This window comes from Tinamus guttatus, unplaced genomic scaffold (genome assembly GCF_059628265.1).
Source record: "Tinamus guttatus ecotype Peru unplaced genomic scaffold, ASM5962826v1 Tinamus_guttatus_pri_ptg000530l, whole genome shotgun sequence".
NCBI classification, from domain to species: domain Eukaryota; kingdom Metazoa; phylum Chordata; class Aves; order Tinamiformes; family Tinamidae; genus Tinamus; species Tinamus guttatus.
The window spans coordinates 6053745-6197923 of NW_028289064.1; the positions used below are offsets into that span (position 1 = coordinate 6053745).

A 144179-nucleotide genomic window follows, 5' to 3' on the forward strand; every position below is an offset into this window, starting at 1 on the left:
TATAATGGGTATTGTGCCACTCCTGCTGTTGAGTTTTACATCATTTTGGATGATTTATACAATGTTTAAATACTGGAGTAAGAGGTACTGGATGGTCTTTAAATGTCAATCAGAGCAGTGATAGAGTATTTTGCAAAAAGAGCAAGGACTAACTTTTTTTGTAAACATAGGGCAGGCCCAGCCCTTCCGGCATTTCAAATACTGGTTTTTGGAATCGCCCTTCTCCCTGCGGAAGGGAGAGGGGCCGCAGCCGCGCGGCCCTCGCAGGGAGAGCGGCTGTGACGGCGCGAGGCTGCGGCCGCCGGAGCTGAGGGGGTTCGTGCAATGAGGAGAAGGGCAGGGGGAGCAACAGCGGCGCCAGGAGCTGGTGAGTAACGGGGAGGTGGGAGCTCGTCAAGAAAAGCCTTCACTGCGCACGGTGGGGAGTGCTGGGCCACACAGGCCGGCAACAGGAGCAGACCCCAGGGTCCTGCGGAAGCAGTTAGTTCACGCACCCAGTTCTTGTCACGGGTGGGATTATGAGGAAGATGGGCTTAGCTTAGAGCAAGAAAGGGTTAAGTAAGTCAGATCCTGGGAAAAAGAATAGCGGTAACTCTAGTAAGGACTGGGCCAGGATTTCAAACCCTCTAACACCAAGGGGGAGCTGCTGCTGGGGCCATGCACGGTGCCAGTGATGCCCCCACCGACAGCGCCCATTACCTCAAGGATGGGGGGAGGAAGGGAGAGCAGCTCCTGCCCCTAGGAAAGTGTCTGCTGCTGTGTGTGACTGTCCGTGCCCAGGATGGGTGAGATGGTGGCCGTCCTGCCTGCGGCACCGCACAAGGGCTGCAGAGCAGAGGCCTGATGGCTCCGAGTGGTGTGTGATGGAGATGGGGTACGGGTTTAAGAGCCTTCTAATTTAGTTCTAGCAGATAACTATGTATGTATATCTAGTTTTATATACACAGGCGGAGTGACCAGGTAAGTGTATCTTTTCATATATATATATATATATATATATATATATATACATACACACACACACACCCACACACCCACACACACTCACACCTGTAGGTGACTGGACTGCTTCGGCCTCGAAGCCAGGAGGCACACAGAGGTGCACAGGGTCTGTCACTGCGGTGGTTGGTACCCCCTGGGTGGGCTCGTCAGGGTGTCACTAGAACCGGGTTTTGGTCAAGTGTCATGAAAAGCTGCAGCTGGGAGCGCTGCTCTCCTGCCACCGCAGCCCGAGCGGGTCAGCAGCAGCAGCAGCAGCAGCAGCAGCGGGGGTGGCTGCCAGGGACCCACGTGGCAGCCAGTGCTGCTCGGGAGTCCCCAGGCTGCAGCTGCCCCCGCGCCGCTGCCGCTTGGCTGAGGCAGCTCCTCCTCTGCCCGGCCCTCACGGGAGCCCAGCTGGGGGCAGGTGCTTCTTCACAGGGCCAGCGAACAGGATTTTTGTTTAGGTGTCAGAAAAGTCGCTCCTTTTCATTAGTTCCCTGCTCTTGACTGTTCAACAGGAAGAGCTCTGGCTGCTGCAAGATCTCCATCCCGATCCTGGCCCTTGGCACAAACCTCAAACTGGTTAAAGGCTGAAGAAGGGCAGTCCTCAGCCACTCTGACCTCCAACCTTGCTCCTTCCATGCGTCTCTACCTCCAAGCGGGAAAGATGCTGGAATTCCGGCAGTCCCTCTCCCGTAAGCAAAGGCAAGGGGCTCTGCAGGACTTGCTGCTGCTGCGAGTGGGGGGAGCAGGACGACCTCGCGCCAGCGCCCGGCTCCCTGGCGGAGCTGCCCCAGGGAGCTGCAGCGAGACCCAGCCCCGGGGCCGGGAGCCGCTGCTCCCCGCAGAGCGGCTGTTTCGTCACGAAGCAGAATCTGAGCTCAAGTTCCAGCAGGTCCCATGGGCCGCAGCAACAGCCCGAGGTCGGGAGCCCAGGCTCGGCCCGCGGCCTCTCTGCAGCAGGACAGACGGGTCCCAGCTCCCCCGCACGCCCAGCGCGTTACCCCCGGCTGAACCTGCGTCGCTGGAGCAGCCGCCGGGCCCTGCAAGTTTGAAAACAACAACTGTGACCAGGGGAGCAGGAGAGCTCCCCGCCACCCCCTGCCTCTGCTCACACGCAGTGCAGCCGCCTCCAGGGCTCTTGCAAGCAAGAAATTCAAATAAGAAACATTTTTTAAAAGTTGTAATAAATTTTAGTGGTAATGCGCAACTATGAAAATTGTCATGTAACATTAATAGATATATTGATTTTTTTAATACAAGCCATGTTCAACACAACAAAATACAACTGTAAACATTATTAAAGTTTTATTAACAAAAGCTTTGTACATATTTTTTCATACAGTTGGAATTTTACATCTAGTCAAAATAACAGCACATTTTCATTTTACCATTTGTACAAATTGTTACAGAATATTCACCAGTGGGTTGAGTAAGTAAAATAAACCACTGATTAACTTTTGTAAAGTATCTACAAAAGTGATTTGTGACATTTTTAAAAAATTCCCCAGAACATATAAAAATAAATTACTTTCCTTTTTGAATTAAATCTACTAATTAGAAATATTACAAATCAAAATATCAATGTTTTCTTATGAATTCTTCACAATACAAAACAGATTCACAAAACTTTATTTACAGAAATGAGGTAAGAACTGTGCAATGTTTAACTAAGAAACATATTGCAGAATTAACATGTTCTTCCAAATAAGTACACAGTGGAGGTCTAATTACCCTGGGTCGTTTCCGCTAATAACTGCCCCCTCGGCGCCGCTCTGCCCCCGCACCGCGAGGGCGGCTCCTGGAGGCGGCAGCGGCTCCAGCCCCACTCGCCCTCTGCAGCCACCGCTCAGGTCGAGCGGGAAGGAGCGACTCCGGTTTTGGTAGCTCATTAGTGGAAGCGACCCAGGTAACCATCTGCCCGAGCTGCCTGCAGGGCCCGAGCCCCTCTGGGAAGGCAGAACGAGGCGGCTCCGCTGCTCGCGGGACCCCCAGGGCAGGGCCCGTGCGCAGGCAGCCCCAGGGAGCGGAGGTAGCGACAGGCACTTAGCTGAGGCCAAACACTGCACCGGCTTCCCCAGTGCGGCCTCGTCTGGTGAGAAAACTTCTTGTTTGAACCAAACGGGTTTCTTTAAAAACCTCGGAACTCTAAAACCTACAACCAAACTCAACAAGCTCTGTATTCCCTACTGTAGTTCTTATTCAGGAAAAACTCGCACTATGTATCAACAGGAATTTAAAGGAATAAAAAGTTCAAAAATGGATTCCCTTACGACTCAGGTTTCAACATACGTGTGTAAAAACAAACAACTAGCAAGTCCAGGCTGCCATTGCCAGCTTAGTCTAAAAGGGAGAATTGCAACTGCAGCAGATCAGACTGGCTGGGGAAGGGGGGGCTGTTTTTAAAACTACTGCTTTGAAACCCAAGTAATCCAAGACTGCAGAGAGTCAATAGCCTTTGAATCAAGAATAAGAGTAGTTCTCAAGAATCAAACATACATATTTTTTCTGTGTTTGAATTTGTACTTAGTACCATCATATGGACATAAAATTATGATTTGCAGAATTTTATCTTTTCACAGTCTGAAACATGAAGTACTTCCATTTTAGTGCAACAAGTAAGTAAATCAAAGCCTACCAAAAAGATCCTTATTGAAGCCTATGAACCTTGAGCTGTGCAGTACGAGTTCCTTGTTGCATTTCTCCAGCCCTGCAGACAGCAGGACTGCATCAGCATTGGGAGGAAGTGCCTTAACAGCAGGACGGGCAGCTCTCAGCACCAGTCAAACGTCAACTCTTCTCTGGTGCAACTGGTCCAGTTTTATCATTGAGCCTCTGTGCAAGAGAAAATACTTCTAAAAATCAGATTATAAAATACAGAGTAAAATTAAATTAATGCAAATGACAAAGCAGAATTGAAATACACCCTGGAAAAGACCACAGCTAAGATTAAATTAATACCACTATCTAATAAACAAAATGATTCTCACATTGTAAAGAAACCTGTATCACAGAAGCAAGCGTGGGAAAGGAGACAAGTAACTGAAGGAAAGGGAACAGACTCGCAGGGAGCCAGCACCATGAAACATGACCTTGGCCTCCACCTCCCTCCTCGCTGGATCCGCCGCTCCAGCGGCACCTGCGCGACGGGGAGCCCTGCAGAGTCACCGTGAAGAGGCTCCTGCGCGGCCAGCGGGGCTGCGCGGAACCCCCCCTGCACTGACCGCTCTCAACTGTTGGAAATTGTTTAAATTCCATTCATAAATGAGATAGAAAAAAAATGTTTTTTTTTTTTCTTTGGAAAACAAAATGCAATTAAAAACACTTAGAAGCAAGTGTTTTGTTTGGAAGACATTCAAGATTTCCTTGAACCTGGTATCACTGGCTTCTGCAGGACAGTTTGCAGTATCACAGTACGGAACCCTGTTAGAACCCTGTTAGAAATGACAGTATCTGCACACAAAAATCTGGGTAGAAGAACGTGCTCAATATTTGTGAGTAGAAGGGAGAAGTTTGCAGGCACTTGGCCCCGATGTTGCAAAACAACTTTCCTTTCTCACTGTGTTGCCACTTCAGGTCTTCTCCAAGAACTTATCTGTCCAGGAAAAGCTCTACTGCTGTAATAAGCGAGGGAAGTTGTTCAACCTCTGGACTTCAGTAACTATTACTGAAGCCTTAAGCAATCAAAAAACATACCCACACTAGAATAAAAAAAAAAAATCCTTAATACATGAATACATGCCCACAACTTGTTGCTTATCTTCTAATTACATCATGAAGGGACTCCCGTTCAAAACGAGGTGAGAAATATACTTACTGTCACCTTGGGAGCTGCACTCTCTCCGTGGATTGTGAGGAAGGGGTTGGTGGTGGCTGCGCTGAGCGGCGACGCCTGCGTGCCCGAGAGCAGGTTGTTGATGGGGATCTGGGCCCCGCCAGGGATCTGCAGCTGCTGCACGTCCGACTGGTGGTGCTGGTGGTGATGGTGCTGCTGCTGGACTAACTGATACAGAAGGGCTTGGTGCTGTTCCTGGGGTTGGATGAGGGGAAAAAACGGTAATCAAGAATTAACTAACAAAGAATAGATCCTCCCTGGGTTCTTGCTTGTCCAGATTTTTAGCCAGGGCAAGCACTACCTTAATGCTAGTTAATTTAGCTTACGCTAATGAAATTCCTCAAAGTGCCTGTTACCCTGCTGGAGATGGGCAGCTCAGCAGCAGCTCAGCTCAGTCTGCTGGCTGTGCCAGGCTCCTGGCAGAAAAAGCATCCAAGAAGAGTATCAAATCACGTGTGTCCAAGTACTAAAACTGGGCAATCAGCACCAGAGAGAGCTGAAACAGCTGCCAAGGGGCACACAGGAATTCTGTGGGGCAGAGCAGAGCCAGCTCGTTCTTTTCTGCTATAATCACAGTGGAATCGGGGGATAACTGATCGCTAGAACCACAAAGTCCCAAATTGTACTGCCCTCAGTGGAGGTTGCGAGAGGTGCCCCCATGTCCACAGGAGATGGCCGGGACTGTGAGAGGCCCTCGGGAGCAGCTCCCTGCAGGGCACGCGGGCAGGGGCACAGACTGCATCACCTCCAAACACCCCTCACAGCTGGGAACGTGTCAAACTTACTGACGTGAGCTGCTGAGTACTCAGGAGCTGCTGGAATTGCTGGTGCTGCTGGTGGAGCAGGAGCTGTCTCTGCTGGTCAGGGAGCAGTCCCAGGCCTGAGGCACTGCAGGGTTTGACAGGGCAAGACTGGAGTTTACACGGGAGCAGGGAACCCCTCACTCCCGCTCCCCACTGCGAGACAGACGCGTGCCAACGCGCGGCTCCCAGCTGGCACGTTGGCTGCACGCTATGTCCAACGTGGAACAGCTCATCTGCTCCTTTACGTTTTTGCTGACACACACACAGAGACATGGTCAGTCCCTCCCCTTTCCCAAACCCCCCTGCAAGTCCTGTCCAGACCCCGGGCACTCACTCTGAGCAGGGTCTACCCTGTAACTTCTCTGCTATGGGCTATTTTAAACTCAGACCATGGTGGTGATGTCTAAAAGCATTTTCCATGTGAAACTGCCTGAACATATTCTGAAGCTCAGAAGTTACAAATTACAGTAACATCTGGGAATTCTTTTAATTATAGAACAGTACAGAAAGATATGAAAGTAGAGCTGCTGTCTCCTGTGGCTTTCCATCATCTAAGGAACACTGACTGAATCCTGCTCCGAACTGGTCCCCCACCAGGTGGTGTGACCATGTCCACGAGGCTCCGACCAGCTCAGCAGCAAACGTGCCAGCCTGTGCCCTGGTCACCGTAACCTCCTCCTTGGGCCGTTACATTAAATCCTAGTTTTTGAAAGAAATAGTCAGTGATTTGCAACTGAAACAGCGCTGAACTCCAGAGGGGCAGGAGCAAAAATTGTTCCATGCAGTTTCAGATACAGTAGTATCAACCAGTGGAAACTGCCTCTAAGCTTTCTTGCCCCTTCTTTTTTCTTTTTTTTTTTCCCTCCACCAAAGTTACATTAGGGCCTTTCTACAGCATAATTCCACTAAAAGAAAGGGTCTTTCTTGGGTCTTCGCAGAACAGAGTTTGTAATGGAAGAAACAGTGTAAGGAACGTGCATCTTATTACTAAGACTCTACTACTTCACTATTTACTACTATCAACTCTACTACGTGCTTGCCTGAACATTTTCCTCTTGAACATACAACGAAAAACACTGAAATCTCATAGAAAAAGGAGGTCATCATGAAACATCTCAAAACGAAAGAGACCCAGCGGGTCCTTTGGATGAGCTTGATAAAACATGAGACTGTGGGGGAAAATGTACTAAAACCATCTTACTGAGGGAGCAACGGCGCGGGGCCGCGCGCGGGAGCCTCCCCGCACAGCGGCGGGAGCGGCGCCGGGCGCGGAGCCTCCGCGGCTCCCGGCTGCCGCAGCGCGACGCGGAGCGCGGGACACGCAAGAGCTTTTGCAGTGAAGGCAGAACCCAAGTCACACGCGAAGACACAGGCGCTTGGACACGACCAAGGCCCTGTGACACTACATGGGGGTGTGCAAAGCCACATAAAACTGGTTAGTCCTATTGGTACTAAAGTGGCTCAAAGTTCCAGTGTTTTCAGCAGACCTCTGATAATCAAGAGAGGAGGTATCTTTTCAATATGGGAATGTCTTCTGTTTAGCCTAGGAAATTTGTATTTTCTTTATGTGATATAAACCTCCTCAGCCCAAATGCCAGAGCACACCAGAACAGCAGCACGTGTGAAAGCAGCAGGTTTGTGAGCCCAGTGAAGCAATGCCAGACAAGGCTACTGTCCACGAACGCTCAGGAACTGAGTAAGGAACAGTGAGGAAAAAAAAAAGAAAATGAATAAAGCAGCTAGAAAAGCTGGGATCCCTTCCATCTTTTCAAACACAAATGCCTTTTTTTTCAGTAGGTAATCACAGACCTAATATCCATAAATACCATTAAACCATAATGTCCTAAAAGATTACTTTAAACAACTCACTGCCTATTTGCATGCTTGTGTTTCTGCACAGAACTGCCGATCTCTCTCCTAAGGGGAAGGACGATGTGAGGAGGCTCGGGACAAGTGGAACGGGAGGAAGGAATTGAGTTCTCCCAGGCCCCCAGATCTGCCCCCAACTCCTTCCAGACCACGCAGCCCCTTCCCCTTCTCGGAAGGCAGCTCCTTTTGTTACCTGTTTGCCCTGCAGCTCGAGCAGCAGTGATTTGCACTGCTCACTGCCCTGCTTAGGGGGAAGGGCTGGTTACTACAAACAAGCACAGATCTTTTCATGGGTTTAAAACCCCTTACGAATGCCACTGAACTACCTTTGTGTCAGGCCCGGGAGCGTGAAAGCACCATGCAAGTGCACTGCCGCTGCGGTCAGGCAGGGCCCGCTGCATCCTCAACTCCGTGTTGCACACACTGTTCTCCCCCTCCTCCCCTTCATACTGCAACAAATGGCAGCACTGCCAGGGACCCTTCAACCCTGGGAGACCAAGTGGCAGCACCAGGGATACTCTCTTCCGAGCTGAAAAAACAGCCCAAGCACATTTACGTAATTACATTTGTATTACGAATGGTGCTTGATTTAAAAAGCAGGACACTATTTAAAAAGAAAAGGAGAAGCTCTGTGATTCCCTAAAGCTCAACAGAAAACAACTTTTCTCCAACTTGACTATTCATGCTTCATTAAATTCCTTTCTTAGTTCCATTCACAAATCGGCAGCAGAACCTACATAGCTAACGAGAAGTTACACAAAAATAAAATTTCTACACAAAGCAGCTTAAAACCCACCAGTTAAAGCGAGGAACAGCAGACGCCGTGCCCAGAGCACAAACCAACCTGTTGCTGAGCGTCGTGGGCAGCGGGTGCGCGGCGCTGGGGGGCACGGCCGCGTGCGCCAGCGGAGACGGGTTCTGCGCCATCGTCGCCGGCGTCTGCATGACCCCGTTGAGGGCGCCGACGATGCCGTTGATGGCCAGCGGGTTGGCGGGCAGCGCCCCGATGATGCCGCCCACGGCGGGCACCGCGGGCAGCGCGGGGGGCACGGGCTGCAGGCCGCCCGCCAGGGCGCCCACGGCCACGCCGTTCACCTGCGCCGGGCTCTGCCCCGCGGGCGGCGGCGTGGAGAGCGCCGAGGAGCTGCTGGTGCTTTGGCCGCTCGAGGTCATCTCCTGGCGTGGGAACAAGCCACGGCCCCTGAGCCGCGCGGCGCCGCAGCCGGGAGCCGCGCGCGGGGCCGGGGAGGGCTGGCCCGCAGCCGCTCTGTGTTTGGGAGCAACGGATCAACGTTACCTGATTTAGCACAGGCAGAGAGCTGTCTGGTAAAAAACTGTTTCCCAGGTGAGGGCTCTTGCTGCTGTTCAAAGAATCAGTGCTAGGTGCTAAAGAAATTAATAAAAAACAAAGAAACAAAAAGAAAAACATGGTTGTTAAATTGTTGAATTTTCATAAAGTGTAAAGAGATTCAGAATAATTATTTCAAAATAATGTCAAAGGTAAACATGGAACATATAAAGCTAGCAGAAAGTCAGTTTTAAAGTCAAAGCCAACTAGAAAAATATTAACTAAATGACCAGTAAAGCAAAAGATTGAAACAGAGGTGCTCCAAACTGAAGTAAAACAGAACACGCACAGAAAAAAGCACCTGTGCTTCACACAAGTCTTCTGATTTATTTTTAAACGTTAGATTTTTTTAAAAAAATCCCCAGTCTATCCTCATTATCCATGTGAATGCATCTCCCATCAACTGCGTATAAATCATTCTCTGGCTCCCTGGGCCCTTGAGCCCTTTGCTCTGCTTACCTGCTGGGAACGCGTGCACTTGATGGGAAGGGCTGGGATTGGAAGTCAGCGTTGGAAAGGGAACGGAGAGTTGTGCATTGAGGAGCTGAAGCCTCTCCTTTTTAGCCGTCAGATTCTTTATCTGCTCCTCTAAGCGCCTGTTTTCCACCTGAAGCTGGTGTAATGATTTAAGCATTCCTAAAACTAAGAGAAAAGCAGCATGTTTTATCTTTTACAGCTGCCTAATTTGTTTTTCTTTCAGCTAAAGGATCGCTCATGATTCCACAATATTGCTAAAACTTTTTAAAATGAGTAACACCTTGACAACAAGTACTTACACAAATACATAAATTATTTGCCAATATTAATATAAACAAAATAATTGATGAAAAATACACTAGGGAAATTTGGCTTTAAACAAAAAAGCTTACGGTCACTTATGTGCAATGGAAAGGGCTGGGACAAGTATGTTACAAGAGACAGCAACTGCCCGACACAGCAGCGTTTTGGCTTCAAGCCACATCACGAGGGCTTACGCAGAGACACATCCCCACGGCCCCGGAGGAGGATTCTGCCCCCGGCAGGTCTCCGTGCGGCAGCAGCAGCTCCCCCCGGGTGGCCGGAGCCAGGGCCTCCCTGCGCACTGCCCCCCCTGCCCCGCTGCAGGCACTGCCCCCCCTGCCCCGCTGCAGGCACTGCCCCTCCTGCCCCGCTGCAGGCACTGCCCCCCCTGCCCCGCGCGTTTCCGCAGCTCAGACTCGAGCTCCACAACTTGGATTCCCCAACTAGCGCTCGGGTGCGACTGTAAAGCCACAGGGATGGCCACTTTTTTTAATTCTAAATTGTATTTGCTTAACATGACCTCTGGGCCTACTACAGACATAAGTCTACTGGTATAGGCACATCTGGTCATTTCCCAAGGATTTAGCTTTTATCCCTCCTCTTCAAGAACATACAAAGGAACCCTCAGTGAGCCCAAATGAGATGCAATAAGACTTAGCTAAACCTGTCCTCCAGCTATCATGTTTAAAGGATTATCTCTGCATGAATTTCCTCGCAATTAGCATTTTTGTCAGGATACCATTCATAAAAATACCAACTAGATACCACTTTATACTACCAACAAAAATAATGTGTTCAGTAAAACATAACACAAAATTAACCTGGTATCAAGAGATGCATATTTAAACGTAATCGTTTCCAGTAATACTAACATATTGTTGAATATAGGAATCCTAGACATCTACTCATCATTCCTGCTTTGAGTTTACTCACTTGTGGATCATCATATTAAACATAACTTGAAAAAATAAATTATTTACCCAGTTGGTTACTTGCACGAGAAGCAGAATATAACCCAGACACAAAAGCAGAGGAGGACATCAGTAAGAATAATGAGTTTGGATGTTTGCTTGTTTGTTTTTAAACTACAGAAAGAGGCACTTTAGACTTAAAATATCAAAAATAATGCAATAATGAAACATTATGGCAACCCACATCACATGCTGTAAAGCCAAAATGAAGAACTGTGCTCATCACTGGTTTATGAGAGCTGGGGAGGTTTATGGCAGTGGAGCTAAGACCCCAGAATTCACTTGCAAATTCCACAGCCAACCAGCTCGATCCACAAGGTACCTCCTCTCGCATGACACGATTTCCCCATCTATAAAGACAGAGGTAACGACTGAGAACTCTTACGCTCTACCAAGGCCAAATGCTGCACTAACAACTGCGTAACTATATTACAATTGTATTTCATTCAGAACAGAAAATAAGTCTTTAGAAAGTCTTGGACAACCATTGACAAGCAGCAGAGAAGGTACTTACTGTCACTAGGGGTGCCTTGTTCCAGGAGAAACTGCTGCCCTTCACTCCACTGCCTCTCCAGCAGCTGCTCGATGCTGGATGCGACTGGGGGCAAGTTTTCCCCACAGCTGTTCCCTGACTGATCGTAGCGAATCTGTAAGCTGCTGACAGGGGATCTGTTGGAAATATTGGAATTTGTGGGTTTAAAGGAAAAAGGTAACGTATTAGCAAAAAGCTGCTGAAGTTTTTTACTTTATTTCAGCCCAGATGACCCGCATATCTTACACTGCTGAAACCAAGCTAATTCCCCCACATCACTAAAAACTCCTGGTTCCAAGGTTTACAGGAGCAACAGCACAACACTCCTCCATACGAGAATACAAACTCAGAAAGCCCCTAAAAAGCACACAGACCTGGCAAACTGTGCTGTATTAAATGATACAACGCTATTCCCACAGCAAGAAATACTATTGTATACAGACACAGAGCGCCTGTCTTAAGAAGAATTTCAAACTTTTAGTGAAAGTTAAGAAAAACTAAATAAGTTAACAAAGCCTGTAAAGTAATGGCACTTTCACATAGAAGAGCATGTATAATTCTACTGCCCGATTCCACCAAAAACCGAACAGGTAAAACCACATATCAGGCTATTTCACAAGGAACTCAATGAATATTAAAGCTGTTTCCTGCCCCTCCTGTGCACACTCTCTATACTTGCTTTTCTTTTTACTCATGATCACACGTGGTTCAAAGAATAATCTCTTTGCCACATGTCTCTTCTCATTCAGGATGAAATCAAATATTCAGCACAGAGCCACTATGAGAGCTAGATACCCCTCAGGTTTTAAGACACGGCTTCTTTTCCATTCGAGTGGCAAAGTTTAATCTCTGTGCAAATCCAGATGCTCAGTGCATTTCTCAAACTCAGAATTGTTGTTTCATGGACGTACAGCCTCGCTCCTCATCTAGAACCAATGCCAAATCCCACTAAAAGTTGACTGGTTCTTTAACAACTCCAGTGACCTCATTCAGATTCTTATCTATCAGTCGCTGCTGCAGGAACAGCTCCTGGCCCTGCTGCAAGGACCCACAGCTGCAGCACCTACAAGGACTGCAAACCTCCCAAAAAGACCACCAGAGTCCCAAGCACAGGACAACATATAGGGCTTAGGAAATCAGTGTGCTAATTACGATTAGTGTAATAAGCAGCCGTCACAGCACATTAGCTGTCTAATGACTGGCAAGCATTTGATAGGCACCAGAGTAAAGAGATATTTAAAAGAAAATGGTTTAACTATGTAACTTAAGAGCCCTGTAGGTATTTATAAGTAATTCCTCTTTTGCATATAGAATGAACAACTTGCTTAAAGAAAAAAAAAAAAAACCTAACAGAAAAATAAACAGACAAAAACAAAGAAACAAAACCCCCATCACCCCAGGGAACGAAGGTGTTTTCCCACAGGAGATGACAGGTCAACAGCATTTAGCAGTTCAGCACAGGCATGTCAAAATGGACTTAGAGGTTGTCTGCACATTGTGCTGAAATGATGAGAAGGAGGATTTCTGCAGTAATATTCTGGAAATACTCCAGAAATACTCCAGGCAAACAGCGCACTAAATAAAAATAAAGAAAAAGCAAAGAAACTCCTTTCTCTATATGCTTTCTGAGGACCCATAATACTACATCAACAGACTACTCCATTAGTAACAAAATACCAACAAAATTCTGGATGGGCCTAGGATGGTTTCCTATCAATTTCACAAATGTGGAAGCAAAGCAATGTGAGATTATATAAAATCTGGAAATCTGTAAGGGAGGAGGAAAGAATCCAGATTTCTCTGCACCTCAATTTTAGCCAAGCTACCCTCTTCCAGATGATCCACCACTCAATCCATTACATGCAGTATAGTTTCTGCATGCAAGGGTTGAATCCTCATTCCAAGCAGGATTTTATCATCGCTTCCCACAGCATTATAACGCGGTGCACGTGCAACTGACGTGGTCCCGTGACTGGAATCCTCCCTTTTGTGTGTCCCATCTTGCTCACTTTCACAACTGTTCTGTGTTTAAGTTTATGGCGTGGTCATGCATATTCTCTTGTTTATAATTAATAGTACAACAGGCCTCCATGTATATATAGGCATACATACATATTTCAATACAGTACATACCACAATTTTTAACCTACAATTAAGCCTTATGTTAAAAAAGCACTACCTTGAAAACAGGAGCAATTCCTTTGCAAAATGGAAACAACTTTCATACACCAGTTATATGTATGTATATGTGTGTATATATATATATATATAGATATGTATATATGTGTGTATATATACGTATATGAAAATATATATAATTATAATAATATATATAATAATGTATATATATGTATATGAAAGAAAAGCATATTTTGTTATATTTGTGTAGAAAACACAAGCATATACTTTCAGATACAAAATTTTAAAGAAAAAAAACACTTTCGAAATATAGGGTTACAAAGATATAATGCTAGAAATCTGAAATGACCATACTGTTCATGAATCACATATGTCACTGCAGAAGAACTACAATCAGCTCTGGTCATCAACAGTAATCATTTTCATATTTCCTTTTATTTTAAAAAACTATTTGAAATTTAATCAGCTCTTTCAGAAAAGTGTCTGTTTTTTTATGGATCTCATAAGATTCAAAGAAAAGGGAATAGGAAATTTCAGGACAAAAACTTTATACCTGGAATAGATAACGTTCGGGATTTTAAAGTTTTTGGGCATCAGATTTTTGACCTCAACTTTCCATTCACTGTATACTATTTTTAATGTAACCAGAGTTATTTATTCAACTGGGGAAGGTGGGGAGTTACCTGCACTTTCTAGAAGCATCTGCAGGCTGTGTGCGCTAGCAACACAGCACTGGGCATGATATATATGAAACAGCTAGAAACGCCTTCTACGGCGTTTCTCACCATATAGGAACGTGCCGAGTACTGAGCCTAAGTGAATGAATAGGTTTTCTAGATTTTTTCCATGCTGCATATTTCAGGATACATTTTTTCATTGGAACTACAGTAGCGATTTTCTTTTTTCCCTTGTTTTTAAATAGCTTTTGCCTGGGGGGTCGCCGTGTCTGTTCTTTGTACACTGACAGTGCTTCCATACCTTGAGCAGGATGTGGAATTTTGGGCTGAGATGGCTATAGCACCACAGAGTTCTGCTTTGCCCAACTCACGAAAATCACATGAAACCTGAACATGTTATAAGCACTGGGCACTACATATATTGAGCATATGCTCAGTCGAAATACTGCTTTTAAGATGTTTAACTTCCCAAATGTTCTCTCTAAAGCCACGTCAAGCATGGCTATAGGCTAATACCTCAGAACTGAAACACCAGAAGTTCCACAGGAACTTAAGGAAAAATTTCTTAACAGTGAGGGTGACAGAGCACTGGAACAGACTGCCCAGAGAGGCTGTGGAGTCTCCTTCTCTAGAGATCTTGAAAACCCACTGCTTGGACGCAGTTCTGTGCCACGTGCTCCAGGTGACCCTGCATGTGCAAGGGGGTTGGACTGGATCTCTAGAGGTCCCTTCCAACCTTAACAATTCTATGATTCTATGACATAGAAAAACCAGGCACGTGCACATCAACCCAGACAGCACAAAACTTGTGCTTACAGATCGTAAGGAATTGAAAGAGACAAACCTCTTGTGCCAATGTAATCAAGGTTCTCGCCCTCCCTATGCTCTGAGCACTTCCCTTTGCAAAAATCTCTCAACTTAGTGATGGACGTGTGTGCAGGTGTACACACACACACACGTATATGCACGTGTGTATGGATAGATGCATGTACACACTTAAAGATTTTTATGTTAAAGTAAATATATATACTTAAAGAATACTAATTTGTAAATTCTTTATTCTTTTAGAAGTAACAAGCATTAGAAAACTTAAACGCTAATACCACCTACATATTATAAAGAACAGGCTCATCCGAGTCAATAAGTCATTTGCTTAATTAAAGAACATAATACAGATCAACAACACATGCATATTAATTTAAATTGCACATGTATATTAAATCATCTAATTTGAATATATTTTCTATAAATTACTATGATAATCTTCGGCTGTAAAAATAAAATTCATTGTTACAATGCTGCATCTGCATAACTGTAGACTTTTTTTTAGCTATCCTAAAATCCTTTTCAACATAAAATTCCCTGTGGTTACTGCCTAAATAATAACAACGTAATTTATAAGGAATCCAGTACAGAAAATAAGGTCCTAAATACAAAATATTGCTTAAAATACATGAAAAAATTCCCAAACTCATTTTAAAAGCAATTTTGGGATTTTAACAGCAAATAATATAAAAACAAAATAATGAGGCACAATCCTAGTAGCAAAATTCCTATGTCAAATTTCTTTAGTAGAGGTCAAGTACATCAGAAAAGTTTTTTTTCACCCCCCCCCCACAGACAGTTGCTGCATATTTGGAGCAGTTAGGGAAGCAGAAGGGAATAATTGTTCCTATAATTTTATTACTGTTTATTTTCTCGGAAAGTCTTATTACTGTGATCTTTGTAATGTGCAAGTCTATGGGATTTTAGACCTTCTGCACGTTTGAAATGAGAGTATGATTACGGCAACAAATCCATGGAGATTATCAATAAATGTGGCAAAGAACATACATAAATCTTTTTAAATGCTGTCCCCATATCTTAAGTAAAGTTCTTTAACTTATAAACCTAATCTCATTTAATATAAAGATCAGTTTCAAACTATTTGGAGCTATCTGAATGTATCGATTTAGACATTTTTTTCAAATATATATAAACACAAACGCATACTACTTAAACACATAACACATAATAAAAGATAATGAAGTTTCCAAATGCCGAGACGCTTCCCCCGCCTGCTCTCTGCAGTGCAAACAGCGCTTACCGTGGCGAGAGGCTTCCCCGGGGTGAACCTCCTCTGCCAGCAAGGCTGCGGCCGTTATCTCCCACATCTTGATCTGCAGTGTAAATATTTCACAGCTGATAAATCAACTCTTATTAGGTCAGAGTTTCAAAGCCGACGTAGGCATTTTTAAAATAACTTAAATCTTAGCTTCTTCAGCATCACAGACTAAATACGTGGGTAGTTTAAGACTGCTGAACTGTGGCGTGTAAGGTGTTGTCCTTACACATTTCCGAGGGTGTACCAGGCCATGGATTATGTTCCCTTCTTTCATTCCTTTCAGTTTTACAGCACAGAAGTGTGGTTTGCATTTGCAGTGCCCTCCCCTCAGCCACTTTTAATTTCTACGGTGAAAGTAATGAATCACAGCTGCGGACAGCTAATCTGTATGCTTATCACAGCAAATCCCAAGGCTTTGTGCCTTTTCTTTCTTTTTTTTTTCCTTTTTTTTTTTTAAGCACTTTGCATCCCAAACCAACTCATAAAATATATAACACATTAAACTTGCCGCTGCCATCTAACAAGCACGGGCTCTGCCACAGATTTACCGAAAACTTTATGAAAGTACATAACTCACAAATTCCTATTTATAAGCAAAAGCACAGGCAAGCCCCTTGCTAAAAAGGTAGTAAAACAACCCCAAAAAAAGGGCCTCATTAAATATACGGCAGCGTTTTGCTTGGAAGGGCTCAAAAGGGTTATTTTCCCTGTGGCCTCTCCATAAAGTAACCCCGCGCGCCGCCCGGGGCGCGCGACCTCTGACCCGCGCGGGGCAGGACGCGGCCGGCCCCCCGGCCTGGGGACGTGTCTGCAGGTCCCAGGGGGAGGCGCCGAGGCCGGGACTCGTTAAAACGCCCGCGGAGGCCGGATGTCACCCGACGGCCGCAGAGAAACACTGGCCGGGTTCCTGAGGGCCAGGCGAGCTCTGCGGCGGCATCTGCAGCGCGCAACGTTGCGGGAATGACGCGGAGGAAGTTGTTTGAGGGCTCCCCCCGCCAGAGGCCGGAGCCCAGCAAGGAGCCCGAGCGGGGCACATCAATCACGCCAGTCACAGGGGACACTGCTGCATTCCTGCCTGCTGATGGCTCTGCTGAAGCATTTACATTTTAGACGGTAAAGAAAAAAAAGAAAAGCAACCGCAGCTCTTCTTCAGGGCAACCAAGAATTTACTAACAACTACACAGGGACATTTAATAAGCAAGTGTGTATCCCAAAACTAGAAGTTAGGCTCTGGGAAAGCGCGGAGGCCCGGCCAGCAGCACGGGCTGGAGCAGCGCGGGCCGCTTACCTGCTTGGGCGCTCTCGGACTGCGCCGCGAGCGCGGCCGCGGCCGAGGAGGCGGCGAGCCGGCTGCCGTACAGGTGCGACGGGGCCAGGCCGAGCGAGGAGCCGGGCAGCGCGTTGGCCTGCAAGGGAACAGCGACAGCTTCAGCCCTGCAGACACGGCAGCAGGGAGGGTGCTAAAGCTGTGCTAGGGAAGTTTTCCTAGCGCACAATTCTTTAAAAACGTTTTTTTCTTCTTTCAAATGCGTTACTATTTTCCATCTGGGAGTATAGAAATAGAATTGCAATACCTTTTAAATACATCAAGCCTTACAGTGTGGTTTACAATTATCTCTGGTAGATTAATAAAAATAACAACAATAAAAAAAAAAATCTTCTCGTAAAAATTCACCATAGCAGATCTTAAAAATAGCAAAACTGCATTTCAGAAGAGGCCGCATGCAGCAGGACACCCTCACCACCCTGCAGCACACGCTCCATGCTGGGACTTAGTAGCATGGCGACCATGTGGTTATCCTACTAATTATTTAATCTTATTAAACCATTTACAAAATAAGGGCAGGTAGACAACAGATGTCTCACAAATGCTTGGGTTCCTTACATCACAAGCTGGCTGGGGAGGTCAAAAGGTTCAACTTTCAGCTCTCCAGTTTAACTGCACAGAGCCATATTTCCTTTGCGCCGCGCCGTCATTAGTAAAACCTGCACACTATTTTGTTACTTCCTATTTTGATAGGCTTGGAAGCCTGGTGTTTTTTTGTTTTGTTTTGTTTTTATTTTAAAGAACGCAAACAGCCATTACAAGTATGTTTTCTATACAATAGGGGGCTCAACGAATCACGGCTTTGCCCTGACCCCATATAAGGAACTGTATTTTTGGCAGTTGGCCAGCTCTACTTATTGAAGAGCTCCCAAAGTTTGTGTTCATTCATGTTGCTAACCACAATTCTGAAGGTCTCTGCTGGGACTTGTGCCAAACAAGCGAAAATGAACCCTTAAACAGATGAAGCTGAGGAGGCTGGCCAAAATCTTGCATAATCCAATGCAATAAAAATACCTTTTCCTTGGCTGCTTACACTTTTTCCCCTTTCGAAGAAAAGACACGTTAAATGCTGAGTTTGAGACACACAGTCAAAGAAAAGCAACCCCGCTGATGATGACATTTTCTGCATTTTCTTGCCCAATAGAAAAAATATTTCAGAACAAATACAAGATTATAGTATTTAGAGGGGAAAGAAATAATCACAGGCACACAACCTATGAGGTCACAAATTTTAAAATAAATCTTAGAAGAAAATGTAAACAAGCTTTACAAAAGAAACTTTTTTTTTTTTTTTTTTAAGTATGAGGGAAAAAAAGGTGAAGAGTAAGGAACTCAATTTGTGGGACATTTTGACATGTATAATTGCACACAAGAGACGCGGGAAACATACTGGTTATTACAGCAAAATATTGCAGAGTATAAACTATGTCTCTGGAAAGAATCACACACTACCATTAAGTTTTGGCTTTCAGCCAACATATTAAACTTGATGAATGGACTTTTATGAATTCACACAACTGTTTTCAATGATGCTTTATTTACTATATACTAGTGAGAAATTGTGCCTGATACTTAAGTTTTCCTACTATCACAATGTAACAAGAAAATGCAACAAGAAATTATTTTAAATGATTTTTTTCACTCTTCATTTTAAAGGTACGTGTAAGATCACAACACATGGGCCCAAAGTTTCACTTCCCATCTGACTTCTTTTTTTCCTTTGCTGAATTACACATCTCCAGTAGAATTAATCTGAATTAGTCATAACCCTTAAAGTAACAGAGGCATTCCCACCTACCTGGGTATGCCAACAAACTCCAGAAATACGGCACATTACTACTATGACACTTACTGATGGAGGAAGCAATACTGCACAACTCCTGCTGCTTTCCTCAATAAACACCTATAGCACAATTCCAACTCAACCATTATTGTTCACTAGAAACCTGCAATTGTTTTCCTGGTTTCCTCTCAAAAAAACAAAACCCAACAACATCGTTTTTGTCAAATTCTATCACTGAAAAAAAACCTAACAAAATGGTAATTTCTGGGTACAACCATTACTTCCTTCCAAATCTGATAAGAGCAGCAAAATATAAATCTATACATTTTTAATGCAAATAAAATGGCCGAGGCTGTGAATGTAATTTAAAAAAATCTACACATACATTTATATTTAGTTGTAGAAGATTTCTACAAAACAGGTTTTTCTTTCTTAATGCTAGTGAGCATATTGCTCACATTTTATGCAGAAACTGCTGTTTTTACTCTCACTCTCCTGTGTAATTTGCTACTTAAAACTGTCTAACAACAACTATATATTAACTTATAATGGCAAGGCATCTAGCATCAGCACACGTTTATTGAACCAAAGCAAGCACAAACACCTTAAAGAATTTACTTAAATTCAGAATATCTAAGAATCTTGAGTTGCTAACCTGTGTTGAGTAACCATCACATCAGAAAACAGAAGACATCAAAGGAATTGAACAATGTTTGCTAAGTGGGCTAATAGATCAAAAGACTCAGCATGATTTAAACAGTATCTAAGAACCTGCGTTTTTTCACAAGTGGTGGTTCACGCTAAACTCACCCCTGTTTACACTTTAACAGGCCAGTAGAGGAGCCCTACAACAAGCTGGAACTGCAGGAGTGCTCCTGACCTCAGGTATCCTGCACAGCCCTCAGAGGGGAAAGTCATTAATAAAATTGCTCAAGGAACTGGAGGTAAGACAAAAAATAAAGATTTGAGAAGTTTTATGTATGTGACAGCTTCATCTGACAGGAAAGCAGAGGCGGTAGAGGAGCACTACATTATTTAAAGGTGAAATAGGAGCTTCATGTTTCACTCGCAGTCCAAACAGGCTGCAGCAAGCATTTATTAAAAATGCGCAATCATCTTGTCAATATATATTAAGGTCACAGGATTGAAACATCTTCTGAAATGCAGCACTTTTAAAGCTGTAGTATTCTTTATTTCAACAGATCCCTAAGCAGTCAACATACAACATGTGATGAAAATGCATGAACTAATGAAGAAACTGCTAAGTATTTATTCTGAAAAAATGCAAGTTTTCTTGAAAAGCATTTTAGCAGAAGGGTCTAAGCCTATCTGTAGGTATGTGCTATATTGCTTTCATACATGGCATGTTCAGTAAGTCAGTAAAGTAATAAGCAGCAAAAGCAGCACAGAATGAAGACACAGGGTCGTTCAAGGAATACCTGCCTGCAATAAGAATAATGTTTTAGAAGCACTTCCTTTACCTCAAAAAAGTGTTCCTCAATTAATATAAAAATTGTATATTTAAGCTAACTAAATTTAACCCATATATGAAAATAATCCTGTGAAATGCTTAAAATACACCATGTTTATTACATTTCTACATCATGCCAAAATAGTATTTTTCCCTAGCAGTATGAATAAAAAGTTTCCTAAATTTGCCTAACTATATATTAGCTTAATTTTACAGGGAAAACAGATCCTTAGAAAATTAAATCAAAAAGAAAGAAAAAAAAAGAAAAAAAAAAAGAAAGAAAAGAGAAGAAAAAAAAAGAAAAAAAAAAAGGAAAAAAAGCTGTATACTATTACTTAAGAAAGGTCTCCAAAGGAGACCCTTTGGGCATGTCCGGTCCCTGTTCTTTTCGACTTTTATGCTATGGAGTATTTTCTGATAACAGGCCCCATTGCTGTCTCTGCTGCACCCCAGTAAGGTTTTAATACTCAGCATGTGATGAGAGATGAAACCAAGTGTGAACAACTTTCAGGTCCCATGAGTAGGCCGACTGTTGAAGCTGTCAGGTTCAATTGCATCATTCCACATTATTCAATGCCCCAAACTGCTCCCTAATTGTTAGGGGCTTAACATATTCAAAACCATTGTTTAGGCTAATGCTGAAATGCCTACAGTTGAGTTTCCATAAAGCAAGGGGAGGGATTTAATGGTACTTAAACCATTACTGAACTTTCCTCCTTTCATGCTAGGACAACAAGGATGGCCTTAACAACCAATCCCAAGACAACTTCTTAATACTTTATATTCAACCAACATATCTTTTCCTCTTGTTCTACAAAAATAACTATTTCTATATTGTAGTTTTACATTACAATACTTCGATGATGCTTTACAATTACCTGCAGAATATTTAATTACTTACTCTAGTCCATACATACTTGTCAAAAATAATTTTAAAAGATTTAAAAGATTCTCATTTAAAATAAAAACATCATTGCTCCTGAACTGCCTGCTCCTTAAATACGATTACCATATTAACGTGCCTGGTGTCATAATATTTATTGATAACACTTTTTTTCTCCCCTCCATGAGTCTAGCACCATTTTTGGTGGTAAACCACATTTCAAAAGTATACAGTAAAATACTTCTCAAAGCAGTATACAAAAGATTTGATACAGGATTTTTTAGAAAATAAAGTAAATAAATATCCCAAATGAAATGTTCAGCTAAGTATTCTAAGGGAGTTTCTTTTATACTTTTGAGAAAATATTACTAATGTTTACATACAACAATCTTGCTTCATGAAATAAGGGAGAAAATTCAAACACTTGACTCGGCCAGTCAGCAGAAGCGCATTTCATCTAGGAAATTCTGAAGTCATCTTAAACTGATATATTTTAGTCAATGTCAAAAGCAATATTCATCTGAAACATACAGTATTAATAACAACATCAAAAATAAAACCTGTGTTCTGATTAAATGAGCTTAGACATCCAAAGATATTCATGTGATATACATAATGTTATTAAAGACAACTGCTTTTTCTGCACAGCTAAAAAGCTGTTGCAAAAGCAACCTGTCCTTAATTTTCACCATTGAGCTTAGACATCTGAACAAAGTGATTTTATCTCCACAGTTTTGGAAGGCCAGTTACATTATGGGGAGCACATCACAGACCACTCTTCTTGGTATTCAGCGCGATGGGAAAGAAAATCCTGCTGCTTCCTCGTCCCTCCCAAGCACCTTGGCTCCTCCACAGAATTTCCCTTGGAGGACGTGGGCAGCCACTGCTGCACATCCTCCCGTGTAGCTGTTCACACGGTGTGAAATACACTCCCACAGAACGAGTGACCAGGCTGCACGTACTGTAGCTTGCAATACTCAGAGCAAACCCAAGACAAACTCATGCCAAAAGCAACAGCTTTTCATGCATCACTTATGGCAATGCAAGCCTTCAATATTTTCACCACAAACATGGAGTATGCTTAAAAATGATCATCTTGTCCTCATTTCCTACATAAAAAAGTCAAGCTTTCCTGTATATTTTCTTGTATGCCAATAAATACCAATGGAATTGGAGACAACACGGAAAACTTTTATTAAAACCTTGTTTCCATGCTTCTGGAAGTCAAATGCAACAGCATAAGCACTACCTACGTGTTTTTAAATGAATCGGTACATTTCATGTTCATTAGCTAAATACAGTTAACTTTAAAACTATAAAACTATATTGACTCCTTAACTAAAAGGACCTACAGCACTGAAAGTGGAAACTGCCTACACGGTACTCCGTACAGCTCATCTCATTTCATCTGCTACCATAGCTCCATCAGCAAAATGCATAACCCCAAATATCCTCTGCAGTCTTTTACTTATTCATTTTCTGAAAGGAATACTAGAACTGAAAAGACACCCCATCCCATCTGCCACCATTACTATCGCAGCACTTTCAAGTTCTGAAAGTTTTCTACAACCACAAAGCTGCAATTTTCTGAAATGAGTAGGACTTTACAAAGAAATCAAAAAAAAAAAGTCCCAAATCCCAAAACTTAGACAGTAGAAAATGTTTTCACCAACTGCCTGAAATAAAAGAATTAACTGAAAAGCTTAATTAGGATGCCAGAAGAGTTGAAATGAGATCATGAAGAGGTTGTGTTATTTCTTAGAAAAAAAAGCAACTTTTCAATCAAAAAGAGCATTCAGTTGACATAAAAATTATTATAATTAATGTCTGTTGGCAAAGCTGTATACATGACACACAGTTAATCTATCCATAGCACAATTATAAAACAGTAGCAAAAACCCTTCAAACTCTAGCTGTGATGAAGACTCTTGCCTATGAACAAGCTAATAATAAAATACTGTATTTGAGAATCAATTGTTTTGATTAACATGCACAAATAAATCCTTCTATTAAATGAAACCATCTACCCTTGAGACAACAACACTCAAATATTTTCCAAGAGGCATGAATGAATGCAACTGGGAAACACAGTGGGAATTGAAAGGCAAAATGAAAAATTAATGGCACACCTACAGAAACTAATTTATACCTCTGTCCACTGTACAACAAGGGCACATCAAGTCATTATAAACCACATGGGTATAAAGTCTATCTTCCAATAATGCGAAAAAGCTACAATCTCAACTGTACTGCCAGTTTACTCTCCCCCTCCATTTTTAGTGAGTTGGATATTCTCTAAAATCTGAAATAATTTAAAAATATTTGGTTATAAATTTGCAGATTACACAAGGAAGATAAGCCTGTAGGAAGCACACTGGAATGCTACCTCATTAAGAGTAGTATAACTTCACTATTTTTCATTAGGAAGCTTTGCAGAGATAAAATCCTGGGATTCTTCCATCTCCCCACAAACCTAAATGAAACTGAGCTATTGTTTTTATACCACCCCCATGTACCTCAGTTTGCTCCTCCAACCTTTCCATCTACCTCTCTCTCCACAGCACTTAACCTGCATGTGCTCTACGCACACAATGCAAGCAACATCCAGCATGAGAATCTGTTTGCCTTCAACTTGCATATCGGGAACCACAATTTCACTTTCACATTGACTAGCAGAAGGAATGATTTGATTAGGAAACAAAGCCAGTATACAAATATACTATAATAATTTACTTTCCCTACATGAGCATTCAAAAGAAAGGCAATATAGTGAGATACAGTAATAATACGTCAAGTAATGGCTTCAAGAGAAAAGTAACTCCTTCCCAGATTGTCTATAATTTCAAATATAGCAATGATCATGAATTAGCTCTATATTTGGTGATATTTTAAATTTCTAAATAAATGAAAGCTGATACAATTTGCTATTCAAATGACGAACCCAACATGCAGAGTAGCAGAACACTGCTGTGCGCAAAATGCTTGCAAAAATACTCACCATCTTACACAAGGCCTGTAAGGACCCTGCAGCAACAGTGAACTTGGCAGCTTTTAACAAAAGACACACTGCAGAAACTTGAAATATTTTTGAGTCAAACCTAAACATCGCTTTATCTAAGCATTTTTGTATTCTTTTCATTGCATACAGGCTAGAAAAATCCACGTTTTTCACATTCAACACCATTACTATTGTCTCAGGCAGCTAAATTGAAGTAGTGCTACACTCAGTTCATCGAAGAGGTCAGTGTGCCTCAGTTGCCTGGAGACTGATGGTTGCTACAGCAGCACCAGATAAGCCAGGCTAAATAAGCTTCAGCTCCAAGGCAGAAAACATTTACTGCTACACAGAAACATTGATGTAGTTGTCTCAGCATGCAGCACTGTGCAAAATCATGCAACTGCCTTTCAAACTACCTGTATACTGGATAAATATACATGAAGACAATCTTACTGAAGCAAGAGGAAAATATAAGAAGAGTTTAATTAGGCTAAATAGTAGATTACTTGCAACTATGATTCCTTTGTTCTTCTAGTTGAGTCACATGTTAGAAGGAATTTTCCCTCTGGCTGTAAATTCTTCCTCCTTGCTACTCTCCTCCACCCCCACCCCAAAAATCCTCAGTCAGACTGAATGAAAAGAAAATTGGATTTTTTTTTTAAACATCTTGCCTAGAAGTACTAAGGAATTAAAACAGGTTTTAAGTGATGAACAAGAAAATTTTAATGGAAAAGCCTTTACTGCTAGAATTCTTTACACATTTTTAATTTTTTAAGCTCTTGAACTTAGGAAGATTTGACATAAATACGGTTTAATGTTTTTTGGAAGAGAAGTCACTGTCTTGTATTTATAGCTAACCACACAGCATAATCCCTCTCTGTCCTCAACCCAGTGAGATGCATGTAGAACTCTTCCTAAAACTACCAACATCGGCACCTTCATGTGACTAGTCCCAAAAATGAGCAAGATATTCTCTTCAGAATTATTTCTTTTCATCCTGGATATGCTGGCTTTCCATTTTATATCTTTTTTTTTCTCCTTTAACTCATGACTAAGGAGTTTTCTTCTTTAACTCAGGGACAATGGAGTAGTTTTAGCATCCAAACAGTCAGTGAGACATGTTGATATTTGCCTTTGACTTGGTGATAAGACTAGAAATTATTTTTCATGCATCCGCTATTTCTATTTATTAAAAAATTCTAACAGTCTAGTAAGGATAGTATGTCTTCTTCCTGGAACTACACTTCTTAAATCACGTACGTCTTGGTTTCTAGATGTTATTATTATTCTATTTTTAATTGCCACTCATTTTAAAGGTAATGCAAATCATCATTGGAAAGACAAATCCAGACCAAACCCAACACATGACCAAACCAATTAAGATTTTCTAACTTTATGTTGAATCTAAAAACTATATTGCAGCGTAAGTTACACCAGAATCGAGTATGAACTAGATTAAAGTAAAATAAAACAAAAACCTTGAGGGTTCTAGTTAAGATCCATATGATTACAAAATGTATTGTTTGTCTGTAGGAAAGATCATTTAACTCTTTTCACATGAAAATAATTGCCTTCAACAAAAGGAAAAAGATTAGTGTGACCTGATGTCATGACGTTATTCACTGCAGGGAGCTTATTTTGGAGAAGTTTAACAATGAATTAACATGCACTGCTATAAGCCATGTCAATCCTTTACAAAATTGACTGCTTTCTAAGGTGAAAAAGCCTTTACATGCTTTACCTGGGCACCTGTTACACAATATGCAAGCTCTACCAAAGTTGCTAGCTTTGCAGATAAACCGGTAGAGATCTATATTAGTAGCTCTGGAAAGGCTAATCTGGCAATACTTCTATACTGAGACTTCAGGAAATAACCAGCCTCAGAGACCAGACTTGCAAAAACAGCATAACAGGTCTTCCCAAGTTATGTAAATCATCCTTGATTACATGTGCAATGTGATATGCCACAATTAGGATGAGCTGCTGTGAATGGAAAGAATAGAATTGTTTGAATGAGTTTAAGAACATTTCAAAGTCGCTAATTAGAAGTCTTAAGATACCTGATCCAAAGGTGTCTGCGGTGGCGTCGCAGCCATGACAGCTGGTTGTGCTGGATGCCTTGGCCATGCAACAGGAAACCAATTTGAAGCAGCCATCTAGTGCTAATGTTAATTGAAGCCTGTCCTAGAACTGACGGCAATTTGTCTCTTCTGATGATTTCTTTCTACTCCCAAATAAATGTTCATTAAAGCACTAACAGCTACTGGAGCGGCCATCTTCTCTTCAGTGCAGGTGGCTCCCGCAGTGTGTGCATTATGTGAACTTATGCTTTAGCCTGCTTGGCTCTAGTAAATTTCAGATGCTTTTTCGGAAACTTTCTTCCTTTCCTCATGTCTAGTTCAAGCCAAATATTGTACCAAAACAAGCAAACAAACAATCAGAAAAGGGGTATGTTTCTCAGAACAACACTGGGAAACAAGTGGAATGAGGTTCTACTTAGCTTGAGGATATCCATAATTTAAGACTACCTTTGGAAACTTGGCAGGCAAAAAGTGAAGGTTTTGCTCATTTTATTGTCCAGTGAAAACGTGCAAATTTTCTGTCTGAAGATGCTACAAGACGACTTCAACTTTAATTTGCAACAAACTGAAACTACTTGTAGTTGTACTTTTGAATTCACTTATAATTTCATCTGCAATGACGACCCGTCCCTGTTTTAGAAGGTATCAACAAGCCTTCTCCTGAAGTGGCTCCTGTTGGCTGGGATAAGAATTACTGGACTAGAGTATTTCACAAGGTTATAAAATAAAACCCACTGAAAGACAGGAGTACCTGAAGGCAGTCAGGTGCTCTACATTCAGAACCTGAAAGATCTCAGGATTCCTGAACTTCCACATTCCTTAGATGTTAACAAATATCTCCAGATCTATTGAAAAATTTAAGCCCTAACTCCCTTTAAAAGCTGGATAGCACAAAGGAGCATAAATACCACTATATGCTTAGTATAGCAAATCCTGCTGTTCTCCTACAGCATCCAAGGGCAGTAAAGCCAAACCTACTTCAGGGATAATGGAAGTGATTTAAGCAAACTAACTTCACTTAGAATTGCAGCTGAATGGTCTGTATCTAGCCTCCCAAGCACCACATCTCCACCATGCAGGCAGGAGTTTATCACACCATATTAAAGTGGTTCTATCAGGCTGAAAATTAAATCCAGACTAGATAATGAACAGCAACTATTCAGTTTCCCTTCTCTGTGGCCATTGCTGTTACAGATGCTTATTAACCACTAAACCCACTAAACTCAAGTGAAAATTACCAAAAATATCCTAATTATTATTTTCTTACTCTAGCAACTATCATTTCCTGACATGCGTGACACAACTCCTGCCATACAATGTCAAAAGATACAAAGGCACTTAAGTCGCTGTTTTTATTATTAAATCACTGAGAATAATTTATCAGAAAGAGAAACACTGTAGACTGTTACAGAACAAAATAACAGGCAAACAAACATCTTCATTTTGACCAAATACAAAACACAAGGAAATCCTTGCAGAAGCAGCCAAACTCAAATGTGGCCAAATTCAAAAGCCAGAAAGTGATTTTTCCTCAACAGAGCATTAAGATACATACTGCTGAGAGAAAATACAGTAGTTTTTGATCTGCTAGTTTACTGTCACAGGCAAAACAGGCAGTAACGACAGACAGGTAGAAAGGATCAATACACAGAAAACCAGGAACAAATGGATGCATCAATTCTTATATATGTCTTTCTTTTTTCTCACATTTTTGCAGTTGTTAAATACATTGTTATGCTCGCTGAGTTGAGCTGTGTAGCCTAGCAGAGGCTAAGTTCCCCCAAATACAGAAAAGTTAAAGGGAGCCCAAAAAAATGTGCATTTCCAGCAAGCATCTCTGATTTTTGCTAGACCACTGATTCCCACCTGGTGCTGAACACCAAATTCAGTTATGGCTCATCCTGAAGACCAAGCTAATCTTCTCTTCTGGGTTTTGTAGACTAGAATAAAAGTTACGCTTGCGTAACAGTTCAGATGATGGAAGTTCAAGGTTATGTGTTGGCACTGTTGATACAGAGAAAACCCAAAGACGATGTCATTACTAATTTCCAACAGGCAAATACTAGCTACCAAAATATAGTCCTAGAATCACAGGAGCAGCGTAGGACTTCATTAATTCTCTGTGTAAACACAGAAATTCCCTTTTAAATTGTCAATCAAATCTTGTCACCATGTGAACCTCCTTTCATGTTTCAAAAATAGAGTTTTTAAATAGTAGCAGCCCCAGACAACTAAATCTATGACCATGTTTGAAGACAAGGCAGACACTGACACAGGATACACGATTCCTCTGGGGGGAGAGGAGGAGGGAAAGAAAAATAAATAAATAAAGTAAAATCACACAAAATTCACATCTCCTCCCCCACCTCCCTGAAGAAAAAAAAAAAAAAAAAAAGGACAGCAATTTCAGGCACTTAATTAATCTACAGAGAGTTCAGCTAAACACCAAGATGGAATACACCTCACGGTGTCCTTTGTGTGGACATCAGGCGAAAATACTACGGTATTTCTGCTCCCAACTGCTAAACATGCGTTCTGCCCCATTGCTTTCAGAATGCACTTACTCTCTTCCTGAGTGTAACAACTAAAGGAGTTAGGGCAAAGCTCTTTCTTATTTATCTTGTCCTTGTCTTTGGTGATTTCATGGACCTTTGTCTTATCTCAGGGTCTCTTTTCCAGGCCACAGTCCTACCCTATTCAGCCATTCCTTATACACTTGCTATTCCTTGCCACTGTTCACTCTTGCTGCTCTTCTTATACTTCTTCCAGGGCTACTGAGTCTGCTCTGCACGAAGACTCTCTTTTCCCTTTACCTTGAATTTCACGTGCCCTCTTACACCACCTTGTTCACCCAAGACCCGGGGGAGGGCAGGGGGGTCCCTCTCTGCAGTTCGTCGCAGTGGATCCTCAGCACCTCCCTTCTAGCCCCTCTCCCTTCTCCCCTCTTCCTTTCTGGATCATTTATGAACGCGTTGAGCTGTACACATGGGCTAAAACACCGATCCTTTTGAGATGGGAATGGGAAACCCTCCCCTGGAAAAATGGAGTATCTGGGAATTTTGTTGCTGCTGTTGATATTATACTCTTTCCTTCAGTGGGATTTTAGTAAAGCCTTTATTTGGCCACCTATTTTTATCAAAGACGTAAGAGGTTTTTTTTTCTGAAATTCAGTTACATTTGGTAGAATGGGCTAACAGGTTTCAAAGTTACCAGACAGAAGTTACATACAGACATACGGTGATAACACAAGCCTTGTTTCTTCAGTAAACCAGTCCAAAAAGATTACTTAAAAATATGATCTGCCACCTGCAATGAAGTTTCATTTGATATTGAAATGTATTCTATATTAGTATGCACTTGGCATGTCTCCAATACATATATTAAAAATATGTATATTTATGTATTAAGCTGTGTTTTAATTTTTCATATTTTATATGCACTATTTTAAATCACTGTGGACACCATAAATTATAGACTGATGCCTTCTATGCAAAGAAAGAGATAAATTGTTATATGCAAGACAGATTCCCATCAGAGAAGGAAAAATTTAAGAAATACAGAAAATGCAAAAAGCATCATTATGTGCAGTGAAGAACTCCTTCATACACTCTAATAGTTTTTGCTTTCTACTACTACAACTTCTTATTCCCTGGCCTTGACAAATGCATTCTTGGCCAACATAAATCCACACAAAATGCTACCATAAAGATAATTTTTATGGCTCATTACTTTGACCATGTCACCTTTCACTTTGCACCCCTCTGCTGATTCCCTCATCCCTTTGCTATCAAACACAAACTACCCACCTTCATTTGTAAGACCTCTCAAATACAGAGCTAGAGTATACATGTCATCCTTCATTTGCTATCTAGATGTCAGCCCCGGCCTCCTCTTTGCCTCTACTGGCCTTGGTTGTCAATTTGTCAAATCTCCCAAATCAACACCTTTATACTTCAATTCATGTCATTATTTTAACGTGAAATACCCAGAAAGTTTCCTGACTTTCCTGTCTTAAACTCTTCCTTAAAATGCTGTTTTAATAACAGGCACTCAGTTAGAGGCTGGTGCACTGCAGCCGGCATTAATGTTACTCATCAAAACACAGTCACGATTACCATGCACTTCCACAGACCTTTCTAAAAATCCATTTCTGAACTCTACAAGGATGGAACTCCTACCCACTATAACGTTCTTTACAACAAACACAGTGTGCATGAACCTATTTTCCAAATAAACAAGAGGTTTTTAAACACTGAAAATAAGCAGATCAGTAACATTGTTTGCCATCTTAAGCTCTTTTGGTAATTTACCTGAGTTGCAGCAACAACAGTAGTTACAGAAGGCGCAGTTGAAGGTGATAGAGCTCCCACCTGCAAGTGGCTTGAAGCCTGCTGAGGTAAATGAGAACTGGAAACGGGAGTGCTAGATCCTGAGCCAGATACTGCATTTGGAAATGATACTGCTACATCATTGCTGCTAAAAATACCTGAAAAAAATTACAAAAACAATTACATGCATCTCTCTCTCTCTCTCCCCCTCCCTCTGCTGTTTAGTAACCATGTAAATACGCAACAGAAAATTAATCAAGATAGACACAATAATTTAATAAACAATACAGAAAGTTCCTCGATGTAATTCGAACCGTGCTCAGAAGTACTCTTGTCATTGACATTTTACAATTCAGGAAACACAGATTCAGTTTTAAGCTTTAATAAAATGGTTGTGATACATCAAATATTTATATGCATTATGCTGAAATATTAACAGTAGCAGAATTATTGGCTCAAATGCTTGCCTTCAAAATCTGCTACCTGCATTTATTGTCTCAATGAGATACTACTATGAATATTTAATTAGATAAAGATTTCAGTATTAGGTTGTATAAAAGATTTGAATGCAAAATACTTTTTGACTTTAAAACATGTGGACTAAATACATTTGTTCAAAAAGTTTTAAGAGAATTTTGGCAACTACGAGGATTTCTTCTGTGGTTTTAGGAAAAAAAAGGACAGCAAGTTTGAGGCCAGTCCTCAAGATTTGCTGGTAGAAGTGGTCGCATTTCATTTATTCACAAACTAGCACCCCATCTGTGGTCTACGAATGCTAGAGCAACATTTCTGCTAGAGCAGGCAACAAGTAAATGACTAAACACGTTAACATTAGTCAGACTTGTATGTTAGGAATTTGAATAGAAGAGTGCATACCCCTCTACGAGGCCATTACTTCTGCTCAGCTACATGCAGGGAGAAGTTGATTATGTGGGTCAGGAAAATCCCTATTGACCAGAAGCCCAGGACAAGAAGTAGTACCTGTCTATGAAACTGTTAGGCTCCACGTGCATTAGATAAGTGAGCTGTCAGCTGGCCAAGGAATATCAAGCATGGTAGCACTGAACTGCAGTTAGAGGAAGAGTGCCACAGGGAGTAAACAGAAGTAGAATGAACATGGTTAGATCCAAAAAAAGCCACAGAACTGAAATGCCAGTTAGAAGGCAAAGGGTGGAGCTAGTTTGTCACTCACACAAATACTGATCTGGAGAAGGCAGAGACAAGAAGATAAGCAAGGTTAAACACTGCTCTCCACCCAGCCTTCTGCCTGAGCAAGGCAGAGGGAGGCCAAGATAACCCAAACCCACACACAATAGCAGATCCTGGCTCATTCTACACTTCCTGCCTCTTTAACCATCACAAAAAGCTAAGAGAAAACCAGCCAGACTCACCAGAGAAAGAACAGCTGAAAAACTCAGGTAAAGACATATTCAGAAAAAGGTCATTTTTCCCTCTGCCTAAGCTAGGTTAGTCACTTGTTTTAATCTTCTCCCCAGCCTCTTCATCACAGCTCAGTTTTACACCGGCTCCTCTTTCCTACCAACCTTCGCCTTCTTCCTCCTTTCCTACCTTATTTGTCCCATCCCATCCCTGACTTGTTTAGGCACCACCCCAGAACTCCACCACAGGGGAGCTGAGGGCCGCCAAGATCCTCAAGGTGTTCACATGGTTAGGCCCTTTCGTCCAGCTCTGTCTCATCTAACTGGGCAGTAAAGCCTGTGCATTCTGCTCTACTTTGGTCTCTCCACACTGCCAAAATAAACACCATTAACAGAGTTTTGCTATTGAATCTATTCTTCAATGCTACATCAGGCAACCACAAAAGCTATAAATAATGTGTGTGTTTTTTTTTAAGGCCCTCTTCCGTAAAATAATAAAATCTCCTTTTGAACAAAGGTTTTAAATTAATAAAACAAATGTAGGAGCTTCCCTAAACACACTTAGCATTCTGGATATATATTCTATATTATAAAAGCTACTAAATTCCTTAAAAAAAAAAAAAAAAAAAAAAAAAAGATTCTTCTGCAATTGCTTTGCTCCAGGAGCGTTGACTTTAAGGTGGAAATAAATAACAAAATATCACAAGACTTATGATCAAATCATAAGAGCTGGTCTCCATTGCTGTTATCATTCTCATAAAATATCAGTGATAATGAACGGAGAAAATGATGACATTTTCAGAGGGAGTTAAGTAGTGACAAAGATAGATATTTTGCCAGAAAGCTAAAATGAGCCCCAAATTCAGAAGCATGCTGTTGCAGGGTTTTTTCTGAAATTTGTGGAACCTCACATGTTTAATAACCACAGAGCTTCTGCTGTTTTAATTGTAAGGTTTATTCTTCCTCTTAAAAATACAATTTGAGACTGCAAGCAGACAGTTATAAAACCATGGGCATAAAGTTGCTTCAAAAGACAAACAGTAATTTGCTAGTGGAACAAGACTTTTTTTTTTAATTTAAATATAAAAGCTCACTATTTGTTGCTGTTGAAAAAGACAGGATGAAGAGGACCTATCCACACACTTTCCTTGAATTAAGTATTTCCATTTAGCAATACTTTAACATGATATATAGAGCACATGCACTTTGTGGAGGCATTCATGTAATCAGGATATTACTGCATGCAACCACTCAGATAAGAACTGGATACTCAACATGCAAATCAGTCCTTGATTTTCACACCCTTTCAAAGATAACTGTATAAAAACTGTGCACATATCATGTGAGAAAACCAAAAAAGTTTTCTTTTTTTTCTTTTTTTTCTTTCCCCCCTTTTTTTTTTTTTAGGTAAATCATTTTCCAAATTTGCAAAGAATAATAAGGAAAGCCTGAACATAACATAAATCAAAGTCAGGTTAAAACATATTAAATTAAGAGTACTCCCCCACATTACTGAAAAGCTAAACAGTCCCAGGCTGTGATGAGACACACTGTGCAATCTGCAAAGGCATGAGCAGCATACTGCTAAATACAAGCTGAGGAGTTTAACGAAGAGGTAGCAGTTTGGCTGCTGATACACATGGAAACAGGCACTTAAACACTTTTGGGGTAAAGTCTGAGTGTACTCAACACTGCTAGCACAGCTGCCCAACACCATGTCAGGCTCTGAGAGATTAAAAAAGGCACATACAGCCTGTGTTGATTAAGTGAGATTTTTTAACAGAAGAGCAAATGAGTATCCCTGGGCAAGCAATACTCGCCTGCTCAGCACTGAAGGATGAGGCTACAGTGAAAGGGGCACATGCAATTGAAAGATGAAAAAATGTTCTTTCCGCTGACAAAAAAAAATGATGAAATAGATAACAGAGGAAATCTCTCTCATAGTTGGCTGCTCCTAGTATTTTTCAAAAACTTCAGGACTAGCATCACCCTGCCTAAGAGTTTTTAGAAATGTTAACTTGCAAGCCCACAAGAGATGCACATAACTACAGACCTTAGATGTCCCTTCCTATCTTGGTGAGGGCTGGAAAGGAAAATAATTTTAAAAGGGACTTGGTATTGGAATACACAGGAATAAAACTCATGCCTTAAGAATAAGAACCAGCTTAAACCTGGTGATTTCAAGAACATCTCCCTTAAAATCATGACAACTTTCCATACTGAGCAAGATGAAAAAGTGTTTTTAATAGAGTCGCATGTAAAGCAGCAACTAAGCATTTAAAAAAAAAAAAAAGATGATTTACTTTCCTTAAACAAGCAAGAACATGTTCCTTTCTGATAGGATATAACGGCAGAAAAATTAACCCCCAATTTGTCATTTTCCATTACGGACAAAATACAAGCAAACAGGTTAATGCGATGCCATAATCTTAAAAGATAACAAAGAGAGCTGCGTTTGAGGCTGCCAAACTAGCAACTATATTTCATTTCATTTTACCCGAGATAATGAAACTATGGCCTGATGCTAGGGCCATCTGGTTTCCTTCCTCATGACAGAATATGAAGATCAAATAATCTGTTCTTCTGCTCGTGAGCTTGGCGGCAGAGTTTCATTTCAGATACGTTCTTACAAGGTTCTGAAGTAACAGGACTTAAGACATAGGAAAATGACAGTTACTTCTCTGCAAGCCCATAACAAGCCAGTATGTCCCTTCCTTTCAGTGACGGGGAGTCCTTTGCTCCCTTAGGTACAACAGCCTTTCCAGAGAGCAAGTCTGTACGCTTCATGAAGGGCTTTCTGTTCCCTCTCTGTGATGGGAAAAAGAGCTCTGAAATCTGCAGTACTCATAAAATACCAACTGCAGAAAGCAGAGGGGGAGGCACAGACACAGAATGCATGCACATGTATTTTCAGAATGGAGTAGCTATTTTAGTTTCGCAATTATTAGCAAAAAGTAATTCCCATAATCATTCCCTTTGAAAATACTATGTAGTTTGGATTTATAGCCAAAGATCAAAATGTTTCACAAGAATCTCCAAACAACTGAGAGTCACAATTCTGCATGGCAATGTTACACACACAGTGAATCACAGAGATTTAAAGACAAGGTCATATGATGTTCAGATATAGCACAGGCTCCAAGCCTGCTATCAGGATTCACTAAAATTAATCCTAAATTCTGGACAGTTCAACTAGCAAGAGGTGTCTATTCAGGCTCTTCTGGCTACATCCACCCCCACCTCCATGATCCTGCCTGGGCTAACAGCTATCTCTGTTCTTTCAAGGATTTACACAGTAACAGCATAAAGTAAGGTGTCCAACCTGATCCATCCATGGTGCTACCACAATAGTCTGCTATTCTGTTCACCTAGTCCCACCTGCTATGGCCAACAATTATTCTACACTTGACCATTAGTATCTTATTAGCACTCATCAGTGACTACTACATTCCTGCCAGCAGTGGTACAGAACGCACTCTTCAGTATGTGTTAGAGTGACTAATACGTATCCTGGCCAACTAAATATGAAACACCTTGTAAGAGCTGCTTAAGTCAAGTTAATCATTACATAGTTCTCAATTAGACTTTTAATTCCCTATGTGTGCTTCCAAGTACAGGAGTTCAAAACTTTCTAAGCCACTGTTAGGAGATTCTGGGTTGCTGGTGCAGAGAATGCCTGCTCCTACTTTGAATTAATCCAAGCCACAACTGGTCTTTCAGTGCAGCCCTCATAGCAGAGGGGCTTGCAAGCAATGCAGGGAGAGTTACAGCACTGCTTACACTACCCCTGTCTCCAACAGTGTCACAGCTGCTGCCTGAGGAACAGCACAAGGAAAAGCATGAAGTGATACTGCCCTTGAAAGTCCTGCCAGCCTCTGCACATCTGTGACTAAAGTATTTTGACCTTGAAGAAGGGCCTGTGTACATATTAACCTTGGGTGTACTCTCCTCCCCACGTCTCCAAAGGAATTTGTTCCATTTTTTTCTGAACTGATGCAAATTTCCAAACCGTGTTCCTTTACAAAGCTATTCCAACTTCAACTCTGTGTTTTGGGGAAAAGATTTCTCTTCATTTGTCCTGAGTCTGGCAGTCTACTAGACTCCATGGGACACACACTACTCTGGCTGAACGTCATTAGCACAGGAAAAACGGGGCTGGGAAGATGAAAGTACAAGGCACTAACACTCACCATGCAGAAGAAGAATCATTTGGGTAGGATGAAATGCAGAAAAGGGTCAATATTAGAGGAGACTGCAGTGAGGGAGATGGAGGCAGCTTGGGGAGAGAAGGGGCTGAAGCACAGCAATGGGTTTGGAAGGAGCAGGGAGTGCTCATGTTACAGCAGAACAGGACACCTGCAGGGACACAGTGACAATTAACTCTGCAGAAGAAACCCTGAAACCTACAAGAAATTCCAATGTAATTTTTCACTTGTTTTTTTTTGGGTCAACAAACAGTCTAGAGAAGAATTTGTGTTTCTGGCTCACATGCTCTCATCCAGTAAGATAACCCTGTACACACTTCTGGGATATATGCAGGAAACATCTATGCCAAAGCAGGAAACACATTCCTGGCTTGTCTCACCAAAAGCACTCAAAATACTAACTGAAAGGATTCTCTAAATAACTCAATCCCTGTAACTCTGGCTTTTTACTTTTATCTGGTTTATTGCAGGCTGTTCCCTTACTTGGGCTGAATGGTCCTCTCCCCATCACAAGACTGAAAATACATTGTTCACATAAATAGATTCAGACCTCCATGCTTATCACATTATTTTACTGATATGTCAGGTTTTCATTACACCCTTTCCATGCATCCAGAAATCCACTACATGGTCTGGCCTGGCTGAAAGACATTGAGGAACAGATGTTTTGCTGGCTCTGAGTTTGCACCACTGAAACTTATGCAGCTGTTTATAAGCTAGGCCCAGAAAATATCAGTCTCTTTAATAAATTACAATATATTATAATGTATTATGAGTATCAAACAGAGAGGCAAGTGTGGTGCATTGAGATGATAATGCGCTGGGCACACTCCATATATTTTTAGGGAACTGCTAGTCTCTCTTTTTTTCCCTGCAGAAACATCTTTAATAAGGAATTATGACAAGCAAGCGTCCTCAACAGCACAACACATGCTTAGTTGCAAAGAAGGAAATCTTGCAGCTGACTCTCTGAATTTCCTTTCCTTATTCACTTTTGTTCTGCATAATACACACACGAAAATCTCCCCAATAAAGGCATTAACCGAGATCATTGTAATGGAAGTTTACTCTCTGTTCTTTCAGCATGAACATCCTGATTTTGAATCCTGATTTTGAATCTCCAGAATAAATCTTTGAGATGCTTTAAGGTTCATATCTACATTTTTTTTTTAGCTTTATGAACCTAGGCACACCATCAAAAATTCTTTGCTTGCTCAGGTATGCTTCAGGTTTTGAAGCACTCCCGTGGAATAAGATCAATAAGATCCAGAGCTCTGTCATCAAGTCTGAGATACACATGCGACAGGAAAGACCTGTAGTTCAAATGCATCAGAGCAGGGAAAGATCTTTGCAAGAAGAGTAAGTTAAGTAGAGAAGACGTGATAAAGAAAGATCGTAATTTTTATTTAGATGTTAATATTTGTCATTGTGAGCCAGTGTGTAAGTATGCCAGAACATGAGCGTGGCATTTGTATCCAGGTTGCCTATTGATTTCCAGGAGGACCTTACTGTGTTAGCTTCAGATCTCCGAAAACCTATCATAGCATCAAATCTGTCTCAAATCACAGCTTGAAATCCATCTCAGTACAAATCAGTGCAGGCACTAGATCCTTCTTAGTTGTTAAAGGAGACTATTGTCTGCCAAAGAGTTTCTGTTTCTACAGTTCCTTTCCTTCTCCCTTTCTAGATTCCAATGTTTCAAAGTGGGTGTTTTTGAAGGCATCCTGCAGCATCCCTGGCTGATCCAACATTTTGGAAAACAGGGACTTCAGAGATACGAATAACAATGGGAACTGAACTACAATTAGTTGTTTCTGGTTGTGAGTAACAGCTGTTGCCTTAACCGCTGAAAGACAACACAGCAGTTTATCATCAACAACTAACACTTCAAAGGGGAACTTTGGAAACTCAGAGTGAACCCATTATACCTTCAGGTTGCAGTAACTGACAACAGTAAGACTCCATTATTTAAAACTTAAAAATAAATAAATAAATAAATAAATAATAAAAAAGGCAGACAGTATCTGCTTCAGGGTGATTTTGTAATTTTCCTTTCTCCTTCCCTTCTTTAAATTTACGTAGTATAGCTCAGCACTACTGTCTCCATGCACCAACAGCGGCACATATGGCTTTTTATCAACCCTGTAAAAGTCTATCTAAATTTGGCTACATTCAAAAAAACAAACAAGCAAACGAAAAAAGGCACCTAGTTCATTTTTCTGTTTAACAATCACTTTATTAAAAAATAAAAATCCCAGCTACAATCACGGGCTAAATTTTGCCTGCACTAGTGCCGAGGCGGAGGCTGCAGGACCGAGGGCATTCTGTGCAAACGCCCTGTCACCTGAACCTGCCGGGGCCAGAACGGAGGGTGCAAGGATGGTCTGCTCTGTGCTACGATTCCCAGCACTCCAACTCACAGAGAGCAAAACGAAACAAGGTCAAAAAACTGAGAACAGGAACAAGAAGGAAAACAGACAGAGAATGAGCAAGAAAAGAAATAGCCAGAGAAGTTATACACACTAAAGCTCCCAAACAGACCTGCGTGCCCTTGGCCTGCACTGGTAGGCCCATAAAGACAACACAGAACGTAGGTGACCTTCAAGTCAAGTTTAAAAGTTTGACTCTGATACATCTGAGAAGGACAAAGCATGAGGTTCTTGCACTATAAATTAGGGTGAAAGCTTTACCTTTATGTCAACTGTAATTTTTATGATAGTCTCTTTTTACATGTTTAGAAAATAAATAAGTAAAAGCAATAACAATATTTACCAAAACCAAGTAGCCAAGAGCTAAGCTTCACCCTGGCAAAATCTTAGCACGTAATTTCTGCCTTCAATATCTTGACTCCATTTTATTAAGAATGATTCCTTTCTTAAAAGACAGAGTTTGCAGGACTGTTCTCTAGCTTCTCTAGCTCTCCTTTCTATGTGGTCCTTTCCTAAGTGCTAAAGTCTTTGGCCATCTTCTTTCCTCCTTCACACTCTGTCAGCATTGACTGACTGCCTTTGACTATCAGCCTTCATACTAACAGCTCTCAGATGACCTTCTCTGCTCCAAACTTGTAGTTGTCTCCAGTCCACTCAAAAGCTTTTTATTCTTCTCCTTTTTGATGCCTTTCAGCTGATGTGCAACCAACATAAATTCTGTGCAACTAGAAATGAGCTCCCGAGGCATCCTGTCTCCATCAAAATCACAGATTATGCTGCTATTCTCATTGTCATCCAGACTCATAATCTGAATGTGCTATTGAAGTAAACTATCTTCCTAGATTTATCCATTATGTCAAGTCAAAAATATTTTCTTTTCATTCTATAAACTCATCACAAGATCTTTCCTTTCTGCTCATATCACAACATCTCTGCCTTCCCTCAACGATTTCATCTGTGTATACAGCTCCACCAAAACCAGAGCACGCAACACAACTGCCAGACCAGGGGGAGGGAAGGAAGGGATGGGACACAACAGACTTGTAAACCTTACTGAGATGAGAAAAGGGAAGATGAGAGTGGAGGGAGCAAACACACAAGTAATGTTATTGCCACCCCCAATAAGGAGTTCAAAATGCATAACCATACAAAGAATAATCACTGCTTGACAAGAAAAAAAACAATATTAAGCGATCGCTTTCTTCTATGCCCTTCCGACATCTATGCTGGAGTTAAGAACACACAGACAGTTTAAAAAAAAAAAGAGAAGGAATTCAGAAGTGCAAGGTGGAATCAAACGATCACAAATGCATCCTAGCAGCTTCTCTTCTGTGCTCCACAGCAGTGAACCTATCCCCTCTTCAACATGAAGCAGCAAAAAGGCTCTGCTGATAAAACAGCAGAAACTCACCAAGTCCAAATTCAGCACACACTGTCAGATACCCTTCAGATGTTATATTTTTGTTCAGAAAAAAATGATGAACTTGCTTTCCTTCACCACAAAGCTGCTTCACAGGACTGCATACCTGGGAGCATGAGAGGGAAACCCTATATCAAAACGAAAAAAGCTAAATCTATTTTACTAAAGCAGAGCAAATCTAGAGAAATTTCAGTATTTCTCACATGTAGACTATGAAATTAAATTTAAATGCATATTAAATTGAAAATTATTAAGACTCATCACTAGAGACATCTGCCTCACAGATGCAATTCAAGCTCCAACAAGAAAAGGGCTTATAAAACCTTCATAATTGCTATTTTAAAGTGCAAAAAACTTCACTATGTGAAAAATCAAACATATTCTTTTGATATGCTGAACAGTGAGTTGATAAAATTTGCAGTATGCACAGCACTGCACTTCCAACACAAACATCAATAAGAAAATCATTCTATTTAGCCAACATTACTGGATAAAAACTCCTATTTTTTTTATTAAAAGATTGCCTGACACCAGTGGAATGTAAAGTTAATAAACAATCTTGATTGCCTTCAAAACAAACCTCCTGAGAAGGTTTTAACTATAAAATATTCCCTCCTAAATCTTCCAGGAACTTGCTACCTATGATACCTACAAATGAACAAAAGCCTTGAAAAAAAATAAACCAAGGTCTAATTCAGCAAGATACATTTTGCGTCCACTGGCTATAAGGGAATACAGAAGGACAGGTACCAGGCCAACACAGCGCACTGAAGGGCAATGGCAATTAGTGCCTGATACATTAAGGCTTCACTACTACTCCTTCTGAAACGGCGCGCGGGCGCCGGGCTGCGGGACAAAGGCTTCACAAAGCCAGGCCTCCTTCCCACGCGCACGGGCAGGAGCACAAGGAGCCGGGAAGCAAGCGGGAGAAAGGCCGGGATAGACACGGCCGCCCCGCACCCCTGAATGGGGCGCACAGGGAGAACCAGAAACACTATTCACCCAATTGAAGAAAGGAATCTCAGCGCTGGAATAAAACTGTTATCATTTTACTGCTCGCATACAAAAAGATCATAAAGAGGAACCTGAGGAACTGTTGACCTATGAGGCTCCTGCCGACAAGCTACAAAGTTTTCCCTCAGGTCCCGAACAATCGGCTCGCTGCACACCCGCATCTCAGGCAATCAATGGAATATGCAGACCTTCAATCAGCCCCTGCCACAAAAGGCTGCCCTTTGTGATAAATGAGCCTCTGAACAAGATTCTAATATAACTTACCATTATAGATGGTATTCATCAACTCCGAAAGCTTTTGAGTTAGGAGAAAAAGGGCTTCTTCATGTTAAGATCATGTTTAACAGACACACAAAAGAATATATGTATAGGCAGGAATTTCAGTGAACAATAATATACCTGAATACATCTTTCTTGTGTTGGAGCTCTGATCGTCTGTAGTAGCTCGAACTGTAAAATCCACTGTCATTTTTTACTTGTATTTCTTTTGTCAGTGTTTGTCAGCTTTTAAACGGCTGGTGGAAGAACATCGCAGCACATGCCAATTAGCTGCATTCCCAAGCTACTGTAACGAATAAAAAGTCTAACACTTTCCAGTGGCAATCAGGCTTCCCAACAAAAGGCCGATTTTAATTTCATTGTCCGCAACAAATTTGGAAACTTCAACTGAAGCTGCCTGGCTAATTTTAATCACAAGGCATCTTTTCTGGTTCACTGATAGACTAACTCATGCAATCAAGTCTAACAGAAACCAGTTGCATCTCAGGGACTTGGCTCAGACTAGTTGAAGAAGCACTCAGATTTGTAGAGAAAAAGGAGGTGTCAAGCAGTGGCAAACCAAAGGGCACGCTTATATTAACTGTCTTTTCTTCAGGGGGGATTTTTGCGATCTAGAGACCATTGATCTCTGCCTATACAGTGCCAGTACCGACATTCTCTGCTGAGGGGCTGGAGACCTCCGTAACTCAGCCCACACCATCGCCCTGCTGAGTTGCTGCGTGGCAGTGGCCGCACAGACATCACTGCCACTGAAGTTAGGGTTTTGTTCATACTTCAGATAATGCCACAGTGACTGCAAAATGCTATATTTACAATTTACAAGTTCACTTTTTCCACGCTACTACTGAATACCGCCTTGGTTTCTCTCTTTGCCACTAGTTTTGGCCAGAGGATAGAGTGGCTAAAGGCCCCTGCAGCTCTTCTGCGGGTGAATTTTCTCTCAGTATTGACCCCTGCACATGGCTATTTAGTTTTTCAAAAGTCTTTTTTGAACAACTCTTACGTTTTGTTTTCCCTTCTGCATTCACCTGACAACTCACAGCTCCTGAAAACTGTTGCTGCAACTCACTCCCCCACCTTTTTAACTAGCTTTTCTGAACACCAGGTTTGGGGAAAAAAAAAAAAAAACACAAGAAAGACAATTTAAAATATCTTTGTTATCCATGTAATTACAGACCTAATTCAGAAATCATTAAAAATACTTCATGTCTTTTACTTATTGCCTAAGCTTAAGTAAGCAGCCAAAGTCACTTCTACAGAGAAAGCGTAGGAAATTGAGACTATAAGCTTATAACTCGAGCTACCAGAAGCACATAGCAACACTGACTTTAATTCCACATCATCATTACAGACCAAGTCCTAAAACAAAATTTGAAAATTGTGGGGTGAAGAAAAAGACAAAACCAGGTTAATCTTGATGAATCTAATAAAAAATGAGCACTGGTCATTTTAACCAACCTCCTCCACAATTCAATTTTCACAGATCTGAAACAATGTACAAAAAGATCCTTATGCATGTCAAAAGCATCACCTTACAAGTCAAAAAAAAAAAAAAAACCCACTAAAAATTCACAGAGGCTTTCCTGGGATTGTACAAATCACACCACCAGGATAAACCCTGCCATTGCTGTAGAGGACATGACCCAAATGAAGATTTTGCTCTTTCAGGCAACAGCCATTTCAGCCACACTGACACTCACAGTGTAAGTATTTCCTTATTTAATCATAACAGGATCAGCTTATACCAGTTGTGCTCAACTTGTGTGAAAGAAACACAGCCCAGCGGTTTTGACCCATCATTGTTTGCAATATTAGGGGAAACTGGTGACAGTTTTAAGGAACTGGCATATCCACTGTCTTCCCACACATCACTCCAACCTTTCAGAGATGTTTTAACACAGAACACACATTAAATAGCTCCAGTGAATAATTCAGTACTACAGGATATCCACTTCACAGACAAATTAAGAAAAGATGCAGTTGAAGAGCAGAGAAAAAAAAGCACAATTAACTTAGCAAAACGGATCTCAAACAAGCAGGTGTTGAGCAACTCAAGAATGTATCTAAAGAAAAGTGAGAGAAAAACCACAGCACGGTCCCCTCTATCTGCAAGTATGGCTAACCATTGCAGGGGGGAATGGAATATAGAATCCTTAGAAGGACTGAGCTACTCCAGGACACGGACTGATAACACTTTGGCAGTCTGCAGCTGTAGGTCTCAGAGCGAGCTTTTCACGTCACGCAGTAATCAAAAAGGACAAGTGTTACTAGTTACCAGAAAGGAACAGAGAAGAAAACATCACTATGCTACCCAAAAAAAAATGCTACACCTTTAAATACTACACACTAATTCAAGTTCTACCCACAGTTCCCAAAAAGAGAGGTACAGAAGAAGACAACAAGGATACAGTATGAAGAACAAATTTAGTTTTAGGTCTGAAGAGTCAATTAGGGGACATGATAGAAATGTATCAAACATGAATGCTGTAAATATGCTGAATATTTAATGACCATTCACTCTTTCTGTTTTCAAGTAAGAGTCAAAACATGATCAGCAACAGCTTTAAAGACCAAGAACCTAATCGTACATATGATGCACAAACCCACAAAACCCACTTGTTACATGTTCCAGATGCCACCAGCATCATTGATTTCAAGATTAGACAAGTTCATGGAAGAGACAGATTCATGAAGAGATCAGCAAGAGAGTGTCCTGTTTCTCCCACCATCTTTGAAAGAGCTCATACACTTACATGATTAAAGGCCAATATTAGACCTGCCTCCTTTACGCCTCCTATTCCAGATGACTAATAGAGCTAATTCTAGATCCTCCTCAAGCCTCAACTAAGAACAGAAAAAGATCTGTTCCCCACCACAGCTCTCTCCTCCACCCCATAAATCAGTGGAAGACAGATGAAAAGAGGGGTATTTTATCCTGGAAGGAAAAAAGAGCTTCTGTCCAGACTCCTGGTGTAACTGTGTCTAGTTGTAGCTACCTTTTTCCTGACTTCTCCTGCACTGAAGCACATTCCCAGACACCTACTCTTCTCCTACAATTCACAGCCAAGCTATTGAACCCCATTAAAATGTCAAGAAAGTTGAGGGACAGTGGACAGTGACCATAGTTTTTTGGCACATATATGCTCTATTTCACAATCTTCTTTTTTTTTTTTCCCCCCTCACATTTCTTTTATTTCCCATCTCTGCTGCTGCACTTTACTCATTCATAGTTGTATCCTTTCTTTCCTCAGTAAATCCTCATAGTACCTGCTATGATGTTTTTTAAAGCTCCCAGTTTCTTAAAATTAAAGCTGGCAGTAGATGTCCTTACTCCCAGCTCACTCCACTTTCAGTTTGTTTCAGACCTGACCACATATCAATAGCTACACTGGAATCACCACTCCTTTTTTGTTCATTACTTGTTTTTAAGGGAATTGGTCTCACATACAAAACTAAGGTCAAATTCTAAGCTTACCACTACTCCTGCACCCAAAACAACAACAAAAATGTCTACTGATTTTAGCCACAAAAGGGCCAGTAGCAAATGAGATAAAAACTTCTGATGAGACATTAGATCATATTAGAAATGTGTTGTAACTATTGAACTCTTTTTTAATCTGCATTTGACATTCACACTTAAAGCAAGCTATATTAATGATTTATGGATTGGTTTTGGTTTGTTTCAAAAACTAGAAGGGAAGCAAACTAATTTAACTTAGAAGCTCTAGTCACCCCTATCAGGAAAACACTCTCATGAATGTGCAAAAGAAATAAGCAAAGGAAAAGCACATAAAACTAAGTGAAGTCCAAGGCCTGTGATGATAGGAGGACTCATGCAAAATGCCCAGGCCCACATTCTCCAGTTCCTTTTGCTGAGAGCTTTTACTAGAACCACGTGCCTCTCCATTCAGCACAAGGTTCTGGAATGACACTTTGGAGGAACAACAAAATCCAGCTTCTTGCAAAGTATTTTGACAGTGCACAGCCTGTATATGGCATACCAGTGGATCAAACACATACACCACTCAGCTACCCCCGATACTCCTGCAAAAAAAGTGTGTTTGAGTAATCTTCTGAATATACAATGTTGTCTTATTTATGTCAATTTTTTGGCACTGGGTAGACTATTTGGAGATGAGCTCACATCGGGTATATCAGTATCATGGTCTTCTGTGTCTTTAAGCAACTAGTGCTGGTAATCTGTAGCTGATGTGCAGTTAAAATACCAGGATATATTGTCAGAGTGCAGCTAAGAGCCAAATCATTATATCTAGGTAGATGTTTGCTTTTATAATTTTCCCTTTTTTGAAACTGCCTAAATACAAATGTTACTGGACTCTTAAAGTTGCAACTGCAAAGCTGTAAGAACAATTCCGTTCTGGCCACTTAAACCAGAATTAGGACTTTGGTTTGTCAGCAACCCCAGTGACATGAAGCTAGCAGGGGGCTGCCTAATTTCAAGCGTTCACCAGAGTTTCCACGACACACGGGCCCCAAAGCCGTCCCAGGACGTACGGAAACACAGCTCCCGCAACAGCCTGAGCAGCAGGAGCTTCTGGGCGTTGGGAGGCTGCTGTGCTTAGTCCCATCACCACCACATAAGCTGCTTTAGAGAGTTAAACAAATTATTTGAGCGGCAAGGATGCATAGGAAGTGAGGAGTGATATTTAGCTATTTGGTTTAGCCATCTGCTTAAAGCCATCGTGGTGCTTTTGGGAGTTGCTATGTTAAAACAGGAATCTGTTCACTACAAGACTTAATTATTTTGCCCTGGACCAGTTTAAAGGCCAAATATTTTACAATATCAACCATAACAGTGTGAGAGGGTTTTCTTTTTTTTTCTCCTCTCTCTCTCTTTTTTTGTTTTTTAAACCTTTAGAGGGGAATCTCAGAAATTATTATGATAATCAACAGGCAACAGAGCATATCCTCATATGGGATTTCCTCATCCCAAAGTTAATCCTGAAACAACCTTCACTCAGTTTAAATTCTGACACTGCAGGGATTCACAACAAATAAATCTCAAATTCAAAAGCAAAGTATATTTATTTGAGATTAAAAACGCTATTGCAGCATTACCACCTCTGAACAAGGAGAAAAACAAAAACAGTAATTTGAATGCAACAGCCTTTAGTTGCTCAAAAGCAGTGCAAGTGGTACCGATGCATACACATCGTTTATTATTTTTCATCTATATTTGATGCTTAAACAGACCTGAAAGTCTGCAACAAGTGGAAAGTCCAGTGGGGAGAGAGGAGCGACACCCAAACCCACTGCTCCTTCCAGAGTCGGGCTGCTCCAACCCTCCCACGCACTTTTCATGTTCTCGTGTCACCTCTAGCAGATTTTATGGAGTTAGAAGGCCGATTGCTATCTTGCATTGACTTCCAAGGAATGCTGTGCTCTAGTAAATTGACTCCAGATGCTGAAAAACGTCCACACGCAAAAAGGTGTATATTTTGATTTTTTTTTTTTACTTGAATAAAATGATATAAAACAAAAGGGGTTTTATTCCGTTTGTTAAGGCTCATTTTTAAGGAGGCTGCAGTACTAAACAGCTGCAAGTAAACAAGCACCAGCTGCATCTCCCTTCACCTTCTGTGTGCAGCAAGAACTGCATTTCAGAAAGATCTACTCGACCTTCAGCAAAGGCACCTCTAAAGCAAACATTAAGTTCTTCAACAAAGACATCCAGTACGAGAGAAATCTTAACTGTTTCAGAGTGTCTCCTTATTCCTTCTCCTCAGTCCATCTTAAATTCTGTGTTTTAAACATAGAATTCTATGTTTTAATCTATATGTTTTTAGGAGGGGACAGAGATCTAATACCAAGCAAACACAAAACTCTCTAAGTACGTTTTCCTAACTGCCCTGATCCTTTTTGGACACAATACTACTAACACTACATACCTTCACTCAATGTATCTGCAGAGAATCAACTCCCGCTAAAGCAGCCAGTTAGTTTCTTTACTATGCAGGGCAATACAGAGAGCAAAACATCTACATCTCATTCACAGACTGTAGTTTACCCCTATCTAAAATAGGTGAGTTCTTATGAAGAATTCAAACCAAACCTCAAAAATATACAAGACACCTTGTGGGCTGGCAGGTCAAACATAACCTAAAAGCAAACAGATTACCCCACGCCAGGAAAAAAAAAAAAAAAAAAAAATCACGATAGACTTCTTTGAAAACCTCCCAGAAGCAAAGATTTATATCTGAATTTGAAAATTAAATACAGCAACTTAACTAGCCCTAAGCCCCTCAAATGCACTTTCTCCTCTCTCTGCCAGTATAAGTCTAGCTAATAATACACATCTTACACCTACAGTTATTTACTATGCTTCACCAAGATTGTATTTTGATGTCAAATCTGCAGATAATTCTGGGCAAAAACCAGTATGTCCAGAACTTACTTTAATCTTTATTAAATTTGGATTTGGAGAGAAGATTTAAAAACTTAAATAAAAGCAGAATTTAAACAGTTGTGTAAAAAATACTGCTTTTCTCCTAAAATAAACATTACAAATTTCCTTTTTTGTAAATGAATGATGCAGAAGATAACTCAAAAACACCATGCATTTCCCTTCCATGTTCCTATGTCTTTTTGTAGGGTTCATACAGGAGATTTTTTGTCCTTTTTTTCTTTCTTGTATATCCCAGAGGTACTGTACGTATGCAACCAATCTAAAGATACCACTTGCTGCTGATTATCAAGGCTTTGGAAGTACATCATCATCTTGATGTGTAGATAGAGATCTACTGAAGTATTTTAAATGCAGCTAAAACTGAATGCCGCAATTCACAGTATGATTTGTGACTCTAATTCAAGAATGCAATCTCCAAAACCTCTATTTTAATCCATCAGACACTTACGCTGTCAGGCAACAGCACCAACTAACTAAGCAGGAAAGGCCCCACTCGTGCAGGTTCCAAGCCCTTGCCCGCTATTAACAGGCCTAAGCAGCTTAACACACTACCCCTACCTCAGTTCTTAGAATTTATCTTCCCCTCCTCCTTTGGGAAATGTTATCACTTCAGAAAGCCCTTATTTCTATTGGCACTTAAAAAAATGATTTTTACAATTTTTGAGAAAGCAAAAATTGTAAGCTTTTCTTTTTTAATTGAAGCTTTCTATCAAAACCTCCAAGAGGTCCTAGAGTCCTGCATCATTCACAGAAGAGCTAACTTGAGTAGAATGTACAATCAGCTGCTTCCCAGGAAAGCCGGGCAGCACACGGACTTAAATCCTAGAAAGACTGAGTAATTCTTGCCTGCAGCAGCTTAATTAACCACTACGTATTGGTATTTTTATTTTTCTGACAAGAACTTGCTTTTACAGAAAATGGAATATTCTTCACTATGTAATTACAGATGTTAAATTCTGGACCAAGAATATTACCTCTACGTGGGTAACAACTGTGATCACATTGCCTTTTAACACTGTTTCTGTTTGAAAAAAAAAAAAAAAAAAAAAAAACCCTCAAATCAAGCTTTATCAAAGAACTCAAGATTCTCTTCAAAAAGAATAGTCTTTAAAACCTCAATCACTGTATGACTCTGTACCTATAAGAAAGTGAACAACAAAACTAAATATGGAACTCTACTAATTGCACGATAAATGGTATAATTTAAAGTAATGCAACTTCAACTTTTCTATTCCTTTGCATTTCTTAATAGAATATCACAGGGATGACATCAGCCTTTTTTCCCTACGTCTCAGTGAGTTAATGTTTGGTTCTCCATCATTATTCTGCAGTTTTTCATAGATGTTGTTTTCAAAACACACCTCTAAGTGCTTTGCTCAGCGTTTGTTGGAATAAAATTGTTTATTAGTCAAGGAATTACTACTCGTTACATCCAAGTACATTTCTTGTAAAGTATTTTTTTTAAAGCAAGCCACAGAGAACCCTCACAGCAAGCAGGGAAAGTCTTCCTTTCTTCCAAATATTTGAGAAAAGCACAGAACATACCAGGCTGAGAAATAATCTTTGCAGACCCACATTGCATGACAATCTCCTACTCGCCCCTATCTGTTGAGATGCATTATTTGTCCAGTGACAGTTACAGGCCACACAGAGGCCAAATGCTATTCTTTGTGTCTTTAATCGAAGGGAAGCACAGAACTGTATTAGATTCATGAATTATAGAGGCAAAAAAGAATTTGTGATCATGATGTGAAACTCAGTTGTAGAGTTTCGCTGAATAATATCTCGCCTTTGAATCCAATAAAAGCATGTGACTAAAGCACAGCTTTCAAAAAAAGTACTACATTTAAACATTCAGAGCCATTATTGGAAGCTATACTTTGATCATGTTATAACCTTTTGTGAGGTTAAGTATTAGTACAGAATTTAATTTTCAGTTCCCTATCTGATAGGCACATTCAGACAAACTCAGTCCTTAATCTTTCTACAATAACAGAGTTTTTCCAGTTCTTTAATCCTTCTCATGGCTCTTCTCTGAATCCTCTACAGTTCATCAAGATCCTTTATGTTGAGCAGATAGCAGAACTAGACACAACACTGGAAGAGCAGGCCCATTCAGAGCCTCCTTCCCCATATGTTTATGAGTTTGCTCTTCATATATTCAAAGCTTTTAAAGTCCCAGCTCTGCACTGAAAGCTCAGACATAACTGATTATTCATCATCACCCTTCATAGTCCTTCCTTCCCCTCCAAAGAGCCTCCCTAGCCTGCATGTATAAATTACTCTTTCTCAGGTATAGTCTTTTCAGTTAGCTATAATAAAAGAAATACCATTAGTTTGTATCATGTACCAAGACATCTATTTTATTTCATCCTCATACCCAGAAATTTGCAAAAATCACAGAATTTTCCAGGAAATGCCATAAAGGTGACAACTAATGCTCAAGGGCCACACAACCCCAAAAGCACCACATCTGATTCAATAATTCTGTGATTAAAACTGAATTTTGAGACTTACCAGTTTAGTACATTCAATGTAAAGACTTGTTGCTTTTCTGTCATTAAAATGTCATGTTCTATCAACTTACATTATTTGTAGATGTCCACTGTACCATTATCCTTATAAATATTAAAAAGAGATTGTAAAAAAACCCACACTAATAAAACTTAGTTTCTACAAGCCAAACTAACCATCATTAATAATTACATCTTTACATCTCTTAATATCTATCTTTCTTGCATCAGATACATCGCAGTTCCCTAACGTCAGCTTTCTGCTAGTCCCCTAAAACCTCTCTAGTTTTAAAGACCCACTGACATTAACATGTGACAATTTGAAAGCGTGTGAATGTAAGATACTCATTATCAGGAAATGTCAATTTACTATTTCTAGCTGCCATTGCCGATAACACCTGTTTTAGTTAACATTTGGGGTTCAGGAGGAACCTATTTCATGATAATCCCTGTCTTCATAAGCTTCTACTGCTCCATTTAATTTCTCCCCAAATATTTAATATACACTCCATGTCTTCCACAGGATCAAATCATTTTTATCTAGTAATGGACCAGCACCATTTCCGCGGGGCTTGAAAGCATGAAAACATTCTCCCGGACTAGACTTTTGCCTTGTGTGTTTCCTACAGAGTGTGCTTTGTCCTAAAAGCTCATTTATTGCTACAAGTATAAATTTCTCTTTTCCGTTCCCTCTCTCGGAGCACAAACTGGCTCTTTAAACACAGCAAGACTTCTTGGCCTACTTCTGCTTCTGAGGCACCAAGGAGATAAACATAACGGCCCAAACTGTTTCAGAATATATCTGACTAAATTCCTTCTCCCGCTAGATTTAGTTTGCAAGTAAATCAAAGGCCACAGGGGCCTAAACAAAACACCATAAGCAAAGATTTGACAGGAGCTCTGAAGGATGCAAAGTCTCCAGGAGCACCACTTCAAGCAGCTGCTCTAGTAGCAGCTCAGAGAGCTCCTGGTTGATATATCAATATATATTGATAGACACGAGCACTGATCAGGTAGTATGGTGCAGAAATGAGATGTGGCAAACCAAATGCGATGCTGCTACAGCCATGACTTGCAGGAGGGATTCCAGGCAAGGGGCAGAGGAGGGATTTGGAAAGTATGGACTATTACTTCCTGACCGTTTAAAACCCATTCAACCTTTTCTAGGTGTGGTAGAGGGTACAGGTTGTCAATAAACTCTTATTGTCTAAAGTAGCTCCATTGTTACAGGAAGAGAGGTTCTATAAAACATTAATATAAAAATTCCTTTTCACTCTACCAACTATTTAAACCACTTTTTCACTCCCTTGGGTACACTACTACTACTCATGGTGCATCTCCGACCGTACGAAGCAGAACAGAAATTCTATGGAACAGAGAAAGCATCTAGAGGGGAGAAATCCTTCTACAAAGACAGCAGGATGTACTTACTCTAAATGTAAGTTTTATGTGTATAAATTTCACATGATGAAGCTGTATCATCATACAACATCTCACATGTGAACACCAAGCAGGAACCAGAACACCACACAACTGCAAAGTAAACAGGCTCATTCAGTGAATGGATTTTTAAGGGTATGGGTCAGTTTCTTCAAGATGATTACAATTCAGGAGGGATTAATAAAAAATTGAGAAGCTGATTCTCAAAGACCAATCAAGTCTTGAAAAGGTGCCTCAAAAGTTTTAATTAGTACTAACTCATTCCTGATCCTGTTTCACTAAAATAATGAGGCAACTCCAAATTCGGTCAGTAAAAAAATATGCTTTGATTTTCCATGTATTTTCTCTTACTACATTTACATGCACAAAAGCTTAACAGTTTCAGAGCAAAATCTACATACGAACCTGATATCCACTTATATGTTCCCAATGCTTAGATGCTTCCAATATCTTGATAATATTCATAAACTTTGACTCATTCAAGTAACATCAAGTGTCCACAATAGTAAACTGACTTATACCCAAAACATGCTTATGACGAAGTGAGGAAAAAAGCACTACCATCATAATAAGAAAGGATAAATGGGGAGAAAACTTTAAAACAAAATGCCTAGGCTCGAACAGAAGTTTGCAATTGACTTTAGATACCATACTTAAAGGCAGCAACTTCCAATCTGTACATTATTTAATTAACTTTTCAAAATCTTTGGAGTAAATCATTGTTTTATAGGACAGATCAAACTCTAGATTTCCAAATAACTTCTAAACAGACAGCTGAAGATGTAAGGTGAATATTATGATAAAAGAAATGAAAAAGCAAAACAACAAGTCTTACATGGTATTTCCATCCATGTATTTCAAAGCTTTTTACAAAGATGATCAACATCACCCGCATTTTATAGATGGAAGAGTGAGATCTGTAAGGAGGAGGAAGGGAACAGGGTGGAACTGGCTAGGAAGGGCTCTGGTCTCAGTGCTGACAAGATCAGAAAGTTCAAACCAAACAGAAAGGAGGAACCACGGGTCATTTACTTCAAACAAAGGTCCTGTATTTCCATCTGTTACCACAACTATGACAAAACATTGCCCATCACAAAGGGATCATATTGGGATGAGAAAGTTTACACCAAAAGATTTGGAATCCTGATCTAAAGCTGCTGAAGGGTATCATGCTGGATAAGAAAATCAAGGTAACGTTTTAAAAAATTTTTTTTTTAGTTGACTTTAAAAGTCCCAGTTTCCTGTCCATTTTCTGAAACTATTCCTCCTTATCGATTCCTAGGAAAAGAAGTCTTTTGAATCTAACTTCCACTGTTTCTATCATTATTTCCCTTTAAAATCAGAGATTTACCTCTACTCTGTATCTTTGTTAAGTAACACGCTTCTGAGATCAGGTACACTTTTTAAGAACAAGCCTTGTTCTGAAAGAAATACAGAGTTTCCGTTTTGGAAATATTTATTACTCCCTAAAGCATGCATTGCTAAAAACCTGGAATACAGTGCAAATATGGAATACAAAAGCATAAAATCCTGCCCACAACTAAAATTCAAGCTCCATTTCTCCTTCTTCCTCAATAAAAAAATCCACCAGAACAACAAAAACAAAATCCCAAATTTATGCAAAATGGTTATTAAATAGTGTGCATAGTATTTTTAAAACCAAACACAAAAAGCCCTTGAAGAAAATGTTGCAGCTTTGGACAGCATTCTGAATGGCCATTCCGCAGAACAGAAAGCCTCTCAACAGCCCAAATTGCAAACACATTTAGAACAGAGGAAGAACAAACCAGCCAATTTCAACTGCAAAAAGCACACAAGAACATGAAATCATCACCCAGCTGCAGAGGGGGCCAAATTCAAATTATCCCATCACATGTTTTGACTGATAATTTCTCTATATGGATTTTTAATTAACTGAGGTCTAAAAAAATAATTGGGAGACAATATTCAGTAATTTCCGCAGTTGACATGCTTGAATACCAATTTTGTTCTCTATAGGTAACCAAACATAAAGACTCTACAGCCTCATATACTACTACTTATTTTAGCTAAACCCTTTCCAAACAACACTGGTTTTACAGCAGGTATCTTTTTCCCTGCAGCCTCAAAAAGCTGCATTTACACTGAACATAGACTCATCCGTCTACTACATCCAGCTAGAGACTAACTGCAGCTATACATGGAACTGAACATACTCTTACAATAATCTTATTCTATGCAATAAAACTTTTAACGCTCATATTCTGCTTTTGACTTTTCTCTGAGACCACTTTTGAGATACTTAAAATAATACTCTGTTCCTGAAAAGCTTATTCACAATTGAGGCTAAAATTACAAACACATCTTTGGAGATAAGAAAACAAATCTAATAAAGGCCTACCTGAACCCACTGGAGATGAGCCAACACTTAGACTTTGTAAACTTCCATTCCTGAGCAAAGTTGGAGATTTCTGAAGTCCAGAGCTTGTCACACTTCCTGCAGCAGATGCCACAGATGAAGTTGGGGAAGCGGAAGAAACTGAAAGATGGGAAATACTTTCTTGACTTTTATTTCCTTTGGGTCTACCAGGCCCATGCTTATTCTGCTTATTTCCTTTCCTCTTCTTCTCTGTTACAGTTTCTTCTTCTATTCCAGAAGTTTGAGCTCGTTTGTATGCTGTAGAAGTAAGGCTTGAGTTACCTAAGTCTCCAGGTGAGTTGTCAAAGTTTTTAGATTGTGAAACAGCTGAAGGGAGACCGATTAAGGAACTGAAACAATTGACACCCCCTTCTTGACTCCCAGTCTCTCCTTTATGTACATCTTTGGTTGATGAAGTCTGTTGAGAATGACTGTAACTGTCACTTCGCAGATCTGTTTCCGTAAAACTCAAAAAATCCTGGGGAGACTGAACTAAACTTCCAGAAGATGACTTTATGCTCCCAGGAGTGCTCAAAAAACTACCTAGAGAAAGAAGAAAAAAAATAAAAGTATAAAATGACTGATGATAAAGATTAAAATCTTAGAAAACAAATTTAAATGCAGCTTTACAAAAAGTGTTACCAAAAAGTACAGTAGCTCATTCCCTTTTTTTTTTTTTTTTTTAATGTTAGTTTGCTGATCTTCCCTCTGCCAGACCCAATTCTCAGATTCACTATGTTTAGGGCAAAAGTTAAAAACATCTAAAAGGAGAAGAGTAACTCGGCCTTTTCAACACCTTTGATATTCCCCCCAGTTCTGAAGTTGTAACAAACACTGTAAGTCACAGAAGTTTCTTTAGAATAGACCATTTTATTTGAAAAGCCTAAACCTGGCACGCATGTGCTGGGATCACGTTTCCAGCGAGTCCGCAGCCTTCCTTGATGTTCTGCCTAAGCCCAAGGCCCGGCGTGGGTCAAGGGAGCAGCAATTGCACTGAACTTCCCCTGGTTGCCTCACAAGAGGCATTTCTCAGAAGAACAGGAGAGGGGTAAAATGAATGAAAGTGGCACTTCAAGGCTTCTTTACACCACCACAGACCTGTGAAGTTCTTTTGTGTTCTTTTTGCAACAGAATTATATTGCTTCTGTAATATTTGGAATGAGGTCACTTCAGCACGCTGTTAGCATACACAAGATGGAAAGGGCGGCCTACTCAGGAGGCAGGCACCGATACTGTACGTAGTGCAGACACCAATCCTTCCCCTGAAATTCAGTGGTTTTCTATGGGTGGCAGCAGCAGCTCAGTAAAGCCTGCATTATCTACTGGCAATTACAATCTCTTTAAGAAAGTAATCCTAAACATGATAGCATAAATAATTAGTTAGGATTTAAAAAATAGCTTGTTTTCTGAACCATTAAAAATAGTCCTTTAAAAAAATAATATTTTATCATTAGTGCTTCATTAACCATTATTAATAATCTCATTAAAAATATGTATAATTTGCATTAGGACAAAAACATTTGTTTTGTGTTTTAAATTAACTATATTAATTTAAATCAGTGCAGCTTTAAAAAAAGTCTGGCATAATAAAGATCTATATCGAAATCTTCATTAGGCAAGATCCTTCTTTGAATGCCGGAATCCAGAAGACAATTTTCAAAGTTTTATTTGAAAACATAAGCAAACTAAAATTACTTCAGTATTTCAAATGTAACAACAACAACAAAAAATGTAGACAAGCTTAAAGTTTCCCAGTGCATAATGGCAAGGTAATTAGAACTTAAAGAGAAAAAAAATCACCACAAAACAGAAAGGACAGCCAACTATTACACTTAAATAGTTTTCATTGTGGTAAGTAGATAACATATTCCTTTCTATAGAATCTGATTTGTTGATCTGTATTTCAAAATTAAATATTTTAGTAGTTGTTTTTAGTATTAAGACATAGACCTTTTCATTTTTATATTGGATCAAATCCTGACAAAGGATTCTCAACATAATTTGTTTTTGAAAAGTGTCAGCAGTGGATTTAGTGGATTTTAGTATGTTCAAAAACCTCAAGCTTCTCACACCTGATAAGGTAAATAAGCTGAATGTCAGGTAACCATCTTCAGCTTACACATTTCAGTGACAAAATTAAAAATAGATAAGATTCAAAAAATTAAAAATAGATAAGATTCAAGAACATACTACACTTAGTATCTTAGCAACTTCACAAAATGGTTGAGGGTGTTTGCATGCATTTTAAGACTTACATAGTTGCTAAACCAACTTTGTTCTAACATATACTAATTTTTAAACAATTAATATTAGACCTTTCAAGAGCTAAGAAAGCTCTGCAGCCTCAAATTTCCTATACTGAATTTTTACTCTAGAGCAATTTTTCATAACAGGAACTTTTTTTTTCTCAGCATTCAAAGAGAATACCCTAAACAAAAGCATCAATTTTGCCCTTTGCAGATGCAGAGCTCTTTGTTTATATAATGACAACAAATAAACTTTCTTTAAAGCATGAAATATAATTTAAAGCTTTCCAAGTTTTAAATATATGGGGTTTCTGTCTAATTCACATCAAAGCAGTAGCAGAATCACTGCGTAACAACTGATACCTTGCTGGAAAGGGCTAGCTGCAGACACGGTTGTTCCCGGGTTCCTTCCAGGACCAGGCTTTCTTCCCCTCTGACCCGAGCTGTGACCTGCAGATTTCTTCCCTTTGCTCTCTGACCCTCTCGCCTCTGAGGAATCTTTTCCACTTGAAACGTGTGCAGAAACTTCCTGGAAATTTGCATTTGTGAATCGAGCTGTGGTGTCTTCCAATCGCTTCAAGGAGCCTGACATGGAGTTGTTGCTAGTGCTTGTGTATGTCTAGCATTTTGGTAGGAGAAAGGAAATAAAAGAAACAGGTCACACACGAAAACTGAAAAAAAACAGTATACACTGCTAAGCGTTTTACAGCTGTTCAAGTTTCCATTGTAACTGAATTAAAACAGTTTACTTCAGAAGTTTATTTTAAAGTCTAAAGAATAAGAAGTCAGCTACTGTTACTTTTCAGCTCAGTGCCATTACCAAGAGATCATTTAAAACAATCAGTGCTAGTCTACACAGTGACATATCCACCACAGCTAACATAAAATAAAGCTATTAGTTCTAATAAGCAGGGGCAGTAATTATTACTGATTTGTTTTTATATCTAAAACCAAACAAAATAATGCAGCCAGTTGTACAAACTTACAAGGTATATTCCATTTTATTTATTTTGCAATCCTATTTAAATCAGTAAAATTACTCACATTGCACAAAATTCAGTACATACACGTAAAGCTTTCCATACCTCAGGTTGAAAAGAACTACCTAATAACAAACTTACTTTTACTATCTGAACAAGAGAATTCTTGAATTACAGCTGTCACAAGAAGGCAGATATTTTCAATCAGGTACATACTTGTTTTAGTAAATATATACTGTTGTATATTAATATTTCACTGTACTCTGGTTTCCTCATTTATGCCTGCAGAAGTCATGAACACTTTGAAAAATATCCCATATGGTTTAAATACGTTCTCATACACTTTTAGGTTTAAAGGATTTCTTTTTTTTAAGTGATAAATGTAGAAGAGTTTTAAGAAACAGCAGCATAAGTTACATAAAATGAAATGTTAAATTGTCAACACACATGATTAAAGTGCACAAAATATGATTTTGTGGAAGAGAATGCTTAAAAATAACATAAGCTTTGGTTGAAATCTTTATTTCATTAAAGGTCTGACTTCAACGGATTCACTGTTACACCTGCAATTACCAGCCTCTATATGCTATTTACATACTATATTATTATTTCACCGTCTTTTTTTTAAAATAATAACTATTTCAAATTCTTTTTGGAAAATACAGCTCTTATGCAGCGCAGGGCAGCTGCAAAGTTGTTCCAGGAGCAGTGGAAGTGCCAGCGGCTTCCTCGCCCCTCGGCTGCAACCTGCCCGTCCGCCCGGGGCACCTCAGCTCCCCTTGGGCCTTACTCTCCCAGCCAGTTTTGTCAAAAAGGTTCATAATGGGTGAATCACACTCAAAACAGGGGCAAAAAAAATGCTGCGTAGACGGGCAGGCTGCTTGCTCCATGGTCACTGAGGAAGCCAGGCAAAGGACATACAATTATTTCCTAATTTTCATCATGAAAAACACAGTTGGGATAAAACGATTTTAATATTAGAAGAATTAAAATGAAAGCAAAATCAGGAAAAAGGAAACACTATATTTTTATTGCTTTATTATTCTCAAAGCAACTACTAAAATAGCCTTTTGATTGTATAAAACTTCTTAGATAAAAAATACTGATTAAACCTATAAGATATGTATCTGTACAGGCACGTTTAGCTCTTTTCTGATTCTTCACAAGAAATAATGGAACGTAATACCTAAATTTATCTCTGTTATGGACCACACAAACACATGCCTCAGTAGTCAAGAATACACCCAGTTTTGCTCCTGCTTTATTGGGATAAGAGCTGAATTTACACCTGGAGCGGAATATTTCCTCACCTTTACATGGCAGTTTGTATATCTGGTGGAAAAGTTACCCACAATTTTAATTAAAACAGCCATGATATTTATACAGAAGATATTATTTGCCAGTTGCAAGTGCTCACAGACAATTTAATATGTGAGCTTTAAGAAGATGAAATTTTCAATCTATTTGCTTCCTGCATTGTATGAACTGCTCAGAGGGGGGTTATATCTATTCAAGGAGTGGAGAATCAACAGCTTCTTTAAGAACATTATTTCTGTACAAATTGCTCTACTGTACTATTAGTCTGGGTGGGTTTTGGTTTGGTTTTTGTTTTACTGTTAGTCCCCACTGCTTTGAGGTTTTTTTTGGTCTGCTTTACTGCTCCATGCAAACACTCTATACAAAGCTAAGGAGGATGCCCCTTCCAGACCCCAACATACAGGCACATGCAAATTACTCCAAAACAGCCAAGTACTCCATGAACTCAGGATTCAAGCTGGCCTACTTAATACTTTGTTTTAGAAGAGCCAAGGTCTCCATGCAGAATAGGCCAGTGTATGAAACCCCCAAGCCTGCTCTTCACACACTTTCTCATTACCTTGGGCTCTTCCTGAATCCCTGTATCCCACTCACAGGAAACCTACATGACCTAGTGGGGTTAAAAGCCATGTAGAGACAAAGCTTCTACACTCATCATGAGTTAAAAGGACAAGCAAAGAAATACACTGGCCTGCTCTCCTTGGGATATGATGCTCAAGTCCAATTCAATGCTATGGCAGGTTTTGTCAGTGCCTCAGTGCCACTCAACAGAAATGACTCTAGTTATCCTAAAGCTCAAAGCTAAGACTTTATTATGTAATTTTGAGCACCACTATGTCTTTCAGGTCCAGAAGTAACAATGTCTCCATGTTAACATTAAGCTAAAAAATAAGAAATACATTTCACATTTCCACACTGTTCTATTATTACTACTCTTTTCTTCTTAGAGCAAGTAAGCCAAACCATAGCACCTAGTCAAAAAACAACCTCTCAGTATAATGGTGTTTGCAGAAAAAAAAAAAATACACTACTTCATTTTGAACATGTACAAAGCACCTGTAAAGTATCCACCATTATGGAAGGGTTTTTTTTTTTTTTTTTCTTTTCCAAGCTAGGAAATAAATTATTTTAATTTGCCTACCTAAAAAGGAAGACAAAATAAAGCCTTTCAAAACTTCAAGTATAGCTCCATTAAAACTGCAGGAAAAACAGTGTGGATTATTCTCAACAACAGTGAAGGAGCGAAATTCTCTTACATCTGTTGAATTATGAAGTTAAAAATAATATGCCTCAATTACCACACTGGTAACAGTTTCTAATTAACATGAAGCCAATTCAGAGTTTAACAGTTATCTTTTTGACCTAAGGGGAAGCCATGCTCGCTTTATTTTCAGATGAAACTGATGTGCCACTTGAGCTGAGCTAAGGAGGAGTGATTCAAATGTGGGTCATCTGAAGCAAGGGTATTCAGATACACAATAATTTGGAATAAAACCAGCTTCTTCCAGGATCTGCGATTGCTCCTCTCATCCAACACCTTCCTCAACTCCTGCCCACTCAGTTGAATGTTAATTGCAAAGATAGCTCTATAGAGCAGCAACAACCTTAGTTTGATGTTATCTAATCTCTCTTATCCATTACTGCAAGGAAAGGAGTTTTTAGAAAATCATTAGGAATTTAACTTATTTCAATGGATTGGGTCAGGGCTAAGTGATGACAAATAGACCTTAATGTGCACATACTGTGCAGAGGTTTGGTTCGGAGCAGAGATATGAGGTTACACTTAGAGTCACTAGAAAGGTCAGGACAATATGATTTAGCTGTTATTATCACAGAAACATTTAGCCTGCCTGAATCCTCCTTTCTATAGATTTTAAAGAACAGCCATGCACATGCTCACTGCAGTTTTGAAAGTTTGCTGTAACAGGTTTTTCTGTTTCAGAAGGTGCTGTAAAGCGTGTTGAGATCCGCACGCTGTCTCAGAAGGTCTTCAATGCTATTACGATACAAGTACTAAGCAAAGTAAATTTTTGTCATTTTTGTCACTCATTCTTTTTTCAGATACATTCCTCACTTCAAGGAGTGCTTAGCAATGCAATGCCCTAAAACAGTTATACATACATCAATGGTTCATACACAGTGTGCAATAGGATCTGAGATACATGTGCAGCACAAGTTTTAGATTATTAAGCTAATGGCTTAATGACAAAATACCTACCTTACTTACTCCTAAATAAATTGCCTTTTTATAATGCTATGTTCTATAACAAAAAGCTCTAATAAGAGAGCAAGAGTAGCAGAGGGTAAGGCTTTGAGGATGTAAGCAGAATATCTAGTTACTTAAATGGCTTCAACCTTTGCAGTCCCCTAGAGCTTATACCCAACACAGGCTTTTTGAATATAATATAATGTGCAGTTTGAGGCTCCCCCTTCACTCTGTTCACACTGCAGATTCTTCCTTCATTTCTGTACAAAAAGCCTCCCAGAAAGGAAAGTCTCCTGATGCCCTTGGTCTAGCTGTAAGGACTTTACTAGCCAGTTCATGAATGTTAATCCTGTTCTCAAAGTCAGTCAATATTTACTACTGTAATTACCAGGTTAACTCTGTGTACTACATCAGGGTTCCCTTACGCTTCCCATAAGTCTTGCTAGAACAATTAATTCATCTTGCAAGGTGTGGTATTTTTTTTCCCCACAAAAAAAAAAAAAAAAAAAAAAAAAAAGTTCATTTTCTCATTGCACTAGGAGCTACTCGCACTCAAACTATAATTTTTCTGCCCTGCATATATCCCTGCATATGGAAGAGCTGCACCACCCCTGTGCTGCGAGTCCTAAGACTTCTGGAAACGCAAATAGATTTGCATAATAATCACTCTCAGTATCCACAGTACATCCCAAGGCTTGAGAAGCCTTTAGCCCTGATGCACACGAATAGCATGTTAGGTTTGCACACAGAAGGGAAAGATGACAGCACATGATCACCCACAGAAGTGCCAGAAGGTGAAGGAAATGGTCCAGACAAAAAAAAAAAAAAAAAAAAAAAAAAAAAAAAAAAAAAACCTACATACAATAAGTAATCAATTATTAAAAAAAAAAAAAGTTTTTTTTTCATCCTATAACCTCAAAAGTTTTTTTGGATTTTGCACATTAGAAAAATATATTAAATACGCTTGATAGCATATAAAGTCTACTCCATTTTTAAAGCTCTGGCACATACATTGTAATAAGTACGATACTGCAACATTAAGTAAATGAAGATGATGAGGGGGATAAAAACATACATAAACTTACTTTCTCTGTAGTTACAGTAAGAGATGGAACCAAGGATGGTGAGGACTCGGACTGCTTCTTATATTTTTGCTTGTGTTTATCTTTCTCTTTATATTTCTAAAAGTTATAAAAGAGAATATAATCCAAGTTCAGGTTAAGCTTTAACAAAGCTCATTTTAAGTAACATGTCAAGCGTTATGAAACTGAAGACAGATTATAATAATATTTCAAAATATTAACAAAATTTCCATTAAAATAGCACTAGACATTATCGTAACAGTAAATCAAGTACTTAAACTTGCTTTCAAAATTCTTCAATCATAATTGAGATACGTGAATCCATTATTGTTTCATGTCATCTATCTCAACAATAATCAATCAATGCAAAAAAATGGATTAAAAATAGAGACGTGAGTTCTGCTTTAGATGGGGTCCAGGGTCTTATCTTTGCACACCAGCTCCACTGTACAGTATTTTGCTTGGATATTATTGCTATAAGTTAGTCTTAGTCAATTTGTTAATCATTTAGAAATTTAGGTTTGGTCCTACTACTGGCATCTCTGGGCTTAAAAATTAAAATATGATTTAGATTACATTCCTAGAAAGTGTACACATTTTTCCACATTAAAATGAACAAAATACCAAAGTTGGGGGGAAAAAAAGGTCTCCTTTCCAAGGAGGTCAAGAAAAGTTTATTTATTTTTTTTTCCCTCTTCTCTCCACAGTATGAAATACTGTCACAGTGACTAAAATGGTGCAAATAGAAAGAAAATCATTTCTTAATCCAGAACCTTTACAATAGAAGTCTTCCACACTAGAAGAATTCAATTCTTACGGGATTACAAAGCAGACTCAAATTATACTTGTTTAAATAACTCAGCAGTCAAATGAAAAAAATACTGAATCTGACACAAAATCAAAAATAAAGCAGAAGTTCAACAGTTTCACCACTTAATCAATTGTAGTTCTAGAGGACTTACTTTTCCCTTAACATTGCACTTGCTTTATAAAGTCTACATAAGAAGACACAGAGAAATTGCAGGTATGATGAAGAGTTACTTGTAGGGATTTGCACTGAAGTAATTTACTACACATTTGTGGATTTTTTGTGTATTCATATGAAATCCAATAGAACAGTAAATCTTACGGCTGTTTGTTCAGAAAGCTAACAAAACAAGAAAGCAAGGAAGAAAAAGGGTCCTCCAAAATAGTCTAAAAAGTCCCTTTGAGTCAATAAAATATATGAATAGCTTACAAACATGAGGAAGACACTTAGAAGGTATAGATTTGAACAGCCATACTAAAAACTCAGCAGTTGCTTTTAATTTTGAAAAGGATCCATGCTCATCTCCCCATAAGCATTAAATGATAATTCAAGTCCCAGAAAGAAAATAAGTTGTTCAACAGTGACCGCACTACCACTCTTACTAAGCAGTGGAACAAGCTGTCGCATTTGTACACAAGATTCAGCTACCATCAAGTAGCAGTTTCCTATTTTAAGCACAATAGAAGCAATATGAGAAATGCATTTCATGGAAGTGGTCTGAAACAGCAGCTTCTCAAACGGTGCAAGTGTACTGCAGCCTTTTGGATAATTCCTTATAAGCAGTAATCCCCCAAGTACCAGCCCACATTGCCAGAAAACAAGCAGGTCAGAACAGAAGCATTTACTCTGAGACCATGTTGTTACCCATCAAATCTGTTGCTAGCACATACGGAGACACTTGATTCAAAAGCTCTTCAGTCTTAGATGTCCAGCTCCCTATGCCATTAGTGTTCATGTTTAAAGAAACTGGAACCCCAAGTTCTTGAAGTCCAAAGAAAGAAATCATAAAATGGAAGCCAAGGCACTATCTTAGTTTCCACAGCATTCAGCATTTTTATTACATAAAAAGTTCTTTGGAATGATTTGAATTTATTTACAGTTTTGGAATCAAGAGGCAATGATTTCAGCATACTTGAAGGTGAAACTTCACAGAAGAATTGGTAAAGAGTAAGAAACATTTAAATGATATTTTACAGAATTTGTTTTACAATTTCCGCTGTGGGTTTTCTAGTTATTATCTAGCTATTATCTAGTTTCTAATGTTATTTTTGTCTGAAAGGCAGATAATGGAAGAATTATGATCAAAGGAACAGCCAGGAGGACTTCAAATCATATTCTGTAATGTACTGAAATCACTTTTAATACTAATTTCCACACAAGAAGATGTGCTCTCTTTTGAGAAAGGAGAAGTGAAGGGAAAGATGGGGCAAGAGGGAAAAGCAAAAGGGAGAGTGTGAACTGCTCTGCAAGGACCTGGAAACAAAGCGCTTTACGTCCCACAAAGTGGAGCATTAGCAACTGTCAACTGTTAGGTGTTACCTAAGGGCACAGGAGGGGTATCCCACTCAAAGGCCTTTTTCCCTTTCCACAGGAAGTCTGCTGTCCTTAATTTTATGTTTCTTCCTCCAGGCAGAAGAGGTGGAAGCTAAAATCTCCTTCCTTTATCAGAAAAAGCAGCAATGCACAGCTGGCCCCTCATGGACACACCCCAGCAGGTTTCACCTTCCTTAAAAGCTCTCTCTTTAATTAGCCACAGAAAATCATTTCAACCACACTTCACTCACTCAGACTTGAATATCTAAAGACTCATGAGCTCAAATATTTCAAACTATATACTTTAAAGACACTGTAACCTGGATAAACTCAGTCCTACATTCTGTAAGAGCAGGAGTTAGCAGATGCAACACCCCCAGGACAGATACATTAATAAATACAGTGCAGACTACAGAACTGACAATACAAACTTCCCTCTTGGTTCACAGTGTAGCTCAACAGTCAGATTCAGGCAGAGCTCCTGAAACCCTGTTTAACCATAGGAAAAATAAAGGTTGTTTGCCATGCAGCCTCTGGGTAAGTAGTTATAATGTTATTGACCCAAGATGTTCAAGGGCCCAGATTTATGAATTAGCTAAATACCAATTACAAAATAACCAGAGGTTCATAAGTCATGATTAATCATGGAGTTCAATTTTGGGATTTTGTTTCTTACCTACCAAGTTATATAACACCCTAATTCTAGTAATTCTAGTAACACCTTCTGTACATTATTCTCTCTGGGGAAGAAAAAAAAAAAAAAAAAAAGGACAAAGCACATTTCAATTGTTTCTTCCACAAAGATCAAAACTACAAAGATATAAATTTATTAAATAATACAGTTCAGTTCCAACTGTTCACTTCTTTTGGCTGTTTTACATCTTGGAGGATCATCATGACTCCAAAGCCCAGCACTTGCTTGCTTGTTTTTTTAAACATATTTTCAGATGAAACATCTATCATAATCTACCGAAACTACAAGCAAATTATAACATCTCCAATAGAGATAGAAGGGATGACTGCAGCTTTCCTGCTGTACTAGTATTAATCCATAACACTTTCAGATTTCCAGGTGTAAGTATCATTTAAATTTTTCAGTGTGTGTTTACCCACACTTATTTGTAATTAATCAGACATGTACAGCTTTCCACAGTACTTCAGAACAGAGTTTCATGAAATGAAGTTAGGCATTTAACAACTTATTACAAAAAAAAAAAAAAAAAAAAAAAAAAAGTTGACCTCTCAGCCTTTCCCATACTGCTTAGCTTGTCAGACTTTGAGTGCTGATTCAAACTTAAATTAGCAACAACAAAAATCAAAGTGGATAAAGCAGTGGATAACTGCTTTAGAGTTAGGTTAGTTCAGTGCATGAGCATCAGAGACTACTAACAATACAGACAAGAAGAGGCAGATGCAGAAGGGAGAAGTAGGAGTGTATGTGCCCAGGGAACATGAGACCAACTTCTAATTTGGAAGATTTAAAATACCTGGACACCACCAGCGAGCACCACTGCCTGGCCCTTCAAATAAAGCTGCATGGGCTGACTTTGGAATATTCCTTTTTTAAAAAAAATCACATTCTCTATTATAAAAAACATAATCCTCCCCACCTTGAGTTTTCAAACCATAACACAATATATTCAAAGATGATTTTCTTAATGATTCTTGTAAGAAAAACTATTTGACTAAGCCATTGTTTTTCATTTATTCTTTTGTTGACTCCCTCAAATAATTTCAAAGTATCAGCATGTTCTATTATCATAAAATATTCATTCTGTAGGTTCTGTCATTGATGGATTTTTCTGAACTATTTTTTCATTACTGAGGCTTGTTAATCTGTAGCTGTCACCATCACAACTATATTCTTTCACAGATGGCCTCTTATTTTTGAGTAATAGCTATTAGCAATATATCCATAACAACTGCATAATGAAAGACACTTGTGGTCCCAGAAGTTTCAAGTTCAAATCTTATCTCATCCTGGCAACAGTTCTACCTCAGATATTCACCTGCCTAGTATTTTACTATGTATAAAGCACAGGAAAATTACTGCAGTAGCAGTGCTTGAAGCGGCCATATAGTGAAAGGAGGTAGGCAAGGGAAGACCTCCACAGAGGGCAGTACTGTCAGTACAATTCAAATACACATTCAGCTTTGACGCAGTTACTTGACAGACTGCTAGTAAAATACTGAAGAATTGACAGCAAAAAAGATGCCATCCAAATCCTCTGTTGGGCACAAGACTGACACACAACAACGACTGTTCAGAATAAGCTATTCTTCTTCTGATATCTACTATTGAAATATGCTGCCACAACTTAGTATTAATGATCAATTATGAATACTTAAGCACTTGAGTAGCACCTCACTGCTTCAAAAAGTGGCGGTGGATTGACTGTATCAAGACAATTCCTTATTGCCCAAGTTCCCTTTCAACTATTCCTAAAAAATTGATGGTCTTTACACAACTATAAATATGTATTACCTACTATTAAACACTATACTGTCTGCAAGCTAGTTTGAGCTCTGCTCCAGACTAGTGATTTTTTTGTGGAAACACCACTTTTGATTTTGATGAGTTTGGAGAGAACTTTCCACAATAAAGCTTTGCTCAAAATTCTGAATCGCTCAGGGTTACTTCAGACACCCTTATAAAAACCATGGTGAAGCAGCAGCTCTATAAAAGAACCAAAAAGCAACAGCTAATGCTCCTTCTCTCAAGTCCCTCGCTGCACCTTTCATCCATGCTAGTGCTAATGAACATAGGCAATTTTTTTTTTTTAGGGATCAAAAAAGAAAACAGCTGAACCAGAATTTCTTCAAAGATAAATTGAGAATGTTGTCACTCAAGAATTCATTGCAATTCTCAGTTTTGCGGTCTAAAGAGACTGCAATTCTCAGTTTTGCGGTCTAAAGAGACTGCACTGCTACTAACCACTGTTATTCCCTGTCCATGTTCTGCAGGGCTTGTTTTTCAGGAGTTTGTTGCTCCTTCCTTTTACACTGAAAAGCACAAGATTAAAATGAAGAGTTTGAGGCAAAATGTGAAGGCTACAGCTAATGCACTCAAAAAATACTCCGGCTTACTCCAGCGAATAATTTTTAGGTATATCCAATCCAAATTTGTCATTGTAATTTTACAGTAATTTTACTAGTCCCAGATGCCAAAATTAATACTATTACCAGTACATGCTTGTTGTACTTGATACACTGAAAGTATTACTCTTTCTCCTCATGAAATGTTACTGTAAGTTTAGAAGAAAAACAAGTAGCCAAAGCATATGCACATAAGTAGGAATGCAAGTTCCTACTCTTCCTCTTGTTAAAATAAATGAACGTTAAAATAAGGACAAGAGTATCTACTTATATAGTTTTTCCTGTATTTTTTCCCTCTCTATAAGAGATCATTTTGCCCTGCCATATGTGCCAGCTGGTGTCAGTTCCAGTGGACGCACTCAATTACCAAGTGACAGAATAAAGCACAACTGAACATGGGACTTCAGGAGGAAACAAATCTACCAGCCAGATACCAACTTTGCTCTTCACCCTGCAAGTCCTCAGGATGTTTGTTATTGAATATATCCAGATATGTTCATCTCCTAAACAAATTCTGGTTAAGCAATCACATGCTGCCAGGCCTCTCAAATAGCTTTAAGAAAGTTCACAAACTCTCAACTAGTCAGCAGAAGCTTTCCAAGAGTAGGGATGTACTTTAAGTTACAGCCCTTCCTAGGGGCCTAACAACCACTCTTTGGCTACAGGAGCAGTGCGGAATGTCACTCTCAACCTACAGCTCTTCCTAGATGCTTCTGTTTGTCCTCCTCAAAAAAGGAGGCATCACTTTTCTTTAACACACACATAATGCAGCAAAAACAACAACAATCAATTCCCTGCATCCAGAGCTCAGTGTTAAAATGACTGCCCGGGCTCCCGGAGGCCTCGATTCTCCACTCTCCTCAGGCTGAGCCCCTCCAGTTTCTGCAGTGGTGCCCACGGGTTCCGTGCCACAGTGTTGTGTCCTTGCCTCTCCAGTCACCCTCCTCACATCTGCAGGCCTCAATCACAAGCACATTCTTACTTACTTCCCATCCAAAGAGCCATTCCTGATCCTCAGTACTCTAAACAGGCAGCTTCTCCACTTGTGAGGCCTGACCAATACTGACAAGGCCATCTAAAAGCCCACAAAGTCCTGACCGCATAAGCAGCAGGCTCGCGGCTCAGACCCGGCCTAACGCTGCCTCACGTAGCGCCCAACACAACCGTGGCAAACAGCTCCACTGCTCAGCCCAGAGCAAAGCCCGGGCAAACAGAATTCCATGTCATACAGCTGCTACAAGGCAGCAAACCTTCCTTCTCTAGGAAGCTCTCCTTTGAGCAGCCAGCAACAAGCTGCCAGCCTGCCTTACAAGAGCCACTGACTCCTTTGTACTCATCCAGGGGGACCTGGACAGACTGGACAACTGGGAGGTGAGAAACCTTAAAAGATTCAACAAGGGCAAGTACAGGGTCCTGCAGCTGGGGAGGAATAACCCCAGACACCAGCACAGGCTGGGGACCAACCTTCTGGAGAGCAGCTCTGCAGAGAGGGACCTGGACTTCATGGCGGAAGGCCAATGGGATCCTGGGGTGCATTAAGAAGAGCATCTCCAGCAGGTCGAGGGAGGTGATCCTGCCCCTCTACTCAGCCCTGGTGAGGCCGCATCTGGAGTATTGTGTCCAGTTCTGGGCTCCACAGCACAAGAGGGATGTGGAGCTGCTGGAGAGAGTCCAGCGCAGGGCTACAAGGATGATCAGGGGCCTGGAACATCTGCCCTATGAGGAGAGACTGAGGGAGCTGGGCCTGTTCAGCCTGGAGAAGAGAAGGCTGAGAGGGGACCTGGTCAGTGCCTATAAGTACCTCAAGGGAGGGAGTGAGAAGCATGGGACCAGCCTCTTTTCAGTGGCAGCCACCGACTGGACTAGAGGAAATGGCCACAAACTGAAGCACCAAAAGTTCCACAGGAACTTACGGAAAATTTTCTTAACAGTGAGGGTGACAGAGCACTGGAACAGGTTGCCCAGAGAGGTTGTGGGGTCTCCTGCTCTAGAGATCTTGAAAACCCGCTTGGATGCAGTCCTGTGCCACGTGCTCTAGGTGACTTAAACATGTGTCTAAACAGATTTACAGATCCAAAGGCCAAATGGATTTACAGATGAGGGAATACAGAGATACCACCCTAGGTAACAACTCTTCCTTTGAGATTACCAAGGAGCGCCTATTTCTTCATTATCATTATGCTACAAATGGAAAAAGGCAACAGCACAAAGAAATTTCAAGCACTAACAACTCTCTGAAACTGTGTGCAGTAACTACTTTTTTTTTTTTTAATCAACTTCAAGGCAACTATTCTAACATAGAAGAAAGGTATTTTTGCTTTAATCAAAAAATTTAAGTGTAGTCCTCTGAAAGTGTCAGGAAACATCATTTACAGAGTAACCTGAATTTCTTTCCGTCAGTCACTGAACAAGCTCCTCTTGGATGCTAACACTATGAACCTGAAGCTCACAGGGGACAGCGCAGTAACAATGGAGTTAATTTCTAAACTGGCTACAGTCAGGATACTGGCAATAAAACATAACTGAGAAGAGACGGTGATAATTTTTAACTTCTATTAAGTCTCTCTGCATTTATGTTCCCTTCTCTCAAAACTCTTGGTACTCGTTAATTCAACCTAGCAAAAGGAATTTAATAATTTGGTAACGACCATGGGAAGTCACAGGTGATATCTAAATTGGTCTAAATCCAGCTTCCTACCCAACACAGCAAGATAGGAGCAATTCCACAGCTAACAGTTCTGAAGCTGCCTGCACACATTGAAACAACACATTAAATCTTGTATTTGATCTAAAATCCGACTTAAACCTGAAAAGTATAAGGCCACAGAAGACTTTCTACCTATTATCATGATGTTAAAATTGAATCATTAGATGAATGTCCAATCCCATTTGTAATTTTCAGTTCAGAGGCCCTGCAGCTACGATAGTGAGTCTGACACCTTACTGGGATATCATGGGATAGTATCTCATCATTTGAATCTCCTACTCAAAATCTACAGAATATTCACTATTTTTGGAAAGTTTTACTGCGTCTCCCTTATAATTCCTAGCTCTATCTATATAGTATTGACCCATGCATGCATAAATAAACAGTCACCTTTTGAAATCAGCACCAGAAAAGACATCTTTTTTGCATCCATAAGACAAGCCGAATAAGCTGACCTGATGTACCTATGCCATGTATCCCAAATCCCTATTGTACTACACTACTACACTCACAGTGGATATAAATTGAATCAAGGAAGGTTCAAGAGAGTATCAGAAGAAACATTTTCACCCCAAAATCAGTGAATCAAAGAACCGGGTTGTCCAAAAAGTCACGGAGCCTCCATCCTTGCAGGTCAAGACCATGTTGGATAAAGCCCCAATTCACCTGCTCCAATCTCATAGCTGACTTGCCTTTGAGGAACACAATGACCTAGAGACCTCCTGAGGTGCCTTCTCACCTGAATTATTCTATGAACCATCCTCAGGTACATTTGCAGGAGAAAATATGAGAATACTTGTTTTAACCTTTCTTCTTTTTCTGTATTTCCATTCAGATTTAACTCTCCTTCTCCTTGCTCTCTTCAAAAGATTTTATTTTGGAGGTAGTTTCAACAATCATTTCTCAGGACACTTGCAGTTCCCACATATTTCAAAACATTAATATTCTTTTAACTGTTCACAAGTCATCTTCTGTACTTGACTAGAGTATTAAGAAATTGTTGGCTTAAAATGCAACAAAATATTTATCTCCTAGTGAGACAACTTCCAATTCTCAAAGCTTATCTGCACACAGAACTTTACAGTTCATTGCAAATATCAAGCATACTCAAGACAAACAGAGAGTTTAATATATGCAGGTCATTACTGATCATTAATTGCAACAAGAATGAAATCTGTGGTAAGTTTAGAACGGTGGGCATCCAAATCTTTCTGATAGATAATCTAACAACAAGACACAAAGTTTTAATACCTAGAATGAAATGTGTAATCAACAACTTTGGTTTGTGTGTTCAATTTTAAAAATTGTTTTAAAAATGTTTTCTGTTATGTAACACAGAAAGAGTATTGTTATCCTTACATAAGAAAATCTGGTCCTGGTTTGTGGGTATTCAAAGATTTTTTATCCCTGTTACAACCACAACTATATGAAAGGTGTTAAACCAACAAAAAGATAGAATTTTTAGTGCAGGATTTTTATTTACTGGCAATCTCAGAGCCAGAATAGTGCCAAGAGCTCATCTGGGAGGATAAAGAAATAAAACATCATCATCTTACTTGTAAAACCAAGCACATTCACTCACTAACAGGTCAGAAGCCGAAAAACATGGAAATTGCTGTTTTATTCATCTAAGTTTTGTTGTCTACTACAAGCAAACAAAAAATAGCATGAAATTGCCTTACTGACCGTTGACTAGCATTCGCAGTCTCGTAGCAGAACACTTTTCTGCCTACACTGAACAATACAATCAGACCAGTCCTCTAAATCCTGCACACTGAAGACCAAGAGACCTCTTGAAGAATTACTGTCATTTGTGTCTCAGTTTTGTATTTTATAATCCATTTTAGTAGCTTTTCGACAAAGGAATTTTCCCCTTCTGTTTGTAATACCAAAAATACTTTCAAAACCAGAAAGGTGGGGAGTAGCAGCCACATGCCTTTTTTTCTTACATTATCAACTCTCTTCAGCAATTCAAAAAACTATACAACCACTTGTTTTTCCTCTGGGACTATGTCCTTTTATAGCAGCAGTCTGCATTTTCCCAAGGTTTCACAAGAACTAAACCACAGAGAGACAAGACAAGCAGTAACAACACCAGCCACACAATATATCGAATGAGCCATCGCCTGCAGAAGGAAATCAACTTGCACAAAGGAATGAGCATCCACACCACACGTGGTTTATTGACTGAAGACCAGTATCTTGGAGAACACAGACCATTCTTTAATTATAGGATACGAAAGATAGAAATCCCAAACAAACAACCTGTAGCTAGGAAGATTTACGTTACTAATAACTTGAGAAAATTGCAACTTTTTTTTACCCATCTCAACTGTTCTCAACCAGAGTATTTTATACATGTAACTCCAATTAAGCTTGGTAAGTGAATGTGCTGTAATATAGCATGAGAATCTCTCAAAGCCAAGCAACAGGTAATTCCATCAAAATATATTGCTTCATTTTGTGTTATTAACGATGAGATATTTGGGTTTCCTATGTTCCAGTTCATGAAAGGTAGGAGAAATCTTTATGTGCTATTTCTAAGAAACCTCTCCAAGTCACAGACAAAAGATCAAGGCTTGCAAGTGCAAACAGCAATATTAACTAGGTCTACAAGATCCACAGCAAGACACTTACACAGTGGGAGAGGCTAAACAGCCATCAGGGAAAACCACTGGATATGTTGATTGAATACACACTGTAGGAGTACATTCCTCCACGTATTCCCTTAAGTTTTTACAGGTATTATGACCTGAAACAGGATAATATCACCAGTGGAAGTGGCTTGCCTTTTTTTTTTTTAAAAAAAAAAAAAAAGGGTTTTCCACAGCTCAGAGACACAAGGCCAAAATTGCCCTTAGCACTTACAATTCATAAGCATCAAGTTTCTTTAAACTCAACTTCAAAGTCTGGTCAGCATTAGTTAAACTCAGCGCATGTGTTTTGACAAATCATTGTTCACAACCAGCAGTGACAAGGCACTAAAACCATGGCAAATGACTGTGGTTTTGACTTGTGGGTAATTCTGTAGTTTATATTTGAAGACTTTGTTTCCATGTTATTAAGAAAAAAAGAAAAAAAATATTTGTCAAAAGCCAAACCTCTTGTCATTTTGAGTTATAAATTTAAACACAGCAGTAGAACTGCATCACAAAGTACAGGCTCCCGAGTTACCAGGTGTAGAGAGAAGGTATTTATGGAACTATTCATCTATCTGAGAAGCAAAATGTAGAGGAATGGTTAGAGGCGCGGACATGGCTGCCCAGCAGGCCTGCTCAATTCCAGCCTTCAGGTTTCAGTGAAAGAACAAAGGGACTGCTAACTAGGAGATAAGGAAGTAGACCAAGGTCAGAGGGAATAAAAGAGCTGTTGAACTAAAAGGATGAGCTAAACAAGTAAGGGGGGCTGTAAGGGTCTTAGTTAGATCATTGTCTACCAATTAGGAGCCTGTGTAATTACATCACTAACTGTTAGAATCATATAAATGTACTGCATGTAAGCTAATAGACGAAGTCAGTTCCAGCTTCTATGAAGTTGTTGTCTGGCATTCCTGACCCGCTCCAAGCTGCAACAAGTGGCGCCCGAACAGGGACTAGATTCCGAACAGGGACAAGATTCCGAACAGGGACCAGATTCTGAACAGGGACAAGATTCCGAACAGGGACCTGGCACAACGGTGCGGGATTCCGGAGGACGACATACGGGTGCAGCCGAGTGATCCGACCAAGAAGGTGGACCGGAGCGGGTAAGCCGGCCGTGATTGCGCACACGGAAAAGGCGACGTTGGGGGGCGAGAAGCCGGGACCCGGGACGAAAAGTCAGCGTTGGGGGGCGAGAAGCTGGGACCCAGGACGAAAAGTCGGCGTTGTGGGGCAAGAAGCTGGGACCCAGGTTGCACGTGCAAGAATAGAGCGAGAAGCTGTGGTACAGCTGCTGCAGGCGAAAAGAGAAGCAGCAGTGAGTACGAAAATGGAGCAAGAAGCTGCTGTACAATTGCTGCTGGACTTATTAGCAAAGAGGGAGGCAGCAGTGAGCATAAAGAAGCTGTATGAGCTGTATAAATGGGCTAGAGACAAGGGACACTTGCAAAGACCCAAGCTGAAGCGAGGGGGTTCTGAGCCCCACCGTTGCCCAAAGGACATCACAGGGCCACCGCCAGATCGTGAGCCTCCCGAAGCTGCGAGCAGTGTACCTGTAAGGGCCTTTGCGAGCACTTCAGGACCAGGACCGCCACGCCACCGAAAACCGCTGGTGTCTGGAGATCCATTGCCAACCCCCCCCGCCTGCGTCCTCATCTGTGCCTGTGGCGCCTGCACCATCTGTGCCCCTGCTTCCGGACCGCACCCAGCGAGCCTGAAGAACGGCCCGGCTGGATCCAGGATTTGTTAGATCACCTTGAAAAAAAAGGAAAAGGGGGGCCAGGGAAGAAAAGGCGAATGAGATCAAGGAGACTTACGTTGCTGAGGGCTTGACAACAGCCAGGAGGGAGGTGCAGGGGGGTTTAATCCGTCTTTTAAAGTGGGGGTTGAAGAATTGTAATGCTTTAAGTGAGGACAGAAACCGTTATTAGGGCTATTATTTCTGTTTGCTATGTTCATCTTTATTATGTGTTGTATCCTTTGTATATTGATGCCGAAACGAGGTATGGTTGAAAGGTGGAAATTTGTATGATCTGTAGAGTCATAAAATTGTTGTGCGAAATAGAATCCAAGACCTTGAGAAAAAAGATGTTTGCCTACCCGGGCTGAGTGATAAGGAGCATGGAGGCGGCTGCTCAGCCAGGCTCAGAGCCGACCTCCTCCAAAAGCAGCTGAAGGCGGCTGCTCGACCGGGCTTGTAGCCAACTTAACTGCAAACATCCTCTAAATTAATTTGAAGGTAAAACATCCGAGAGGGAGGGAGATGAGAAAGGCAGGACCCTCGGACTGACAGCTGGGACCACTTACTGGTATGCGCACCTGCACGGCCAGGAGGGAAGGTTATGTGACTGAAGGTGGAGTTTGTCCACCCCCCCGGTCTGCCTGCTGGCACGTACTGGCCCTACGTGGCAGGATGCACCGGGCATAAACAGACAGTGCAGAAAGAGGGGGGGTGAGACTCCTAACACTGAGGCCCACGTTGTCTCTGCGGGGACGCCCGCCGAGTTAGGAGCCTGTCAGCAACCCTCTAATCTGCCACCTCGAGAGAATGTTCAGTTTCAGTATCCTGCCGACAAGTATTACCTCAAGAGTAATTAGGCATACTTTGCCTTTTTAACGTGCTTTCACCTGAATAGCCGTAGCCACCTTGTTCTGTGTGATTATTGCCGAATCCCAAACCCATTCGCAACCTAATTGGCAACGAGGATGGGATTAGGCAATTGAGACAGTGGAACTCACTAGTGGAGTGCACAGCTACGTGAGGTCGTGCCACTGGATAGAAACTGTGTTTGTGCTGTTTGTGTGTGTGGTCTTTAGATCTTTATTGTGTAATATATATATCAGCAGAGAGGACTGAATAAGCACAACAGGAAAGTACAGAATTTGAAAGAGGGAAAGCCAGGAATAACTCAGACTATGGCGTTCCCCGCCCCCAACCAGTGGAGGACTGGGAGCCGTACTCTGACTTGTATCCTTGGAAAGAGACTAGGGAAGTACTTCAGCATGGGAAACAAGAATGAAGCAACGGCCAAGCTCCAGTGCAACTGGCACGGAAGGACCTGCAACAGTCCTTACAAATTGTAAAAGCCTCAATGCTACTGGAGCGGGGGCCTTCTTAATATATAGAAATCCCAAGCAATTTCTGGGGAGGAAACCAAATTGAAGCTATGCAAACATAAATAGAAATGGAAATCGTGAACCTTTCAAAATGATCGGGACATCTTAATAATCGATTTGAAAGATTGTTTTTTCACCATACTATTGCATCTTGAGGACCATGACATAGTGGAATGTATGAACCAAATGCTGAAATGCCAGCTATATTAAGAAAAAAAAAAAAAAAAAAAAAAAGAGAGAGAGAGAGAGAAAAAAAGGAAAAAACAAAAAAAAAAGAAAAAAAAAGAGAAAAAAGGAAAAGAGAAAAAAAAAAAGAAAAAGAAAAAAGAAAAGAGAAAGAAAAGAGAAAGAAAAGAAAAAAGAGAAAAGAGAAAGAAAAAAAAAAAAAAAGGGGGGGGGAAATTATGCCTGCAGAAAAATTGGCAAGAGCAGAATATGTTTTAAAATTTTGAGATTACCCCAGGACAGCCTAGTCCCTCTGATGGTCAAACACAGGGCTGGGCTAAAGGGAGCCCTGACAGAAGTAAAGTCGGGTCCGTGTAAGGTGATACTGAGAGACTGGAACACCGGAAAATGGACGGGACCTTTAGACTTGATAACCTGGGGAAAAGGGTATGCTTGTATCATTACAGATGCTGGAACCAGATGGGTGCCAGCAAAATGGGTGAAACCTTGGCTGGAAGCAAACTTGCATACATCAGATGTAGCAGGCAAGCAACCGGTACCCTAGCTGTGGAAAGTGTGAGCCTGCAGAAGAACAACATGGGAGGAAGAAGTGTTACTGTTCTTATTAGCTGTATATTGTGGCTGTTAGGAGGTAACGTTACTTTTAATGCTATTATATAGAAGCTGATGCTACTTTTAACACTAATGGATATGTTATGCTTCTTAGGCATATTGTTAATTATACTCAAGTTAAGAGTTGTTGGCTTTGTGGGACAGCAGACCAATTTGATGCACTGGTGTTAGGTATTCCTTTAAACAACTGAACAGTGTTGTAGAGCGACAAGAAAAGGATCTTAATAAGCTCCAGGCAGAGGTGGAAGATCTTGAAGAAAGGAACAGAAGTGTCCAGGCAGCACTTGATAGTGCTTACAAGGAACTTGCAGATCTTCATAAAGCTAATGCCACAAAGGACAGTGAGGCACAAGAGGCAGCCCTAAGTCGGGAAATGAAGGCAAAGGAAGAACTTGGTTTAACTTTGGAGAAGGCCCAGGATGAGGCATGGCAGCAACAAGAAGCTTTGGCGATTCAGGTGGCAGACCTGTGGCTAGCGCTGCAACGTGCAGAACAACAGGCAGCAAGAAGAGAGGACTACTTACGGCAGGAAATCAGTGAACTACAACAGAGACTGCAAGAAGAGGAGAGTCGGAACCAAGAACCGAGCCAAAGTGTTACATCTGCTACACGGCCACTGCTTCGGCAGATAGAAAATTTGCAAGCCACGCTGGGAGCGCAAACCTCCTTGTGGGAAAAAATGGAAAAGAATCTTTCTAACAGACTTGGTGAATCTCAAGCCCTTTTGGCAGCAGCTGCCGAAAGAGAACGGGCTGCAACAGAAGAGCTTCTTTCTACTAAAGTTCAGATGTCTTCTACTGAATCGCAGAATAGTCTTTTAAGGCAAGAAAATGCTCGTCTCCAGGCTCAACTAGAAGGTGAGAGAAACAGACTGAAGAAAATGGAAAATGAGAACAGTAGATACGAGGTTGAACTGGAAGGTCTCAAAGTTGAGTATGCAAAAACCCTTGAGGAGGCAAGAGGGGAAAAGGAATGGTGTAACGGAAATGTTACCCACAATACGGGAACTATCCGGCTTAGGAAGGTTCCCACCGGGTGGTTTTTGATATGTGGGAACCGAGCTTGGGCTGGCATTCCGCCCCAGCCTATGGGTGGGCCTTGCACATTTGGTCGCCTTGGTATGATTTGGCCACACGGCCCTCTGGGGAACAGCAAGACCCTGTTAAGGTGATCAAAAAGAGCAGCGAACTCTTTTAGCTCAGAATGTGAGGATAGCATTGATCTCTGGAGCACTTGGGGCTCTTCGTCCCTGGGGTATCAGCCATGCGGGCACACTGAAATATTGAGCTCCTTGCCTGCTAGGCCTTGAAACAAGCGAATGCAACCAGTACTGTGCTTAGTGAGTTGTCAGATGATTTAACCCAGGTACAACACGCTGTGCTGCAAAACTGTGCCACTGTTGATTTCCTGCTTCTTGCTCACGGACATGGGTGTCAGAACTTCGACGGAATGTGCTGCATGGACTTGCAAGATCACTCGACAACTCGGCGATACATGGACAACTCCAGGACTTGACAAAGCATACGGAGAAAGTAACAAAGGATGCGGGATTTTTCGGTCTAGACGGACTAACGGACTGGTTAGGAATTGGGGGATGGATAAAATCATTGATGAAATCGCTGTTAATGTTGTTACTATGGGGACTGTTGCTTGTAATTAGCTTAATGATTGGTTGTACCTGTTTGCGCGCTTTAATGTCACGTTTGTTAACTGCTTTTTCACGCAATCCGAATCTGACACCTCAAGGCTGGCTTGCTTCCCGGGGTCACCTAATCTAAAGAAAAAGGGGGAATTGTAGAGGAATGGTTAGAGGCGCGGACATGGCTGCCCAGCAGGCCTGCTCAATTCCAGCCTTCAGGTTTCAGTGAAAGAACAAAGGGACTGCTAACTAGGAGATAAGGAAGTAGACCAAGGTCAGAGGGAATAAAAGAGCTGTTGAACTAAAAGGATGAGCTAAACAAGTAAGGGGGGCTGTAAGGGTCTTAGTTAGATCATTGTCTACCAATTAGGAGCCTGTGTAATTACATCACTAACTGTTAGAATCATATAAATGTACTGCATGTAAGCTAATAGACGAAGTCAGTTCCAGCTTCTATGAAGTTGTTGTCTGGCATTCCTGACCCGCTCCAAGCTGCAACAGCAAAATCTTAGGACACTTTTATAACAGGTTACCCAAGAGCAAAGGTCAGCATTCTCACAGAATAGAAGTCAGCTTAAGAACAAATTTAATGCTGGGGAATGTGCAGGCCCACCCCCGCATACATTTGGTCAATATGTTGTTCAGTCTCATTATGCTTTTGTGTTGGTCAGAACAAAGCCCACCCACACCCCTAGAATAAACCAATCATACAGGATGGTAACAGTTTCACATGTATTTTTTATAAAGGAGGCTAAAAAAGTGCCCAAATAAATTTGAATTACTGTGCTACTGTCTGTTATCTCACTGTGATGTACTTAGATGCCAAATTTCCCACAGACAGTGGGAAATAAATCTGGCAGTATTAAAAATGGAAAGTAATACTTAAACTCTCTTTTAAAAACATATGAAGTGTTGAAAAAATAAGCCAATGTAGATGGAAATTAGCCATCAGCACCGTCCCTTATAATCCCCCTGAAAGACCCACAGGATGTTCTGCCAGTATGGTGGTCCTGACCACCAATACCATTAAAATACAGCAAGAGATGATAGTTCCCTGATGAGAAAGAAGAGAGAACACATTAAAGCACAAGTTAGATGCACCTGATCATGACAACATTTTCTAATACATCCTCTATTTTTTTTCCTCCCCGTTTATTCACGAAGACAAAATTTCGCTGAAGAGAAACTAAGACTGAGGAAGCTGTATGGAGAAACAGCTATTCCATAGACCTGTTTGTCTATATGCCAAAACTTAAGATAAAGAAATAGGTAGAAGAGGTGCACGTACAAATGCCTCTGAAGATGTTTTCTCACTGGACACTATTATCTCTAGTTTATCACCTGTATTATTTATTTTTCAGTGCTTCAAGTATGAGATTTTCTTCATGCTTCTCAGCAAGAACTACGTTAAGTGTTTATCAAAAATGATACTATTAAGCAGATGTGCCACATAATTAGCAACGACAAATCCACTTACTTTTTTCTCCTTCTCATGATGTTTATCCTGAGAGTGAGAGGAAGAATCACTTAAACTTTGATCATATGACCTATTAGATCCCCGTTTGCTCTTTTTCTAAAAAGAGAAAATATATTTATGGATATAGAAAAGGAATCATTTGAATAAAAAGAAAGTATAAAGCATTTCAAATGATAAAATGCCTTACTGCTTGAGGGGAAAAAAAAAATCCAGTAACTGAAAAGCTGACAAATAACTGACACTAATAAAGTTAACAAGACTCTCTAATGTATACCAAAGCAAAATAAAAAGCCTACCTTTATATTGACTTTTTTTTTAAACCAACTCATGAATTTTCAAAATGTGCCTTCCACAAAAATGAGATTACCTTTTTAAAAGTTAAAATATGCTTAAGTGCACTCTCAAATTTTCATCACGTAAGAGAGAAAAGTTGATGCTCAACTGAATACCCACAGTGCTAAGACCCTCATATGTTTCAAGCGCATTTTGAGAACGCCATTCTATGGCTCCATGATTTATTAGTCAAGTGGCTCGTCTGCAACATTTTTAACATAAAAACACTTAAAAAAAAAAAAAAAAAAAGGCTACAGAATGTTACCGCATTTGTGGTATATATTTACAAGTAGCAGACAATTACCTGTATTTCTATAATATCTGAGAGCCTGGTCTGGGACCTCGCATACTTCATGCTAGGTCAGTATCCAAAACGTTTAAGTTGTTCTATTATAACTGAGGAAATGCTACAAAGACGCTTCAGGTCAGTTCTAATCAACTCAAGTTTTCAGTGATACGATAGATATACTCCACCCATTATCTTTAGTAATAAATACTTAGTATCTGCATTTACCAAGTATTGATAGTCATTGTATTCCTAAGATACAGTAGAAAGCTAACATGATCTTGCCTGTCTTTACTATTCTAAGCATTAGAGTTTTGTAAGGGAAAGCTATTTATACATCAAATCTGAAGCTGTTTCTATATCGCTAACCTTCCTTTTCAAACAAAAATGCATGTTCTCAAGTCATAGCTGCACTGCTGCATTCCAACTAAACAGTGCTAGCCTTTGCTGCTAGCTAATGCACCAATGTTGTTCTAGATCAAGATAAAAACTGTAGCTAAGTACGGGCAATATTTTATCATGAAGTAAACATACTAATTTTCACAGGAGCACAGAGCTAACCTCACTGGGCTTAGCTCCTAGAAAGCTAAAATGGCTCATCTGCCCTGGGGCTTTACCTCATCGCAACTTATTCAAAAGTCACCCTGAAGTATTCAGCTTTTTTTCTTTTTTTAAGCACTGAAAACAAGTTTAAGCAAGTTTAAGCAAACTTATAGCAGAATCTGAATTTAAATAAAAGTCCCTCATGCCCACACATGCATCAATGCATACACATACATACACACTCAGTTATATGGCCCTGTCAACCTGGCGAAATAAGAAGTGGTACGAAACACTCGAGGTCTGATTCAAAAACCTACAGAAATAAGTAAAAAATTTTGAAGGTTCTTGCATCAAACCTCAAGCCATTTCCTCGAGGTTGTGTTTCAAAGAACTCGGAGATAGGGAACAGCCACTAGCTACACAGTGGAGAAGGAAGAAAGGAAAGAACAGTAAAAAAAAAAAAAAAAAAAAAAAAAAAAAAAAAAAGGAGAGAGAGAGGATTTTTTTATTCTCCATCATATAGGATATCGAAAGAAAGAAATACATCTACGTTGTTCCGGAACATTCTAAATTCCTAGAAGTCAACTAATTAAATAGCTAAGGAAAATATTCCAGCAATTCAATGATTTAAAGGACTAACTTTGAAAAAGCCTCAACAAATGCTGCTTCTGGCAGAGAGAAGAAACACACATTCTGGAAGTAACCACTTACAAAAACAGATTACATTTTTAGCTAGTATTTCTAGAATTGCGATTAAAGTGTTGCTTTAATGAAATACAGTTAGTGCAATTTAAGTTAATAAATACTTACCAGTTTACTAAAATGATATTTACAGTAGCCACAATATTGGACGTTATCTGCCCCATTGCCTTCCTCTTCACAAAGAAGTCCTGCAAACTGGGCACTAAAACAAACCAAAAAACATCCAAGAAAATCATTTTTACATTCACTCACATCAAAACATCACACCTGATTCTATACAGATACTTGCATCTACATTTATTAAAAGTCCCAAGGAACAAGCAACTTAAAGATATGTGAGTACCTAATTAATCTTTTCACAGCCAAGTGAAATACATATACGGTTCATACTTAGACTATGAAAAGGGCATCAGGCCTATCAGCCCCATACACACAAGTACAGCTTAAAAGTCTGCTTTTACTCTGCAACTAGTCTCACAAATAAATCAACCAGGCAATGTATTATGTATCTTAGATCAAACTCAAGTCAGATTTTTTTTTCCCCCCTCAACAAAACCTTGAATTTTTACATGTCCTACAAAACCAAGTTTTACTGGTTTAAACACAGACTGTGGCCTGTTAACTCCCTTCAGAAAGAACAAAACTTGCAAGTTTCCTTGTCTGGGCTAATACTACCTTATTCTATCCCTCTTTTAAAGTCAAATTTTCTTTTCACCATTTGTGCAAGCTTGTTTTATTTTCTATATTGAAATCTTGGATAAATTTCTTTATTGACCTTGGACAATGTGGAAGACCCAAACATTGAGTTTCATTTTGTACATCATTTTCATTAGCACAATGATGCAATGTAACAGTTAAGACAGTCCTGTGCCACATGCTCTAGGTGACCCTGCGTGTGCAGGGGGGTTGGACTAGATGACCTCCAGAGGTCCCTTCCAACCTTAAGCATTCTGTGATTCTATGAGATGTTGCAAGCAAATATTTAAGTTAAAAAAAAAATTACACATCAGCTTATTTACACTGCCTTTTTTTTTCTGCTCTCATTTGCACACTATGTCCTTAGGCAATCCATAAATACTTTCTCCTAAATACATGTACATTACAACAGACGCCAACTACAAAAACATTTAACGCAATCTCTTCGAGCAAAGATTTACCATTCTAAGTTTGATATACAAAAACAAAAGGATAGACTTAAGGTTGTTCTTGCCAGACCAGATTTGTTAAGTCCCAGTTGATACAGCTCATGCCAGATGTCCATTTCTTCTAGCTTTACCATATTCCCTCCATTTTACGAATACCACAGAAGCTTCTCATGATCCCTAGTCACAGTACTCTCTGGCTGGGTATCGTTTTATAACACACACTTGTGCATAGTGAATCAAAATATTATAACAATTGACAAAATTAGGAATGATGCGTATATTTTCATTTTGAATAACACATTGAATATCGTCTCATGTTCTTTATGGCAGTCCTTGAGTTTTTATTTATTTATTGAAAGAAAGACAAGAGATGAAAAAAAAACTTTTAAATTTAAAATACTTAGATGAATATCATGGTATGGTTTCATAACTGTAAATACCATAAATAGCCTCTTTATGTATATGCGTATAAGTTCTCAGGAGCAAATCCTTTTTTATTATAAAATCAAGCCTGACATCAACCATTTCCAATGGAAAAAAGATGTTTAAGAAAAAATAAAATTTCAAGATCCTGCCCATCCTGCCAGATATCTGTGTGTGTGTGTGTGTGTGTGTGTGTGTGTGTGTGTGTGTGTGTGTATATACACACACAGGCCCCTGCACAGAGAGGCCCTGACTGCAAACGAGGACATGCAGAGTTGCAAAGAAATTAGCATCTAGCCTGAAGAATCAAATCCTCCAAGATCTGCACATGATATTCAAAATATCATTTGATTATCCTGAAGAAAATATGTTTAAGTAGATGAGCAAATATGATTTCCCTGACTGGACTGGTGCACTGATAAATGATGAAGCATGTTGGGGTGCTCATAAAGCAGATGGATAAAAGCAGAGATTATGAAAGCAGACAGCTGTATAAAACAAAAGAAAAAAAAAAAGACTTCACCTGAGTCTGAAGGAACACACAATCCCCAGGAAATCTGGGGATGGGATTCCTTCTGCCTGCTTCTGCCTGTTAGGCATACAGTTTAATCTAATAACCCAGGCCGAAGTCCATAAAGTGGAGCAGGCATCTCCAGAATGCAAGAAAACCCAAATATCATAGGATAATGAATCAGATGCTAGACATGATATATTTTTTCACCAGCAGCTGTAGATGAAAACTAAGTTTATAGTTAAGGTTATAAAGGTACCATTCAGATAAACCTAGTGAGGTAACTCACCCCTCCTGGCACAGATTCATAAACTTTTTGGGGATATCTTTATTGTGTTTTTTATGCACACCTCAGTAAGCTACCTGTTTCCCAAATTGATTTTTTTTTTAACTGATTTACTACTAGCAAAAGGTTAGCAGGTAAGCAAGCAGCTTCTTCTTAATACCACATTTATATAAAGGGAGGAGCAAAGGGAAAAGCGATAAATCTTACATGGGCTATCAGCTAGCGTTCAATTCATAACTCTGCTGCTGCTCCTGTCTGGACATATTCACAGGACCTCCAAGCAGCTAATACAACATAAGGGAATATTCTGAGATAGCTTTTATAGCTCACAACGTCTATGCTACTGTGATCATACTGTCAGTAAACTCCATTATGCTGGATATTCTACACAGGCTGCAAAACAGCCACTTTACTACAGATGCCACAGAAACACCACATGCAGCTGTTTCTCTGTTTCTTTTTGAAAATGATTTCAGAGATTTTTAAATGATAATATAAACTTACCATGTTACATGAAAAGCTTGTCGACACCCGTGTTTGTTACATGTCATGCAAGCACCAGTGGCTGCTTTACTTTCTCTGCCTTGTTCATCGCATATATAGCATGTCTATTGAAGAGAAAATACTTAACATGATAAAAAGCATACAAATGAATTCTGTGTTACTCACAGGAGATTTTTCAAGCATAAGAACTGTTGGATTTTGCAGCTAAGGTTATATAAGAAATCAATTTTTAAAACTAGTTACATTTTGCTTGTAAAAGGAGATCATCTAATAGACACCTTGGTAGACTCTCTATAAAACTTTATCAACCCTAATGAGGTACAAATACTAATTTATTTCAATTCTACAACACTATTCAAACAGCCAAAATGGTCAAGCAGCCAAAAGCAAGTAACATGGGGCTTCAGGATTTTCCTTAACTTCAAATCTGTGTTTATGGCCTTGTAGGTCACAATTGTTTCACATATTCATCATGAGTATTACCAATATCACCAAAGTTATATCATTTGCATTCAGAAATATCAAAGAAACCAAGACACCATATATTTCATAAGACACATGCACATGCGTAGACCTCCACACAAACTACACGTAAAAATCTGCTAACTTCAAGTTTTGTTTGTACTTTTGCTGTGAACAGTTTTCAGAGGTCTCACAGATGCTTCGGCATTTACTTGATGGATTTTGTGTTTAACTTCACCATGACTCGCATAGCCACATGAACATCATCTTAAAAACCAGCCTAGCAAAAAATCTTCTTCAAAGTTTTAAGTGAATACACCAAACCCATTTCAAACTCAAAATTTAGTAAGCTAAAATGAAAACTAATCATCCAGAATCTGAAAATCTTTTCACAGCTTTTCTCTCAAGTTTGTTCTTTTACTGGAATACTGTGGCAATTCATAAGATTTTGGAAAGTCTTTTCAATTAGTGCGGAAAAAAAATAGATTGATATATCTTTTTTTTCTTCATTTTTCAATGTTTTTAACACAGAGATCACAGACAAGAAGAAAAGCTATATAGAAACACAATTGTTAAAACACACCACTTCAATAACTCACCAACATTTTGGTGCAAAATATCAGGTAAAACTACATCTCTTTCCATTTTTTCTGTTCTAATTTTTGAAATGCCAGATGGTATCACACCACATTTATAATACCACTTGAAACATATGGCACAAGCAAAATGGAACAAGTTAACAATTGATTCTTAATGAAAATATCCTTTATAGATGTAGTCAATTATCTACTTTTAAATAAGACAGACTCCTACTAACATGAAAACTATCAACTGTACATTACTGTATTGAAAACCTATTAGAAGGCCTTAGGTGGGAAGGCAAAGAGAAACAACTTTCATTAATTCTTCTGTTTTTCGGTCATCTATGCTTACTCTATAGCAGACATGCTGCTATTGCATGGCAGCCTTTTCCAAGAATGTAAAGAGAAGTAGTAGAATGATTAATAAATAAAAAGAATATTGACAACTGGTGGTAGAAAACACAGTTTAATAAAAATGTTAGTGAAATAAAGTAAAATTACATTTTAAAAGGATATGAAATAAAAACATTTTTACTTAGACATAAAATTGCCAGATTCTGATATATCAGAACGGCTTTTAGCAGTGTTTAACATCAGGTGTCAGAATGCCACAGCTAACAAGAGCATTACAGTTAACACGCTGCACCCTGGGACACGGAGTCACCCATCTGCAGGCTCTGCTAGGCCTACAGTCCTACTTGGCTCTTTGCCTTGCTCCTTTGGTACACCAAGGTAGCCCGTAAGGACAATTCAGCCACTTTTTGGTTTCCATACAGTGACCTGACACACTTAAGTTTTAGATCATGTTCTTGTTTGTTCCTATCAACCTCATCTGAGTTACTGTATTAAGTGCAACTTCAAAAGGTGTCTCTATAAACAGATGAAGTTAAACAAACCCCATAAAACACAAGTTCCAGTTACTGTTCTGTTACTCAAAACAGGGTTTTTCCATTATCTTTTTTTTCTTCATTGTAACTCATAAAGATAAGTGATATAAGCACATCATTTTACAAGGATATAGGCTCAATCCTAAATCCTGCATTTAGCATCTGCGTTTCAAAACCCCTTAAAGAGATTTATGGTAAAACTTTATTGTAAAATGATAGAACAGACTAGCTGTATTTTGAAAGTTAAAAATCAACACTGTGGACTATTCTACAATTATTAAACAAGCTCAGAGAACTTCTGTCCTGTCAGAGAACCTGTTTCTTAAGCCTAAACAGAAAAAGGAGGATAGAGAAAACGTCACCCTTCTGTTCCAAAGCAGGCTTTAAGCTCTCTCTTAAGTCTTCTACTGTATTAAAAGATGAAGCTGCTTAAGCTTCCGCTTTATGTTTGGATGTCTAAGTAAAAAGAGAGTGATGATGAAGTTCACAATACAGTAGAAGACTTCAGACAGTCAAACATTTGCAAGTCCCTGAAATTGCGACACTCCCCCAAGCCCTGGGGCATTTCAGTGCACATGACAAATGTGCAGGTCTCTTTAAATGAGCCTAGTTTGCAAAACTGTCTTTGCTCATCTGTTAAAATTTTTCCTTCAAAGATTCAAAATTTCAACCTAAGACAAAAGGGAAGACAAGGCATGGAAAACCCTTGTAAAGCAAAAGGTCATGTGGATGGCAGAGCAGTGGCGGGAAGAGCTAATTTAGAAGTTATTAAATGAACTTAGTTATATTTAAACAGAAATTTCTCACTGTCCCAGTAGATGCTGATATAAAAGTATAACAGCTGCCCTTAAGCAGGTGGTCAAGGCACTCCAAACAAATGCATTAACTTTTTTAATCAGCTCTGAAGAGGTTCCAAAAAGCAGTAATTGTGTTCAGTTATCATTAAGTTTCAGAACACAAAAGAGACAACTAAAGCTCAAATAAAATGAGATTATCCATGTATAACCTCTACTTAACAGGAGAACAACTACAGGTTCAATTCTTCTTGGAAGCAACTGTGCAAGAGCAGCTTTCCTGCTGGCTAACTTGTCACTCAAGTCATTCAGTGGCTGCATTCTATAGAGTGAAAGGTTTCACCTTAGAAGCAGGTGAAGAAGCCAGTGGCCAAATGTCTGTGTATCAGCAGGCCTTATGCTTGGGCACAGCTGTTTTTCTTGCATTCAAGATACCATTTTATAATACTGCATTTACTTGCAGCGTTCGATTAATGAACATCTTCATACAAAATCCTCTGTAAATTAAATATTGTCTCCTGGTAAATCTCAGAGAGGTCTGTTTTTATAGTTTAAAGACTATGGTATATATTCTTCTTTATGGTAATTTTTGTTGACTTACACTTTTTCCTGCTTTTGGATGTTATCCTTCTAACAGTAAACAAATACCCAGAATTACTTAGGACTTCACAGGAAGGAGGAGGAAGAAGAAATAAACCCCCTTTCAAAAATCATCCCATTCCAAATCAAGTTGTGCTAATTAGTCAAAATGAAACACTCGGGCATTAAGCCTCTTTAAAAAGGTAACTAATTGCCTTTTTTCTTAATTATATACTTATATTTATTAAAGGCCTTTTTGCAACATCCACCCTTGAAAAAAGTTTTTTTTCATTTCTTTCTGAATATTATGCATTACAAGGGGATAAATTCAGAGTTAAATGGTTCTACACAGTTTCAGATTTTTAAAGTGTTAATATGTCATTAGAATAACCACAGAATAAATACTGAATGGGAAAAAAAATGACAGTTATTGCAGGCTGTCTTAAAAAGGAATTAGCAGTTGTATTGGGTTTGGAGGATGTTGGAAAAGAAAGGTAACACAAAACACCTCATAAACATATAGGGATAGTTGATCTTTTTGCAAATTCATTGACTATTCCTGATGCAATTAGTATAATTTAGAAGCAATTACCTATCAGAACAGTTGACCCATTTCACTTCTGGGGACATTCCCACTTGTGGCCAGTAGTATTTTGGGGACAGAAGCTACATAGGGTGCTTACATGCGAGCTCAGAGCCAGCCGGCTTGACAACTAACGGCAGTTTAACCAGAGCAGAACAAACCACAGCACTGGCTGCAATTAAAAGAGATGGAAGAATCCTCTGCCAGCTCTTTCTCCTAAATTCTGTGAAATCAGATTTCACATTCTTTTCAAAATATACCAGTGTTCAAAGATCATGATATATTTTAATTAACAAGACAATCCCTAGTTTGCTAAAAAAAAAAAAAAAAAAAAACCCTTAGTAAGGCAGTGCAAATAAGTTTAAAGCTGAATTGAATATTGAATAATTCTTGAATTTATCATAAAGACATAAAAGAGAGCATTACAGTAGGCATTTAAGAATTTTATGTAAAAAGCATCCTAAAAAGTGAAGTTTTACATTATTACAGTTTGCAAATTTTAAAATGAGTTATATATAGACAAACACACATAATTATACCTTATTATAACGATCATGAGGAACAGACTGCAACACGATAGGTTCCATTGTAGCAACATTTGCAAACTGCACCTCGGGAATGTACAGAGCACAAACCACATGAGCCCAACCTACAAAAAGTTACAATTGTATTTAATTTTAAAGTCTTCTGGAAGCTCAAAGGACATTTCAATTATAGCACAAATAACTTTTACAAATTTTTTTCCATGGACTATTTTAACTGTTTAGACTGTTACAGCCACAAGTTACTTAAAACATGAATTTCATTTTATATTATCCAAAGTTAAGGTGAGCGGTAACATCTTTAAGCTCATTCTGTGGAGAATTCATACAAAATAATACTACAAACAAATGGCAACATACAAACAGAAAAACAAACTATTTCTTTAAATTTCTTAGATTCACACAGTCAACATATACATGTTATGGAAGGGAAATACCATATGAACAAATTAGTATTTATGCATGCATTATGATCATGTAGGACTCTTTTTGGAGAAGTCATCCTCATTTCACTAGTTCCTGTATTCTTTCTGTAGCAAGCAGTTCTCTTCCTACCACCTCTATCAAATCTCTTAAATTTTCATGGTTAAAAATGCGATTTTTTTTTAAGCCGTATCAGACCCATGCTCAATCATTAACCTGAGTTGATCAACAAACACTTAGTTACTTACCATCATAACAACAAAATTAAGAAGGAAAAGTATTTGTCTGAATTCTGATATGAGGGGGGGAACGCTGATTCAGAAAGAAATGTGATCGTTTCAAGCCTTTTTTGCATCTTTAGATCCCAGAAGTTGCCAGTTTGTTGGCCTGGAGGATAGTTTATGGCATGGGTAAAAACTGCCCGTATTCTACCTTAGGCTAAACTTAGCAGAAACAGCTCTAGAGCTAACAAAACAAAATAATGCAGTGACTCTAAATAATCCTACTACATGAGCAACATAGCACAGTAGGGGCCTACTATGAAGGTGACAGGACCTTCCACACACATTAAAAAGAATTGTCCTTTCCCCTACCTGGGTTGTCTTACTTGTAGGTGACCAGTAAAGATATTAGATAAATTCAAAATATTCTCTGCGTGCCAGTATTTCCTGTAAAGGCCTGCGGCCCTAACACATGCCTTTTTGGGGGTTATTTTCATTCCAAGTTTTCTGGTTCCAACTGACTAAAGGTTCCCAACTTCTCCACACAACTGCACATTGACTCTTAAGCTGAGCTCAATGTAAAGTTGTATTTACTTGTAGTAGTATTGTTCAGAGTGTGGAATAGTATCCAGTATTGAGTATAGGGCAGCACTGAATTAATTTTATCCTTTTCTTAAAACAGAAGTATTTTCTAGTTGCTTCCAAACAATAGATTTTTTTTCTGCTTACTAAATCGATATTTTTAATTTGCATAGAAAATGAGAAGCAAACACACACATAACTTACAGTCAGCATTCACGGCCCAGTAACACATATCATACCATTTCAGTATTTCATCTGCAACTAAACACAGCATCTGTGCTGCTTCATCATTTTATTCACAAAATAGTCTAGAATTTTTCCACATGCAAAAAAAAAAAAAATGTATCAGACTGCAATAAAAGAGTAGGAAAAAAAATATAAGCTTCCAACTTGAGCTGCTTTTAGAAGTGGTTCCAACAGACCTTTTTAAAACCATAATTAACAAACTCGTTGAAAAGGCCTACAAAAAGACTCAGTCATTTCTCTTTCCTCCTCTGTCTACATTATCATGAGGGAGTATGTATTTATAGGACTTTCCTAAGACTAGCAAACCAGGCCAATAGATTTTTTTTTTTTTTTACTGAAATAGAAACACCATTCAGCTAAAAGAAATTTAAAATTTTTTAAAAATCACCATTAAACCAGTAGGAAAAAAAAAAAAGGCTTGCTAGCCCAGCTAAAAATATCAGTTTCAAAAGTAACTCTACCTTTTACTGAATGCTACCATATCACTACAAATATATATGCATAGTGCCAGTAATTTAATATATTTTTATTTCTAAAATATCTAAAATATATAGTGTACATCCCGAATAGCTGTGCACAACAGCACGCTGCAGTCCTCCCCATAACAAAAGCAGTAGCACGAAGCAGTGAAGGACAACAGCTCTAACGCACTTTCCGAACATGGGATCAACAAGTGCCCGGGGAACTGTGGACAAGGGACCTTCTCCATTGGTTTCTAGTATCTTCCTTAGATCCCAGATAATCTGGGCTTGCTGAAAATGCCCAACCTGTCCAATAAATGTGTGCATCATGCACGGAGGGGGCTGCAGCACTCTGCCCCCCTCAAGTGCCTATTCACCAAAGACACGGGATGTCACAAAAGCAGCTTATTCCAGCAGCACTTTCCCCCGGGACTCACAAATCCTCTACACGACTGCTCAAACATTATTTCATTCAAAAGTTCACTAGGGATGAAAAATAAAACTGTGAGCTGGAGAGCAACACGCAGGGCGCCTGTGCTCCCACCCAGGGCTGGGGGGAAGTCGGCCAAGGGACAGGACAGATGCAGAAGGCAAGCGGAAGAGCAGAAGGAGCAGCTCTCTGAAGGAGGCTCCAGGGAGGAACTTCTCTCACCATGTGTGGTAAAACACCAGCACAAGCTGCCTGGGGAGCCTGTGGACTCTCCATCTTTACAGAGTTCAAGAGGCCTGAAGACTCTCCCACAAAACGGTCATCAAGGCTTGAGGAACATCAATAATACGCACCGCCACCATAAGGACCAAACGATAGAGGAGGAAAACAGAAAAGTAAACAGATGTTTTTCCTGAACTTCCAAAGACTATTCATTCTTACTACAAAAAGGAACATGTGGAAACAAGGCCAACCAGGAACACCAAACCAGGAATGCACAACAGCTCTCTTCTGTCTCTGACGGAAGAATAAGCTACTAGTATGCAAGTACCTTTATTTTCCACATTTTTGTGATCAAAGAAGGATCCTGACAATACAACATTGTGATAAAATGCTTCCATCGCCCTCTCAGATGGCAGAAGAAACATCCCAGGATTTTGCTACATGCTCCATGTTCTGCATATACCTTTTGTAATTAGGTCTATAATATGTATACTTATGTATGCATAAATAACATCAAAAGTGGGAATCAGAAAAGCAGAGATCTCTTTCTAAGGAAAGCTTCTCTAGGCTACAGATTCAGGATCGCTCATGCTCATCACCATACACAGTCTGCCTCTGCTGTCTTGCATCCTCTGCTATATTAGCCTAGGTTTAAAGGCAGGATTAGACAAGACCCTCTGTCCCCAGTTACTGCACTGACTGGCATAACAGCCCATTTTCATGAAAAACTCAAACTCCTCTGGTTGAGGGGACAGAAGCCTCCTTCCTCGTTGGAAGGAATTATTCTGCTATTTTGCCACAAGAAGCTCCCACTTTTCCTCCTCCTCTAGGCAGTTATTCTCAGGCACCGCTCAGGACTCCGAGTCTCAAATGAATAAAACACCGATTGCCGTGCTCAGATTTGAGGCCTTCTTTTGTCTACTGTTTCATGCCAGATGACATCTTATTTTGTTTGCTGGAGTAATGAACATCCTAAAAAGAGACCCATTCAAACTGTATGTGTAACTGCTAAGACAAGCAAGCACAGTCTTTGTGCCTGGATTTATGAGCATGTTAAAACACACATTCCTCAATTAATTCCATCTGAAGCCATCAGATTGTTTTGTAAAGTTCCTATTCAAATTACTTACCACCTCACTATTTTTGGGCCACTACCAACTCTGTCAGCAACCATACATCTGTTTCTCCAAAGACATAATTAAATGAAATCCTTTTAAGCTTTACCAATGTTTAAGTGTGAAAAAAAACTGATATCCATGTTTTAGATTTTTTTTAATGCCAGTCCCTTTGTTCCACACATTCAATGTTTACAACATCCTCACTAGTTACTGCTGGAATAAGAATTATTTTTATCATTCCTCCTCTTATAAAATAAATGACAGAAAAAATAATGTGGTATTCTGACTTCTCTTAGCTGTTCCTGATGGTTTTTCAGCCTTAGCCAGTGCTGTGGTTTTGCTGATTTGGCATGCAAAACTTTTAAGTGTTTGCTTAAAGATTTCACTTGCAGTGCCTAACTAGCTTTAATGCAGTGAAAATATTCTAATTTTAGACATTTAGCAGATAGAATTTGAATATGCAGTATTAACTAACTTTCAAGCTAACAAATACCAGATTCCAGAACCCAAACTAAAAAAAAAAAAAAAAAAAAAAAGGCTTGCTATCCCAGTGTGACAATTAGTAGATAACTCTTAATTTCACCTTCAGCACATGAAAGATTGTTACCAGGAAGGCTATATAAGAGAACTAGATGGAAACTCTATCAAAGTAATCTTAAATTAATGGAGGGGGAAAAAAAAAAAAAGGAAGATAAATTGCACACAGTATTAGCAGTCATTATCAGCCTAAATTTTTACAACTACAGCTTAAGCACTCATTCACAAGCATTTTCCCTGCAAATAAGTTCACAGGTTTCTATGTTCATTCAGCAGAAAGATTTAAAGCTTTGATCTTAAAATCTTTTACTTCATAATACAATCAACAGCTACAGCACAAATCAGTTTTTGAGCTGGCAGGTAGAGAGCACGTCCAGGGGCAGCGCCACGGGCCGCAGTGTTGGGTGAAGCTGTTCTGCAAAGCGCAGACTGCAGAGCCCAGGACCACGAAGCCACTCTCAGGCCCAGCCGCCCCGACAAGCTGGTCACACCACAGCCCGCAGGGATGTCACCATCGCCTCACAACTGCACACACACAAGTGGAGTTAAAGCTATTAATGTCTTCTGTGTCTGTTTCTAAGGAATCTATCATTTCCCCCACTTTTTTTTTTTATTAAAAAAAAAAAAAAACTATAGCTCTCTCCTAAACCAAATGAAATGTATCTTCTGTACTAAGCGTTTCTTGGTTTGAATGCTAGTCTCTTATTAAGGCCATTCAAGGATGTAATTTAAGGGTACATCTCAATCCATTTCAAATGTGAGCTGTCACCAAGAAGTGAAGTCCCACTTGACCCTTCACTTTCAACGGTACATTCCTACTAGCTCCTTTTAGTTAAATCTTGCCACATAGCAAACCAGATGAAATTGTATTCAACTGATTACTAAGCCTGGAAAAGAAACTTTACTTTCCAGTCAGATCAGCAAAGTAGTTGAGAGAACTCAAGGTAAAGTTCTATGATTACGTGATTACCACAGGAGAGGAAACAGGAGAGTTCTATGATTACAAAACCACAGGAGAGGAAACACCCAGTCATGGGGAGAGAGAAAAAAAAAAAAAAAGCCCTCACAGCTCGCACCTCTGTGGTGGTCAATAGGCTTGTGGTACATGAAATGGCACCCTCTGCAACTATCAGATCTGCTGACTGACCCCAGGAGCCAGGTATTTTCCAGTCAGAAAGGTGAAGCCATCACAGATGTACTTACAAAGCTTACTGTTGCTATTTGCCACAGGGAAGGATTAAGCACTATTTGACCATTTAGTCGACCATTTAGTCAACCATCTCTTCATTAGGACTTTTTATACACTTCTGTTTCGATCCAGGCCCTCATTTTCTGTAAAAATAATAACTTGCAGATAAGAAAGCTGCCAGTTGAGATACTGCAGCTTCTTGACCGTAGTAAATACAGTTTTAGTCTTTGCTCTATTACACGTAGTACATTGTTTGATCCAATCTTTTTTAAAGATGGATGAAGAAGAGCTCAACACTGCAGTAGTTTCTTGCCCACATTATCACTGGTGCCCAGAATGAAAGTGACAATTTCTATTTAAAAAATAATAAAGCAGATGAAATACTATTTGCCTATAAAGAAGAGACTGCATTCCACAGAATCCTACTACAGAATTCTCATCAAAAAATCATCATTTATCAACACTTTGCACCTCTCCTAAAAAAAAAAAAAAAAAGAAAAAAAAAGAAAGAAAGTAGACAAGAAAAATTCTCTCTGAAGCATCACTTGCCATCACAGCAATAGCTTGTTTTTTGGAGTAGCTAAAGATGATATCCCACTGACCCACTGATTCCACTGAGCAAGCACATAATTTTTAGCAATTATGCAATGGTGTTAAAGAGTCTCTTCCCCCTCCCCTTCCCAATCATACTATACAGCAAAGGACAAAAATGACAGAAATATCTAAACTTTCTTAAAGTTTAGATATCTAAAACTTTCTCAAAAAATGTTTTATGAGGATATATATTTACTGTTATGTATTATATTTTTAGTAGTAATTTTTTTTATTGGTTTATACTTTCTTGCCACCTTTCCTAGTGAAAAAATACACAGGTAAAATCCTAAAAATCCATACAAGAGGAGGAGAATATTTGTATATTTGTGCATTTCTTTCACAATCTCTGCACCTGCCACCATCCATGTTCTTGTCTATTAGGACTAAGAAAACAAAGCAGAATTGCACATCTGATATAGAGAACTGTAATTATTATAGTACATAATAATAATAGGAAAAGCTAGCACATGTTTATTATAGATTTAGGAGATCCCTGTGCTAACCCATGAGATGAGAAGAAAGCCTGAATGATGACATTAAAATCACTGCATTGTTGGTTGGCCTTTTCCCAAGCAGCTGCATGAAAGAAGTCTTGGTGAGAAGCTGATACAAAGAATGCTGTTACACAGCATTCCTGATCATCATCCTGGGAATCAAATTTCAAAGCAACAACTTGTGGAGGGGAAAAAAAAAAAAAAAAAAAAAAGAGCCTTTTAGACCTCCAAATAAATGTGGACAAAGATTACTGTAAGAAAACTATTTAAACGAGACACTCTAAATACTGCATATAACAGAACAGTTTGCTTAAAAAGCCGATAATACATGTTGAATATTATCAGAAGACATAAGAACTGGGATTCAAACTATAATCTGTTGAACTGACCAGTTTTACTTCCTCTCCTCACTGTGTCAAACAAACAAGGAGATTTTTCTAAACAGTTAAAGCATTAGACCCCTAAGTTAACAAAACATTGCTACACTGAAATTTACCTGCTTCAACCAAATGGCCTACAGTTCTCAACTATCTTCAAATAAATGATCATTTATTGCTCTTCTGCTTCTCTTAACAAAAAAAAAAAAAAAAAAAAAAGGCACCACATGAGTACAAAGATTGTCCTGAAGAAAAATTAGTCTTTCAGCAGTCGTCTTATACATAAGACAGCAAATCAGTAAGTAATTCACAAACATTTCTCCTCATTAAAAAAAAAAATTATAGTCAGTCATGTATTTTTATCATAGTGGAGCTCTTAAAAGAACATTAGTACAATTTAGCAAGGAATTCTGTCAATAAGTGCATTGAGGTAGCAAAGTTCCTTTTTCAACTCAATCCTACTCTCAATTATCTCAATTACACTCTCAATATCATCAAAAAAGCAATGTAATAGAACTTTAAAAAAAATGCAGCCTGCAAACAATTAACAAGTTGCAATGCTTATGATAAAAGAATCCACAAAATCCAAATATTCGGCAGACTATTTTTTGTTCACAAGACTTAATATCTATAAAACAGCAGAAGATATCAAGCAGCTGAAAAGTTGAAAAAAATATATTATTTACATATTCAAGGCTTATTCCTAAATTTTCTGACAATCACCCTGATCATCCTGCAATGTTCCACTACAAATGAATTAATTAAATATAGTTGAGTCATTCTTAATACCTCAATGCACTGACAGCTGAGCCACAGCACGGATACTAGTACCAAGAGCACTCTGCTAAGTGCAGTTGTCTTGTTTCCAACGTCTAGGGAAGCGGGACACATGGAATGGCCTGAAAAAGGCCACTGTATGGAAGAGTCTGCATAAATACGTGCCACCGGATCTGAGCTGCTCCTGCCAGGGTCAGCTCAGGTCTCCTGCAGGGGAAAGCTCTGGAGAGGCACGGGAACACACACAAAAGGACATCACCAGCTCACACACGCACAGATATATCTATTGGGACTCACCATAGGTTTTGCTTATGGCAAGAGCAGGCACCTTCTCTGCTCCAGTAAGTCAGGCATTTGTGCAGCCTCCACTGTAAACAAGGGTTACCAACAAAAAAATGCCACTCGGCACTAGGGCTTTGGAAACACTCCTTCATCCTTCCAGAATCAGACACACCGGCAACGCGGTGCAGGAACATCTGGATGAGTCTGCAGCACTGGCTAAGGATGTGTTTACATAGTGCTGTCTAGGGGTTTCTATTATCTGAGGTAACTGAACTTCCCTTGCTCCACCCCCCACAAAACAACTTAAATAGCCAAGAGTTCATAGTGGCTGTAAAAATAGCTAATGCTTCAAAAATTTGAGTTAGCCAGGTCTTCTGTTTTCAGAGCAGATATAGGAAACCACTCATGCAATTTTTAGAGCATTTTCAAACAAAAATCTTATTCAAAAAAGACAAATTTTATTCTAATTTCAGAATCTATTGCTGTTTCAAGATAAATGTATATGATGAGATTAGTGAAAATACTTGATTAAAGACAAAGTTTGTACCAAAAAAATGGTGACCCATAATTGTATTAGCAGTCTGCACTAGACAACACTAAATCACACTGTAATCATTTTACAGCCTAGACACTCCATGGCCTCAAGTGCAGTAGATTTGCATTTCTATAATTTCATATTCAGCTCTGGTAAGGATTAGGTATCATTTGGAAAAGACATAAAGAAGGTGGAAAGCAATGGTCAGACCTCTGTACAAGGGATATTCACCCAAACAGTCTGAGGCCAGCCAGGAGCCATGAAAAGAAGATGACAGAGATCTATAAAAGCAGAACATAGAACATGCAATAACTGCTTATTTCTACTTCCTAGGCAAATGCTAGATGGCATGAAATAATATGGTACAGCAATAGGCTTGAGACAAGCAGCTGTACATTTTCACCCGATGCATAGATCGGCTGTGAAGCTCCTTGCCACATGACACTATGGACACTGAAAATTCCTAATTCAATCAATTCACAGAACAAGAATCCATCACACCCTACTAATCACAAAGGTAACCACCTGCGGATCAAGAAGTCCCGAAGCATAAATGCCCACCTCTAGCTGGGAAATGAATCTGAGAAAGCCTCTAACAACGGGGATTTCCCAAGAATCCTGTTAAATACTGTTGAAGAGAGTGGCCCAAACACTTTTGGTCTCCATGATACATCTGTCCTCTTCTGTTACCACTGTCTGCTAGCACTGACAGGATCCATGTAAAATGTCTGACAGAACTGCTCCAAAAAGGAAATCTCCAGATTAACAACACAGATTTTAGAAATGCAAAACTAGTCCAAGCTCACATCCTTCTGCGAGACTTTTATTTGAAGCACACTTGGCCCAAAAGATAGAAATTCCTGTATTCAGTACCTACAAGACCCATTACAGAAGGGGAACTGTTTTCAGACTCTTCAGATTCTTAAGACTTCTCCGCTATGAAGTTTTGAGTTTTCGTGTATTCATGAGGGCTGACAGAAATGTAATCTCAATAATGACTTATAAACTCTGTTGTAATATACATGAGATAGCTGAACAAAACCTGTCCAACAACACTAGTTGACAAAAACTGATTTTCAAATCAAATACTGGAAGTATTTCCTACAGACATGATTAAAAAAAAAAAAGATATCCTATAACCAGTATAATCCTATAACTCCAATAGGAACTCACTTCTAAACTGGCACAATGCCTAAACAGTATAGCAGAAGTGGGAGCTGAGATAGCAGAGACTGCACGCAAAGACTATTTCAAATGTCTCGGACACTTGTGGTCACTGCCTTCATCTCTTAAGTGACAACTCTGGTAGCTGACCAAGTTCCAAAAGAAGTGACAGCCGAAGTCATGCAACTCCAGTGTGAAAAGTATAAAAATTGTCTTATATTTAACTTGTGTTCTATCCACAATACAATGTTTTCTATGTCTGAAATATGTCTATATTGTAACAGCCAAGGATATTGATGAAAATGTTTCATCATGAAAATACGACCTAACATCTTTGCCATTTAAATAATTTCCATTTTACATGGAAAATTACTTGTAGATATGAATTCAAATGTAACTTTGAAAAGTGAGTAACTTAAACTTTTTGCAAGAGGAATTATCACTTATATGTTCAGATCTTTGATGTACACTGTCAAAATAGACCTTCAAGATGCCATGGAGGATAAAAAAAAAGAAGAAGAAAAAAGGCATACAGAAAAACAAGCCATTCCTGACCACAACTAGGAATAAAAATAGAAACATTTCAGTTTTTCATTTATTTCTGAGTTCAGAAAACTTACTGCAGCTTTCAAAAGCGGAGACTTTCCTATAGCTCGTTTGGTAAAAAGCAAGTGTCCAGGTGGTATTTTGAAGAAATTAATTCAACCCTGCCATGTTAGCTGCCTTCGAGAGGAAGACAAGTTTCACAGTAACATCCTGGACTGGTACTAAAGATACCTCCACTAATACAGAGACAACACAGACTCAATGCAACCCCCCAGCACCCACAAATGGCTGGACACTCACAAGCACATCCGAGTTGACCCGATGCTAGAATGAGCAACGCCAGGACGTAGGCTCCACATCACAAAGTGAACCCAGGAGGGAGCACAGAGCAACCCGGGGTCAGGTGGGCTCTGTGTTCCCACAACTCAACAGCTACAGAAATAGCAAACCTAGCTGCATCAATTACATTAACACTAAGCAGATGCAAAATACAAATTTAGTTAGAGAATTATGTATGCGGAAAAAAAAGCTTCAGAATACAAAGTATGCAGACTGTGTAAACAAAATCTCAAGTGCTGATCATCCTTCCTCTGCTCACAGAAGTGTCTCACTGTCAAAAACACTAGGCTAGTTAAGATAGATGAGGAACTAGAATTTAGAGGTTTTTAATAAGGATAGAACAAGGTTTTGCAAAAGTAATTGAAAAGTTAATTTTATATGAGCCGGCTATTAGTAAAAATATAACCAAGACAGACTATTCAGCAGACTTCTGTAGCAGTTCTACTCAGCAGGAGCAGAACTGATGATATCCTGAATGATGCAATTAGAAAGATGCAAGGCACAGTAAATCACTACTCCAACTTCTTTAACTTCTTTGTTGCAGAACCTATTAGTAAGCCATGCATGAAAGAGCTATCCTTTTAAAATGTACTGCTGCATTCAGTTGGCACTACAGACTTAAAAATCCACTCTCCGTCATGCATAAGAATGAATGATGCACTTCCAACAGCTTTCTATAAATGTGCAAACTCCATCTGAATACATATACATATTATCCTTTATCTCTGTCAAACCTTAATATTAGAATCTTGTACTAAAAAGCAGTTTCTCCTTTACTGTTATCTAAAAATAAAGCCAAAAGTAATGATTTATTTTCTCAAACTAAATGCAACCTAAACTGGAGAAGTAAAGCCTATTGGGAAATATTTACCTCTTTCCAAGCCATCTAGCTTGATAAACTAGCTGCTCTTCCTGGTTTATGGTTAGGATTCCTATGTATTCTTTTCACAGTCTTATTCTCCTCATATAAGATAAGAGAGTTTACAAAAAATAAGAATAAAACTTACCCCCATTATCTGTTCTCTTTAAAGCACCATCCTTATGAGGGCATAATTCACATCTCTAGGAAAAAAAAGCAAAAATAAAATAAAAAAATGGAATGATCATAGGAGCATTGCAAAAGAAACCACACAAATTAAAGATATCTGTAGTTAGGGGAAGAAAAAAAAGGGGAGATTGGGAGAAGAGAGAGAGACAAATCATTCTCTAAAAGTTAATAGGTACATTTTCCCTTAACCTTTACTTGACTATTAACGTTATCATTAGATCATCAGAAACAAAGCTTTTTCATTCAGATATTTACACTGTTCTTTAAGTTCCCTGCAATTCTACCTCCAAGTTTTTATTGGGGGATTTCCCACCCTAGAATCCCAGAGACAAGCCTTCAGAAACTGCAGCACAGGACAGGCTTACTCGGTGGTAAGAAACTTAGGCATAATCCAAGAATTCCCTCCCTTATTTCTTTCTCCTGGAATCTCAGAGCTCACCAGGACGGTCAATCACAAAGATGCACCATAGATATAACTTGTACAGGCGCACGTATCTTAGCTGGCTTTACAAAGTCACGGCCAACTCATTTATTCTACAAAGCTGAAAACAATCTTGGTTTCCGTTTAGGAAAACGTGGTCAAAAGCTGACCCATCCTTGAAATTCCCGTACACTGGCCGCCTTGAAACTTGCAGTTTTACAGCATATTGTTATAACATCTGCCAGGACCGCACCAGGATATCATTTTTGTTATAGCTGACACTAATCTAGAACCAGATAAACTTCATATTAAGGACAATACCAAATCACTGAACAGACGACAGAAATGGAACAGGTTAGACAATTATTTCACTTTCACTGCTCCAAACGATATGCAAGGAAACAGCACGACAGGAGAGTCTATACTGAGACATTGGATTATTGCAACCTTTATATATTCCCAAGTCGGAGACAATTGAAAGCACATCAATCTAACAAACTTCTAAAAAATGGAGAAAAATCGTATCATCAGATGCAAACTTAATATAATATCCTTCAAATGGAAAGGGACACCTGGCATAACCACAGATCTTCCCTGGCTTCCCTGCATAGCCCTGTTTTTCGTATCAGCTAACTGCCAAGTCAGCAGATAAAGGAGACTACGATACTGCAAGTGCCTCAGAAATAGATTGCCCAAATTTATTTAAGGAATAAAGCATTTGATTCCTGAAATTCATATAGCTGAAGTTCATCTTGAGGGCCACCTGTTCCTATTCACCTAAAAGACTGGTCTAGCAGCAAGAATTTCACAAAACAGTACAAGACATTCTTTTTTAATTATTTTAGCTCAGTAGATTGATATAAACAGCTGCACACAGGGCGCATCTTTAGGAATGTTGCAGTTTTTGTTCTTTGCTTCATTTTCCTCCCCTCACATTCACCTGTTAAAGTTATCAGAAATTTATTAAAAGGTAGTACTAAATCTATAGTGGAATTCAAAGGTTCAGGTGGCTGAAAACTTCTGAATCACTTTTTTCAGGCTGCCAGCAAACTCAGAACATGACACAAGAGGATTTCTTTGCAAATGCTGAGCTCATTTTAAACAAAATCTTACTGGGCAAAATGTTATTAAATTGTACAGGCCATACACATGCAGTAGGAGAGTATTTTAACATTTCAGCCCTCCAAACATTAGATGCTAGCTACTGTAAGACGCTTGGTATCTGCAGGTTACATTTTTATGAGTTACCCATCCAGTGAATCAGATTCTCAAAGTAAGAAGTAACACCAAGTGTGACAGTGCAGGGAAGTTTGCTGCCACACCAAAGCTTCCACCTAGGAACTTGAGCCCAGTGGGCTGAGGTGTTCACAGAATCACAGCATGGTTGAGGTTGGAATGGACCTCTAGAGATCATCTAGTCCAACCCCCTGTTCAAGCAGGGACATCTAGAGCATGTGGCACAAGGTGGCATCCAAGTGGATTTGAAAGACCTCCAAAGGAGACTCCACCACCTCTCTGGGCAGCCTGTTCCAGGGCTCTGTCACCCCCACAGTAAAGAAGTTCTTCCTTATATGGAGATGGAACTTCCTTTAATGATGTATCTCACACTGGGAGAAGGGAAGCTGTTAATCGCCTCGCCCCACCTCTCCAAGCCTGTGGAAGCATGACATACATTTGCATTAGTGGTAAAACCAGTTTAGGAGGATCTCCTCTCCTCCTTCCCGTCACCTCTCCCTTACTCATCTCCTTCCACCACTCCCTCAGCTGAGGCAACACTCTGTAGGGCTGGCCTCAGTGAAACCAAGGGAAATTAACTTTCTCTTTTCATTTATCACTGATCCAATTTGCAGCACACTCCCATGAACAGCTGCATCAGCAAAACTGAAGACAGGGAACCGCAGCAGGAACAGAGTAAGCATTTTGACACAGGATACTGAACAACAAGGAGCTGAACCAGTCCCTTATGCAGAAGGGTTAAAAGTGTGCTCCATCCAGCCTCTGCAGGGCAAACTTTCCACATTTTTTTTTCCAAGTCCCAAATCCCTGTGGGACTTGGGCTGATTAGGTCTCCCCTCATCCTCCCCTGCAGCTCTAGCTGCCACCATAGAAGTCAGAAAGCAGAAACGAGAAGCGGAGGCGGAAACTTTGACCCTGGAAGAGAGCTGGAGCACAGGGAGCGGTGCCGGAAGCCTCTCCCAGGCAGGGAGCAGCCTGCAGAGCTCGGCTGTCAGGGAGCTGTGGCCAGGACAGGGAGGAGATACTTGGACACTGAGGATGCAGAGCACTTTCTGGGCTGTGACTTCTGGCTACGATCTACACTGAAGCAGCGCCAGAGTAACTCACGCAGCACAGAGAAGGCCACACACCAGCCACACAGTGAGCACTTCCCCTCTTCCTGCAGGTTGTAACACGAGCTGTTACCAACCTACACTCTCTCCAACCCTGTTACCCATTTCTCGCCCAGGCCAACTCACACCTCACAGTAAAACTATTTTACTGTTCTCTTTCTCCAATGAATTTGACAAAAATTCACAAAGCAATTGTTTTCATAGTGTGCCTCATCTCTGCTTATATAAGAATAGCAAGTAAAATAGTAAATAGTAAACCATTATATTTTAACTTATTAGCACTTCTAAAATCTTACAGCAATCACTTTAAAGAAAATGATACTTTGACCCAAAAATTTGCAAATTCTGAAAAAATACCTTAGTCACTTCCAAACCAGGTAGACTATGTAGGTACAAAAGATTCTGCAGGAGAAATGAAATAAAGTAATTGTGTGCAAATAAAGTAATACGTATACATCCCAGAAGCCCAGTCACCTATCATTTCTCATTTGTCTGTCTGAACCGTGTCACCTTTTTCCAGTTGAGTTATGGGAGGCTCTTGATGCGTCTAAACAACCAGACCAATAAACAATAACAGACCAATCTCCACTAAACCCCTCTTTGCATACGACCTGTGCAGAGGAAAAAAACCTGGATCTCAGGGCACTGCATAGGTGCTGAGATGATGCCTCATATATGGGCACACAGACTATGTATGGGCTCTTTTCTCCAGCTGTGCGTCGTCAAGTCTTAGTCCTGATATAGGCAGTGCCAGTTGAATCAGATTTAAAGAAGATGAAGGAAAAAGACACCAGCGCCGGCTGAAAGAAGACCGAAGTTGCAGCCAGTGACAGCTGTTCCCTCCTTTCCTATCCTTACAACAAGTAACATGGGACATCTTATTTTTACAACTCCTTGATTGAACAGATTGAGTTCATGGATCTGGCTTCTGTCCAAGCAGAATTCAGATGAACTCTCAGCAAGAATTGCTTGGGACTATGAGATCTCCTGGAGAGGAGAAGAGAGAAACCAACCTCACAGATCTGCAGTTGGAACAGTGTGATAGTGTGATTGTCACAATGCACCTCAGAGCAACAAAAGTAGCAAGTTACTTAGGAGAAAAAAGACTGACCCAGTAACCTTAGCAGACAGATGAATTGAGACTGCCTGGGTCTGAAGAAAAAAAACACGGACTCCTGAGGGGTCTTTGGCAGTTGATCCAACTTTAAAAAGCCAGACAGCAGAGGCCTACAGCGGTCAAAAGTATGGGAGGCCCCAGAAGAAGGGGAAAGAAACAAATTCTTTCCTCATTATCAAAAAAGTGGAAATAAGGAAGAAGAAATAAAGAACAGTAAAATAAGAATGGAGATTTTCACTGGAGATAATAAGCGCAAAGAGTTCCCAGAGGGGAAGAGTAAAATAGGAAAACTAAATAAAGAGCTTTTAAAAATATATATGTGTATATATATGTATCTAACATTGCATTTCAGTCCAATTTGGCTCTACTGTATCACAGCCCAGAGCTTCCTCTCCCTATTTCAGATAAATATTCCTCTCCATTTCAGCCACAAGCTACAACTACCCCAAGCAGCACTATATAATATTTTGTATAATATTTTGCTAACGGTACAGATGCCTGATCAAAACAGTCAGACCTAGCGGACTCCTTGCGGGAGTCTGACAAATCTTAGGATTGGAGCTTTTTCGGTTATTCCAACTCCGGCATTTTTTTCAAGCAGGAAAAAGAGGAAAAGCAAAGATTCAAAAGTCTCTGTCTTGGTCTTTCACTTTCTCTGATTACATCAGTTTAAGAGAAAGACTCAAAGACATATGTAGATAGGGAAGATAGAGAGAATAGAAAGGCTATCCAAGTAGGAAAGAAGAAAAAAAACTGAAAAACAGGAACATAGCCTTGCTCTTCCTGCAGGGTTCTGTAAATCTGGAGTAAGTTTCATAGAACATGATCTGTCTCACTCTGCAGACAACCATTACACATCATACCTTGTTTTAAGAAAAGCAGGGTCACAGGAATACTTATGCACAGATTCTTCCTAAATTCTGCCAGGCCAGCAGAGCTATGCACTCAAAGACTGGTTTTCAACTAAGTAAAGTCTTGCTATCAACCCCCCAGCACTGCAATGAACCAATGTGTCGCTAATTAACCTAAATAATACAAAAAGATCTACAACAGATTAGATAGATGACAATTCCTAAATGTTAGCTGAGAAATTAGGCTGCAGTTCCATCTGACTTTAATTCAGGTTCACCTTAAGCTACACACTACTGCCAAAAGAGCATCACTTGCTATCCCCTGCTGTGTACTTTCTGCTGCCTCCCTCGCTGTGACAAGAGCATTCACTTGACCAGATGGAAATCCTGCTCAGTGAGGTAAAAACAAAATACATCCCCCTCCCCTCTTCCTTTTTCACACTTCAGTTTTCAGCCAGGTAACTTCTTTAAGCCATCACTGCACCGAGCCACAGGAGCACTCTCTAACTGCCAGGCACATAGATAAGGGACTGCACAAGGGCACAACCACCCTGGTTAGGAAGTGCCATCATTTATGCTGGCTACAGGTGACTGGCATTCCAGTTGGGAGAATCTTTTTAAGGATTCTAAAATTCTGAAGGAGTTTTTTTCTGAAAGGAAGAAAAAATAATAAAAATCACACCGAAACTGAATTATTTGTATATTATTTCTATATAATTGACATATTTTTTAGACTCAGTCCTAGCCCCATTTTTTTCATGTTTGCCTGACATTCATGCATTTCAAGTATTTGAAGAGGCATAAGCCACATATGCAAACAGTTTAGTTTACAAGCTTACTTTCTATCTCAAACTGTACAGTATTCAGCATGACAGCTATTCTTCCAGAATAGCTCTCATCCAAAGGACATTTTGATTACAGAACTACTGTTTCATATTGTTTGACAAAGGCAAACAAAGCCAGGTTTAACTAAAAGGAAACCATTTTAAAGACTGAAATATAAGATTCAAATTTATAAATAAAATATCTTATGTTATACAGCGCTGAAGAGCAAGACATACAAAATCAATAATACAGTTCTTGCAATCTGACACTCATTCAATCCTTTCCTCAATGGAAATTACAACTTAACATTAAAAAAATAATAATAACCTGCTATTCATATTAATTACTAGTCAAACAGTAAAGAGTTTAAATTTATTTTTGTTATTTTAGTTTATGGGGTTTTTTTTATGCAGGGAAGAGAGGAAAAAAAAACCACACACCTCACACCATCAAACACTCATGACTCTCTTAAAACCTAAGCAAGAAGGAAAAAAAGGAGAGTGATGAACAGCTTATTTCACTGTTTACCTAGTGAACTTTCTCCTGACTGTGCCTATTCTAGAGCACATGATGCTGCTGGATTTTTCTGAACACATCAAAATGCACTAACTCAACATATTCCCAAAGCACTCGGGAGGTGCTTTGGCTCACCTTTATGGAGGTGAGCAAAGCAGCTGCTCAGAAGGTGAGTTTCTAACCTACAAGCTTGCTAACAGGCCACCCAGATGCTGTGATCAGGCTTGCTTCCTACTCACCAATAGCTGGAGTTTTTAGCACAGCTGCTTGTGCTGTATTCCCATATTCCATGCTGGAGCTTCATCTGGACAATGTGCCATCCCACACCGTCTCACCCCGAGCGTAAGAGAACATACACAGAAAAGCCCTCACCTCTGAAATGCTGAACCAGATCTACGATGATCTTCCCCAAGTTTGCACATTTTGAATATACCAAAGAGCCTTAGACACCACTACTTCTGAGAACAAAAAGTAATCTAATATGGGTTAAAATGGCTCCAAATAATAAAAACAACTAGATGGGTAGTTACTGCAGTAAGTGTATACCAACTTAATGATGGCAGGCACATGGCCACTGTTTCCAAGATGTACATATTCAAAAAGAAAAAACATATCTGGAAAATAACTAGGCACACAAAGCTGATCATAAAACATGACTGAATATTCAGTTATGCCCACCGTGCACTTAGGCAATCCTATCTACAGTTAATCAGTTTAAATTTCCTTTTTTTTTTTTTTTTTTTTTTCCTTAATCAAAACTATCTTCTAAACCTTCTTTTTTTCCTTGCTGTTTATTTTCATGTTCTACTAGTATGGAAGTAGTATCCTATCCTCTCCAAAGAGAGGAAAAAGTACTAAGCTTTGTCTTTCTCTCTCTCTCTCTTTTTAATACAACCACTCTTTCCCCTGTGTTTTGGGCAGCTTCCTTGATTTAAAATAACAAAACAAAATATAATAGGGGAGAGGCAGGAAGGGAAGGGGAGGAAATAAACACATATACATTGGAATTAAACCCTTGAGAATAAGGATATTTGTTTTTTTCCCCTAAAATAAATCTGGGGAGAAGAAAAAAAAAAGTCATTTTAGCATTCAGTTTGTGTTAGATTCCAGCAAATACTACTAAATCAATGTAAACATAGCTCCTAATAAAAGCAGATACCATATTCTGAAGACAAACAGACATACACAAACTTGCACCAACTACTTCATAACACACAGCTACGCTAGACTGACCAGAAAACCCAAATGTAATTAGTTCACCAGGGGGTATCTTACAGAAGGACACATGCCTGGGCAGTCTACAAAGAATTTGTTTTCCATGACAGGACAACAAGATTAAAAAATAATAATAATATAGACATTTGCAGAGTGGGGTGAACAAATATAGTAAAAGTTTACATCTTGGCATATATTCTATCCACAGATTGAGAATTCACAGGCAGTTACTCCAAAACCAGACCCTACAACAGGATGTGTACCAGACTGACCATGTCTACATCTGCTGACAATAACTTACCCTCACAACCAGTGACTTTTCATTTTTCCACTTATTCTTTAACTATCTTCTGTGAAGCAAAATTGATACTGCCAACATACAATGACTAACGAAAGATCATTCTTGCAGCCCTTGAAGCCTTCAGAAAGTTCAATAAAACTAACAAGCATTTCCAGATGCTGCTAAAATTACTGAATCTCTACGCCTACCAAATTCAGGCTACATATTCATATTAATTCCTTTTAACTCCAGTATTTCACTGATCTTTTCTTTGATGACTCTTCCTTAAATCAAATTAGGTACTTTCAAACCTCTCCTTCCAGTTTATGTTTGATTTTTGAAAACCCTGCCTTAGGACACTTGTTGCAGTCAGAACTTTGCTTTTCATTTGCTCAGTATCACAAACAGGATAAACACTATACCATCTTTTCCAAAAGCTGCCATGGAAATTCTAATGCCATGGATTGCTGTCTATGCAACTCACACATTTTCATAGGAATTAGCTCCTCAACTATAGCCATGCAGCAGAGTATCTTCTCACTGGTCTCAACCCTCAGTACCTGAGAATTAAAAAGCTTATTTTAAGTCCATCTTCTGCTTTTTTGATACAAAAAGCTCTATAAATAAAAACCTGCAAGTACAAGTATTTGAAGCAATGAAGTCAACAAGTAGCCAGGTAACTACACAGTATTTTTTCAAATAAACAGCTGAAAAGAAGCAAACTAGAACTACTGATGGCCCAGTGTTTCTAACCTGTGATTCACAATAGACTCTCTCTAAGCCACTCTAGCATCTCTAAGCCACAGTAAAGAAACTCCAGGAAGCATGAGGGTTTCTGCCACGGCAAGGACAGCATTCGAGAATCCCCAACTGGCTGACACCACTAATAGAGCAAACGAACGCGTTCTGTCACTCTTTCTAAGTGCTATGTTCTGCAACTTGACAACTTAAGAAATTAAGCCATCTCCATCTTCAAATAATCATTTCTTGATGCTGACAAATTTGCCAAATCTCTGCCCCATCTCTATTCAGTCATCTGTCTCAGGAGAAGTGGAGAAGTTTTTTTTAAAAACAGACACTTGACAGGTAGAAGAAAAACAGCCTGACTTCCTGAACCATTTTGGGTTTTATACTTAGATAAATTAGAGAGACTCAATCTAGTTCTCTTTATCAAGAAAACGAATAAAAATATATGCAGATTCACTTAGTTCTGTCAAAAACATCTACGGATAATAAATTTATAGAACATGACAAGAAGATTAGAGGCACTCAACATGCAAATCAGCATTCTTTTTCTTCCAAGACCATCCAGTCAGCATGTACTACATGCTACTACAGGTGACATTTAGTCATTCTTTTACTCCATGCACATAAGGCAGCTAGAAGAGAGATAACAGAATGCAACTGAACATTATCATGATATACAGCTCTTGTAAAAGAGGCAATATCAAAATCTGGTTCCACCCTCAGAAGTCCAGAACCATGAATTTCCCACTGTATATATGAAACCAGCAAGTCTTGTCAGATGCTTCAGAAACCACAGACAATTGAACTTTAAGGTTCATGCATTCAACTTTTCCTTAAAGTGTCAGAAGGCTACAAAGAGCATCTGTCACATTTAGCTGGATTCCCAGCTAGCCACTCTAGCTTTTGTCAGCAGGCCAATAGCATGACACTGATCCTAGTACTTTGCAGTGATGTATTACAAACATACCCTAAAATTTTCTAGTTATAATAAAAAATGCTAGCATGAACTTTGAAGGTTCTAAGCATTTGAGGAGGTTTTTTTTGCTTATTTTAGAGGCTGATTTTGCCTGTGTTTGAACATTAAATAAATGAAACTAAAAATCTCAAAACATTTCTGTGTAAGAATTTAGCACTTTCTACAATGGAAGACATTTTGCTTTAGAATCTACTTATTTTAGTTAATAATTTTGCTACAGAATAGCATCTACCAAAAGTATCTGATAAATTGATAACTATGTTAAAAAAATGAGGTGGTACTTCAGTGATGGAATTATTTCATGCTGTTTTAAAGTCTGAATGTTCTACATATTCAGGTTTAGCATAATGTAAATATACTCTATTATGCAAATAAGGTATACATGTAGGTAAGCTGTAATTAAACAAAACTGTCTAAAGTTAAAAAAGATTTTTTTCCTGATGCAAGACAATGTTTCAAATCAATTTTTGAATTCAGCTGTGCACTGAAGAATCAAGAAACAAGCATGCATACAAGTAAAGAAGAATGAAGCACAAAAAAAAGAAAAAAAAGAGGCAAAACAGAGGCAGCACAACCAGGAACAGCAATAATACTGGCATTTTGACATGCAGAGCACACAAGACAGTGCATAAGGGTTCAGGTCACCAGTTACAATGGAGGATGTATAGAAACTATATTCTATTTTTGTAGCACATTCCATCATTTGTACCACAAATATTGATGACCAGACAAAATTCTGGTCATCTTTCAGTTTCATAGCTCAACAAAGTTAAGGGTCTGTAATCATTACTTATAAGAAATTAATTCAACGAGGGAAAAAAAAAAAAAAGACTTTCTCCTGCTCCCAGAATACGACGTAGGCAACAGTCACCCATCTATCTACTGGGCAAAAAATGCACATCACTCAACCTGTAAGGCGTTACACTCAAATCAGACATTCCACACGCTAAGCCTAAGCATCTTTAGGTATTCATTTTATTCTAGTTAACCAGATATGAAAAGATATTCGTTGCCTCCCAGTTTCACAGTCATTCACAGGATGTATTAGGCTTTGTTCTTTCACCAGAGCCAATTACTAATAAATAGTAGTTTCACATATTTATTAAAAAAAAAAAAACTTCTAGTATTTTGTATTTTACAGTCCGTTTTCTCTCTCCTATTTACAAGATTCCTGTTCTACTGCTGTGTAAAAAAAACTCAGACAAATAACATAACAAAAATAAAGTAACTTTCCTACTACTTGCTATAGCAACCTGAGATTAATTGTAGTTGCAGATTCCCATATAAATTATCCCTTTAACATAAAAAAATATATACAGAAACATATAAACACACATTCGTTTCAATGCTGCAGTAAGAATTATTTGAAGAAATACCTTCAAATAAAGATACAAATACTAATCTGAAATTATTTGTTGGCCAGTATCTCAATTTGGGGAAAGAAAACGGAAAAAAAAAAAAAAAAAAAAAAAAGCAGCAGCAGAAAGCAACAACTTGCTGTACTTTTCCTAAAATGAAGTTATAGACCACCTCTATTGTCTCTATTGAGACCATAATTATTAGCTTTCATTACAGCGCACAGATAACAGATGTAAAATCCACATCAAACACAATTCTAAACACAGGCATACAGATCCTATTCCCATATAAACAGCTTACTGAGCCAAAATTGTCAGAATTCTGATCACAAACCAATCTGCATGATACAAATCTGCATTCCTCTTTCCTCCTTCACTGCCTCTTCTGAAAGCAAAATCTACACTATATAAATGCTTTTGGCAGGAAGAGGATGGGAGGGTTAACTAAGGATACACCATACAACTCTTATAAGCAAATTTATAACAAACTTGTAGAATATATATGATGAAAGCTTGGGAAAGGAACCTTGGAGAGAAGAAGAACTACAAGCCTTGTATTACAGATTTAAAAAAGAGAAAAGGAAAAAATGAAATTAAAAAAACTCTGTTCTAAATTGTTCAGGCTGCGGATCATCTGTGCAGCAGATGTAGAAGCATCTCGGGTCTGTCAGGATTACTAGAAGGAACCATCACTGTGAGAATACCATGTGCCTGACCTGGCTTCGGAGGTAGCCAGTATAGCTGCCTCCTATAGCTTCTGAAGCCCAGGATCCTAACTCTTAGGCATCGTATGATTTAACCTGATACTGCAGTGTCTTTCTGTCCCCACCCTTAGAGACATACATGTGCAAGTGCAGTAACTCTAGACTCGGCTGAGATCCAGATGAGCACAAGCTCCAGTCCTATGTGGGTAGCTCCACAGGGTGTCACAGCCCTTCAACACATTCCCCAGGACTAAAGTGCAGGTGGTTTATTTAGGCCAGCTGCAGTGACGCACAAACACACTTACTTCAGAGCCAGCACTGCACTCAACTTTGCAAGACTTCCCACCAAAGAGAGACAACACAGACATGTCAAGTGGAGAAACCACCATCTTTACCAAGTTAGAGCATTTATTACCAGCCAAGTACAAACTGATTCTTCCAGAGCCAATGACATACTCATAACATGCATATTGCAGTGAATCCAGATTAACAGTTTATTATTTCAGTTGCAGAGCTACAAGCAGGCTGACCTCACAGTTACAAGTCGAGCTGTGCTTGAGCTAACAAAACTTTCTGGAATTCATAACATTGAAGTTCATTTCAGAAATCTGCTCTGTGGATTAATAAGGACCAGCACCCACATGTAGCTAATAAGCCAGACAACTAGCTAACTGGTTGTGCACACACTGCATGGGTCTGTACAGCCTGGTATCACACAAATTATCCTAGCTCCTCTTCATCTTCATGATAAGCACAAGGAAGAGTAGACTGCAGTAAAACGCAAAACATGGTGTCACTGTGCTCCTCGCTAAATGCTGTAATTAAATCACTATTATTACAAATCATCCAGAAAAAGGTTTGGCACATAACGGGTTGATGGTAAAAAAAAAAAAGATTTTTTTGAAAACAGTAGTGCTGCCACAACTTTGGCTCTTGGAGTACTCTTTGGACACGGTAGTTACTATCTGCACAACATACGTACACCCTCCAGCTTCCCAAGCCAGTATGGCAGCCCTTATGTACTACTCCATACATACACATTCTCACAGAATTTTCCTTACATTAACACCTATGTGCCCTGCTTATCTTTTTGAGTCGGAGATTCACAGACATCTGCACACATCAGAAAGGTTACATGCAAGGTTGTAGCAGCCGATCCTGACTACCAGCTAAGGTAAATCAGCTCATTTGGGGACAATCAAAGACCTTTCAAGCAACATTTAAAAAAAAAAAAAAAAACGCACTTGCAGAGCAATTGCAAAAAGTGCATAGTAGGATCACGTTCTTTTATTTCTTATGTACTACATATACATAATCATGAGTAAATAATTACCAGGCATCTCCACCTAGTCAAACAAATGAATCGAGTTTGCAATTCATTTGTGCTCAGTTGTTTGCACACACAGAAAAGTATCACCCACTAGAGCCAAGACAGAGCACAGCCTTTGAGACATAAAACTGTGCTCTCCAATTAGTAGCAGACCATTCAAAACCCAAAATCCTGGTCACCACTTCGCTGTCCAAAGACAAACACGAACCAGCCAAGCAGCTTCCAGGGCTGACCGAACAGCCCTGCTCTCGCAGGCACAGAAGAAGGGAGACAAAGTAGACCCCAGCGCCAACAAGGCAGAGTGTGTGGGAAGCCAACTGCTCTGGCCTGTTCTTAAATGAACTTCTTCAGTGGTCAACTACAGGAGTTACACACTCCTGAGACAGTTGATTGCTTTCAGTTGTTAAAGCATGAATAACTTAAGCATGAACAATTAACTCTAGTCTCAGAACTGGTTTATTTGCCTAGTAAGCATTAACTGCAGCTTTATGTGTACACATATATATACACACACACACATGCATACACACAGACAGTATATATATATATATATATATATATATGAAGAATGAGCATCAGCAGGGAAAAACATACTAAGTGTCAAAAACTCATATCTCTCTTTTTAGAGATAAAAATTAAGAGGCACATTAAGTATAGCACAGTTAATTTAATTCTGATTTTGTTCCTAGACAGAAACGCTATTAGAACTAAGCCTCAGTCTCCTGTAGCCATGATGAGGAAATTTACTTTAGCAATGAAATGTGATACAACTTCAGCGTGCAATAAACGTGTTACAACACGTAAACAGTTCCAGTTTTCTGTACCAAAGTCAGAGATCGAGTCTAGTTTCTGAATCTTTAGGGCTTTCCCGAGACACCCCACAGGGAGTCACCATATTTCTAACGTGTAGTTGTTAAAACTTGGGCTGTTGTCAAGCTGTTTTACCACACATGCACTTACAACAATTTCAGTGGAGAACCACTTAAAACTGTGCTATACTACAAACGGGGAAGATTCTATAACTAGATCAGTAATTATCTTGAAGTGCACCACAAACAGACTCCTTGTTAGGCAGAAATGAGAACAAAATATCCTGGACAGAAAAATTACATTTATCACTATTTCTTGCTAACAACTTCAAACAGCCAAGCAACACAGAACAATGCCAAAGCTATTCTCTTTGATAAACTCAAGAAATTATTGTGTGCAGTAAGACACTGAATACTTTAGAACGCAGTAAAGATCCCCTTAATTCCATGTGTCAATAGAAGTCAGGAATAACTGTATCCTAAATTCTGATGAGAATTCCCTACCACACTCAAAAGAGGGGAAGGGGAGGAAAAAAAAAAAAAAAAAAAAAAAAAAAACCATGCCTCTCCAACTGCCCCTCACTCTCTCTCGCTTTCCTATTTTAGAGATCATTCATATTTTTATATAAAAACTTTGGTATCATTAACAAAAAATAAAAGGTTACTCTTAAAGCTTCCCAAGAAAGCTGACGCTTTTCTCAAGAAAAGGTCACAACTAATAAAAAAGAAACAACCCTCTTTTCCAACAGTAGTATTTTTGTATTTCTCTTGACAAATGTTTGGAGAGTACGTTTTTAATTTTTTCTTGCTCACACCAACAGAACTCCTTTGGAAAGACTATGAAAGACTAAGTCACTAGGGCATTACAAAAATATAAATGGCAATGCCAAAAATGGTAGAGGAATTAAATTCTTCAGTTGTGTGTCAAAAATTCATAGCCCAGGTCATACTCTAGTATAAAAATCCTGCCATTTTTACAGTACTTTACATTAAAGGAGGAAAAACAGCTCGTGTAACACTCCGCCTGTCACTGACAGCAACTGAAGATTTGCTAAAAGGCTCTTTATTTGTTTTTAGTTAGAAGTAGTTTACATTACCACAAAATACTGTACAACCTTCTCTCTTAATACAATAAAATCATTTTCAGAGGTAAATGAACAAGTAGTCTTAAATATCCACCATTATCTTTTGCTGAAGAACCAATAAAAAATGCCCACTAAGGATAAGTGGCATTCTCATTTTTTACTGAAAGTGACTGCTATTATGTAGCTTGATCTAATAGACAAACCTGACAAGAAAGAACAGTCAAGATGCATGTAACAGAGAGAGAAAAAAGGGGGGTTGTTCAGAAGGATTATCTGAATCCCCAATATCTTATCAAAAAAATAAATGTTTAAAATGCAGAGAAAAAAAAAAGAAGTTCTTTGAATAGAAATATCATATGACAAGTCAATTCTAAGTATTAAATCCCAAAGTTAAAAAGAATAGTGACAATTAAGTGTTACTAAACAGAAGCTTTCAATTTGGACTCTAAAGCTGCTGTAAAAGAAAACTGAAGATATATTAAATTTCCTTCCTATGTTCATCTATGAAACAGACAATATTTCACACAGCCCACACCACAGATAAGAAAATACTCTTTGAAAATATGGTGTAATAAATATCAGAAATTATCAGAATACTTAAGAGACAGTAGAGGTATTTCAACTTAAAAATAAAAAACATCTCTTTGAATAGCGCTTAGATGGAATAATGACAGAAAGCTAAGCTATTTTCTACAATTACTGAGATATGTGAGTAAATATTATCCACACAAGCATCACAACTTGCATCACTTAATAAACAAAGCACATACCACTCTGGCTGCTCTTTCCTGAGATTCACACTTCCTGCAAAACCAAGGTCCAGTGGGTACTTGAACAATTCCATAGCAAGCTGTTTTGAACAAGATAAAATATTTCAGCAAATGTAAGCAACACTACAGGATAACTAATACTAAGCTCTTTTATAACATTCATATTGTAGATCTCAAACCATTTTATCAAGTTAAGCTGACATCTATACATTGTAAATGAAATTCTATCAAAATGCCACCAGAAATAAAGTAGAACACACTTCCATTTAAAAACATTTTTTTCCATTATGATTAAATTAAAAAAATACTGATTACCTTGAAAAGTAATACAATCATTCAAAAGCAGCAGATGTTTTATATACTGCTTTGCTATTTATTTACTGCAAAATGGGTAAAACAGCTTTACAATAACAAACAGCTGTCATTTTGCTTAAAAGCACTTTACAACAAAACTAGGAAGAACTAACAAATCTCAGCTTGTCGTAAAACATTCATAAACTTAGTTTCAATCAAGTTTTCTTACTCTTTTTGAGTAAGATCACTGATCCTAAATAGGGAATAATAAACAGAACAAAGTTTAGTGTTTTTTCTCCTGAAAGTTCACATGGCACTACAAATGCAACCTAAACTGAGCACCACTGCTTGGGCCATGTGTAACTATATTGAGCCTGGAAAACACATCCTTACAAAACAGATTTTGAGATATGCAAATTTCTCTTGCAAGACTGTCATTTATGTTTCTATGGAATATAACAACTCAGAACTTTGAAAGGAAATTCCACTCAAAAAAAAATATAGTTCATGTTGAAATGCACAGCTCAGAAAACTAAGAACTGTTGATGTAATGAAGCTTTAAGAACACAAGTACTATGAGTATATTAAAATATCTGTATAGCTTCATGATTAATACCTACAATGAAGATGAAAAAATCCCTCAAAAATATACCTGACATTGTATTTTTAAACTTAATTACCAATTACTACCTTTTTTTAAATAGAACGTATGGTTTAACTGTGTGATTAACTTAAAAACAGGTAAGAGATCCGATAAATTAACAGATAAGAGGAAAAGCAAAGTTAGAATCAATATCCACTAGTACCTGGTTTATGTTAGCCTGAAGGTGGGAAGGGGAGGGCGGAGATGGTAAAGGGAAGAACACTGCAGGAATAGAATTGTAGCTTCTAGAACATCTCGCTAATACACCTTTCCTTCTACAAAGGAAACTCAACTAAATTTTTTTCTCTTATAGGCATACATATAGTCATTCTAAGATCAGTTGTCAGACTTCAAATATACTACCCAAGTTCTGACGGACCAAACTTTCTTGATAACTCTTTTTTACTGTAAAGTTCTTTTAGTATTACAAAAAACATCTTGTTTTAGTTGCATTTATATTAAGCACAGATGGGGGGGGTGTCTTTGAATTCCTTTTTAGAGATTAAATGGGGACTCTGAATATACAATTGCACATTTAAATTAGCAAGAGACAGTGTAGAGTAAGAAACTAATTATAGAATGCAACTCAAGAGACAGAGCTTGCAATTAGATCCAAAAGCAACAGAAGTTGGGCAAAAACCAAAGCTGAAGGGAAGCTTTTATATCTGCAAACCTAACAGAGTACATCTGTAGGGAAGAAAAAAAAAAAAAAAAAGCCACCACTACAGGTTTGCACTCTGCTGTGCTGCAATATTCTCTACAGAGTTCCATGACTTTCTTAGGCTTACACTTTCACTGTTATTTGAAGCTTCTCTAAACACATTAGAAGATTTTGTCCCATGCAACTTGCCAATGACTCAATGCTGGAAGAAAAGATTCTTTTGAACCAATTAAAACTATAATGCTGTTGAGAAAGTCTTGTGGGCTGCACTCATGTCCGTATTTCAAATGAAAACTAACAGTTTTGATCATGAGGAATATCCACTTTCATCAGACTATGGAAAGAAAATTTAAAATGGGCATGTTTCCTCTACCACATCCATGGGACATATCAGATTCAACGTGCAGATCATTAATGATGCAGTAAATCAGGACACACTTCTTCCTTTCTCAAGTCCTCTACCATAGCACCTGGTTTCAAAAAAAAAAAAAAAAAAAAAAAAGCAGCATTTTGCACATTTACTTCCCTAGTACCCAATTTACCAAAGTTTCTCCCTACAGTAGAAGCACTTCCTAAAACAGAGTTCTGCTTTTACCACTGTTTCTGCTCCATAGATACTGAGGTGTCAGAACACCGAATTCTCTCACAGATACTATCAATGAGGTTCCAGACACAAACAAAGATGCCCAAGATAATACTAGAATAATACTAGTTTAGGCATGACTTCTGAAAGTACTCATGGGGGGTGGAGAGAGCAATATTCCAAGATTCCACAAAAGCAAAGAATTAGCTTAGTGGTTATCATTGCTTGGCTCTTAAGAAAACATAATACTGGATAGATCCTGTTCAGCTCCTATCTGCCTTGAATCTGACAATAGGAATATTTGATTTTTTTTTGCAATCTCCTTAAATTGTGACTAACTCTTCATTATATACCTCCTATAATGACTGTTACACTGTGTTATCCACAACACCATCCATATATTATAAAACTGAGCATGAGAGATGTCAGCAGTATTTTCACATGTGCTAGCTATTCAGGCAAACTAACTGGATTTTATATTTGTCTCTCCTCCAATTTGTTCACTGAATTCTTCCAATTGTTTGGGAGTTGATACAGAAAAACTACCACATTATTACTTATTTCTGCTCCCCATTTAAAGCAAAAGCCATCATAACTTCCCTTCTTACAATGTAAACAGCAGAATCCTCCCTCTCTCTCTGCTCTCAAGAGAAGGGTCAACCCACTGACAGAAACAAAACAATCACACACACACACAGAACATGCCAGCTCCTGAGCCGAGCTGGAAACCAACCAACCAACCTCCACTAATCCAAACAAATCCAGCATCAGCCATTAGGGCGAGCACCCTCCCCCTGCAGAACCACAACAGGAAGTCTCTTCATCTAACAGGCAACAGCAGCCAAATGACATGCAAGGGAAGGCAGGCAGGGGAAGAAATCACATGACAGCTAAGTCTTTCTTACATGCTGCTGTTCCCCACTCCAAAGTTCTGCCTGCCCCTCAAATAGTTGTTTTGAATTTGGGGAAAATAATAATATAAAAAAAAAGTGTTGGGAAAAAGCGGGGATAAAAGGTACTGAGCATAGGAGGAAGAACTGAAGCAACAATTGCCAGAATAGTAATTAGTAAGAAGTTACAGAAAGAAGGAACAGAGTTTCACGTTGGCTCTGGAGTCATACAGCTAAGCTTGCTAGCAGGATGCAAAGAAGGATCAGGAAGCACAAACATACAAAAGGAGAAAAGGAGGAAAAAAAAAAAAAAAAAAGCCAAAAGAGCAGGGCGGGGGGGTCCCCGTGTAATCGATGTGAAACGGGGAGTCTCACGCGGGGGACGTGAGCCCCGGCGGGAAGGCTGCGGGTGACAGGCCGGGCCGGGCCAGCGAGCGCGTGGCGGGCGGCAGGAAGGCAGCGGGCAGGCGGGAGCCCCGCTGGCGCCGCGGACGAGCGAAGGGAAGGGGCGAGGTGCGCGGGGAGGAGCGCGGAGGGCAGCGCGAGGCGGGCGCGCTCGCCTGCCCGCTCACCTTGATGCACTGCGACATTGCAGCCGTGCCCGTCGCAGTAGACGAGCGGGTTCTCGGCCCAGCCCCTCTCGTCGGAGCACACGCAGCAGCCGCCGATCATCTCCTTCATGCTACTGGAGAACTCGCCCTCCAGTGACACCGGCAGCAACAGCGGCTCGCTAGAGACCATCTACGGGTTAAAAACACCGGCGTCAACAACACACACGCACACGCGCGCGCTACCCGCTGCCTGCCCCCTCCCCGGCGGTGTCTCCCCTCAGTCACTCAGCCGCCGCCGCCGCCGCCACGGCGGGGATTTAGGGCCCATGACCGCTGGCCGAGAGCCGCCTCTCGCCCCCGCCCGACCAACCGGCCAGGCTGTGTGAGTCACGCGAGCGCAGGGGCAGCCGGCGGCGGCGCTGGGGAGGACACCCCTCGGCGGGCGGGCGGGGAGCGGGCCCGGCGCGCAGGCGCACTGCGCCGCCCCGCAGGCCGGGCGCCTCGCGAGGCTTGCGAGCCGCGCGCGGAACGCGAGGCCGTTGCGCGGCGCCCTCCCCCCCCCCAGCCAACGGCCCCAACGGCCGCGCGCAGGGAGCGTGCGCGAGCGCGCGCCCGCCCGCCCCGCCTCGCCTCGCGCCGCGGGGGCGCGCGGCGGCTCCCGCGGCCACCTGAGGCGCGGCCCGCCCGCCCCGCGCACCCACCTCGCCGCGCTGCCGCTCGCCGTCCCCCGGCAGAGCCATCTCGCCGCCCGCCCGCCCTCCCTCCCTCCTTCCCTCCCACCCTCCCTCGGCGGCGCTGGGCGGCCTGTGCGCAACCGCTGCCCCCCTCTCTCCTTCGCTGGCTGCGGTGGGGGAGGCGGCAGACATGCGCCCCGCTCCCGCCCGCGCTGTCACTCTGCTCGTGCCCCCTTCAGGACGGCTGCAGCACTCGCCCCCGCGCCCGCCCTCCCGTATCCTCCCCTCCCGCCCCGCAGAAAGGGTTTTTACTGTCTTGTTTATTTTCCCCCTGATGTGACTGCGGCACTAACGCGTTCCCGCTCCCAACTTTTATTATCCTGTTTATATCCCCTCGGTGCGCCTGCAGGATGGAGCCCTCGGTGCTCTTGCACTGCTGCCCCTCACCCCTTCCCTCACGGAACTTCCACTGTTTGGTTGCTCGGCCTTCAGTGGCCGTTTTCTCCCACGAAAACTTCCCATGCGGATGCAGCTCCGCAGGGAAGGGATGCTGAGTAACGACGGGGCAAGCGGGGAAACCTGGCAGACCAAAGTACAAGCGCTTCTCTTGAACGCAGCTGTGCACCACATCTGCTTAGAGGTGGGCAGGCCTTCCTAGAAGTTGTGTGTGTGTTGGTTTATATATATAAATACATACATATATTCTCATTTCTTACTGTCTTTTCATTAAAAAAAAAAAAAAGAGGGAGGGTCAAGAGCTGAGGTGGGCAGCAGAGAGGAAATCTCAGGCTGTGGCGTTCTCCCATGAAAGCGGGTCTATCTGCTGCAGAAGGAACTAATTGCAAAAAAAAAAATGTGAGAAATTAAACACAGCCTTGCTAAGTTTGGCTCACTTGCTTGCCCCGGGGCCAGTATTTATTTATCTATTTATTTATTTATTTACTTATTTATTTATTTAGCATTGGATGGCTAAGGTAGCACTGCTTTATCTTTGCTATCCCCCTCAAAGGCCGGGAAGCAGAATTAGCATGAAGACCGTCTACTCCCGCGATGATTTTGTAAGGCTGATTTCGCAAGGCTGGCGGGGTTGATTCGGTGTCTGTGTAAATTGCTACTGAATTATATACGTTCCTGTAAGTGCTGCTACCTAGACCAATATATCCAGGGCTGGTTATATTTTATAAATCGTTAGCTAATAAAACATCTGCACTTGCGTAGGGGAGTATGAAGAACTGCTGTGTGGGAGAGGTGGGATGTGCACGGCTCTACCCCCTAGAGACATCTGAGCCTGCAGTTTGTATGCAGCGTATCTTAGGTCAAGCTCTCTTCTCTCCTTGAAAGTTTGTAAGTGAAATTATTTAGCTAGAGGAAGAATGGAAGGCAAGCGAAAACGGAATGAGGAAGGTAACTTCCTTAGGAAAAGGCCCAGCCGAATGCATGATTACCGCAGCCACCGCGGCCTCACGTGCTAAGATTTCTCCATAAGGGGCCATGTTCTAACATCCTCTGGAGTTTAGAAATTTTAAAGGCACGTGGTTTTTTTTTTTTTTTGGGGGGGGGGTTGTTTGTTTGTTTGTTTTCTTTTTATTTTAAAAAGAGGGCTTGGGAGTAGCTTGGAATGCATTGTGTTCCAGTTTGTGTAAAATCTGCCCACAAGCACTGCCCAAAGAAAAAGAAAATTTCAACAGTGAAGAATAAAATTTTGAACGTAAAACTGTTTATGCTATACAATATACTTACATGACTATTTTTATTACTTTTAAAGCTTGTAAAAAAAATTGCAGGTGCAAGCAATTACTGCATAAAGAAACAAAGCAATTAATATATCCCAGTGTTTTAAAAAAACGCAAATTATTTGAAGCTGATAGATGCAGAGTCCTGGCTCTTCTTCATTCTTATCAAGAAAATGACATCTAATTTAAAAAGCATTCTCAATGATTCTGTTAACCCTGACAAGAATAAAATCACAGTATAACAGCAAATCTCAGCTTTATTTCCCTGACAGGTAAATGAAAATAAGCATTTTTTAATCAAAATATAGTAAGTATATTTTAATTTGTTGGATAAATTTACACATTGGTAAAACTTGTAACAAACAACTGCATTTTCCTTGTAGATTTTTTTGAATCATTTGGAAGTCTTTCTGCAATTTCTTCTTTGAAAAGCAACTAGTACCTTTCCTAGATCTTTCTTTTTGTAATATTAGATGCTTAAATGATTGCTTTTTAGGTTTATAAGGAAGCATTGTCAAAGGAAAAATAAATCACTTTGCAACAGCTTAATTACAACTGCACCAAGGAAACAAGAATATATTTTTGGGAACAAAAAAGCACCTACTATATATTTTGCAAATAAAAATATTTTAATCTCATGCTATGGAACACAAGAGCTCAGTACTGAGCCTGAAATTTTGCCTAGGTCAAAATTCATTCAGGCTTAATTCAAATTATTTGATAAAACATTTGTTTTATTTTTAATGGATTTCCATTTAATGCTTTCAATAGAAAGAATATACATGGACTGAAAGAAACTATGATAACTACCTTCTGGTATTGTGTAGTATTTGATGGAAAAAAAAATAGATAACCTCTTGATAGTTCTATAAAACAATCATTTAGAGGAGACCTTTGAAATGCAAAGTAGGAAAAGAAATACATCATCACTAAATAAATACTGCAAATACTAAGCCTATAGCAGCTAGGGAATCAGAACATAAAATCTTGTAATATACATGTTCTTATGATTGTAGTGTTTAATAAGCACTGACATGACATAGAAGGCCAATTTTCTTTTTATATATATATTTAAAAAACAGCCTATCCTTCTTAAGATGATATATAAGAGATTAAAATAATTAGAGATAAATATAACTCAACCTGTAAAAATGAGTAATTTCATTGAAAATTTAAATCCAATTCTCTTAAAAGGAATCTACAAAACCTAAAATATAACCCATTTAAAATATAAAAAGATGCAACAAGATGATACATTTTCATATTTTTAGATTTTAGATACTTTCACAGACAGAATGAATATAGAAGTGAATTAAAATTACACTAAGTGAAAAAAAAAATGTTTTTAAAAGTTTAAGTGATTCCTCAAGAAAATGTTAACACACATTGTGATACAGCATCTCTGCTTCATTAACAAAGTAGGGGGTATTCACCTTTAATTTTTACTACTAGTTAAGCAGTTCCGACAGTACTGCTAAGATTATCTTTGGGGATATTTGCTTCAAATTTTACTAACTTTCTACAGCACATGCAAAATCTTCGGCTTAGTGAATAAAACGAAGTATTGAACAAGAAAATGTCTTTCATTTACAGAACTATTTTATCAGTTGGATGTAACCCACAGAAGAGTCCTTCAGGAATAACGGAGAAAGTATACAAAGTGTATGCTGCATTAACAAATACAAATTGATGTTGGGAGTTGGAACTGCAGAGCGGGAAACTGACTTCTTTATAGAAAGCAAATTTCTCATGGCAATTTTGAGTGCATTTTCAATTTGCATCTCTGTTGAGAAAGCTTTCATCTTCATCTGTGCAAAAGGGTGTGCACTGCAAATAAACAGCCGCAGCTGAAAATAGGAAAATTACAATAACCTACTGATACTCAATGTGAACACTAATGAATATCGTGTTCATCTATTTAAAATACACTGATTTTTGTTTGCTTATTGTTTATGTGTGTTTAAAGCATTAGGAGTCCTCATCAAAATACAATTTTATTGTGGATATTTGCTTTATTCTTAGGAAAGCAGCAGCAAAATGGTCACTTTACACAAAATAGAATGTGACTCTTGTGTGTTGACCTTTGCACGTAGTATGTTTTAAATGGCAGACTGGCTTAGATCCAACAAATTATTTCTATCCATGTTCAATTATGAAGGATATAGCATGTCCACAGAACCCATATTAAAAATGCTAATGTATCTTTACATGCTTGTTCTTAAATTATACCGAGAAATAGCAAAGTTTTCTTTTTCCTTCTATTCTTTAATAGAAATGGTCAAATCAGTTTATGACACCTATCCAAAAGCAATTTACTCAATAATTAAAATGCTCCCACATGTAATATGTAGTCGCTTCTTGACCAGGGCGTTGTATATTATATGTTTATATGTTATGCAAGTACAGGTAGTAGCATCAAAGGTCACGTCCATGCATCTCCTAGACACCATGCCTCTTTATATATTGTGTTGTTTACCTTTGTATGAACATAATTAGAAATTTTGTAATTATTTAGACTGCAAAGAAAGTGGGATGTAATTCCACCAACTATTATAACTATTATATTCATCTTCCTGCTTTTAATTGTACTATCACCTTTGGAGACTTTGGTGAATTCCACTTAACTGGCAGCAATGGATAAAATTGGTGGTTTTCAAGTACTGCTTCTGTTACAAATGTTGGCATTTAAATGTTAATTTCAGACTGAGGTTTACAGTAAACACAGAGCAAGGGATTTTCTTTGAATGAACAATCTCAAACCAAAATTCTAAATAAAAGGATCCTAGCACGGGATATTTTTAAGCATGGTGATTATTTCCTTTTAAAAGATTTAACCTTCCCTAAGTGATAGAAGTTAAAGATTTAAATGTGGCAGTTAATTTATAATTCTCTACATTAAAAAGGCATTTAAATGTTAACCACATTTTTATGTGAGTCAAGTCAAAGTAATGATAATTACAGTAAGATACAAAAGAACCTGAAATAAACTTCTAGCAAACCATATTGAATATTAATGCTGTGTTAATCCCTGAAAAGCTGGGTTAGTAAACTCTGGAATTTAGATTATTTGCGACTTAAATGTAATGCAGCACTTTTCTTTAAAGAAGACTTCATTTCAAAGTTTGGATTTCTATGAGGTACGTATTAATTCACTGCATTTTTATTAAATACATTTACATAGCATCATACCAAAACCAAGCCTTAGATGACTTCTCTACAGGCATATCTCCTTGTAGGACTTGCTAAATTAACATTCCATCTAAATTAATAGCTTTTATTCATGTTTGTTGTGCTATGATCAGTAGCGTATTGTGTCATAGGTCACATTTATTTGATTTCAATTTAGGGATTGTATCTGTACTGCATCTTAAAATGCAAGAAATAGCATGCTGAATTTCTCACCAAATATCTTAAATATGGACCATTTTAGATGCATTTGTGCAAACAAAACAGATATATGTCATACAGGCGTGAGAAAGGAAAAGACAGTTTGTTATATGCTAAAGCAAATTGGAGTAAATCAACCGCATCCATGGACTACATAAGCAATACTACTCTGCTTTTCCCAGTACCATTTGAACAAAACAATGTTACTTTTTTTATTTAAAGTGTTTTCTTCTCAACAAGGGACCACCACTTCCCAATCTCAAAAACACGCCCCTGAATATGTTAATTAATTGTATTGTGTCTCTGAAAGAAAGAGGTTGCCAAATGCAATAAAAAAGTGTCTTTCGATCCACAAGCTCCCTTCCCAGTGCTAGTCACCATCTAATTTCAATTCTATATATGTAAGCACATACACATTTCCTCCACGTATGATTTTGACCATTAAAAACTGTCTAAGAGCACAAGTCTAACTTGACCACATAGGGTGTATCTGGGAAGCTTAACATTCCTAGCGAATTAAGCGCGCAAGCCTCGGATCACTTTTTGTCAATCTTACTATGGTACTTCAGAGTCGGAATGCGGGTAATTTTTATATCGTGGTACTTCCCAATTAAAAGCAACAACAATGCTCCTTTGTGAAAAAACTTAGTATATGAAATATGTCAACACATTCCATACAAATACAAAATAAACAACAACGAGGAATGGCAACAAACAGTCTCTCCCTGACTATTTTTTTAATCTTCCCTTTCAATAAGATAGTTTTCAAATAGCAATATATTCTTCTAGTAAATACAAGAGCATTAAATGTCCTTTTGAATGACGCTTTCTAAATTTGTAGTTACCTTTTGAAAATTGCCAAGCAGCAATTAAGAGTAAACACATCTCCGGAATACTCAAGTAGGAGAAGTAACAAAAAATCTTTCTTTCCTTGATTTTAAAGTTAATGCCTTTAATTATTAGCAGGGTGGTGTTTTCCTATTAAATATTACTTGCATCTTCAGCTTTCAAACAACATCGATGCTTTTTACCAGCTAAACTGCATTGAGCTTTTATTTGGAAGAATCCCACAAAAGACGGCAACTTTACAAAGAGTGAAAGAGAAGTCCCCAGCAGCATTATCTGAAACAATGACTGCAAGCATGCAACTTCCTAAGCGTGGGGGAGAAAACGGCAGTTTGGAATTATTTTTAACTAGGTGATATCTACAACCATCATCCTTTAACTTCATTTACTTGCTGCTCACAGTCTTTGTAAAACGTTAATTTCTTGGCGAAACTTAAAAAGCATTTAGTTAAACATCGGTCGTAAACGTTTAAAATAAATTCTCACACACTCTGAAATAACTCGTTCAAAACAATCATACTTCCCCTAGAAAGTTTTTTTTTTTTTACTATATCTCCAGAAATTCTTCCCCCTGCACAAATATGAACCTCCCGGCACTTTAATTAAATCTCTAAGAAATAACGTGAAAATACTTTTTTTTTTTCTTAAAAAAAGTAAAGGTGCTTGTTGGAAATTTTCTTGAACATCAAGTTAGTTAATTCTTCTCTATGGAAGTACACAAGAAAGTTCAGGGCTGAAGGATGTGCTAGAATAATTTATTTCTAATTTTTGAAAAAAAAAAGACAAAACTACTTTTCCTAAAAAAACATTTTTTAAAAAAATCTCAAAGCTACATACAATAATCACATGAAAAATATACATCTAGACTTCATGGTGCTAATTTGAAAAACAGGACAAGATTAATCTTTGTTTTTATAAACAAAACATAAAGACGTGTTTCATTCAAAACTCGATTTGCCTACATTTATTATTCCAAATCCAGTGCTTCGGAGCTATTCCTACCAACTTCTTCAAGAAAAGTCCTGTTCCAAAATCCATCCCCGAACAGATGTTACTTTATGCACAAATCCGCTGCAAGAGTGGGATTTTTCTCTTTCTTTCTTTCTTTTTTTTTTTTTTTTTTTTACCTTTCAAGTAACACGTGAGTTACGGCCTCACTGGAGCTCCCTCAGTGAACGGCACTTCTGAACAGTCCCCTCTACTCATTCACCAGTTTTCTCGCAGGAAGCCCCGCGCGCCGCTGCTCGCACGCCCGCGCCATGGCCCGCGCGCCGCGGAGCGGGAGCCGCGCTGCAGCGGCCGCCGCGCGGGCTGCGAACAATGGGCCGAGGCCGGGGCTGAGGCGCCGCGAGCAGCGAGCGAGCCGGGGCCGCCGCTGCCCCCGCGCGCTCCCCGCGCCGCCGCCTGCAGCCCGGCCTCGCGGCCCCCTGCGTCCCACGCTGCTGCCAGCGGGAGCCCCCCATCCTCCCCCCTCGCTGCAGGTTTTTCTTTTTTTTTCATTGGTTTTGCATTTTGTTTGTTTGCTTGCTTTTTCCTTCCTCCGGCTCACCTTCCCGGAGCCCATCCCACTCACGGGAGACCCTCGCTCACCCTCACACTGCCCAGACAAGCCTGTCAGTTCACCGCCGTGCTGCTGAGGGCACCGCACGCTAGTTACTCTCCCGGCTACTCACCCTCCAACTCTCCCGCCCTCGGCGCAGAGCGTGCTGGAGGGAGAGCGGGCTCGGGCGCTGGCCCGCGGCCAGCCGCGCTCCGGAGCCTATCCCGGGGTCGGCGGGCCGCGCCGCCGGGCCTATGAGCGCCCGCAGCACTGCGCTCGCTGCCCCTGACCCCCGCGGCGGCCCCGCTCCTGCCTCTCGCCTCGCATGCCATGAGCACTACCAGCCGGAGAGGAGGAAGCACTACAGAGCGGCGGGCCGGGCGCTGCAGTGCTGGCTGCCTCCCTTCAGGGGACGGTGCTGCACGCGGCGCCGCGCCGCATTGTTCTGCGCCCGCGGGCCCCGTCGCCCGCCGGTGCCGCTGGCCGGGCAACGCCGCGGCGGCAGGGAGGCCGCGGCGGCAGGGAGGCCGCGGCGAGGGGCACGCGGAGGCCCTACGGCCCCGGCGTTGGAGAGGCCCTCACCTCCATGGCCTTCCCCAAACCCCGCGGCGCTGTGCGCAGCCCCCTGCTGCACCAAAACTGCCTGCCTGTGCCGAGTGCCCCATGGCGGCCTCCCCAGCCGGTCAAGGCCGCCAGCTTGGAGCTGTCCCCCGTCCCGGCCTCGCTGCCTCGTGCGGGCTCGGCCCAGCGCGGCTGTCAGGCCCCACGTGGCAGTCGCTGCTTGGGTCCTCGCTCCTGCACTTCCCGCGCGAAACCAGCCGCTGTGTCGCTGGCGCCTTCGTCCGCAAACTCTGCCAAGCTTTCAGGGGCGCCTCTTCCCTCTCTAATCATCGACCCAAGCAGCATGTTATTTTTCTTTTTTTTCTTTTTTTTTTTTTTTTTCCTGGGGTGGTGTTGGTGGATCACTTTGCAAAGGGTTACATTTCCAGGGACCCTCCTTCTCCAGTTTCTACACGGCGTCAAACATTTCACATATGCACATTAAAAAAAAAAAAAAAAAGTCCCGAGGAAGCACGTTATTTGAGGATTTCACTCCCCAAATGTATGCTAAGCATGCTACTTTTTAATCTGATTGGCTTGGCACTGGGGGAGTGAGTTATACGCGAACTGTAACGCTCTATTTTGCCCTTTGCTATTCAAAGCCTAATAAACTCGAGCATTTCTCTCTGCCACGTTAAAACCACCAAATCACAGAAAGCGAGGCAGTGGGATCTAGTGAAAAACTCCAGGCAAGTGAGGAAGAGAGGGGGAGTTACACATTACATCAAGGAAAAACCATGACTTGATTTAAATAATTGCATAATATTAGGATTTAACTTATAAATGTTTACATTTGTGTGATTTGATTAATGTCACATTTGATTTCCTTAAAGCCACTGACGAGGTACTTTAAAACATGAGATTAACGTCTACCAATAATATTCAACAGGCAAATCCTCTCGGAGGCTTCCCGTGCTCCTGCCCAAACCGGGCAGGCAGGTGTGCGCTCCCCGCGCGGCCCAGCGGGCTCCCGCTCCCGCGCGGCCAGCGGCCCCAGCGCTGCCATCTCCTCAAGCTGCCCCAAAAACCGCCTCCTCCTCCGGCCCCATCCCGCCGGACACCCTCTGTGCTCCCCTGAACCCCCTTCCGGAGTCCTCCAGCGGGAATCTCCCCTCTCCCACACTTTATTTTTCTTAAGAAAAACAAGAATAATAGTAAAAGCTGCTGTTTGTGCGTCTCGGGCCTCACGATTCAGACCCTGCTCCCTGGGCATCGCCTCTTGCCGCGCGGGCCCCAGGAGGAGCTGCTGGGGAGCAGCGACCCCCGCGGCCGCTCCTCACACGTGTCCCGTGTCCCGGGTCCGCCCCCGGGCGCTATTCCCCCCGGGGCGCCATTCCCCCCGGGGCTCGGCCAGTGCTGGCTTCCCCGCCGGCCTCCTCCGCCGCGGGGCCGCCTCAGGCCCGCGCCCGGGTCCCGCTCGGAACCGGCCCGTGCCCGGCTCCCGCGGCGGGGGAGGGGTGGGGGGAGGGGCGGCGGGCGGCTCGAGCGCGGCACGAGCGCGGCCGGCGCGGGGAACTCTGGGTAGGAGAGTGGCCGGGCGGCGGCGGCGGCGGCGGGAGGGGGAGGGGGCAGGTCAGCGGCCCCGGGCGCCCGTGGCGGGCGGCGTTTCCCGCCGCGGGGCCGCCCGCGCCGGACCCGGCCCCGGGCCCGGCCCGGCCCCGTGCGTCCCGCGCCGCCCGGCCTTCCCCTCACAACAAGTTGGGGCCGCCGGCGGGCAGCGCGCGCGTGCGGCCCGGCCGCGGCTCCCGGGGCCGCCCCGCGAGTGTTTGCGCAGCCCCCTCCCCCGCCCGCTCTTTGCTCCTTGATGCAATTTATTTGATTTGCAAATAATTGCGGGGTTTTTTTTTTCCTCTCCCCCTTCCCCGCCTCCGCTCCCCCTCTCGCAGCCCCGGGGGAGCCGGGGCGGCCCGCGGCGCTGCCGCTGCCCCTTTTCGGGGCGCAAACGCCGTGAGTTTCGTGCCCGCTTTGGGGCACAAAAGGCGCGAGGCGGCTCGAGCCGCTCCGCAACTTCCCGCCGGGGCAGCGCTGGGAGACCCCCTTGCCCTTCCCCCGCGCAGGGGGAAGACGCCAAATGCCGGAGCGCAGAAGCGGCTCCCTTTGTTCCGCCGGCTCCCCGCGAGCCGCGGCGCGCACTGACCTTGCGCGCGCCCCGCTGCGCGCCCCGCGCGGTCCCATCGGCTCCCAGGTGCCCGCTCCGCCGCGGGAGCGGCCGCGCGCCGGGCCCTGCGCGCTCGGCGCTTTTTCGCCCTCTGCTCGTTTTAGTGTAAGATTAAGTTGCCGAGCACGTTGTTGCGAGCAGGAGCCCCCCGCCCCGGCGAGTGGTCACGGTTAGGACCCTCCGAGTCCATCCTAATTCTGCCCGCAGAGCTGAGGGTATTGGAGGCCTGAACTTTCAAAGGGAAGAGGGCCTGCGCCTACCTCGCAAACCTGAAAATGCACCCGGTTCTCCGCTCACTTGGACAAAACGGATATTTCGCCCCCCGACAACTCCGTGAAATTCACGTTTTAAAGCTTAAACGTAGGAAAGCTGTTCCTTTAGAGGATATAAGCTAAAAACAAGCTGGCGTGGAGTATAAATCCACCTCAGTGTGTTCCGTAGCGGGAATCGTTTCTATCTGGAGTTTAAAGCAAATAAATAAATAAGAGCATCATGCAGAAATATAAAACGTGGAGTTTAAAGGGAAACAGTGCCTGTGAGGGATGTACTGTCCAGTTTGGAATGCAGAATCACTTTTTTGTGTGTGTGCGTGTCGCAAAAAATACTGTTTTTTTTCTTTTTTCTTTTTTTCTTTCTCTGTGCGACTTAGGCACGCGAGCAAACCCCGTTTTCTGATTTCTTTGTCGCCCAATCAGTGCCTAGAGGCCAGGCAATACTCCCCCAAACCTTGCTTTAATCTGATTACAGTGAGATTTGCTGATACGATGAATATTTGAAATGATCCTTGTGTCTTAGCAAATGGGATGCATTTTTTTTTTTCTGGCTCCCGTTTCGCGGCTCCCAGACCCAGCTCCGAGGGGCCTCAGCGGGGCCGGAACCGGGGTCGGTACCGGGCAGCCGGCCCCTCCTGCAGCGCCCGGGGGCGCCGCTCTAATCCGGCCCAACTACCCCAGTGCCCGGAGCTGCAGCCCCAAGCGCCGCTCAGCGCCGCATCCCCACGCGTTCCCAACTGGAAAATAAACAAATAAGGAGGAGGATGCAGGAGACCCAAGTAACTGTGGCCCCGGGAGTGTGTGTGTTGTCTCATCTCTCCCCCTCTCTCCCCCATTTCCCCTCCCCCAGTGTGGCCTTAATAGCAAACTGGAGAGCCGGTTTATTTCATGGGGACGTATTACAGCCAGCAAGGTAAATAGGGACCCGTGGGGGGAGATGGCGGGAGGGAGAGGGGCTTTTCTTTGATAGCGTTTAATTGGAATTGAAACATTCTAGGGCGGTAAACAGTCTTTATTTATTCAGCACACATAAGCGGGCATTGTTTTATCACCATTATAATTACGGTGTCCTTTAAACTGACTGATAGCGGAGCAGATAAGGGAATGCGCCCGCAGCTCTGGATCACATCCCTGCCTCTCCCCGGCTCGCCGGGATCCGCACAGGCCTTGGCGATGAGGAGCGCCGGAAGATCGCGGCCTGGCCGTCCTTACGTCACCGCAGTGATTTGTACCACATTGCTAATTTGGGGCAATTCATAACCTTGGGAGCTCCTACGGTCGCAACCGCTTTGCGGTTCCAAGGATGCGTTTGGGGGGACGTAGCTCCCGAGTGCAGAAATTAAGACCGATCACCTATGTGCGGGAAAGGATCTTGTTTCCCCGTGTTTGTTGCTTTACCTTTGTCTAATTAAAAATGCAAACTTTTAGGATCCTTTCAGAACAAAGCCTCACCAAATCCCCTTTACGTCCAAGGATTTGCAAATTTATAAAGGCTGCATTGAATTCAGCGTGGGTCAAGGGGCAAAAAAAGGGTAGAAGGTCACTGCATTTTGATTATGGGTCAGTAAACAACATGGCATAGAGTATGTGTCCAGAAACTCCTGCTAAAAATAAAAAGTATTTTAAAACTACCAGGAGAACCAAACTTAAGAAATAGTGTTTGCCTGTGACGATTATAAATTGCACAAAATTCTAACACGCAAGTGGCACCCCAGGCCCCACGGAAAAATAAAATAAAATAAAACTTAAAGAAACACTTAGCGGAATTCTACATTGCTGCTTTGTGTACAAAAAAAAAAATAAAAGTCCTAGGCGTTACCATGTTAGCCATTTTATGATTTTTTTTTCAGAGTGGCGGTTAGCATTTCTTTGTCCTACACATTTAGGAGATTTAGCTGTACATTCTTACTTGGTGTCATACTAGTATTTACGGGAAATTTTAAGTACTACAGTCACATTTGGCTGACTTTAAAATAGCAGAAGGATCCTATTATACTGTTCTTTGACCCTATTATATTTACGTTAGTGGACTCTTTGTGATAGCCTCTAACTGCTTTCTGACTGTATCCTCTTTGAGCAAAAATATGCACAGCAATATTTAAAAGCAAGGTATAGGGTTAGAAAACAAGTTCTCATTTGAAATATATATTTCTACCCAGCGTCATGAAAAGGAAAAGGTTTATTTAATGCTTGTCAATACCTGAAGACATGGTCCAGCACTTAAGAAATAATAATAAATAATAATAATACTCTAATAATGTGGCAATCCTAGTGTGAAAATGCACATGACCCCTTAGGTTTTCCTGAAGACTTTCAAAAGAATTCCCCCCATTAGTCCAACTGCTGGTGGACATCGCTGTTGCATTTCCCAGCTAAACGTTTAAAAGACTGTAAATGGTGTGTGCATTACTTCACTGCAGAGGAAAGAGGTCAGCCTGAATTGCACTGGTATTTAAACATAATCATACTATGAAAATAAATCAAAACATCGCGTAAAAGGAGCATTTTAAACGTTTCATACATTTTCTTTCTGGAATGGTGTGGTTAAACAGTTCCCCGCGAGCATATATATTTTAACACAAGTTTACAAAAATGAAAGTATACGATTTGTAATAAATGGGAATAGGACTACGGTGAGGTATTATGAATATTTTTCCTGTTTCTTTTCTAACGAGGTTTATCCTTCGGCCAGACAGCTCCAAAACCGAACTGCTGCTTGCTCCGGGGTGCAGAGAGCGGATCGCACGCTCCTCAACGTGAAAAGGAGCGCGTTTGATTGATGGTGGCTCTGTGTGTGTGCGCCTTATACACACAACTCCGTATAGTTGTGTGCACGTACGTGTGCCTGGCGAAAACGGGCATCTCTGGGCGTTCTTATCTTAAGAAATGTGAGACAAATACCCATCCCTTTAATCATGTCCATCTTTGATCACGAGCGAGGGGGACACAGTCCACAAAATTAACAAAGAAACTCCCCTGCTTTCGAGAGATCGCTCCATATACATCTGGATCCGCACACACATGCACGACATCCACACAGACACACAAACACACAGACGTCCACGCAGGCTCCGAGACAGTAAATTATTGCATAACTTTTCGTGTAATTGATACCAGACACCTTTAATTTTTCAGCTTAATTCTCCTGGCCGGCTTTCGCATTCACAGCCCAAGCCATAAACGTTGGGAGCTATTGATCGCAGTCCCCTGTGTGCGTGCAAATCCATTTTAAAGTCCCCTGCCTTTAATGTGCGTGTGCAAGGGGCCTCCTCGGGCTCTCCTTGGCAGGATCTCCCCCCGGCGCGCTCGAAGACGACCCCGGATATACAACGTGCGCGGATGGCTACGAGAAAAGCTGCCTCTTTCATTTTGCACAAAAAAAAAAAAAAAAAAAAAAAAAAGGAAGTAAAGAAACGGAGGTCTCTGTCTGAGATACGCGCCCCAAAGTGTGCGCGTGTGAGTATACGGGGCTGCGTGTGACATTACCCCGGACTTTTCTGCCTTTCGGCGGTTGCCTCCGGCTGGCCCCACAAGCTAATGGCTACACCTTTCTGAATATCGAGGTCTGCCCATTAGCCGCCCCTAGTTTGGGGCGTTTGGTAGCGGCGGAATTAAGCAAGCAAACACAGAAAAACGCGCATTTTTTAAATAGTTGCCGCATCCCGCTGCCAGGCTGTCACCGGCGGCAGGAGTGCGAGCACGGCTGCGTGCGCGTGAACGCGCGCGTGGAGTCAAACCCGACCCAAGTACCTGGCAGATAAAGGACTTTTCTGCCCTTTTTTTTTTTTTTTTTTTTTCTTGGTAACGTCTTCCCCAAAGCTTTCTCGGAGTTTACTGTTCCTTTACTGTTGACTCCATAGCCTTAACCTTATAGCAGGGGGAGGAGAGCAGCGGGGAGGGGGTGGGGGTGTTGGCAGCATATAAGTGCATCAGGAGGAATTTTTAAACGACCTTATTGTCTCTAGCGCTTAGAAAGACCACGGCGATCGCTTTTTTAGCGCGAGCAGCTGTTTTCTCTCGCAACTTCTCTCGCGGCTCGGGCGCATGACACCATGGCCCCTGCTCAGGCGAGTGCCCGCGCGTAGCCGCTCCGCGCCGCGCGGCCGCTCCGCGCCCCTCCGCGCCGCTCCGCGCGCCGCCGCGCCTTTGTTCCGCGCCACGGCCGGGGGCCGCCGCAGCGCCAGAAACGCCCTTTTATTTTTATTTTTCTTTATTTTTTCCCCCATTCGAAGCACAAACCGTGTTTTTTCCCCCCACTCGAGGCTCGTATGGCGAGGCTCTCCCGCGGGGCGAGCGCGGCTCTCCGCGCCCCGCGCACGCACGGATTGAGTTGAGCAGCGGCGACCGCATCTGCGCGCAGAGCAACAGTCGGCCGGGCTGACTTTTCAAATCTCAGCCCTGCGAGTTGGAGGCTCTCGTGAATAGACTTCCTCAATTTCCGGATGCACTTCTTGCAATTCCCCCTTCTCTCTAGAATTCCTGCGAAACTGGGGGCTCGCATGCGCCTCGCCTTGGCATGCGAAGCTGCATTTTTAAGGCGTGATTATGTTATTTATTTTAGCTCTACCTGACGGGGTAACACGAACTCCACGCACCATATTGCCAATACATGGAGTGGATATTGACATCTGGGGCTGGAGATTTTTTTTCTTCCTTTCCTTCCATTTTTGCTAAGTCCCAGAAATATGAGATGTCTCATTAATCTCACGGATATGTCTAATTCTGGATGGGCAGTGATACCTTAAAGTGATCATGTTTGTATCCAGTTGAACACTAGATGTACGGCAGCGATTGGCGATTTTTTTTTTCAGCGAGCGCCTAACGTGCAAACCGCAAGCATCATTTTAATGTGACAAGGAAGAGGTATGCAGCTATTGCAACATTTTCGAAATCATCGTTCCTGACACCCAGATAATTTAACGTTTCTCAGAAGAGGTTAGACCTTCATGCTGCTTCTTCAAATTGATTTTAAGGGGCTGATATAAATGGAACATCGACGAGCTACGGAAGGGCTACTCCAAGCTGCATATGCAAACTGCAAACCAGAAGCATCCTAGCCCCTTGCAATACTGTACATTGTGTGTGCCAGCACTTTTTTGTTATTACGTAAAGCCTCTTGGAAGCACCTTGGATATTTTGCATTCTCCTTTCTCTGCTGGAAGCAATCAGCACGCAGGAATCCTGACGTGGGCTCTGGGACTATAGGACATTCCAGCTCGTGATCCAGCACGGTTAATTGTGAAAAGTGTATACATTTCTGCCTTATCTATGCTTTGTTATGGGTCTGACGTGAGCCCACGTCCTCCTCCCCCTCCCGCAATATTACAGGCAGAATTTCAGTTAAAAGTGTTACAGTATCGCGGTGCAGGAACCCGTGATATCCAGGCAGCAAAATCACCCTAGTCACCGGCTGTAAAAAGCTAATTAAACAGAAGAGGAAAACCAAGAGAAACTCGAAAATGTAAGTATTTCCTTCTCGTTAAAAACCGAGCGTTTAACTTTGGAGCTTCTGAAAGGGAAATACCAGGCTATTCTGCACGTTTTCGCTAAGCTGCATTTTCCACACAATGCAGAATAAAGTACTCGTTTAAAGCGGTTACGTTACCGAAGAATTTTCCATCGTTATGATCACGCTTATGTCCTTTAAATTCACGGCATGCACAAAAGAGCGACATTTGTCCAAAATATCTTAAAAAATATACGAAAAGATAGGGGGGAAAAGCATAAAAATCCTCCATCTGAAGCTAGCGATGAGGAAGTCTGAGAGGTCTGAGTGCATTTGAGCTCAGATTGTTTAATAGAAAGATTTATATACTAACTGTATTATTTACTTTGAGAGGGGAGGTGGCAGTATAAGGGTATGCTAATTAGTGGGAGATTTTTTGGGGGAAGGGGTGGAATATCAATTTTTATTGCATCACCTGTCAGGAGTGTCCAATCAGCGTTGGCTTTAGGGGAATTAATTGATGAAGGTGTCTCCGGACGAGCTCACTTCACTCTGTCATTTTATTTGTAGCTAAAGCAGCGGCGGGAATAGCAGCTGCATTTCTTTTCTCTTCCTCCCTTCACATTCCATTATCATAGTTTCCAATGGAAAAGCAGGGAATGAAAGGGAACAGGTACTGATCTTCTGCAGCAACTTAGAGAAACACTTTGGCAAAGCTGATTTTTAAGATATATATTGGTTGTAGCCTCACAGTATTTTTAATTTATTTTTTATTTTTTAATTTTGTCTAAAGTTTGGCAATCCATTCACCAGGAATAACAGCCTTTGTTATATTTTATTAGCAGGATGCCTTGAGACAAATACAGCATCTGGCTGAGGATTGTGTGTGTGTGGCTTTTTCCCTTTTTTTTTCTTCATTTTTTTTTCTTCTCTCTCTCTGTCTGCAAATGCTGGGAATAATTTAATTCACGAAATGGGAGACCTGAAGTCGGGTTTTGAAGAGGTGGATGGCGTGAGGCTCGGCTACCTCATCATTAAAGGAAAGCAAATGTTTGCACTCTCCCAGGTTTTTACCGACCTGCTCAAAAACATCCCGAGAACTACCGTGCACAAGCGAATGGATCATTTAAAAGTAAAAAAGCATCACTGCGATCTGGAGGAGTTGAGGAAACTCAAAGCCATCAACTCCATCGCCTTCCACGCCGCCAAATGCACGCTCATCTCCAGAGAGGACGTGGAAGCGCTTTACACATCCTGCAAAACCGAGCGGGTGCTCAAGACCAAGCGGCGGAAGATCAGCCGGGCGCTGGCAGCGAGCGAGCTGCGGCCGGAGCGCGCGCCCGCCGACCCCTTCCGCGGCTTTTGGAAGGAGCACAAACTTTGGCTGGGTTTGAATGACTCTCCGCGGGCCCTGCTGCCAATCAGGAGGAAAGCGTGGCGGCCGGGGGCCGCGGCCCTGCTGCCGGCCTCTCATCTACCTCACATTTTTAGTAAATACACTGGCCGCGGCTACGCGGAGCCCGCGCGGGCGCCGCGCAAACCCCCCGCCGACTATGAAACGGCGCCCGCGGGGGGGACGTGCGCGGCCCTGCGCGCCCGCGCCCCGCCCGCCGCCGCCGCCGCCGCGCGCCTCCCGCCCGCCGGGCCCCCGCCCCTGCCCGCCCGCCGCCGCCGCCGCCGCGGGGCCGGCGCCGCCGCCACGGACGTGGCCCGGCGGCCCCCGGGCGCGGCGCGGCCCTGCCGGCCCCGCGGCGCCCCGCGCCTGCCGCTGCCGCGCGCCTTCGCGCCGGCCGCCTTCGCCGAGAGCGGCAGCAGCGACTCGGAGTCGAGCTCCTGCTCCGACCGCGCCGCCCACGACTCGGACTTCGGCTCGAGCCTCTCCAGCTCCAGCGAGGGCAGCTCGGAGGAGGACGAGGACGAGGAGGAGGAGGAGGACGAGGAGGGCAGCGGCGCCTCGGACTCCAGCGAGGGCAGCTCGGAGGAGGAGGAGGAGGAGGAGGAAGAGGAGGAGGAGGAGGAGGAGGACAGCACCTCGGACTCCGACTCCAGCTCGGTCTCCAGCCAGGTCTCGGTGCAGAGCATCCGCTTCAGGCGCACCAGCTTCTGCAGCCCGCCCGCCGTGGTGCACGCCAACTTCTTGTACCATCTGGCGGCGGCCGCGGCGCCGCGGGCCCCGGCGCCGGCCCCGGCGGAGCCCGGCGCTCTCCGCGGCGCCCCGCAGGCCGAAGCGCCCGCGCCCTGGGGCCGCCCGGGCTGGGCCGCGGCCGCGCCGGCCCCGCGCTGCCCCGGCGCGCTGGGCAGCGCCTTCGCGGAGCTGCGCGGCGAGCGGGCGGCCGGGCTCGCGTTCCCGCGCTCCGAATCTGCCGGGAACGCCAAGAGCGCTGACCTGACCGTTAACTGTGTGGCAAAGGGGGCCTCTTCACCTAGCCCAAAGACAAACAATGCATTTCCACAACAAAGAATACTCAGAGAGGCAAGGAAATGCCTGCAAGCAACTACTACACACTGTGCAGATAACAACACAATAGCTGCTAGGTTCTTAAATAATGATTCTTCATCAACGGCAGCAAATTCAGAGAAAGATTCCAAAATCCCTCATTGTATTGAATTTGCCACGGATTTGCCCTCTTTACAAACTGATCCCGAGGAGGATGCTGCTTCTCCAGGGGCAGCAGCAGCAGCAGCAGCGCTCCAGTGCACTGATACAGGCAATAAGGCCTTGCCATTCCTGCACAGCATTAAAATCAAAATAGAGGACAGCAGTGCGAACGCCGAGTATGAGCCTGACCTTACAACACATAAGCTAAAGTGTGAGTGCAATGATACTAAGGATGAGTTTTACAGTGTGACTGAAAGTAAAAACCAGGATGCTTTATTAACAGCCAAGGAAGATTCTGCATGCACTGAGAAAGAAACCACTTCCTTAAACCCGCTGACTCAGAGTCAGGCCCTCTCATGCACTTTAGGTACTCCAAAACCTGAGGATGGGGAGTATAAATTTGGAGCAAGGGTGAGAAAAAATTACAGGACATTGGTTTTGGGAAAGCGACCTGTACTGCAGACTCCTCCAGTCAAACCAAATTTGAAATCAGCTCGAAGCCCACGTCCTACAGGTAAAATTGAGACACATGAAGGAACACTGGATGATTTTACAGTTAACAATAGACGCAAAAGGGTAGCCAGCAATGTAGCATCAGCAGTGAAAAGGCCATTTAATTTCATGGCAAATTTTCCCTGTCCACCATCACTAATTATTGGCAATGATGGGGATTTGTTGCCAGCTTACTCCTTAAACACCACTAAGGATTCCCAACCACCTCACAAGGCCCATCCTGTATGGAAATGGCAGCTGGGCGGTTCTGCAATACCTCTTCCACCTAGCCACAAATTCAGGAAATTTAATTAATAAAATAGTTTGGAAAATATTTTCTTGAACCACCTTTAACTTTCTTACATTTTAAGCTCGACAGGATGGTTTGTGCAAGCCCATTAATGCTATACACACTTTCGGGATCCTGTTTTATCACGTTGTGAAGACAGAAACCGGATTACTATTCTTTACCGTTACAACAGTGGCTTTTTGTTTGGTTTGGGTTTTTTTGTTTTGTTTTGTTTTGTTTCATTTGGGATTTTTTTTCCTCTTCTGGTTACATTCCACAGAGTACTTCAGGCTAAAGACTCAAGTTAAACTCAGTTATTATGGTAGAGCTGGAACACTTTACTGTTTAAATGCTAATAATGCACCAGTACCTCAATTCAACTGCTGCAAATAAATGTCAAAAGGTTGAATAATAAATATTAGAATGAGCCATTAAATTTATGCACTAGATTTCGAAAATGGAAGTCTAACTGTTAATTCAGTTAAAGTTTGTTAAGTTACATGGTTGCACAGTAAGGGTTCACTGTAATTCAATGTGGCAGCAGTCAACTTTTTGGGAGCTTTGCTTTCGGGTGTAGGGGTATCTTTCTAAGAGCAGTTACACTTCCTCGTTTTTCTACGGTTTGGAAAGGCTGGGGTTCGCCTGCAACCCCGGCCCTGGGTAAAGCTGCCTCATCTGAAATCAGTAAATGTGGAATTCTGTTTTGGGGAAAGGGCATCTTTTTACTTGTATAGCCACTCTTTGCAATTGGAAAGTCTTTTTCTTTCACCCAGAGGTCTTAAATGAGGTTACTGTTACCCACTAATGTCATGCTTAAGTTGTGGTCTGAACATGCCCCTTACAAACTTGCAAAGCAACTGAAATATTTGCCCGGATAGCAGTACAATTTATGGTCCAGCCCCTTACGCTGGCTGGAGGAAATAGCAAAGCAGTAAATACAACACAGAAAGTGAAACAAGAGGCTGTAAGTGGAAAGAATACACAAAATGAGAATACCGTGTTATTCATAGCTTTTTTTTTTTTTTTGCACCAAAAACTCAGGCATTTCAATTGTAGTACACTTCTCAGTTGTATCTTCATCTCTGGAAATGTTGGTGGGATTTTTTTTTTTCCATACCTTCCTCTCTATGTAGCAGAAACATTTCTACTGCACATGACAATCAGAGGCAATTATCTATATTTGCACTTAATATCGAAATAGTCGAACAGGCAGACTTCTAGAGTCTGGCCTTCGATAAGACAAGCTGGTATAATATATTGTGACGATGGAAGCAGTAAATCAAAATTATGGAAATTTGCACTGTTGAAAAGCATGCTTTAGCTTTATTTTCAATTAAAAACACTGTTTAAAAAAGATTCCTGATTCCATACACTTTGAATTATTGCAGAGTTATCCCTGGTTTCCTCCCCGTTTGTAAGTTCACTCTTTTTATTTGGAGGAAATACGCTTCGAGAGGTTAACTGTTTCCCTCCCTCCCCCCAGCTCCTCAAAGGAAAAAAAAAAAAAAAAAAAAAAAGGCTGCAGGCCGAAGCGGAGCCCGAGCAGGGCCGGGAGAAGGTCCCTGGGCCGGGGGGAGGACGCGCGCTGCAACTCTGAGAGCAGGCCGAAAAGTTTGCAGCTTGAGAAAGGCAGCTAGAATGGAGCTGCTCAATCAGCAGGGTTTAGGGGCGATTTCTCTTGTTTTGGTTTCTTTCTTTGATTTAGAAACTATTTAGACTAGATCGTTCCCAAATTAAAATGTAAGGATTCCACTCGTCGATCAATCCCGGGAGAATAATTTATCGTAAATCACAAGAAAAAAAAAGAGAGAGAAAAAGAAAAAAAGAGGGGAAAAAAAGAAAAGAAAAGAAAACAAAGCTACAATGTAATGTTTACTGTGTGACTCAAAGTCAACATTTCTGATGGCACTCCACGGCCTGGTCTTCATTTTTTTTTTAATTCCTGCCTTTTGTGATGCCCTATCCCCACCCCTCCTATCTTCAAATATTCCAAGCAGCCACTGGCTGATTTCGGCTCTGTTTGCTAGATCCACATCGTAGTTTTCCTCTCCTTGTAAAAGGCCCAGCCTGAGAATACCTGCAGCCAAATATATTTAGAAAGACTAAACGACTGCCTTTCAGTGGAGTTTCCCTCCCCCCTGCACACACACTCTCACACATCACTTTAAGCTGCCAATTGCAAAAGGTGCATTGCATACTTAGCCGCTCTGCAGAAATCACGATGGTCGTGAAAAATCTGCTTACTGGGGTTGTTTTGAGATGATGTTTACATGGGGATGTTTAGAGCCGCACAGATTGCAGCCGTGTTTCCAGAGAACTGCAAATACGGGCGAGTGGAGCGCGCGGGAAAAGGCCCCAGGCTCTTCTGGGGAGCCCGGGCTGCTCGACAAAGGTATTGCCTCCACCAAAAAAAAAAGAAAAAAAAAAGAAAAAAAAGAAAGAAAAAAAAAAAGAGAGAGAGAAACAAACCCAAATGCTACAAACGTGCAATATGCAAACTTGAAACCTAAAATTGTCGCCTTGTCAATTAAACAATGTATCAATTTCAAAGTAACTTCGTCCCCTGACCTTGTTTACTTCCAATTAGCGATACGACGCTTGGGCCAGGAATTGCAAATTTCGGAGGTGCCTTTCCAGGCTCCCTAAATATCGCGTGCGAGGAGTGAAGGAGGCGGGGGGTAGGAATAGGCCCAGACTGATCCCACATAGGCTCGGCCGAGGTGCAGTCGGGCTCGGATGCCCCGGGCGCAGCTGCGGGACCTCGTGGAGCCCCGCGCGCCCGCGGAGTCCCCTCACCGCGGGCTGCAGCGAAAGGCAAGAGCTTAAAAAGCCAAATAATTTTCACACGTGCACACCTCGGTTTAGTGCAAGCCACTAACAAGAACATTTGTGCTTTTACTACCGCCGGAGAAATTAGCCAGGTACAATAACTTGCTGGAAAAAAAAATGAAAAAGGTCTTTTTTTCCCCCCAATTCTCGTAGTTTTGTAGCTCTTTCTCACTGCATTGCAATAACTGTTGTGAGCAGAGTCTATTATTACGTTCAGCCTTAATAATATAAAATCATGTCATTGAGTTACGTATAAATAATCAATTTTCTCTAATAAAGGTAAGTTCACATAAAGAGGAAAGCAACTTTTTTTTTATAGTGAGCGAGTTTACAATATTGCCATAACGTTTACAGGAGAGAAAACTTAAAATGTGATAGCAATGATTTGCCACCATTTTCCTTTTCCTTATGCACACACATAAAAAAAAATCAGAAACTTATAAAGGAAAAAGCAACCTGGTACTTGTATGTAGCTCGCTGAATATTGTCCACAGGCATTTGCCACAAGTAGCATTAAGTGAAAAATTGATGGGGAAGATTTCTGCTATCACAACGAAGACAAAGAAAGTTTTGGACTGTGTTCGATTCTCTAGAGCATTAAAAAGGGAACATGTGTAATGCCTTCAGCAACGAGGTATATTGCCTTAAAAGATGTTACTTGCAGTTTACAACAATTTACTTTAAGAAGTGATTGTTCTATAATTACACTTACTTGACTACAGTGGCACAATCTCTTTACTGGTTGTTTATTTAAAACGGCACTATTAGCAATAATGCAAAAATAGTGGGAGCTATTGTATGAAGTTTGCTGTTCAGTCATTCAAATGGTGATTTTCAAAATGGTCTCTGATCCTTTTTTTCTTCCCTATAACAGATTTAGTTGCCAATAAATTAAAATTTCTGCAGAAATCAGAACAATGCTATCATGTTTTTGTTTGTTACAGTTCACACATGTGAGTGGTTAAGACAGAGAGGTGTAAAAAAAGTGGCATTTCCTATCCTCGGTGGTAATCTGTAGGAAAATGCATATGCAGTGCGTTAGAGAAAATGAAATATAGATAACACTGTTAATTGTGGTTTCTATGGTTAAGATGATTACTGGGAGGAATATGTCATGGCTCACCCTAAAATCTATTTGGTCGGCCTCGAAGTACAAAAGAAGGACAATTACATGAAAAGAAAAGAAAAAAAAATGAAAATATTAACTATAAAATAAAATAAAATAAAGGTCCAAGGCACTGGCATCTACCTTGCTAAAGTCGTACTTACAGACATTATCCTTTCACAAGTCTCCCCTGGTATTTAGCCCTACAACCATGCTCAAGGAAAGTACAATTTAACAGCTCCTTGGCTGGACGTGGGATTCCTGATGTCAGAACAGCCCAAGAGCTTTGTGCTCGGTCTAGGCCGCTTCCCAAATATTAGGGGGAAGGACACATGGATCTGCAGTTAGCTGATTTTTATACCCTCTCTGTTGCGTTTTTTGACTGTTCTGATATAATTATTTGCCATGCCCTAGGCCCCTCTCTCTCCGG

General features: G+C 40.7%; 2 protein-coding genes across 3 annotated transcripts; one reads left to right on the plus strand and one right to left on the minus strand.

Annotated features, from left to right (window-relative positions):
• Nucleotides 1-3532: 3532 nt before the first annotated feature.
• On the minus strand, nt 3533-120519 carry MLLT10 (MLLT10 histone lysine methyltransferase DOT1L cofactor). Of its 2 annotated transcripts, XM_088533977.1 has the most exons (21): nt 120481-120519; nt 119801-119969; nt 116158-116237; nt 100765-100819; nt 89218-89327; nt 84793-84896; nt 82032-82125; nt 80060-80155; nt 62249-62344; nt 57024-57279; nt 54397-54957; nt 30893-31068; nt 17328-17445; nt 16022-16094; nt 11102-11256; nt 9296-9478; nt 8786-8874; nt 8333-8664; nt 5602-5704; nt 4799-5011; nt 3533-3816 (listed from the first exon to the last, which is right to left on the minus strand). In XM_088533977.1, the coding sequence occupies exons 1-21, from the start codon at nt 120517-120519 to the stop codon at nt 3772-3774; spliced, it is 3147 nt and encodes a 1048-aa protein (XP_088390103.1). In that variant the 3' UTR covers nt 3533-3771. The 2 variants fall into 2 exon arrangements, with proteins under 2 accessions (XP_088390103.1, XP_088390104.1); XM_088533978.1 differs by lacking the exons at nt 80060-80155; nt 120481-120519 and having other exon boundaries at nt 3533-3833; nt 119801-120211.
• A 15954-nt stretch (nt 120520-136473) lies between these two features.
• Nucleotides 136474-141253, plus strand: SKIDA1 (SKI/DACH domain containing 1). Its single transcript, XM_088534026.1, has one exon. The coding sequence runs from the start codon at nt 137409-137411 to the stop codon at nt 139839-139841; it is 2433 nt and encodes an 810-aa protein (XP_088390152.1). The 5' UTR covers nt 136474-137408; the 3' UTR covers nt 139842-141253.
• The last annotated feature ends 2926 nt before the right edge of the window (nt 141254-144179 follow it).

Coding starts and splice junctions, on each gene's coding strand:
- SKIDA1 (XM_088534026.1), top strand. CDS start 137,409: ATGGGAGACCTGAAGTCGGGTTTTGAAGAGGTGGATGGCGTGAGGCTC.
- MLLT10 (XM_088533977.1), bottom strand. CDS start 120,519: ATGGCTCTGCCGGGGGACGGCGAGCGGCAGCGCGGCGAG. Junction 16,095..17,327: donor GTCCGAGAGCGCCCAAGCAG/GTAAGCGGCCCG, acceptor TTTACACTGCAG/ATCAAGATGTGGGAGATAAC. Junction 8,875..9,295: donor AGTGCACGCGTTCCCAGCAG/GTAAGCAGAGCA, acceptor TAATTTCTTTAG/CACCTAGCACTGATTCTTTG.